The sequence below is a fragment of the Siniperca chuatsi genome, linkage group LG4 (assembly GCF_020085105.1).
Source record: "Siniperca chuatsi isolate FFG_IHB_CAS linkage group LG4, ASM2008510v1, whole genome shotgun sequence".
Taxonomy (NCBI): domain Eukaryota; kingdom Metazoa; phylum Chordata; class Actinopteri; order Centrarchiformes; family Sinipercidae; genus Siniperca; species Siniperca chuatsi.
The window spans coordinates 24,645,462-24,780,624 of NC_058045.1; the positions used below are offsets into that span (position 1 = coordinate 24,645,462).

At 39.5% G+C, this 135,163-nt stretch overlaps 3 protein-coding genes and 1 long non-coding RNA gene across 5 annotated transcripts; 3 read left to right on the plus strand and 1 right to left on the minus strand.

The window, feature by feature from the left end:
- Positions 1–19,790: 19,790 nt before the first annotated feature.
- LOC122875330 lies at positions 19,791–21,201 on the plus strand. Its single transcript, XR_006377802.1, has 3 exons — positions 19,791–20,011; positions 20,141–20,179; positions 20,953–21,201. It is a non-coding gene; the product is annotated as an uncharacterized LOC122875330 (long non-coding RNA).
- A 6,924-nt stretch (positions 21,202–28,125) lies between these two features.
- olfml1 (olfactomedin-like 1) lies at positions 28,126–33,521 on the plus strand. Its single transcript, XM_044194268.1, has 8 exons — positions 28,126–28,703; positions 29,703–29,806; positions 29,944–30,134; positions 30,385–30,488; positions 31,018–31,209; positions 32,403–32,583; positions 32,687–32,846; positions 33,078–33,521. Exons 1-8 carry the CDS (start codon positions 28,575–28,577, stop codon positions 33,232–33,234), a joined length of 1,218 nt encoding a protein of 405 aa, XP_044050203.1. The 5' UTR covers positions 28,126–28,574; the 3' UTR covers positions 33,235–33,521.
- A 1,233-nt stretch (positions 33,522–34,754) lies between these two features.
- On the plus strand, positions 34,755–102,912 carry si:ch211-266k8.4 (USP6 N-terminal-like protein). 2 transcript variants are annotated; one of them, XM_044194055.1, is made up of 15 exons: positions 34,755–35,053; positions 35,910–35,997; positions 36,101–36,208; positions 38,336–38,525; positions 38,867–38,992; positions 40,105–40,219; positions 40,953–41,022; positions 43,589–43,703; positions 44,116–44,233; positions 50,249–50,361; positions 70,404–70,505; positions 72,304–72,494; positions 78,283–78,410; positions 85,954–86,244; positions 102,335–102,912. In XM_044194055.1, the coding sequence occupies exons 1-15, from the start codon at positions 34,911–34,913 to the stop codon at positions 102,399–102,401; spliced, it is 1,965 nt and encodes a 654-aa protein (XP_044049990.1). In that variant the 5' UTR covers positions 34,755–34,910; the 3' UTR covers positions 102,402–102,912. The 2 variants fall into 2 exon arrangements, with proteins under 2 accessions (XP_044049990.1, XP_044049989.1); XM_044194054.1 differs by having other exon boundaries at positions 34,756–35,053; positions 38,333–38,525.
- Positions 102,913–128,405: 25,493 nt separating this feature from the next.
- Positions 128,406–132,871, minus strand: rassf10a (Ras association domain family member 10a). Its single transcript, XM_044193121.1, has one exon. The coding sequence runs from the start codon at positions 132,385–132,387 to the stop codon at positions 130,948–130,950; it is 1,440 nt and encodes a 479-aa protein (XP_044049056.1). The 5' UTR covers positions 132,388–132,871; the 3' UTR covers positions 128,406–130,947.
- Between the last annotated feature and the right edge of the window lie 2,292 nt (positions 132,872–135,163).

Genomic DNA, 135,163 nt, shown 5'->3' on the forward strand with positions numbered 1-135,163 from the left:
CGTTAGCCCCAGGGTGCTAAAAGCCTGTGCCCCCCAGCTTTGTGGAGTCCTTCAACACGTCTTTAACCTGAGCCTGAGTCTTCAAAGGGTCCCCATTCTGTGGAAGACATCTTGCCTCGGTTCTGTGCCGAAGACGCCACGTCCCAGTGGCTCCAAGGACTACAGACCGGTGGCACTGACCTCCCACATAATGAAGACCCTGGAGAGACTAGTGCTGGAACAGCTGCGGCCCATGGTCAGACCCCTCCTGGATCCCCTTCAGTTCGCCTACCAGCCCCGACTGGGAGTTGAGGACGCCATCATCTACCTGCTTAACCGCATCCACACCCACCTGGACAGGCCGGCAAGCACGGTGAGGATCATGTTTTTGACTTCTCCAGTGCTTTTAACACCATCCGGCCTGCCCTGCTGGGAGAGAAGCTGGCAGCGATGCAGGTGGACGCCCCCTTGTGTCCTGGATTGTGGACTACCTGACTGGCAGACCACAGCATGTGCGGCTGCAGCACTGTGTGTCAGACAGCGTGGTCAGCAACACTGGGGCCCCTCAGGGGACTGTCCTCTCTCCCTTCCTCTTCACCATCTACACCACAGACTTCAGCTACCACACAGAGTCCTGCCACCTTCAGAAGTTTTCTGATGACTCTGCTGTGGTGGGATGTGTCAGCGGTGGTGATGAGACGGAGTACAGGGCTGTGGTGGGTAACTTTGTTTCATGGTGCGAGCAGAACCATCTGCAGCTCAATGCGACAAAGTCAAAGGAGCTGATTGTGGATCTACGGAGGGCCAAGGCACCAGTGACCCCGGTTTCCATCCAGGGGTCAGTGTGGACATTGTGGAGGACTACAAGTACCTGGGAGTACACTTGGATAATAAACTGGACTGGACCAAGAACACTCAGGCTGTTTACAGGAAGGGCCAGAGCCGCCTCTATTTTCTGAGGAGGCTGAGGTCCTTCAACATCTGCCGGACAATGCTGAAGATGTTCTATGAGTCTGTGGTGGCCAGTGCTATCCTGTATGCTGTTGCATGCTGGGGCAGCAGGTTAAAGGTAGCGGACGCAAACAGACTGAACAAACTGATCCGTAAGGCCAGTAACATTGTGGGGTGGAGCTGGACTCTCTGGCGGTGGTGTCAGAGAGGAGGATGCTGGCCAAACTACACGCCATCTTGGACAGTGTCTCCCACCCGCTCCATGACGTGCTGGCTAAACAAAGGAGCACCTTCAGCGGAAGACTCATCCCACCAAAGAGCACCACAGAGCGCCACAGGAAGTCATTCCTGCCTGTGGCCATCAAACTATTTAACTCCTCCTCTAAGGATTAGTCTGTTTGACCCTAGGTCACTAAACTGGACATTGAGCATTACATCTTAATAATAATTGTGCAATATTCTGTTTACTACTCAAGTGCAATATTAGTTTTCCCTTGTTAGTTTTTCTTATTACTGTTACGGATATACCTCAATTACTCTCGACAGTACATGCACCTCCGCTTTTACTATTATTTATTACATAATTAGTGACATAGTATTTATACTGTACTTCACCATCTACCAGTAAACCCACTTGGTACTCGACACTTAGTTTATCTTATACTTATACCAACATGTTACTTAATTTATTTCTGACCTGTTTATAGTGTATAATATCGTTTTCTCCTGTGTGCACTGACGTAAAGAAGAGCTACTGGAACAAAGAGTTTCCCTACAGGGATCAATAAAGTATTTCTGATTCTGATTCTGATTCTGATCTGAAAACCAACAGAAACGGAGCAACAGAAAGTAAATGCTGGATCCTACATTTCCCACAATGCAACTTGTATTTTCGTTAGACCCAGCCTTGTAAATTTCCATGTATTTCAAACTCCACACCCCCAGTGTGTAAAGCAGGCTTTCTGTTAAAGATTTGAAGCCCCCAGTACGTTAAGTGATTTTCTGAGACTTGAAAAAGCTCCTCCAGAGCCCCAAATGATATAATACAACTGTAAGAGGAAAAACAAATGAGTAGTGTATAAACAAAATTTCTGGGAGACAGGGTTGGTCTTGAGGAGAGTTGCTGTGTCCAAATCCAGTCTTAAGACTTTCATTCAAAAATTCAAATAATCGCTAAATAATTGATAAAGCTGTGCTTTCTTATAAAAAGGGCATATTTACACGTGGAGACCACATGCACCACGCTGTGTAACACACCATTGTAGTACTTACCCCCTCAAGCTAGTTTTTTAGACAATGTTGCCTCGACTGCTGTCATTTAATCAAGGCATGATGGCGCTCAGCTTCACTCAGTTTTGAACACAATTGTGACCACAGTGACTTTTGTAATGTCAAGAGCATTACAGTCACATTTGTTCGGCCAGCTTTGCAAGGAGATGGGTGCCGGTCATGACGCACTGCTGTTTCACTCTTAAATGCAGCGGCTGTCCCAAGGGAAACCTTTGAAGCTAGCATTCAAGCTACACAGTGAGATCTCAGAGTTTATGAGGGATGTGAAACCAGACATCCATCCAGATACTTGTCTGATTTGAGCACTGATGCTTGGGACTGGGTGTGTGATCCTTTTGACCCATCTGCAACAGCTCAAAGTGGCCTTACTGGTACGGCAGAAGAGCAGCAGCTGGAGTTATCTTCTGACCGGAAACTGAAGGTGAAATTCCGGCAGATGTCTCACACACAGGGTTTTGGCTTTCACAGAAGTATCCTGAACTCACCACTGAGGCTGTGAAAATGTTGCTCCCCTTCCCTACGACTTACTTTTGTGAGTCATCATTCTCCACACTGACTGCAATAAAGACTAAGCACAGGGCTCTGTTTGCATGTGTAAAATGACATTAGTGTCTGCCTGTCAACCATAACTCCAAGAACTGAGAAACTGTGCCGTGACAGACAGGTACAAACTTCCCACTAAATTTTTTTCTAATTTAAGGTAAGCTATTGTCAGTGGAAGAGAGAGAGCCAGACAGAGCTAAAATTGTGCAGAAGAAATTTTATATAGATGTTTTGAAAAAGAGGATTTAACAACCCCGATGTGCTCTGTAACTGTTTTTATGTTATATTTATGATGCGTTTGGTGGGGGTCCTTTGAAAATGTCTCCCTTCTTAAGGGGACCCTGGCATGAAAATGTTTGAGAAGCCCTGCCCTACGTCCCCCCAGCAGATTAATCAGGCCATGCGCTCCATGACTGGTAAACTGACAACTGGTAAAATTAGTTCTCAATAAAATCACTGGTCTCTTGAAGATTAAAACAAGAACAGCTATCTTTAATGTGTCTGAAAAACAGACTTGAACCAGCCGGGTAAATGAGAGATTTATGACTCATTATCAAACAGTATGTTTCCCCCGGGTAACAGAAAAGGGTCAAGAAAGTAGGAAAGCTTTTTCTTTTTAAACTGCTGGTGTCTGGTAGCTCTTTCTTGGGAAACTCCTCTGCTGTGTAAGAAGTGATGTGTTTTATATTACATTAAGAATTTTTGAGAGGAGCAGCAGCAGTCATTTACTTGGAACTAACAAAAAAAAAGAACTGAGTAGTCGCATTAGCAGCAGCAATATCCACTCTGACTGAGCAGGCAATGAATAAATGACTGCAGTGCTACCTACAACAACACAAACGTCTTAGCACAGAATCCAGATAGAAAGGCATGGCTGTATGGACACACAGCCAAAAGATAAACAAACAAACAATAGGTTTTACAGGTTCAACTCTTATGAAGAAACATTTTGTTCTCATTGTGGTTTAAATATTTGAGGATGGAGGAATAAAAGCCACTACATAAGTTACAGCATCTGCATTGCAAAAACTTTGGAGGGCTGCATTAGAGAGACAGGGGTGTGCTCATGTCCAACAGGCAGACTGTGTTGTCGTCTATTAAACATAACTTGGCAGGGCAGCTTCTCACAGGAGACTCAGATGAACCGAGGAGAGCTGCTTGTTGGTTTTATTTCATCTCTACATAGGCCTGCTTGTCGACTGTAACAACTTAAGGGCCTAAATAAGTTCCAGCACCAGTTGTGTTGTTGTGCACCTTGACATAAGCATGAAAACAGGCATACAGAAATAGAGCAGAATAAAGGTTTTAATGAGCGTCTTAACACTCTTTCTTGTTTTCTCTTTTTCTGTGTAACAGATAAAAAGGCCTTCAGCTATTTAAAAAATGTAGTTTGATCTTCATAGCAGCTTTGGAACTGTAGTAATTTTAGAACAAAGCATTGCTCAACTGTAAGAGCCAATATGTATGATTTTAAAAGAAAGTATCAGCTTTTAAATTAGTGAATTTTATGTGTTAATGGTGATGTTCACTGAGGAGCCACACAATGCAATACAGTACTATATGTCAACTGTTATTAAAGTAGTTTTACTCGCTTAAACTTTACAAGAAGTACTGCTGGTGTGTCTTTGTCCTGAACTGATGGGAGCACCAAATCAGCAAAACACTCATATGAGTTGCTTTGGAATGCACTGACCTATTTTGTCATTTAGGTATGAGGACTCCTGATCCAGAATTTCATCCTCCAGCAGATGAACAGATACATTATTTGTGCACAGCCAACTGTCAAGTCAAAAGACATTTTGTACTTGTGATGCAGCTGCACAGGTTGATTATATATAAACAAATATTAATCAGCCTCTCTTAAAGCTGCATTAATAGATTTTTTTGCTTTTCTTTTTGGCCACATGGAACAAGCTGTAAACAAAACATATTTTCACTTTATACAGCTGGTATGGTGAACATGTTAGCAAACAGTTGCCTATTTACATATCCAGCAGAAGTGGAACAACATTAGCATTCATTTAGAGTCATGTTTCAGGTCACCTGATGCACAAGTCCAATATTCACTCTCCATTTAGCTCTGTTTTGGTCTCCACCAACACCTGAGGGAAATATCTGGATCTTTAGCTGCTAAAGGAATGAACAAACAAAAGTTATGTTTACATTCAGTGTCACTGGACATTTGCAAAGCCATTTTTTAAACTATGTAAAATCCTGCATTGTTTACATCCATGTTTACTAGCCAGTAGTCGTCTTCTTCTCTGCTTTTGTTGGTCCATTGCTATATTTCTTTGCATGTTCCCGCCACCAAATGGAATCTTCAACTACCAGTAACCCGAGTGAAGGATTTCTCATCCTTATATATACATTATACAAACAAAGCGGGGACCCACTCATAAAAACATCGCTCCATAGAGCTACTAGTTGTCAAAAACTCCACCGGGTACCTTTAAATGTTCCACTATGTCCACCAGTTAGTCGCTGTCTTTGTCTGTCTGCCATTCGGTGCTGGGCAGGTAGCATACAGTGAATTAATCAAAGCTTTAACCTCAGTAAAGTTGCAGGCCATAAAACCAAAACTGAAAGATGCTAAAACGCACCATAGCTCTCAATACTTGCAACCCCTTCCACATTACATTACACACATACATTACTGGCCTTTAGTGAATGATGTGAACTATGTTTTTGAACTTTTGTCTAGACAATCATCTAAATGTCAAGGGGTAATTTCCTAAACTTGCAGGTGATTGCGGTTGGCAGTATAAATGATTCAAAGTCCTTTCAATACTACGTTGAATTAAGTGCTCACTTTAGTTGCTTTTTTCAGCTTCTGCTGTTAGCCCCATTTTTCTACGACCACAGTAGATGGGATTTACGGCTTACATAAGGTAGCAGATTGATCAGCCAGCTCTTCCTCATAAAGGTATCAGCTCCACATGTATCACAATGCAGCAGCAACACACACTTTCTGGAGCAGAAAGCATTGTGTATGTGGTCTCTCACTGAGAAAGACAGTCAATACATTGACCATACATACATACATACACACACACTGCTATTATGTGCCATCCTTGTCTTCAATTCCTGGGTTAGTATTACAGTAAAGTGCTGTATACCACATTAATGCTCTTGGTCAGCAATGAAGCATTAAATTATTAAAGGATAAATCAACAGCAAATGACAAACGGGAGAAATCTGTTGCACAGCTCTATATGAATCAATACATTTTAAGCATGATGTGTTTTCTATCATTTCCATGCATGTTTTCTATTGGCTTTCAGCAGCAAAACACCTGCTGTGACATCACTGATTGGAGTGTATAGTCAGTGTGTATGAGTGTATGCAACATATATACCTCAAATGGGAAATAAACTGCAAAGACAGAAAAAAGTATACAGAGACCTCCTCAGACCCTACTTAAGGCTGGAGTGTGGAACTTTTGCCTCCCCCTTCTGGCAGTGAGAGTAATTACACAAAAACTGTCAACACATGCTTATGATGTATGTCTACAGTAAGCTCGCCCCAGGCATAGTTACAAAAATACAGAAAAATTTCCACAGTTCCAAGACAATAATTCATTAGTTAGGTAGAGGAAATGTAATAGCTACAGAGCCTACTCCAAATATTTTACCAACCTGTCCAAGAGCAGTGACGTGACATGTGTGTCTGCCCTCAGTCCCTTCTCTCAGCACTCTCCAACAAGGAAAAGCTAAAGCTACACCAATGGTTATCCATGTTTATCCATTGATCACTTTCTTTTTTTGACTGTAATCCTTCCTCTGAACGCAGAGTTTCTTTTTTATCTGGAGCATCAGCAACCTTTCTTGGACGCTTCTTAGGTATTGCTCCTAGTTGCTGTAGCCTACTCCGTGACTATGGTTAATCCAGAGCCATGTAGAGAGAGCTGCGTTATCTCCATTCAATTTAGGTAAAAGATGCTTGAGTTGTGTAAAGGCTTGTCTACATAGGAGGATGTTTCAGCTGCGTTTTCCAGCTGAACGTTTTCCATCTGTGTGACTGAAGCTGCTGCTGCTCTGCTAATCTGCTTCTGCTATGCAGCCTATGTAGACATAATGTAATCCATCACAGTGAACATCTGGATTATTTTTTTTCAGTGATATATTGGATCAGAACGATACAGAAAGTCTGCATTGGTTTACATGATTGTGATAACCTGATGCAGACGGCAATGGCAGTTTTATTTATAGAGCACATTTCATTACAAGTAAACTCAATGTGCTTTACATCGAAAGACAAAATGTAAAAATATAGGAATAAACATGAGAGCATAGGTAACATAATCAACATAAATGTAAGAATATAAGCATGAGTAGAATGCAAAAATTTAATCAGTAAAGCATACACCCAATGTACATTTAACACAGTACACACAAATATAAACCCAAAAACATCAACACAATAAAATCTGGAATCACACATAGCGGCACATGTAACCGACTGTACAAGAACATTTTCGTGTACATGTAAGGGCTCTGGCTGCTGCATTTTGAATGAGTTGGAGCTGTCCTACTGATTGTTTAGATAGTCCTGCAAATAGAGCGTTACACTAGTAGTTGAGATGAATGCATGAACCAGTTTCTAATTTGAAATTTTGATATATATATATATATATATATATATACATATATATATATATATATATGTAAGTGAAAAACGCTGTTCTGGCGATTATGGTAATGTGATTTTCAAAATTGAGATCAGTATCCAAAATAATGCCATGGTTTCTGGCTTGCACTGTATTTCAGGGACAGCGATGCCATTTTCAGGTATGAGTATTCAGTTGTAAAAAACAATTGGACATCCAGCAATTAATGCCATCAATACAGTTTACTAATTTGTTAATAGGACTAAGATCACCAGAGGAAGGTGAAATGTGTGATGTGTGTCATCGGCATATGAATGGTATGATATACTATGTTTCTTTATGATAATACCACGCAGGAGCATAGATTGAAGAGCAGTGGCCCAAGGACTGACTCTTGTGGAACCCCAAGATGCAATATTCACTGTGATAGATTACACACAGTTTCAAGAGAATACTAATTGATTTTCATATTGTATGAAATACAAAAAATATGTTGAGATTTTGAAAACACAGCCGCATTTTGCAAAACAATTTGCAGTTAGCTACTTTAAAGCACCCTTAAATGTTCAGGGTTTTTTTGGCAACTTGGTGGAAGCGGAACAAGCTGTAACTACGTGATGAATGTGTATTTACACATCCAGCCGAGATGAATCAACATTAGCATTCATGTGGGATCGTGTGTTTGGCCACCCCTTGAATGTAAATTTAACATTTCCTCTCCTTTTTGCTCTCTTTTGGTCTCCACAATCCCCACAGAAAAATATCTGGCTCTTTAGCTTCTAAATGGTCCTCAGTGTTCATCATCTAGTCACTTACTTAATTATCTGACTGGCAAGTGGTGTACAGTGGGTTTACCGTTGTGGGCCGGAAAATCAAAACTATGAGCTGAAAAATTCTAAAACACTTTGTAGAGCTGAACTGCAGAGTTGGGTGATAATTCTCTGCAGGTCGGTCAGTACGAGCTTCCTCCTGAACTTTACAAATAGTAATTCCATCCATTGTTAATATGAAAATATTGATTAGTGCAGCTTTAGGCATTAGCTACTTTTAAAGGGGAAATATGAATAAGAAGAAGAATATGAGACTACTCTCCACCTGTCAAATTCATACTCCAACTAGAGGGCAGCATGTCACATTAGCTAGTTAGCTCAGTTAGCCGTGCAGCTAACTTAGTTACAGTGCTATTAACTCACTGAGCACCAGAACAGGGATCAGTAGCCTCCCAGTGAACACAGCCAGACCGGTACCGAACACAGCCTCCAAGACTTTCGGAGGCCAGTTTGACGACAGGGATGTACAGTGGCTCCGACCAGGACTCCGGGGATGATGAAGATACGTTGCGTTCAGGCGAGGACAGGAGAGGTGTCAAGCGGGAGAGGAGCGAGAGGGAGGTCACATCTCCCAGCTGGAACTACCTGAGCTATACGATCGGAATATCGCCTCTCGAGGCACAAGTGGTATTACAGCACAGGGCAGGCTGGGGCTAGCAGGTTAGCATGCTAATTTCAGTAGATATCTCTGCAACACAGTACATAGATGTCTTTGACATGACGCCAGCACTGTTACTTCTTCACATGCTGTTGATAATATTAGTTCTTTTTTATGCTTTAAGATAAATTTCTTTCCAAATCTTACATATTGCCCCTTTAAATATTTTAAGTTCATGTGAGTTGTAGTAAATGGGAATTGCTTGAAGTAATTCTTCTGTTATAACTGTGGGGCTCTTATGCTGGCAGGCACACGACTTGTGGCTTCAATGCCTAGAAGAAAACCTCTGACTAGACAATTTAGTCAGAAACTGTTACCTTTCATAGAAATCTTTAGCCATCCTGTCCATATGAGATGACCTTCAGTGCGATCAAAAGCCATTAATGCCTCCTTTTATCTCCTCAGCCTGCAGACTGATTTGAACAATAGCCAAAGCATATCCATTCAATAGCCATTGAACCATCTCTGCGATAACGTCTTGTGTGTGTATGTGTGTGAGAGTGATACTGTAAATGCAAAGTCCACTAGTCACTCTCAAAAACATTTTTACCAAGCTTTGTCTTGCATAATTGCAGTGTAAATATGCAATAAAAAGATTTTTTTGTCACTTATGATTCAACCCAATAAATCAGTATTATAGCATTCTTTAGAATAAACTTGCATGCTTTTTAGCATTTCTGGGAAAAGCTTATGCTCATCCGGACATTATCTCCATTTTCTGACACACCCCATGAATTGAAAGGTTCTGTTTTATGGCCTGGAGTGAATTTATAATGTAATCTGTGGAGGATTTGAATTAGATTTTCCTATTAGCCATTCCCTGACTGAACCAAGACATCTGCTTTGAATCTCGCCTAATACAATAGAATTATCCCTGAGTCTGTTCAGTCGATGTCTTCCTGTCCTGTCTTTCTCTCAAGCACAGCTCAACCTTCATTATCTTCCACTCCTCCTCCTGCTGTCTGTATTTCTTTTCACAAGTTCTTGACAATGTACTGTACTCAATTTGATATGTTCTTGATTGATGGATTATGATGAGGTTGATATTTGCTTGGGCAAAATTTGTTAAACGAGGATCACACTGAGTTTGCATTTCAGTGACAGTTGCCACCGGTTTCAATACCTATTTCATCTGTGCTCCAGTTGTATGAAAAACTGGGGATTGTCTAACACCTCCTGTAGGAAATTGTGCTATAACTTTTTGTTGTTCTGTCAATTTATCCAGTCAAGGATCTGCACAGTCCTTGGTCTCTTGGAGTATGAAATGTTCCTTCTTTCCCTTAACATGTATATTTAATTGTTAAATTAAGACTTCAGTACATTTCCTGCCACTAATGATATTACTCTCATGTAAACCCATGTGAGACTGCAAGTCAAGAGCTTTTAAACCATTTAAATGTTTAAATCTCCTACAGAGTGCGTATGTACAAGATAAATATAGGGCCTTTCTTACAGCATGTACACATTCAGTGTAAAGATTTCCTTCTGTTATCTGGAAAGTGCTTTCTGAATTTAAAATGTATAGTCAGTGAAGTTAATAATTAAGTATAATGCCATATGCCTTGTACAGGGGCAGTTTCGGCTGTTAGTTAGAGACCATTTCCGATTCACATTTTCTGCCTGATTCCAAACAGTGTGGGGTTTTGAATCAGTTACCCTCCCTGACTAGTGACCATACTTCCTTCCTACCCTTAAAGGGACAGTTCATACATATTTTTTACCTGTAGTGCTATTTATTATATTTATATTTATTATATTAACTATTTTCTTTCTACTGATAGTGTCACAAAAATCTTACTTAAAGACAACAGAGTCACTGGAATCTTTATGCTCAAGGTATTTTACTTGCAGCAAGGAGTCAATACATGCACTTCAAGTGTTGTGACTGCCTGTAAGCAGTCAACAGTAATCTTTTATACACATAGAAAAACAAGTCACACCCCAAGGTTGCACAGTAGCTGACCACTCCAGTGTGAGATCAGTTTGACCTTGTGTGGTTCTTATCTTCAAAGATGATGGTTCCGGTTCTGCTACTTCTCTGTGCTTTAATGATGTGTGTGTGTGTGTGTGTGTGTGTGTGTGTGTGTGTGTGTGTGTGTGTGTGTGTGTGTGTGTGTGTCATTTCCCTCCTGTTTAAACTTTAGCACACTCAAGACAAACATTAGCTTTTAAAAAGGTTATTTAGGATAATATCACACATAAACACGTCACTACTACAAAATAAGTTTTATCTAATCTAATATTAGGAATGAAAGTACAGCAGAATGTTCCAAATATTTTACAAACACCGCCTTTTTCAGCCAACAACATGTCCAAAGCTATTCTGTTTTGCCACGCCATCAGAGAGGTAGGGCCTAGCTGTTCAGCTATACCTTTTACTGCATCTCTGGTGTAGTTCACGAACCTCTGTTGACTATAGTACAGATAATTAATCCAATCCACATTCTTATTTATTGTTGCCCACCAGAACAGGAAAGATTCAAACTCTGCCGTTATCTGATTTCTTGCCATAAATTCACCTGGTATACCCCAAGGGAAACCAACTGCATCAACATACACTCTGTTATCAAACGCACCACCAGGCTGGGTTTGGCGCTTCGTGTGACACTGGTTTGAGTGTGATTGTTGGTCATGGAGTTTAGCTGAGAGATTTTTTGAGTCACCTACCGGAAATAGTCGGAATGGCATAAGCAGCTGTACCAGAGCACAGCTTCCTTGCCACTCTGTTGGTAGCTTACACAGCCACCAAAGGTCAGCTCTGCTAGTGGTTTGGTTAACAAACCACAATACAGAGTAGTTTCCTCTATCAGCCGTGATGTTGATAGTGTTTGCACACCAGTTCAACGTTTGCACATTGTTCCCTTGTCCTGAGCGCGAGAAACAGGTGTAGTTTCCTTACCAGGAAGGGAGGGAGTGCATCCTGTCCTGGAGGGAACAACAAGCTTGGAGATTTATATTGGTTAGTCTGAGGTTGAGTTCTTTTGTTGAACAAGCTGAGGACACATTGCAAGCCTGTGGGACCAGAGGTGGAGTTTAGTCTGAAGGGGGTGGTACCTAATTGAGGTCTAGCTGTTGAGCATGCTATACAGTTGCTTATTCCTGTCTGTTTGGCAGTGTGCATCATCTTAAGCTGGGGTTTACAGTTGTAAAACAACAGATTGTACCGCTAAGTCCACAGAGCCTGGGATCTTAATTCTTCACTGGGTTTGAATGGCAGTTAGCAAATCTAATATGAGATCTTTGTGGTTTATTGGTTTTCTTGTAGATGTAACCATGCCTCTGTTCTTCCATTACTGTGCAAAAACATGTATGGTGGAAAATGCATATTGGCTATCAGTGTAAATGTTGGCTATTTTATCTCTAGCTAGTTTGCATGCTTCTGTTAATGCTACCAAATCGGCTGCTTGTGCAGGGTAACGTTTTGGGAGCTGTTAAGACTTTTTCTATCGTTACTACTGCATAGCCTGTAGCATTAGTGCCATCTGGATTTTTCCTACTTGAACCATCTACAAACATTGTCATTTCTGGGTTTAGGTAGGGGGTGTCAGTCAGGTCTGGTCGTGGCAAGACACTTTCTGTTATCTCTGTTAAACGATTGTGTGGTGTACCATCAGTTTCCACTGGCAACAGTGTTGATGGATTCAAGGCGGTACATCTTTCTATCGTTAGGTGTAGTTGTGGTAGCAACACAGTCATAGACGAGAGGTGTCTAGATGGTGAAAGATATGAAATCTTATTTTGCAGTAGGATTACTGCTACTGCATGAGGCACTTTGAGTGTCAGTGGATGGAACAACACCACTGAGGCTGAGGCCTGCACTGCCATCGATGCAGCTACTACAGCTTGAACACATGGTGGTAAGGCTCTTGCTACAGCGTCTAGTTTAGTCGAGTAGTAAGCTATTGGACTTTGTTTTTCACCATAGGTTTGAGTTAACACTGAGGTCATGTATCCATCTTTACAGTCTACAGTCTGGGTAAATGTTTTTGAATAGTCAGGTAGACCTAAAACTGCTGTGCTTACAAGTAATTGCTTTATTTTAACAAATGCTTCTTCTGCTTCTGGCGTCCAGTTTATAGGATCTGATGCTGACAGTGGTGCTGTGACAGCTGCATGGTTTGATACCCAACTTCTGCAGAAATTTATCATGCCTAAAAATTACATAATTTGTCGATTTGCTTTTGGTTTAGGAGCTTGCAATATTGCAGTTTTTCTGGATTCATCTAAATGTCTTCCTGCTTGTGAGAGACTGTAAATAGTTGGTGATTCACAGTAACCTTGAGCTAACCTGGTATATCTTTTCATTTTATGAGTAAATGCATACCAAAATTGGCTATCTGGGTGTATTGGGATTGAGAAAAGGCATTACTTATATCACTGACTGAAAAATACTTATTTTCTGGTCTTAGATCATTGAGCAACATGTGTGGGTCTGGCACAGTAGGTGCTCGTGGCATCACTGCTTTGTTTACAGCTTGTAAATCTTGTACCATTCGCCATCCACTAGACGGTGGGGCTTTCTTTACTGGAAACAAAGGAGTGTTACAAGGTGAATCAGGACACTCTACTATTACACCAGCTTTCAAAAGATCTTTTATAATAGATTCTATCCCTGCTTCAGCTTCAGGTTTAGGTGGATATTGTCTCTGGTGTGGACGGAATGATGATTTTGGTGTTATTTTTACAGGTTCTACTCCCTTGCGATTAACTGAACCATTAATAAACATACTCTTTTGATGAGCTTTACAGTTTTTTTTGTTTGTTTTTTCCAGTACAGTGTAAATCTCTTTTTCTCTTCTCATCTTGTTCTCACACACACTGGGAGGGGAGGGATTTTCGTTTACAAACAAGCAATCACTCACACACACGGCACATGCACACATTTTAGGAGCATAGAAAGTACAGGTCTTTCAAAGCTGCACTATCACCAGCTGTCTTTTATTTTTTAATATAAATATATATTTATAGGCCTGTTTTTTATTCCTTTTTTTATGCCTTCCTTTCGCTTATTTGCCTCACTCAACCAAGCTCTTGCCTCTGCAGGACCATTCTACTTACGCTTTTTCCATTTTTACCACATTCCTTCTCTATTTCCTGCACTAGTTTTACACATCCTGGTATACTTAATTTTCCTGAAAACCCATACTTTTTCCTCTACTTGTTTAAGTATGTCACATTCCTTTCATCTTTATGCAACATCTACTTCCCATCACCTGTTAACTCTTCACTTTCCCCTTTACAATATTTGTTTCCCATGTCAGTTTGTATGGAGTTCATCCGAGCAACTGACCCAATCAGTAAAACACTGTTTGCGTTGTCACCGCACAACAGCCAAACAGTTTTGTTAACACCGCTAGGTTGCAGCTGTTTGTCTTACTGAGACACTGTTAATATCTACCTCCCACACTTTAAGACACACATACACAATATGATTATATACACAAGTTTTTAAGTACATACACACAATACGATTATATACACAAGTTTTTAGGTAAGTTATTAAATTGATCCAAAGCTTTTTCTCTTTCTATCTTTAACATGCACACTGAGTTATTTATTCCTGTAGTCTTCTCACATTCACTATGGACTATTCTTCTACCTTTTTCCATTATACCAACATGGAGTAACATTTCTCTGATTTTTTTCCCGCTAGATAGATAATATGTATAACTTGTACATACTTCAAAACTGGTTAATCAAAACATCATCACCATTTCAGCATCATGTTTGGTACTTGGATCAGTAGGATTTTCTCTGTATTTCTCTGTATTTGGATCAGTAGGTTTTTCTCCTTTTTTATTAAATTTTCTTTTTCTTATCTGAGAGTCCAGTGAGTCTGTGATGCTCTAGGATCCCGTCACCCTTCCCCCTCCAGCGAGTTCTGGTCTCTTTTCGACAGCAATTCAGCTGGAGGGCTTCTGTTTAAGGAGGCCCAGACTCCCCCGTGCACGGTTTCAGTTCCCAACCCTGGATGGAGGAAAGGTTAAATTGGATCTGGCTCGAAGGACCAAGTTGTCAGAAAAATCATACTCAAAGGCGACAGAGTCACTGGAATCTTTATCCTCAAGGTTTTTTACTTGCAGCAAGGAGTCAATTCTCTACTGTTGAGGTGCATGTATTGACTCCTTGCTGCAAGTAAAATACCTTGAGGATAAAGATTCCAGTGACTCTGTCGTCTTTGAGTATGATTTTTCTGACAGATAGTTCCTACATTAAACTGCTCACAACAAGGTCTGTGGATTATCTTGAGGAACAGGGTCACGATTTCTGGAAAGAGACATTGCTGTTGAGTTTTTCAAATGTATTTTTTTGGCACTTTGAGCACCACAAGCCGAGTTCCATATATTACCATTATATTCAAAAAATGCAGACATCTCTATGGCCGATATCTCGGCAACTCACACCAAAACAATCTAGATGGATAAATAGCACCACAGGTATGAGGAAAAATATGTATTTTTGATTTTGGGGTGAACTGTCCCTTTAAGGCCAACATCTCTTTAATCAGCATAAATTATTAACCATAACACGTTTGATGTTTGGAAGGTAATGCACAGTGGGTTTACCATAGTTTGATGAGAGCAGTAAGCCTGAATCAAAACAGAAGGTTGTGGGCTGTAAAATCCAAAACAATGAGCTAAAAGATGCTAAAGCGTTCCGTAGAGGTGCAGGAAACTAATGCTAATGCTAATTCTCTTCTCTCTTATTTATATATAGAATATTCATTGGTACAGCTTTAAGCAAAAACAATGTTTTCCCACCTCTGTTCTTTGCCCTTCAATGTGAAAATGACAATCAGCTCCTAAATATTTTGACAATAGGATAGTGAGTTTAGTGATTTGTTTCTCTAATCTGTTCAAACTGCTGAAGTGTACAATTTAACCTCATGGTCCATAAATCACTGACAGAAATCCACCCACCAGTCCTTCACCTGGTAGGAGGGACAAAGATGATCATCTGATCACCATCTGCACCAGCTGTTCTATTTCCTTATAAAAGAGAAGAGACAATGTCTTTGATAAGAGCAGGCAAGGTAGTATAAAATATACAGCATTGCAGTAGGTGTAGTGGAATAGAAGATGAAAGCCTGCTGTTTCACTCTATATAAATATCATATAAGATCCAGTACAAAGGTTAGAGAGGTTAGAGGGGGGTGTTGCAGATATGTGAATTGAAAGGAATAATGAGAGTTGATTAGAATACAAGGGAAATTAATAGGCCACTTTTCAGTTTTTAATAGAAAGCAGCTCACCTCTTTAAGAGTGAAGCTCAAGAAATCCCATGGCTCCTTATGTTCATCTGAATGTTCTTTTGTGAACCTGTTGTCATATTTCTTTTTCATACATCCCTTTTACAGGTAATGAACTATTTCATAAAAAGTTATTCTTGTGTATTACCAATTAGCCTCAGACTGCTTCTCTGAAACAATACAGGAGAACAAGGTGCACATTTTAAATCTATGTTTTTTGATTCACTTCAAAAAACTAAAAGAACATCTGCTCTGAAATATTCTTCGACTGAAACTCTCATCAGGGATCAATGGATACACCTGGATGCACAGCACACTTCAGTGAGCTGCATTCCCTGCTGATTGTGTGTTTGTTTTCCCTTGAATGAATAAGAGCATTTGCTCATTAGCAGGGTGTGGTTTCCTGCATATCCACAGTGGAAATGAGCTCCTAACAGTAGCACTTTACTGGGAGTGCTGTGATGGCCAAGATAGCAGACCCTCATATGTTTAAGAAATGTCAGTGTATGAGTATGGCTCTGTTTGCTATTTATAGCAAAGCCGCAACCAATTAACCCAACAGTCAGCAGACAGACTAGCTGCATAATTTCTCCTCGCTATAAGGGACTGCAACTTGTACCGAGAAAAGTTGTTGTATAAGTTGATTATCTACACTTTTATATAATGTACCAGCTCTTAAATCAAGTGCAAGCAAGTACAAGGGCAGGTATAGTGTGTATAGTGCATGCCTGCTCTAGCACATAATGTAATTATGAATACATACATTATTGCGTTATCTTTTAAAAACATATTCCCTGTAGATGTTTAATTAGCTCAATATATGACTGCAAGAAAGATAAAGTATAATTTATATACACTTAGACATTGTTTGCCCAGAATAACAATTCAATTGATGGAAAACCTACTGTATACATGTTAAATTGCTAAGATCTGGGAACAAGATAACATTGCTACAAAAAAGTCAGATGGGGAAAGAAACAATCAGACAGGCTGTAAACAAGCAAGCAGTTAAGCCAGATTATCAAAACCACTTTATTTGCAGGAAAACAGATTAGTTCACCCAAAATGCAAATGAAAATCCTTAATTTTGCAGGAAAACTGTATCAACTTAAACTTTATCAACTTTATTGGCCAACTATGTTGACACATACAAGGAAATTGACCCATGTTTTCAGGAGCTCTCATTATACTGAAACACAGAAAACTAATTTACAGAGGGATACTAAAACAGGAGACTTTCCTCCCAAGAGAGATGACAGACGGTCCACATAGGTAGAAGGTCGGGGTGGGGGTGGATGGATGGGTGGGTCAACAAAACATTGGACTTTTAACATGGAAGTCCATTTCTTGAGATCGTTTCCCATTTCCAACTGGCAACATTTGTTTTTTTTTAAGCATGACTATGGTAATTTCCTAACCTTAACCATGTATTCATTATTGTAACTATGACAACGAAGGTCCCCTAGCCTTAACAAAGCTATCGTTTTAACCAAAAACTGCAATGTTCTCCCTATCTTCAACAACATACTTATTTAAACCCAAACCATGATCTTTCCCTAAACCTAATCACGTCATTTTTTTGCCTAGACCTAACCAAAACTTTACCATATTGGTGTCAGATAATAAAGCAGTTTTATCTTTGAAACAATGATTTCTAACAGTTTTAGAAGGCACAGACAAATAATGTCATTGAGCCAGTAGGGGCGTCAGATCAGAAAATGTTTCTATGTGTCGTTCTAGAGGGCAGTTACATATGATTTATTTGGAGTTACAGGTAGTAGAGCTGCTTTAATACTGGAAGAAATATTGTATGCATAATAAGTTACTCGGTAACACTTTAAATTCCATATTTAGCATTCATAAGCAGCATATAAACATTTAATAAATGTTTATAACACACTATAATGTAGTTGTAAGCAGATATAAGTATTTATCAATGTATTTGTCAACAACTCTAACTCCTCCTGTGGGCACCTAGAAGTGGAGGCAGTGGTTTAGCTGCTTTTTGTAAAGTGTCTTCTCATTTCTTTTGTCAATTTTATTTCATTTGAGCTCTTAAGCTTTCTTATTACAGGTCCTGTTCCCTTACAGTGTATATTAGTTTATAGAACCCCAAGGTACAGCAGCAATATTATGGAATTTTCTGAACGCTTGTCTATAACAGGGTGCTTATTCTGGGTGATATTAATATTCATGTGTGTTGCCCTTCATACCCCATGTCTGAAGAGTTTCTAGATCTAGTTGAATCATTCAATCTTTTACAGTCATTTAAAAGGAGCTACACATTCCAAAGGTCATATTCTTGACTTGGTACTTTCTTCTGGTTTCTGGCCAGAGAATGTAGAGTTAGTAGATGTCTTTACCTTCTTGTTCTCATTTAAAACCTCACCCCATGACACAATCCCGCATTTTTACTGATGACTGGACAGGGACACCTTTTCCAATTGTTTATTCCCATTACAACACTTCCACAAAATCCAGATGAATTATTAACCTCTTTCACTGTCTTTCCATTCTTGAACACATCGCTCCAGTGAAAATCAGAAAGCTAAAATCAAACACCCTCCCCTGGCTAAATGATCACACTCGATCCCTGAAATGACTGAGCAGAACATTTGAATGCAAATGGAATGAACCTGGTAATTATTATTAAAATTCACCGCTCATTTTATTGGGAAGAGAGACATTCAAATTTCTCCTGATCCACAAAATCTACCCACCCAAACGATCATTAAGAGGTTCAACTGAACCAACTCAAAGCGTGGTCCAAAACTTTGTGATTTTTTTATTACTTGTTTTTGTCGGTTGCTGAAAATGGTAAAACGATCATTGATATAGGCTGCTTAAATATAATCACCTGATTGCCAGGACTGTATGATGATAAGTTTATTTTTAAAAGACAAAAAGTGGGATAACTTAACATAACTTTGCTCCTCTTAATTGAATAATGGGGATGCATTTGCGCCACTTGCTCAATTGCTCAGGCGCCTATGCTGCTTTTGAGATGATTGGTTACTCTGTTCTCCTGCAGCATCTAGCGTCTTAGCATCTCTGTTCTCCTAACAGTGGTCTTAAGGGAACAACAAATGCCATTTGATTTCAATATACATGCTTCCTCTCAGCCAGGTCATTCTGAACCATGGTATCTGCCACCACTGTTATGCAGATGACATGCAGTTATATGTCCCTCTCCAATCCAGTAATTCAGATAATCTCAGCCTCAGTGATGTTGGATGTCCCAAAACGTCCCTAAAATTGAATGATGATCTGAGGTCATAGTCTTTGGTCCAACAAATTCTATCAGCCTGTTTCACAGTAAGCTTGGTTCCCGGACTAAAAATATTAAGCAGGCTGGATTCTACTGATCCCTTTTAAAGCATTCAATGATCAAATGATATCAATGATTTATTGACTCCCTATGTGCCTGGGTGCTCCCTTAGATTGGCGAATGGGGCTCTGCTGGTTATTCTTAGGTCTCAGCTAGTGACCAAAGGTGGCCGGGCCTTTGCTGTTAGGGCCCCAGACTGTGGAACACTCTGCCTGTTGACATCAGACAGGCTACATCTTTAGCATCTTTCAAATCTCTTTTTCAAACATTCTTTTATAGGAAAGCGTTTATGAATATTTAATATAGTTTTATACTTTTCTTATGACTGAGACTATGCTGTCGTCCCATTTCAGATTGTAGATCCCACAAACCTGAATGATTTCATGGCTGTCACAGTGCTGTTGAGTATGGAAGGGAGTTTTGAGTGTGTTTAGCTCCAGGTTTTTGTGACTGCACCAGAGGACTAGGTGTTCAGCCAGCTGTATGTGTGCACAACTACAGAATGGGAGATCAAAGTTCAGGAAATTCAGGAAGTCGGTCTGCAAACTTGGATGGATGTTTACAACAAACAGTTTGGGTAATAATTTTACATTTTGGTTCATTCTGGTTGTCTTTTCCAAATGAGTTTGGCTAACCTCAAGGTTTATTTGAAATCTATATGATCATTCAACCACTTGTGTTTCTTGACCCATTTGATTCTTTGTAGTGATGTTACCATGTTCCAAGAGTTCCAGCAGTTACCTTGGTGAGTATAATTGTATTATTACTGAGAGAAACAATGGCCAAAGCTATAAAAAAAAATAAGACAGAAGTTGTAATAAATCGGAATGATCCTTTAAGGAGGAATTATTCACAGAGCAATATTTTAGGCTTACGGAACAAAGTATGTGCAATGAATGCAAGTCAGTGTTCTGTAAGGTGAGAAAAAAGCTTTTTGTCCCCAATTAGATGTCAGATCTTGGAAGCAACTTTTCCCTCTGCAAAAGACGGTGTTTTGTCTCTCACAATGTATTTTGCAGCTTGTGGAGATGCTGAAAAGGTCACCCATAAAGCTCCAGCTCGTGTGTTGCTGTCATTGCCCATGGCTGCTTTTGTGTGTTGTGACCTACCATTACATTTCTTCACCTGTACACCTATATACATTCACACATTCACTCTAGTCTCTATTGGAACTAATGTCCTTCATCACAGCAGGGACAGTGGACCTCTTTGCTCTTCAGAGCCCCTCCACTGCAGAACACAAATACCAGTCATCATACAGAACTTAAGATCTAGTCCCTGCAGTCATTTACCTGCTACTCAGTGTTCCATCGTATTCCTTTTTTATCTGTTTATCATCTAATTAAAAAACTATTTCTAACAAGTTTCTAAAGTTCCATTTGGTGATTAGACATCACTTCCTCCAGCAATATTTGTTTTCAGCACACTGCACTGTGCCAAAGGTCTTTAATATTAATAGCCGTATGACATAATCCTGTCCCCTCCTAATGCATGTCTGGTGTCTCCTTGTGCTTTTAGAGCCTGCTCTCTGTAGAGCCCGCGACTGGAGGTGTTGCTTCAAACCATCTCACATTTAGAGAAATGGAGGGCACGCATGGAGAAAACAAGGGAGGGAGAAAGAGTGACGCACAGTAACAGCACTTAGGAAGGGATAATGTTAAAAGAAACTACTGACAAAAATAGGCATGATGGGAATTCCCTTGTTTGCAAAAAATAATCAAATACAAACACTGTCTCCACTTTTTTTGGGTCCAGCTTTTCCTTTACACAAACTGCTCATGCCTCAGGATTGTTAAAAGGCATGAGTTAACAGCCATGAACGCACATGAAATATGAATTAGGCAACACTGAAGATATTGTGACCACTGGTGCCAGATGCATTGCTTGTAATGTCCCAGAATTTCCTGTGATTCTAGCACCACAAGAAAAAACACTTCTGACCAGTGGCAGTCTTGAGGGAGAAAATGCCTTATTATGGAAATGGCAGGGGTCACATGAGTCAGGCAACAAGTATGCAAACAAGAGGTCAGTACAATAGTATAGTGATTAATGACTTTTGAATGTGTGCTATAGGTCATTTCATTTCAGCACCACAGACAGCTCTGGAGGCAGCAAACTCCAAAGCCTTGCAGGCAGGCTATTCTCTAAGGTTTCTATGACGCCTCCTTTTATAGACAAGTAATGTATAATAAAGCAAGGTGACACGTGATTAAAAATCTTTCTGTTTTATTATTTACTCTGTCCCTGTGTCTGGCATAACTGATGATTGCGTGTAAATATTAAACTACAATGACAAATAATCCCATCAGTAACTTCTATAAAGAAAAGCACCAAATGACTTCTGAAACAAGGTGTGTGCCTTTTCTCTCCCCTGCCTGGTATAAACAACTGTATTTCCTGTCTGAGAGTGTTTGCGTATTTCTGATTCAGTTGAAATGCCTTAGGTACTAATTATTCTGGAGATTACTCATAACACTCCTTTTAGCATATGGCACCTTCAGAGGTAATAGTGCATTTCTGAGAAATGTGAGGTTTTTCTTTAAATCTGCCTTAATTGATTTTTTACCACATGCAGACAGCGCAAAAAGCTGCAAAGACAACACTGGCCTTAGCAAACTGTTAGCCAGCAGCTGCTAATTTACGCACCCAGCAGACAGAGCAAGATTAGTGTTAATAAGGAGTTGTGTATTTTTCCACCTGATGAATGTAAGTCCAATATTCACTCTCCTTTTAGCTCTGTTTTGGTCTTCACAAACTCCTGAGGGAAATATCTGGCTTTTAGCTGCTAAATGTTTGACTATGTTACCAGCTAGTTGCTAGTCTGTCTGCTGTTTCATTCTGGGTAGGTAGTGTACATTGGGTTTTTAAAGCTTTTTCACTGAAAACAACTGCCTGTTGCTGCTGAAATCAATTTAAATGAGAGTTTTGCCACTGAACCTAAACAGTACATTTATGGGCCGTAAAAGCAAAACAACAAGCTTGAAGATGCTGAAACTGCTGAAACATATAGCTGAGGAAAACTGCAGAGTTGGGTGACATCTCTCTGTGAGTTTGTGAGCGCCCCCCACCCCCCTTCACATAACACATATTCAATCCACTCTATAAAGTAATATTAAAATACTGATTAGTGCAGCTTTAAAAATTAAAGTTCATGTGGGTCTAGCTAAGTTGGCTAAAACAAGTAAATTGTAAAAATGTTTTTTTTAACGACTGTAAAAGCTTTAGAAAGCCTTCTTTCTGAAGATGCAGTTTTTCATTCAATATCAAACAAATGGTTATAGATTTGCAGCTTTCATTCACATTTCTAACTGCGAATTAACACAGTCTCTCTATAGAGTGCCAGAAATAACCAGATCTAATGAAACCTTATGCAAAGCAAGAGGAGAGTGAATAACAAAGAAAAAAGAATGTAATTTCCCAGTTGTTCCACTGGGAAATTAAGCAAAGTGGTTTTCACATTTACAAAAGAGTTTCCCCTCGGGGATCAATAAAGTATTTCTGATTGTGATTCTGATGCAATAAATGTTAATAAAAAATATGATGTGAGTGATGACAAGAAGCCACAGGTTGAAAACCTGTCTGCAATCGTTTTGGGATTTCTGCATTATTGGTTCCTATTAAATTAAACGTATTCGGGAAGACAGGAGAAACAGTAGATGATGTATCTTACAACTTAAACCTATGTTGACTCACCTGACAATATTACACATGTGATAATTGTGCCTGCAGTTGTTTAGAAAGGGTTTCTCTTTGAAGGATTAACCTAGTTGTGGTATTATTCCTTTTTATGTTTGCTCCAATTACATTTTCATAAAACATATCCTAACAAGCAAATGCAGATGAGACTACTTTGCTTTGAAATAAAAGGAATGGCAAGGGTGGAGTTCCTGACAATGGAAATGCTACAGTGCAGTAACAATAAATTGTACTTGAAGTAAACCTAATTAATTTCTCTACCTGGGGTTGACTTGGCATTCACCTTGGCTTGCTGCACCAGGGAGCGTTCTGGTAATTAAATTTTTAAGATTGGAACCACGGGAAGTCAGACGACCCACAGAGTGAGAGAGGGAGAGAGAGAGAGAGAGAGACAGATGAAGTTAAAGAGTGAGGGAGAGAACAGAGAGAGAAGGTCAGAGAGCAATTGTGAAACAATGTTAGGAACAAGAGGGCACTTTGGCAAACAGCAGATATTGTACATGTAGCCGTATGTAATGGGAAAGTGGTGATTTATACAGAATAGCAGAAGTAGGTGTGAGTTGAAAGGGATAGTAGGGAAAAAATAGAAGCCATGCTAGCTGCTTTTTGAGGCTGTGCTTAGGCACATCTGTGCTTTGAGCTAAATGCTAACATCAGCATGCTAATATGCTCACAATGACCTTACCATATTCATGTTTAAAAGGTATAATGTTAACCATGTTCACCATCTTAGTTTAGCATGTTAGCATGCTAACATTTGCTAATAAGCACAAAACATAAAACACCAAGTAAAGCTAAGGCAGATGGGGATGTCACGGTGGCGTTGGAGGAAAGGTTTAAGCAATAGTTTGCCATATTCGGAAATATGGCTATCCGCTTTCTTGCAGAGTTAAATGAGAAGGTACTACTCTTGCCTGTATGTTAAATATAAGGCTACAGCCAGCAGCCAGTTACCTTTGCTTAGCACAAAGCCTGGAAACAAAGGACGCAACTAGCCTGGCTCTATTCTAATCAAAATCCACCTAACAGCACCTCTAAAGCTTACTAATTATCATGTTATATCACGTTTGCTTATCTGGATTGTTGAAAGACACCAGGCATCATCAACATCCTAGCAACTAGAGTTGGCAGGGGTCCACTGCAGAATTGTCTGTTCACTCGATATGGATAAATAATACTGTCAAAACATATGCATTTTGATATAAAAACACTACAATATAACATGCTGATTATGTCATCTATGCTAGGCTATTCTATAGCGATATATTGGAAAAAAAGATGATAAGAAGTTAAAACACTGAAACACTAAAACAGCAAACTGAAGAACTAAAGCGTATCAAAACATCACTTGGCTATCTAGGTATACAATGGAATTCCTAACCACACTGAAGTAATGATTAGTGTTTTAGGTCAGAGTAAAACTGACTGAACCCCCTTTTCAGTAAAGTGGCAGAAAAAGTAACTAAGTAGTTGGTAAAGTTTTGCCTGAAGCTCAGGAATTCAAGGAGGGCGCTTTAAGCTAACATGTCACCACCCACCTGCACAGATACTGTGAAACTTTGGCAACATCACCAACCCCAACTGGTGGCAATAAATCCAGCCGCATTTGCTGTCCCGGCCAAACTCCTCTGCAGCTGGCCCTGCGCCCAGAGGTGATCTCGGGTTAATAGCAGGCCCCACCCCCAATGTTATCTCACCCCAACCCCTGTGTTGTCCCTACATTAACAGTTCCTGCCCCGAGTGGCGTTTTAGGCCTCACCCCAGTGGTGATCTCCACCCTCACCCAACCAGGGGTCCTAGCCCAACCCCATGCACTGGCCACTGACAATAGAAGCGCCACTTCTTGCGGTGTTCGTGGCCCCTGCACCTACATAAGCAATTGGCCCCGCCCCCTTTGTTGGCAGCAGGACCCGCCCCAGCTATAAGTTTCACCCTCCATCATGAAACCAAAAATATTAAATATAAATTTTATAAATGTCAAATGTCCCTTTGATTTCGGATTTTTTTCACAGGACAAGTGATTTACAGAGCAGAAATGTCTGCTGTAGCATACCAAAAAAAAGCAATTTAATTTCACTTGGACTTGGTGAGTATGATATGGTGGACTGTCCTCCACACCGTTTAGCCTCTACAGAGTCAGCTGTCTCCAGGTGGAACCTGTCTGCACTGGCTGGTATTAAAACCTCATCATCTTCCAAACACAAAGACTGGTAGGAAAGGTCAGTGATGATGTTAGCTTCCCAAGGGTGGTGGGAAGCTGACATCACTCACTCAATCACTCAAACACACACACACACACACACACACACACACACATTCAATACATACAATACACAGATAAACATAAACAGACATTAAGTAAATGTAAACACAAGTACAACATCGGCCTTGTCATAACACATAAACATATTCGCAAAAGTGCATATAGATGGAAACATGTCCAACATACCTTAATATTTTCTAGTGGCGGAATTGTTGTACAACCAGGTATTTGATTGTGAAGACTACTTTAAATGGAAAGATAACACACAGTTATATGTCACCTTAGACCGAGAACAGACTACACATTATTTATGTCTTTTGAGATGGTCACTCTGTGAGGTTGGGCAATCATAGAATCCTTAATGACCCTGGAACCATTCATCGTCATTCAGCGGTAGGCTCTATCGTTTTTCTTGACATTTTGTAGAAAGAGTGTGTGGCCACGAAGCATACATATGTGTGCAGAGGGTGACGTCGCACCCACAAGCGTGATTAATTTGGTATAAGTGGTTAAAAGTGTACTGAAATGAAATACAACATAATTCCTTTGTTGCTTCGCCATTCTGACAGTTGTGTGGGGAAGATCTCTCTGTGCTTCTATGGGCGGACGTCATGGAACACATATTAATAGTAATTATAATAATTATGATACATTTAATTTATATAGCACCTTTCATACTCAAAATGCAGCAATTAAAAAAGGAAAGAGCAGACAATTTAAACAACAGAACATTGTAGAAGTTGTTGCAAGAGAAGCCAAAGGAATTGTGGTATGCTAGTCTTTTAGTCAAGGTAGGGCATCATTTGTATTCCACTATGACCAGTGATGGAAAGTAATTAAGTACATTTACTCAAGTACTTTACTTAGCTCCACCTCCAACTACAACATTGAAGTGTCGCTTACATGTGAATGCACCCATAATAATGATCCAATAAAATAATAATATAACACTGACAGCTGTCATTCTGCATGAGTATTTTTTTTTTACTTTAAGTACATTTTGTTACTAATATTTCTGTACTTTTACTTAAGTAAAATTTGCATTGCTTTCACCTGTCATTTTTAAAGAGTGGTATTGTTACTTTTACTTGAAGAATAGGTTTTAAGTCTGTCTTAAAACAATAGTCAGGTGCCCATATGAACACTAAAACAGGTTTTGCTTACATTCACACATTGCATTCCTCCTGTTTATACTGGCCATTAAAAGATCCTTTGCTAATGCGCTTCCAGTGTAAGAGGGGGTCAAAATCCAACATCCTTGTTTCTGTGCAAGTTTATCTGAAGCTTTTACAGGGATTCAGCAGTCTGAGTTAGTCCAGTCAAGTGGATATCTTCCAAAGTCTTTTTAGTACTTTTACAGTAGGTTAACAGTATGAGAGACAATCATAAACATATTGCCTCTACATATTTACCATAAATCACTTTGGTTGAACACCTTATGAGTCATAGACATATAGTATTAAACCTTTGATTTGGAGTCACACACAGACATTGTTTTGTTTTAAGGGGATGAGCCAAAAAGGTTAGTAACCACAGCAGCAGAGTGCATTTCTGATCATGAACTTGCTCACTGTTCCTTCTTACTTTCCTGCTGCCTTTAACCACTGCTCCCCACAGAGGATTTATCAGTAGGCTATAATTACAGACCACAGGTAAAGTGGTAGGGGGGAGTGGTAAGGCCTGCTACTATTAGACTGTAGTATGTTGGAGTACAGTATGTAGTAATATTCTTGATGTGATGTGGTGCCATCTCATGGTAGTAACCTGGTATAACTGTAGAGGCCTGACAAAAGCTAAAATACCAAAGATCTCAACAGAAGATGTTAAGAAGACGAGATATATGTTGCTTTGTTAGCGTGTTAGTGTCTTATCCTATATTATCCTTGTCTTGTTCACATGCAGTTGCTTCTTCAAGTGAAGCTCTGTGTTTTATATGCGCCAGATCTAGTACAGTGTTCAAAGCTGAGAACCAGATGTTTGTCTGTCATGACAAAAAGCCCAGGAAGCAGGGCCAGGTGGCTCTAAAAAGCACCAGATGGAAATAAAAACATCAGCAGTGAACCAGGAATGATCCATAATGGCAGCGACAACTTTTGGACCTAAATCAATCAGAATATCATCTGGATCACCAGGAATGGTAATAAGGCCAAATACCACACTGCCACAAATGTTCAAACTTGGATTTTTAAAAGTCAGATATCTGTTTATTTTGTATCTGTATTCTAACTTGTTAAGCCCTCAGTCTCCTTATTCAGAATAACCATTACTTTGGGAGGTTATGGTGATATTAGATAATAGCATGTCTTTTACATCATAGTCTAGAATTAGGAGCAAATAAATTACAAGGCAACTATGTAATATTTGCTTTGTGGCTATATGTCTATTATATTATGTCTGTCTGTCTGTAATCCTGCCAGTGGAAACACCCTTTATGTCTTGCAAGATAACAAAATACTTGTGTTGTCTTGTGAATTTTGAGTGTGTTTTGTGATGATTTGAATATTATTAACTGACCGTGTGTATTTTTTACACAGGATGACGTTTTGCTGATCCTGTTACTGTATACAGGCTAGTTAACAACTTTTATTGAACAGCTTCTGCTCTGTGTGAGAACTGAGGACGTGTCAGCTGGCCATCTGGAGAGGATTACAGTAAAAAATTGCAGGATTGACCAATAGGGTTTGAACTGTCTTGGTTGTTTCTAGCTCTCACTGTCTTTCTTTCCCCATTCTCTTTTGGTTTTCTCGCTCAAACCTCAAATACACAAACTCAAACAGAGAAGGGAAGGGTGGGAGAGAGACAGACTGAGAGACTGGGAGAGAGAGGGGCTGGGAGGGATCGTGGGTGAGGTTCACTTGGATCCAAATCCACTTGAGCAATAACTGATCAGAGAAACGACAGAACGTTCTGGAGCTGCAACTCTAACAGGACTAAAACGCTTACTGAGCACAGCAGGAGGAAAAAAGATTGTCGTAAGCTGTGACTGAAGCCATACGGGTTGATCTTTTTTTTCTTTGGCTTATTTTCAGTGTGGAAGACTGTTATAGTGGGTTGTACTCTGCAGGAGAGCTTCAGAAGTACAGGAAAAAGGTCTCATTGTCACTGACAAGGCATTTCATACTGAAGTCGTTACTGCAGGAGCAGTAGTTTCAGTGCTGAGTTGTTGACAATAGTGCTAGTAATGTCAGGCAGAGTGCTTCCTGTCCTTCTCCTATCTCTATATCTGACTGTGGGTTCAGTCCAGAGCCAGGGTTCCTCCCAGGATGCCTTTATTATCCAGTACCTGGAGAGGAGACTGGTTCAGATGGAGGTAGGTGCCCGCTGCAATTGTATGTGACATCAGGTACCTGCATCCGTTAGGAGACATCAGAGCACTATAACCTCAACCCTTGCAGCCCTTACTGTTAACTATTGCTTGTGATGTTACTCATACACCTTAAATATACAGTATATTCTACTATCTTGTACTGCTCCGTGTAAGATTTTCAGCTTCTCTTGCTATAATGTTAAAAACACCTGACGTCAAAATGAGCAGATTAATGACACTGAAAATATCACTTGTACTGTGTTTACACCATGCTCAGATCATCTAGGCTGCCCAAAATCTGGCATCATCTCAGCTGTCTGACTGATTTTTATAAAGTCTTCTTGTTATCGGTGTCTGGCTGTGTCAACAGATCTCAAGAATATATCTATGAATATGATCTGTAGAGACACAGTTTACTAAGAGTCATAAAGTTAGTGAACTGACTCAATACTGACATTTCTTTAGCTAGATATCGTTGTGTAACTTACACAACAATATCTAGCTGTAGCAGTAAAATCCCTGAGTGTATGAATTTTGCAATGGTGTGTTTTATTGCTTACATGAGTTTAACTTTTTATTTGTAAAAGGAAGAATGTGTTCTTTCTTCTTTCAAAAGTTAAGTTTATCAGAAAATCCCATGCTTTTTCATGCTTTGAGTGAGACTATGTTACTTGCTGAACAACCGCCATAGACAGTTATGCTAAAATGTAGTAAACAGTAGCACAAGTATAGAAGAATTCATGGTCAGTGAGCTGACCCACTATGTCATTTATACCGCAATACCTACCTAAAGTTTGCTAACATTAGCAAATGTTATAGCTTCCATAACCTACTGGTCATGCCAGACCAAGTAAGGCTGTAGCAGCGAAACTCCTGAGTGTATTGAAATGAGCACAGGTGTGTTTTATTCCTTATGAATTCCTCAATTGTGAGAGGAAGAATGCATTTCTTCTTTCAAAATTCTGTATTCATAACCATTTTTCTCTGTGTCACTGACATCAGGAGCGTCTGAATCAGTGTGAACAAAACACAGTGAGCGTCACCCAGAAGACCTATGACCTCTCCTCTGAAATGAGGGGTTATCTGTCCACTCTCAGTGTTGTGAAGTAAGCCTGTCTGAAAAACTACTTTGCCCCAAATGGACAATAGTAACAAGAAGAAATGAATTAAATAGTATGTGACTAAATTAAGGAACACAGCAGTTACTTAAGGCACGTGAGAACTGAACTATTTTGCTCTGTAGATCAGAGGTGAAGAGCCAGGTGGACAGCCTGTCTGTGCGAGTAGACCGGGTGGAGAGAGAGTTGGAATATCTTGAAAACAAGATTCCCACTCAGTCTGACATTGAGATGGAGGAGGCGCTGCTGGAACAACAGATAAAGGCTGCAGAACTGGACCAGCTGAAAAAGAAAGCCAAAATCAAAGTGGAGAAAGGTAGGAAGTGTGTGTGTGTGTGTGTGTGTGTGTGTGGGTGTGTGTGTGTCTGTCTGTCTAGTGGTCAAGGCTTATGCATTAGAGGAGTAGAATGAAAGAGAAGGAAAAAGTAAAAGAACAAGATAGTAGTCAAAGGACATATAATCGAAGCCAGACAAATCAAAACAGGTACAAAATGTACTGTACAGAATGTTTTGCTACAGTTTGATAAAATCCCATTCATTCATAGTCTTCTCTCCAACATATCCAGACTGCAGCACAGCCCTGAGTCAAATCAAGTCTCTTAAGATTGTGAAGAAGGCAGGAGACACCTATGGTTCCTGGTTCAAGGACCCCTCTGAAGGATCAGCTAAGGTCCGTTCTTTTTGAAGATGACGTAATTACAGTAATAATGGACTGTTTACAGTGGAGAGACAGCTGTGTTTCTTTCTGGGCAGCAGACGGTGTTTATCTTCTCCTCAGTGTGGGGCTGCTCGCTGACCTTTTTCTCATAACAGTGTAAATTAATTAGACGTTTTTGGGCTAATTCACCCTGGATCAGCATATACACTCTTTAACAGTTATATTTGGATGGGGATGATTGCTGACATTGTATCTCAGATGTATCTCAGGTATCTCAGAAATATAGATTTTTTTTCCTATTAAATGAATTAGTGGTTAAACGTCAGGTTTTTATGTCAGTCCATCAGAATCAAAGAGTAAAGCCTTCTTTCTAGACATTCATCAGCAAGGGAGAAATCTAATGTAAAAGCAGCAGAGTTGCCAATTGCATGAATACCACAGATTAAGAATATCATTCTGTCCAAGAATGGAATGTCAAAGCTGAGTTGCACAATACAATTTTCACTCACTTCTCGACTGGTCACAAGTGTAAATCTTTCAGGTCTACCTGCTCAGTGGAATTCATAACAACACTCTGCTGGAGTATGTTTCTCTGCAAAGCTTCGCAGAGAGGACCACCACTCCACCAGCTAAGGTGGTGCAGCTGCCTTTCCACTGGCAGGGGACAGGTCATGTGGTCCTCAATGGATTCCTCTACTGCCACAAGGCAGACACACCCAACCAGATACTGAAGGTGTGTGACTGAAGTAAAGCAATCAAAGCCTACTACTACTGTATGCGTGTTTCCCAGCAAGGCATTTTTTTTTGTTGATTTGCACTGTGTTTGTAAAATATAAAAGGGGCTTAATAAAACTGTTTGTTTATTCTGTGGCCTAGTTGAAGGCTCTCATTGCTAGCAAACAGTTACTGAGAACAGTTACTGACTGCTGATTGCAAGAGAGACTGACTTCAGATCACTTCAGACGAGCTTAGTCATTGGGGAGTTGATTTTCGTCCCATTTCCTTCGCTGCTCTGTGTCAGCTGAGGTCAGTGAGCTAACAATGCCAAAAGAAACAATATTGTCCCAGTAAAATGAGCTGACTTTTCTCAAGATACTGTGTGATCAAGTGTTTTGGAGCACATGTAGTTGCTACAGAAAGTTTACTGGGAAAAAGTTTCCAAAAATCTAATCAAATATACAGTAGAACAATACCTTGTATTATTGAAGGCACAGTATAGACCCATATCCACATAGCTGAACTATTTTTATCATGATTGTAACAGGATTGTCTGAAATATCTCATCAGTTGGATGGATTGCCATGAAAATTTGTACAGACATTTATGGTTACGAGACAATGAATCCCACTGACTTTGGCGATCCTGACTTTTCCTCTAGCGTCACCATGAGGCTGACATTTGTGGTTTTGAGTGAAATGTCTCAACAACTATTGGCTGGATTGTCATGAAATTTGGTTTAGACATTCATGTCCCTGTCAGGATGAATTGTAGTAACTTTGGTGGTCTTTTTTTATATGGCGCCATCATCAAGTCAAAATTTTAATTTGTCCAGTAATTTGGTTCATGACCAATAACCTGCAAACCTAATGACATTCCCATCAGCCTCAGCTGGACTTTGTGTTTAGTGCCAATTAGCTAATGTTAGACTAAGATGGTGAACATGATAAACCTTACCTGCTAAATATCAGCATGTTAACATTGTCATTGTGAACATGTTAGCATGCTGACGTTAGCGTTTAGCTAGAAACAACACTGTGACTACGTACAGCCCCACAGAGTCACTGGCATAGCTGTAGACTCTTAAGTCTTGTTTGTACACATCCAGTTCTGTGGTTACACCATGTCTGACACTACTGAAAAGAAATCCAAACTATAATCATAGCATTTCTGAATTTGTCTCTTTCCATCTAATTACATCACATAAAGGTAGACCTGTTGAATGGTACAGTGGTGGACAGTACACTGCTACCAGGAGCAGGCCGTCTACCAGTCTACAGTCTGAACCCCAACACCTACCTGGATATGGCTGTAGACGAACTCGGCCTCTGGGTCATCCATGCTGACACTGAGTATGGAGGAAACCTTGTCATTACCAAACTGGATAAAGGTAGAGCATACCAGCCCTAAGCATATACATACGTATATAAGTAACGTAACCTGGTCTATAATTAGCATATGTTTTGTTGTTTTTTTTTTTGTTTAAACCTCAGGAACTTTGGCAGTAGAATATACATGGGATACACAATGTAGGAGCCGTGATGCTGAAGGAGCCTTCTTAATATGTGGGACCCTCTACGTGGTCTACAATACACGCTATGGAGGACGCTCCACCATACAGTGTCTCTACGACATCCATGACACCATCCACAGGTTGGATTACACACAGACAGACCAACAAGATACTCAAAGCTTATACTCAAACAAACATGTGCATACACAGAAAACAGGTAAACTAAACATTCAATCACAGTGTTAAACAATCTTTTCATCCAGATTCACACAAGCACCCTTTGCATCCACATCATTATGGTGGTATCAACAACTGAAGCGATTTCTTAATTTGACGCAACATTTTCTCTTTTCTGTACCATCCATCTGCAGTGATGAGAGTCCTGTGATGTTCTTCCCAAAGCGCTACACCAGCCACAGCAGCATCCACTACCACCCCGGAGACCAGCAGCTGTATGCCTGGGACGACGGCTACCAGACAATATACAAAGTGGAGACACGCAGAAATGACCAAGCCACTGCAGAATGAAGACGATCTAGTGTTAATCCTTTAAAAACTTGTGGTATCACTTCAGAAATAATCCAAAATTATGCAATAAACATCACTTATAAAAGCATCAATTAAGGAAATTTTCAATTATTGACGAGTAGTTTATAATCTACTGTTGTTCAGTATAGTGATCCTTTGCTGGCAATGGATGCTGCCTTCATGACTGTTAATCGTTATAGACATTAAGATCATGTCCAAACAAAAGCATTTTATGCATTATGTAGGCTTTATACTTTGTATCACCACAATAAAGTGTCATTTAAACATTTAAGTGTCATGTGTCTTTAAAATTTATAATATTTATAATTCCTAATTAAAACAGGCTTGTGGGATGCTTTTTCAGAAATGCCGGCTCATCAGATAAGCTCTTAGCACATTTGTATATGACATGTTCTGACAGCCTATTAGAACACCGTCTGGACATCTACACACATGTATGACCTAAAATACACATTTATACCTGGACAACTGTCTAGTGTACAGGTAGTTCTACCCACTTGCACCCACATATGCACACACACATTTTGAATATTTCACATGTGGACATAGAGTACATGTATGCTGTTGCTTTAACTAGAGTTTCCAAACTAAATTAACAGTATTGAGCACTATCTGGTACAGCACTGATGTATGTTGGATAAAAATAGTGTTTCTGAATAAACAGGAACTGATGCTCTTCTGAGGTTTGTTACCTTTTGATGGTCTAGAAAGTTGAAGAATGAAAAAATCTAGCTTGAGAGCTGTTTGTAGTTCATTCCCTCTAAAAAGTGCATTGTACTGTAGTTCTGGGATTAGCCTATGGGATAACTAAGTAGGTAGTGGATTGTGTGTTATAAGATTTAAATAAGAAGAGATGTGAGGCAGTTTGGAAGCTTTAACAGTACACTGTTACACTGTAGATGAGATGATTATTCCTTCTTACACACTGTATTATTATACAGAGAGCAGTGATGATGAGTATGAAATTTGTCATCAGTGATAAAGCACAACACACTGTGATAAATGGGGGTTAAGTCCGGAGTGATGATGTAATTCCTTAGTATTTGTGTGTCTCAGTAAGAGTGGTAAGGGCATCATTTAAAGTTTTAATGGCAGTATAGTCAGACACAGGTGGATATAGAGAATATATGGTCTTATCTGCATTTTAAACAAGTCTATGATTAAGAAAGATATCTGGAAAGTATCATCAAAGTGTTTGAAGGGCACCCACTTTACTCTCACCTTTATCTTTCTATCAAGCTTCATTCCTGCAGGATTCCTGCACTTGTGGTTGACCAGTAGGTCAGTATGTGTCTCTCTTCTGCAATTTACCGCAATATTCAGATTTAAATGATTAAAATGACAGTTATGTTGTTGTCATTGATATGACCATGCTGGAATTGTTCCCATGTTATAATGTAGCCTGTCTCTTCCGCTTTTTATTCCCTGACAAATATCCCTGTCTAGTGAATCTACAGCTCAAATCGAAATCCACTGTTTAAACGTCTCTGACTCATCCCGCCCATTTTCAGTTGACGGTGACGTAGAGAAAGGGGCGGGTCATCAAGTGTGACCGTTGAGTTTGATGGCAACTACTCGCTAACTAACAGGCATTGTTGACTACTGTGATTTTTGAAACGGGCGAAAGTGTGTTCAAACACCTGTCTTTTATAACTATGAGGAGGAGAAGCAGTAGTAACGCCAGCAGGAGAAGCTCTACAATTAGAAGACGCAGTGAGAATTTGCGCTTTGATGAATTCGGTTTTGCTCTTACTAAACGAAAGGACCAAAAACTTCATCACCGATGCCATGATTACAGGTGCGGGGCAGGGTAACGTTAGCGTTAGCTCCTGAAAACTAACCAGTTAAACTAAGCTATATTTTAGTTAGCGTTATCTGGAATCGAATTGTCATGACCCTGGACATTTAAAGTTCTTGAAGACAGTTATATTAACTCTAGTATTCACTTTTTTATTCTGGAAGCGTTACAACCGTATTATGTTTCATTTTATTCTTTTCATTCGGTTGCTAACGGGAATTAATTACAGAAAACGTGAGTAAAATTGTGCTAATGGTAAAGTTAAGTTAGTGGTATGCAAGCGCTTTTATACGGAATCTTATAGACAGGTAACATAACTGTTTAAATGTATGTTAGACTGTGCTGTGTCGTTTGAAGTGTATCTCAAGTGATGTCTTGTTAAGTTTGAGCTCAACGTGATATCTAACAGTATGACATAACTACGTGGGACCAATATGGCTATACCTTTAGCTATATAAAAATTAATTGCCAACACTATTGTTCCAATTTCTATTCAACATTTGCTGCAAATAAATAAAATGATGCTGAATTGGTGCTTTCTTGTCAGAGTGGACAAACCTTTGAGACAACATTTAGCTCATTAAGGGTAATATACATTTCTCCATTGATAAAACTTCACAAATTAGTTCTTTTAGGTGGATAAGTACTAACGTTAGTCTAACTGTAGGTTGTTTATACGGTTAACATTGAAGCTGTAAAGCAACACCCCCCCCCCCAAACTGGAATGCTTGATGATTTCAGCGATCATGTGATTAAAAACAAAAAGAAAACAGTGCTTTAATAGTAATTACCAATATCGACCTGATTCCAGAAACTGATGAATCAGTCTAAGCTCACCATGTGTTGTCTCTGTCAGCTACCCCAGGCTGAGCTCAGTGAGGGTGAAAGAGCTGTGTGAGCTGCTCAGCTACTGGAATGGAGCCAGCTTTATCTGCAAGAGCCAGGTGAGACTTGTATAAACTACAAAAACAATCTACCCTCATGTTTTTACCATGCAGTAAGCGTAAACATATCTTGTTTTCTCTCACACTCTTGCGGTGTTTTCAGATTGAGCGATTTATCAGGATGGGTATTCCTCCAAGCCTGCGAGGTAGAGTGTGGAAGTGTCTTCTCGCCATTGACAGAATGAGAGAAACCAGTAACTTCAACTACCAGGTAAACCTGGAAAGAACGGCTTGTGTCACCCTCATGCGAGTAAAGTTGCATACTGCAGTACCAAAATTATGCTGCTGTTGGGAGTGGAAACAAAAAGATTTTTTTTTTTAGAGTTCCACCAGATATTTTAAGACTCACTTACGTTTACTGAGGTAGCGATTTCCAAAATTAAGGTAACGCAGGAGCAAAAAAAAAAAACTTGTAATTATTTTCAACAGCCATCTCTGCATCATTTCAAAATAATTCTTTAACATGTCAATGTTGAAATATTAAAATCAACTACAACTGTGTGCAAGTTGGCATTCATTCTACTGTTCTTTTTACAGCTGAAACAACATACAGTTGATTAATCGATTAGTTGCTCGTCAGAAAAATAATCAGCAACTATTTTGATAATTAATCTTTTCAGCCATTTGTCAAGCAAAAATAGCAAAAAATTGATATACATTCCTTTGTGTCAGCTTCTCAGATGTGAGGATTTGCTGTATTATTGTAAACAGAATATCCTTGGGGTTTAGACTGTTGGTTGGACTAAACAAGACATTTGAAAAACGTCATCTTGGGTTCTCGGAAGTTGTGATGGACATTTGTTCATTATTTTTGACATTTTATACACAAAACGATTAATCTAAAAGAATTAACAGCAAAAGCAGATTCATTCAAAATGGGGGGGAAAGTTAGTTGCCTCCCTAGTTATTCTGTATAAGAACTGATGACTTTACAAATAATGCAGTAAAATATCAAATCATGTTACTCTTTGATGGGTTGCTATTTGTTGTTGAGATGTTAGAGTTGAAACCATTAGTCAATTAATCGATTAGTCATCAAAAATGCTAAACATAAACTACAACTTAAAATTTTCCAATATTTTCTTACATTTCAGAGACAAAATAATTAATTGATTAATGGAGAAATTAATCTGCAGATTTAGTCAATAATGAAAATGATAGTTAGTTGCAGCTCTAGTTTAAATTGACAAGTGTGTAATCGAAGTGAACTAGAGAACGTGATTTAGGGACTTGTTAATGAAAATTAAAAACACTACTGAACAGTCACTAAACACTACGTAGAAAAATAGAAAACAATGCTCAGGACATGAAGCTGGAGAAATAAATGTTTATTGTTCACTGTAGGCTAAATGCATGTTGCAAAACAAAAAAAAAACTCTGCATTTAGCACTTGTACAAAAAGACAAAACAGAAATCTTACGCGTTTGCCACTGGTGTACAGTAAGCCCATGTAAAAATAAAGTACAAAAATATACAAATAAGTGCATTACTCAGCCACAGCATCATGTCTCCGTACTGCAAAAAGAGAACATGGAGTTACAAAAAATATACATGGAATACTAGGCCTACAAACAGTTAGACCAACCCTCCATTACAATACTACAGTATATTGGTACAGTGATGTACTGAAACATATATTTACTTATGGTATACTGTGGTACAGAATATAGTATGTCATACAGTAATTGCTGTCAACATTTACATACTGTACTATAATGTCAAAAAAAGGTAAATTACCTGTTCTCTTCTCTAAATCTTCGGATTATGGTGGACACAGTGAATCTACTGATGTTTGGTTGTACCCTTTGTCCAGCCTCCCTCATGCTCATACCATGGACAAGAACATGGTCAATCACAGTAGCTCTGATTTCATCAGATATTACTGTTCTTGGTCTTCGCTGACCACCTCGACCTCCTCTCACACGAACTCTTCCTCTCAGATTTCTATCCATTGTAGGGCCTCACAAACCAGTTCCCTCTGAACTGGCTTACTTTATATGTTCCCTCACATCATTAGCCACAATTGTGATCACTTTTGAGTTGCTGTGTTCAAGTGGTGACATCTGTGCTTTAATTGTGTTTGACTTTTGTCACCTGTGCTCACCATTGTGTAGCACGGGTGCATCACAATGAAAATGTGTTGGCAAGTTGTGTCTGAACAGGTGAAAAGTGCTTATGGTTTTGCCAAAAGAGTGATTGATTCAATCAGTGGGTTCAGGCAACTGAGCATTTGGTTCAGACAATAGGGTTTAGTGTTTTAGCAATTGAGAAAAACTGTAACAGCAGAAATGTTATTGATTTCCAACAATGGAATGTTTTGGGCTTTCTCCAACAGCAGTGCTTGTCGGAGGTGCGAGGACCCCTGGTGGACTTGGGAGTCAGTGAGTACGGCATCCTGTCTGCAATCGCCACACTGAGCGACACCCAAAACGATCTGGGTCTGAACCATCAGCAGCCCTCCAGCTGCCCCGAGCCCAGATACTCTGTAGACGACATCACACTCTTCAGACAGATCGCCCTGGACCTACGTGAGCTCAAACAGGGGAATAAAGTTGTAGACTTAGTGTGTGTATGTTGAATGTTGTTTTCTGTTGAGAACATGGTTTCTACTGTGATGATATTTTGGCTAGTTTGTTGCCCTTCAGTATTATATGTGTTCCTATACTCTTCATCGCCTCTTTTCTCGTAGTGCACCATGTCCGGGGTTAAGGTTGAAGTTATGTAGTGACCAGAGCACAGCTTAAGAAATGAATGTAAATGAAAAAGAGACACAGAGAATCTCTGGGATCACCAGGTACAAGCAGACTTTAGGTCTGTTGTTAGAGGAAAAATAGAAGCTTACTTCATATAAATTTTGCCTGTTCCATAGAGCGTTCCTTCCCGACCCACTGCTCTCTGATGGGGGAGAGCCCAGAAGCCATTGAGGGTCAGGCTAAACTCTTCAGAGTTCTCCTCGCTTACGCCAAATACAACCCGCAGGTTGGATACAGCCAAGGTAATGGACTGAATGATTGGACTGTGATATGATTTAACTGTATTCATTTATATAACACGTGGGATTCTAAGAATAGTATCTTAAAACGGTTTAAAGTGCTCCCTCTTTCTTTGCTTCCCAGCAAATAATATTGAAGTGATTATTGTCTGGCTGTTCTAAATGCCCAGGGGGGAGACACTTCTTGTCATTTGAGCTTAACTTTGTGTTTCCTCACTCATCCTCACACTTTTTCAGTAATCTAATGAAGATATCTGCAGTACATAAAGTGACCACTTGATGGAAGCAGAGGACTGTTAATATAAAGAGTCACTGCATGATTCTCTGCTCAAGAAGTCTCAAGGAAATTAAACATATTTTTTCACATAATTAATTACACATTTTCTATTCCATAATATATTTTGGGCTTAATATTTAGCTTTTTTTAATGAGATGCATTTTAATGTATTTTAAATATTAAATGAAAGCGGAAATTGGATGAAAAACACTAAAATCTGGGTGAAAATCGGATTGAGAAAATATCATTAGCAGCACAAGCATTTATTACTACTGTTTTGTTTTTTGCTGGAACTCTGGATTATCAGTAGCTCTTTAGTGTTTATCCCCATTTGCATCTTAAGATATTAGGTTAAGATCAGAATCATGATCAGCTGTTCTCACCATGTAAGAACCCTGCTTATTGTCAACTACAGTGAACAGTTGTCCTTTTGCCGTGGGAAGTTTGATTTGATAGGATATAGAATCTGGATGAAAATCATCTTAAACCCTGAATACACTCATACTTCCCCAATGATATTACATATTTGTATTTTAATTTTTTCACTTTTTGACTTACTTTTTGTTTCTGGAAAATAGTTTGTCAGTGTTTGTGCCAGCATGACATTAAAGTAGGTGGAAAAAGTCCTACCAAATGAAACTTCCCTTCTGTTCTTGACTAATATCCCATTCATGGTTTACAGTTTTCACTTTCCACTGATACCTCTCTGCATTACAGTATGTCCTGCTCTGTATGCTGCTTCCATGGGAAATACATCGTATTTTGGAGGAAAGATGCAGTAGTTATGATGAGGGCAGATATACATATTTAAAACAATGTGTGTGTGTGTGTCTCACAGGGATGTCCTATATAGCTGCCGTGCTGCTGATGCAGTTGGGAGAGGAGGAGGCGTTTTGGGCTCTGACAGCCTTGTTGGATAAGCCCAAATATCTGGCCGAACTGTTTGACCTCAAGTAAGAATGGGCTCAAAGTATATAATAAATAAAAATATACTTATAAATAATAACTCTAAACTGATTGTACAGACGTTTTAAGAAGTACTATAAAGTACTGGATATATACTTTTAAATTGACTAAATGAAACATTCAGTGATTTGTGCAAAATTAAGGGAAAGATACATTTTGTTGTTACATTTTTAAGGTGCTTTGTGATGCAATTGATTAGAAATCATTACCACATCTAATGACCATACACAGACAGGGCCAATGCAGAGAAATTGGCAGCTTCTCTTGGTCTATGTTTCATTGTGCAAACAAAGATTACCGATTGGCACAAACAGAAAGAGGAGATGGGAAAATGGCAAAGGGCAAAGCCAACGAAAAAATCATTGCAGAAATATTGATCCTAATTAGTCAAGAGAAACAGCAGCGTGACCTGTAGCAACATAACTTTTGCATGGGGTTTAAATATCTTCATTTGAATCCCTTGTACTATTACAGATACAACAAATAATACTTCCATGGTGTCATTTGTGTATGGTCATATGTAATTATAGTATTATATATTAATGTTTAAAATTAAATAAAAATACTAACTATGCAATTGCATCTGAAAACTGGCTCAAGTTGGTCCCTGAAATGAAATTTCTATGCAATTCCCGAATTCTGCTGCTGTTTTCTTGGAATTGGTGATCTGTGGCACAGCTACACTGAACTGAACAATGCTGTTATTTTTGGTCCAATCAGGGTCCAGCATCAGGTGAAGGTGTTTGACCAGTTCCTGAAACACAGGAAGCCACAGCTCTCTGAGCACATGGTGAGTGCTTCTGGATTTCATTTCAGGTCAGGTTTTCACCCTGGATTTGTACGTAGAAGAAAAGCCGACTAAGAAACATACAGGTATGAATTTCAACAGGGTACTTATCATGAGCGGACACTGAAAACTGGGAGGAAAGTATGGTGCTTCTGTTTGCACTGGAATTTTTCGAGACGCTCAAAAAAACACGATGACAAGAAAGATCTTGAAAGTGTGTGTGTGTATATTTGTGTTTCAGGCCAGATATAGCCAAGTGATGAGTAGTTCATCTGCGAGGGAGAGGCCACTGTAAAGTGTCCATCATCAACTGGGCCTCTTCTGTCATTCAGTCGTATTCATTCAGTATTACTGGTTGCACGGGGGGGGGGGGGGCACAAGCCTACAGCTGTGTAATTTTCCCTCCGTCCTTACTGTTAGCGAACTATTTTCACTAAGTGGATTTAGTGAACCTCACAGCAGACATGTAACACCTTTTTTGCAGTTGCAAGTGGACAGAAATTTAATGTTATCTTTATGGAAAAGAAGATTTATCACTTCATCTAGATTTTTTTGCCACAAGAAATACAGAAAACAGGTGGAGGAGTCCAAATACCATGTCAGGGCTAAATGCATAAAAACATGAGCAGAAGAAATCTGACAAAAGCTAAAATTGAGGACTTCTTATTTATTTTAGAAAGTAAATGTGAAAAATATGTGCACAGATAAGATATGGTATATTGCCGTCATATATTGAAAGTAAAAAAATGTATTTGCTGTTTATTAATGTGTCTGACTAATTCCATGAGGGATGGGTCATGTAAATGACAGTAAAGTACAGCTTTGCCACCTGGGCAGTACTTTATATTCAGTGTTAATCCAGCTTCTCTTTTTAGGAAAAGTGTTTGTTCTATGTACTATATACTTTATAAGAGAAATTAGAATTTGAGAGGGCTATTCTGGTATTTTATGTATTTTGACCTATGGTGTCTTGACTCAGATGTTTAATTGCGTTATTATTAGACTTCCTAATTCATTTAAATAATTTACAAAAACAACTTTTAGTGTGAAACTAAGCTTCCTGTCCTCTTATTGTAGCCTAAGACACAAGCCATTTAGCACTCAGTAACATCAGTTGTTTATGTTCTGGGAAAATCTACAAAGGTCTGAAAATTCTCCCAGTATGACAAGCTTATTTTATTTAGTAAGACATGTTGTTTTTATTCAATGGATGGCAATGTCAGTTTTTTGGTCGGTCGGTCTGTCTGTCGGTTGGTTGGTTGGTTGGTTGTCCACTACTTTGGTCCGGACTGAAATCTCTTGGCCACTATTCGATGGAAATTTTGTACAGACATTCATGGTTCCCAGAAGATGAATCCCACTGACCTCTATCTCCACCATGAGGTTAAAAAATTTTCAGTGAAACCTCTCAACACCTATTGGAGGGATTGCCATAAAATTTGGTACAGATATGCCCACCACAGGATGAATTGTAATAACTTTGGTGATCTCTTAACTTTTCATTTAGCAGGTCAAAGTTTTCATTTGTCCAAAAGTTGGTTTAAGACCAAATGACATGCCCATCAGCCTCAGCTATATTTTATCTAATTCCCAAATGCTCGAATGCTTACATGCTAAACTAAGGTGACCACGTCAAACATTATGCCTGCTTAGCATCAGCGTGTTAGCACGCTTATGACAGCATTTAGCTCAAATGGTTAACATGGGCGCCAAAAGAAAGCAGGTGGCGCTTTGTAGCACTTCGCAGTGCTTCCGCCTCCTGTCTGAACCCGGCATCATAGAGCTAGCGTTTTCTCAATAATGGTTTTGAAAATAGTGAGCCTCCTTCTGAGCATTCTTCTTAGCCATGTTGCAGTTGCAACTTAGTTCTCCTCTCCATCAAAGTGTGTTTGCACACACTGATGCATTCACTACTAGTATTTGTGCTGCTCAAGTGTCTTTGAAGATATTGTTATACTTCACGTTGACTCAGCAGGTCTGGGAGGAAGGCTGCCCTTTTTGAAGCAAACACACATACACATTAACACACACACACCACAGGGGCTTATTGTAGGCACAATAGTTTTTTATCCCTTACAGAAAAAGCCTATTAGAGATCAGTGGTCAGCATTTCCTTTGTAATAGAGCTGTTCAGCAGAGTTAAGGCAAGCGAGCTATAAACAGAATTTTTTTACTTGTGCTGTATACACCAAACCTAAGCAAACAGAGACTGAATGCATTTAGAATGCCAGGCTTAAACATGAAGGACCCAAAATATTTGAATCTTATTTTGTAAGACATATGTCCACTGTTACAAGACATTACACACCAGAATGTATTAAAAATCTCAAATACATTGTTCCTTGGATGCTGGTGGTTAATTAGTCTGTAACCCCATTTCAGAAATTCAGTTTAAGAAATTACATTACAAAAACATTAAAGTTTAAACACTACCTAAATTGCATACGTTGTGGATGGATGGTTCAGTTAGGAGGCCAGTAAAGGAGTATAGTTGACAGAAATTGAAGTCTTGAATACATTGTTTGGTTATGCCAAATCAACCGTCCCTGTTTTCCCACCCTCCCTGCAGGAGTCAGTGGGAGTCTTATCAGTCCACTTTGTGATGCCATGGTTCCTCACTCTCTTCACTTCCCTGCCCTGCTGGGACTCTGTCTTGGCTGTCTGGGATCTCATCATTCTGCACGGTATGTACACACACAAAACACACACGGACCAATGTACAAGCAAGCAGATGAAACGAACTGACATTATTGTAAATTTATCATTTCCTCACATTCACTCCCCCACATGCCCCTTCCCCACCTCACAGTGGGGAAGGGGCATGGGGCTATAAAATATTTTTTAGTAAATAGTTTTTAATGTCCAAGACAATAGTTATCTCTTTACTGTGACTTTTTATTAGTAATATGGGCATAATTCAGTTTGGTCCAGTGTCAGAGAAAAGATTAGCGGGCTAATCGGACTGGTTTAATGGGTTGATACCTCACAGCATTAATTGCTTTTCATCCACTCTAGCTTATACAACTACTTTGTATTACCAAAGCATTCATGTATGTTAGAGCAATCATTTTTGGAAATCCTGCTGTCTCTCCGCAGGCCTGTCGGCTGTGTTCCGCACTGCTCTAACCATCATTGAGCTCCTGGAGCCTCGATTGATGGACCTGAATGATGAGGGAGCAGTGTTACCCCTGCTGTTGAGAGTACCTGTTGATGTGTAAGTAAAGTGAAGTTGATCATGGGACAGCATCATTAATGTACACTATCTGTACTTACAAACGGTTATATATTTATATATATTATGCCATATATTTTCTGAGTGGCTTATGACATTTATCATTTACATCCTCGCATATTTGTGCAGCTGTCCATAATCCACATTTTGTTTAGCACTAACTACCATAGCAAATGTTGTCTGAGACCCGCATCCATGAATATTGTCCCAGACCCCCCTTATGAATGTGCTGAAAGCGATGGGTCCTTCTGAAAAATGTGCAGCACAGTTCTCAGAGCTGAGAGCTCGGTTTTTAGACTTGGTCCTAAATAAAACCCCAGGCAGCTCATGAATATCAATCAGCTCATCAGGACTGGACATGTTTTGACACCAAGCATTCCAGGAAAAGTATAGTGTCATTGTTTTGCTGTGGTTGTTTTTGTACATGTTTGGATTAAACATCCTTTATGCTAAATTAGTTTCTTCAATGGCAGCCCATGCTGCTTTCAGTCGAACCCCTCTGTCTGTCTCTCACTATGTTGAATATAAACGTCACATGCCGACGGACATGTTTTGTTGACATGGAGCTGTAGTTATGGCAACTCAGCAGGGTCACTGGGTTTGTGTATACAGCCAGTGTGTGTGTGTGTGTGACAGACTGGTGCACTGTGATTATTAAAATCCAGTTTATCATATTTGTTTTAATAGATAAGCTCCCTTCAGCTACTTAAATTTCACACTCGTGTGCTTCTCGTTGCAGAAAAGGTCCCACTGTTTGGACCTAAGATTGTTTACCTTGGACAAAGATCTGTGCAGTAGACTCTGGATAAATGGAGGCTACACAGCCAAGTAGTTTCCATAAACGTAGCTGTGTCACAGGCAGTGATAAAGTACTTTATCATGAGCCAGAGGGGGGAGAAGGCGTGCTAGGTACGCACCAATGACTTGCAAAGTGGATTATGAAGGACAAATCTTTAGGATTATTGTGGGGAACAGCTAAACAACTGTTTAACTGACCATTAGATTTTTTTTAATGCTTTATTTGCAACATTCTATATCTAGCTTTCATAACCACTTAATCGCACAGATGGGTTATGCAAGCTATGTTTTCTGTGCTACAAGGAAAGAAACAGCACATTCTTATCCATGTGTGAACCTCTTCTTCTGTTTGTATATGCATGCATCAAGGGCAGCACTGACAGTACCATTTTGTTCTAGCTCTGGTGTTCAGTGGGCAGCCTGCCATCACGTCACATTGAGAAGTCCTTGTTGCCTGCTTGGCATCATTATGAAAGCCTGGTCAGAAGTCAACACTAAGTGGTTCGACCGTCTCCCAGGGCAGGATCCCCTTACACTGGGAAGATACTGTTGAAGAAAGAGGGGAAGGAAGCGAGTGGGGTAAAAGAGAGAAAGGAAGATGAATAGTGGGTCAGAGAGAAGCGGCTAGAGAAGGTACACTAATTGGGGAGGGGGGTAGTAAGAGAAATGAAGGAGGGGAGCGAGGCAAGATCTTCAGCCTCTCTTAATTTTCCATACGAATCTCTGCTCTTTTACTCTCTGAATGGTATCAATAGGATTTGTCACACACCATATAGGCCATTCTGATTAATGGATGGTTGGGATGCTCATCCATCTCATGTGTCTGTCTGTCTACACTGGGATGTCACTCAGCTGTCATCTCAGTCATAGGTTGCAACAATGACTCCCAGCTATTTCCCAGGAGCTAATGCTCCTCATTTAAACGTTTGGTCTCAATATAGATCAGTTGAGCAGTGCCTTTTGAGTAACGTCGTATTACTACTACTTCTTCACTTCCCTCTGCCTCTTTTATTCAGTGATAGTAACCGCGCTGCCTCCCCCAATCTGTTTTTAGCAATGCTAGCAGTGTGGGGATCTAGGGATGCTAATGTCGGTCTGTCTTTTGGTTGGTTGGCCGGTCCACCTGACTGTCCAGACTGAAATATCTCAACAACTATTCACCTTATTTTCAACGGAAATATGGAGACTGCCAGTTGACAATTTTTTGTGTGAGACTTACGGTCAGGCACTTCCAGTCATTGGTTAGCTAACACAACTCTTTGGACCACTATGGCTTCGAGGAAAACCAGAATTGTTTGTGCAGTTAGGGGTTGCCATAATAACTGGTACAAACAAAAGGTTTACTTGAAGCAGGAGTGTTTTCAACCACCCGATACCAGAGAAGTGTCTAGGCTAACTTACTGAAGCCCCAATAAAAACTCCAAGGCAACGTCTTCTCAAGAGATTAGCAGCCACAGTTGAATGGCTATGCTAGCTAATGCTAACTCATGTTAGTATTGTAAAACTTCAATTAAAAGCTAAGCAATTAAATGTAGAGTCCTTTTACTGGTCTGTTAGGCTACCTTTGAAGTGGTCATAAAGTCCGATTATCTGTCCATTACTCAATTATTTAAATTAATTTAGTCCGTAATGGTCCACTGATCAAAATAATAAGTTGTGGATATTGTCATGTGAAGTTCTTTGCTCACTTGTCTGCTAACTTCGTTCGTCAAACGAAGACCACACTTTAAGTGACAAACAATATTTTCTCTCCTTCCTGCACTGTGCTGTTGAGACAGCAGGAAGAGCATTGACGGAGATAGAGGCTGTCACTGGTCAATATTTCAGAACTGAACTTAAACTTAAATGGTTAAAATGGTAAACATTATATCTGCTAACCATCAGTATGTTAGCATTGTCATCATATCCCTGAGTTTCCCCTCGGGGATCAATAAAATATTTCTGATTCTGATATTGCCATGTTCACGTTAGCTCAAACTTCAGTTGTGATGATAAACCTTGGAAAATACTCCTCATATATTTTAAAGGTGATAATGAAGATATTGACTACAATTGAATTATTGTATTGCGCTAAAAATTTAATTTTAATCATTAGTTTCCTCTCTTTCAGCACCTACTTTTCATTGTCACTCCTTCAGTGTCCATATCTCCTGTGCCCAGTCCTCTCTCTCTTTGTCTCCCCCTCTATACCGTCTCCCACTCACTCCCTATACACACTATTTGTCTTAGTGCCCTCCACCAGTCCTATCTCTTTCTCTTTTGTTTACCTCCTCCTTCACAATACTCAATTCCCATAAACCTCCCTGGGCTGTCCCTCCTCCCCTGTGCTCTCATTTTCTCTTTTCTGCACCCTCCTCCTATATGCTTCTTTTCATTCTTTCATTTATCCTCATTGACGCACTGACACCCTCGTTCAGCTAGAGGGGTTGACACATCATTTGTTTACTTCACACTGACAAATCTGGTTTCAATACAGTCTCTGCTTTAGTTTTTTGCCTTCTCTTTCAACCAAAATTCCCAAATTCATTCAGACTGAGGATCACTCAGTGGGTCCCTCTTGCTTGTGTTGTTCATTCTTTTGACATGATATACATTTTTGATTTTTTTTTTTTTTTTACTTCCCATTTAGCTGTCTTAAATACAAGTCCATGTCTTCTGGCAAAGCCTTTCCCTAAGCAACCTGATGCAGAAAATTGATTTGAGATGGTCAGAGTTGGAACCTTATCTTTTTTTAAAGGTCCAGTGTGTAACATTTAGGAGGATCTATCTGCAGAAATTGAATATAATATTCATAAGTATGTTTTCATTAGTGTATAATCACCTGAAAATAAGAATGTGTTTGCATTACCATAGAATAACTTGTTTATATTGCGTTTTTCGCGAGTTTCGCGGCCACCGTAGTTTCTCCTACACACTTGGAAGGGGAGGATGATATGAGCGGTATTCAAATGTTTGCAAACTGCAATTTCACCACTAGATGCCACTAAATCTTACTGCTACTTTAACAGCTTGTAATGTAGACCTGCCTCTGAGCTGTACAAAGCACATATTAAAGCTTTGACAGATCCAGTCAAGAAACTTGCTGCGAATTTCCCTGAAAGACACACATGTATACATCATATCATGTCTCGTTCTCCTCTGAACTGTGTAGATATACACAGCACGTTGGCTTTGGTGCTAGTGAGATTTAAAATGACTCAAAGCATTGACATGGTAAAAAACAAGGAAAATCCTGCTATAATGGTAAAGAGTGTTGTGCAATCAATTGCACAAACAGATTCAAAAAGAAATTAATCAGTAATGTTTACCAAAAAAAGACATGAACAAAATTGAAAATGCTACATTCCTTGTAATTCCTCATCATTCTGAGAAGCAACAAGCAGTACTTTTCAAGGCAACTTTAACTGACCAGACACAGTTTTCTAAGTGGCATATGAAATGAAATCAAAATGTTAGATAACCAGAATAGCCTTTGAAGTATTTTACTTCCCTCAAGTTAAGATACTTATATGCTGTATATTACATATACTTGTATATGTAGTATGCGAGTCATCTATGTGAAAGCATACTCAAGTCAACTCAGTTTCTGGACACATTTAAATGTCCACAGACTAACTGTTTGTCATGCTGTTTGCAGCAGTGGAGCTGATAGGGATTCAGGGCTTAATGGGCTCATAACCAGGGTCGATGGATTTGCTGTCACATAACTTAAAACTAGATAATTCAATTGAAGAACACTCTTCAACCAACTTGAGTCATCACACTGATGATATTTAAGTAATAACACACTGATGTTATTGTATTAGTTCTGCAAGTTTAGTTTTAGTTTGTGTTTGAGTGCTAAGGTGTAAAGAGAGTGTGTTATTCTTCAGTGTGCTTCATATCCAAGCCATCGTTGGAGGAAGTTGGTACAACGGCCAGCATAACCATTGAAAATCGATCCAATTAAAATACGGTGTTGTGCAAAAAAGAGAAAGAGAAGTGGGATGACTAGAGTTGTCCAGCTGTTGCCTGCATCTACCAACGAATGGTTTTTACTGTATGTTCGATTTTGACCAGTAGCACGTCACCATCTGTGAAATGCTTGCTGTGATCAGGAAATTTGTACACATCATTCATTCTTCTTCTCCCATGATCACTCTATTTTCATTCTCTCCCAAGCACTCTATCTATTGCTGTCTACAACATCTATCATTCTATACTAGGATGGATAGCTCAACCATGTGATCTATCCCAATTACATATCACTCTTTTGTCACCTCTCCCTCCTCTGTCTCTGTCTTCTCTTCCTCATCAGTTTCTCTGATCCTCCATCATTCTCACCTCACATTAATGTTGCATTATATGCGCCTGCATGTCACTTTGATTAATACAAAAAAAGGATAGGTTCACAAATTTTCAAGTCTGTCTTAAAACAATAATCAGGTGTCCATATGAACATTGAACCGTTTTTTTCTGGCTGTAACATTGCCCCCAGTTCAGATTGGCCATTACGGCCCTTCCTAATGCTATTCCAATGTAAATGATGGGGGACAAAATCCACAGACCTTGTTTTGTGCAAAACTACATTCAAAGTTTATGTGAAGTTGATATGAGGTTTCAGCAGTCAGAGTTAATCAAATCAGGTGGGTATCTTCCAAAGTCAGTCTTTTTTAGTACAAAATTCCCTCTATTTTTTACTACTTACTTTTCCTCCACGCTAACTCAGCATGGAAACACTGCCCGGGGAAACACAAAGAGGGAAAATATCCATTTGATTTGATCAATTCAGACTTGTTGGGGCCTGATAATAGCTTCTACTGAACTTTACAATATATTATTGCACAAAACGAAGAGTATGGATTAGGTCCCCCATCAGGCCAGCATGAACAGGAGGAATGATTACGGCTAGCAAAGATCTTTTAATATATACGTGGGCATGTGAACCTATCCTATATGCTAAACATTCATCATGTTTAGCATCACATTTGATTTAATGATCACATCATGCCCCAAAATGTATAATTTTCAAGTGTAGTTTTATTAAAAACAATAATTGTTTCAGATATTTATATACTGTACCTGTCTGTTCAGTTACAGTTGGTTCATGCTACCACCCTCTTTTTGTTGTAACCTTAATCCAGTTAGTACCCATTTTAAATTACATCCCCCATTGTTCCCACCCTCTCTCTATCCTCCACACCCCACTTCCATCTGCAGGGCCCAGTACACCGTGTTGGTCCCTGCCCTGTGGAATACTGAAGTCCAAGACTGGGAGCTTAAATGTATGAACAGCCTGGTGTTGGACGAGAGCCCCCATGGACCCGAAGCAGGTACACACACACACACACACACATTACACAGACAAAGCAGTGGTTCTTAAGCAAAAGCTAATAATGCAAAGGGACACTGGGGACCACTCAGCACACAGTCACTCAAACTCTGGTAACTCATTCAGTCCACATCACTTAACCTTCAGTGGCACACATGCTGATCCTGTTACACACATACACACACAGTTTTGTTCTCCGGTCTTAATGTCAAGGTGGTTGGACCTTGGGGAAGACATCTCCAGCTTGTTCCTGAGAACACTGTTACAGAAGGAGGAAACAGTCACCCCTTGTTCACCTCCTTCCGTTAGTTTATTCTGTTTACAACTTGCTAAATGTTAAACTGCCTGGTAGTATGTTTGCTTTTTATATTTACATGCGTTTTATTCTTTAGTAAGCATCTTTTCATGTAAGCTTTTCATTTTTATTTCTTTATTTTGCCATTTCCTAATTGAGAGAGATATTTGAAGGAACTGGACATTTTAAAGCTTATATTTTACCATAGACTGCCCTCTAAACAAGCTATCAATTAGCAAGAAGTGGTAAGTGAAGAAATAATTCTCTGATTCTGTTCAGACATTTCAGTACCTAAACAGTGTCAAACATGTTGAGTTTGTTTTATTCCATTCTGGCTCAACAACTGTCAGCTTCGCCCTGCACTGATGACAAAGTTCATGTAACTGGCTGCTTGTGTGTGTCCGTACTATAACTTGACAGATCAAAGGAGTTTTTATCTTTTGAAGGTTGTTCAGATATCACCTCCACAAGATCTGGAAACCCCTCACCACTGGAGTCTCATCTTCACAAAAGACAGACAGATTGGAATGCCTGAAGAGTGTGTGTGTGTGTGTGTGTGTGTGTGTGTGTGTGTGTGTGTGTGTGTGTGTGTGTAAGTGCACATATTCTTGTGTATGTGCGTGCATCCTGACAGACTCAGAAAGGCTACAAGGATGAGTCACAGGTTGGTGGCTGCAGGGCTGTGCTCATCAATGCAGCTGGGAAGGGAGATAGAAGAGGGGCAAGAAAAACAGACTGTGTGAGAGAGAGAGAGAGTGTATGTGAAAGAATGAATTGTGTTAGTGTGAGAGTATTTGCGAAAAGGGCAGAAGAATCGGCGAGCAAGAGAGGTTTCCTTTCAGGGCAATCGGATGCAAGACAAGCATGTTTTACGGTGGATAATCCATCACCCTGTATTTGTGTATGTGTGCCCACCTGTGTGTATGTGTGGCTGTGTGTGAGTCAGGATGAGTCATCCTTATTTGCTGGCCTGTCAGACTGTCTAGCCCTCAAGGCAGCAGGGAAAACGAGCTGATTCATTTGCTGCCTCTCCGACACAATCCAGCGGTCCTGTATTTTCTCTCTCTCTCTCATACATTTTCACTCACTCTCTCTTTCACTGACACCCACCACCGTCATGGTGTTGTTACAAATCTTGTGGCATGTGTTCCACACTCCAATTAACAGTTCAGGACCTCTACTCCTGAAACTAAATCTATGTTGTTAACAGCTAATTGGAGTGCTGTTTACTAAAAGAGCTGTTGCTGGAAAATGTTTCTGTTTATGTGGCATTTAGAGATGCTCATAGATGACTGGTTCTAAAGATAGAGAGTGCTGTATGCTGTAGAGATTGTAAAGCCCTTTCAGGCTAATTTGTGATTTGAAAAAAGTTGTATAAAGCCTTTAGCCTTTTATGGCTTCTGAGAGAGCTGCGTGAAAATTTGTAAAATCAAGTGATGTCACTTGAGTCAGGGTTGATTGGGGCTGACAACTACAAGTTTGAAAATGGGGGGGGGACAACGTGTGTGCAGTTATTCCAACTCGCAGTTCTTGGCTGCATGTTATCCCCTCTCCCTCGACCACCTTTCTTGTCTATCTCTGCAGCTGTCACTATCAAACAAAGGGCAAAAATGCCACACAAAAAAAGTCGATAAAATCTTCTCAAAGCACTGCTGCCACATTGATCCACTTCTCTGCCATTGATCCACATGTTCCATATGAGGAGCAAAGCAAAAGCCTGACCACGCTTGCTTTTAATGGTTTGACCATTTAGTCTATATGGGCTGATTTTAACAAACAAACAAAAAAACCCACCTTTTTGTAGAAAAGGTTTTGGTTATTGAAATGTTAAAATTAAAAGACTAAGAAGTATTGCTCTGTGACAACAATTTTTTTTGTTCATACGTACATGTATATTTTGACATGAAGCTCATGATGGTACAAGTAACTAAAAAGGTTTCATGTGGTGCATTGTCCTAGCAAGACTAGGTGTTGTGAATGAAATTGTTGTAGAGGGTTTCAGCTGTGACAGTAGGGTCCCTGGGGCCCATCCAACAGCAGGCTGAGTCAGCAATTAAGGACAGAGTGGAAGTGACTTCAGGTTATGCTGAGTCAGGCTGAGATGCTCTGAGAGCAGGTAGATGTGTCCTTCTGTCCTTCTACGGGCTACTTTCCTGTTGTATTCCTCTTGTTTTCCTCTCCCCACCTCTCCTTTTCCTCTCCCCTACTCTTAACACCTTTCTCTCTCCTCCATGCCCTTCCCCACTCCTACATTTTTCGCCTTTTATTCAGCTCTCTTTTGCCCTCTTTTGACCCTTTGCTCCTTTCCTGCCCTCCATTGTTTCCTCCTCTTCTCCTTTCATTCTTTCTGTTCCCTCTCCTGCCCTCTCTTATGTCTCCTTTTTTCCATGACACCTCCGTGTAGTAGCAGATGCCAAAGTCCTGTTCTCCTCAGCAGCCTCCCATGATACCTACCTACAGTACTTCCTGTCTTCCTGCTGCTCAAGCCTTTAGTGCAGTGACTCAGCATTCATTTTATTCAGTACACTCAGGCAACCTTCTACAGTCTTCATCCTTGGTTTGATGGTTTTTGATATAATATTATGTGTAAGCTCTATGACAGTCCTGGCTTAGTTCGATTTTGTGCAATGTCATTGCATTGTTATTGATTTATTGGCCTGGCAGGATGACCAGGTGGTTAATTAGGTTGTCCATCAACAAGAGGCTCCATACCTATCAAAGTCCACTTTTAAAACAATGTACATATATATTCACATATGATTTTGATTGAATAATTATCTGTTTTGCTACATTTTTTTCACAGCTATAAAGTGCCTATAAGACTAATTTGGCTTTTTTTTAACACTGACACTTTTACAAGAGAAAAAAAAACTCTTTAAAATCAGAGTCAAATCCAGTTAAAAACAAATTTTAGCAGAAATTGTCTTTGTATTTAGTGTTTTGCTTGATGTATGTATACGCCTTCTTCCTTACTCTTCCATCTCTGCCCATCTGTTCTCTAAATCTCTCTTTTTTATCCCCTTGTTCACACCATTTCTGACCTCACTGTCCATCTGTTATTTGGCTCCAGCAAACTCACTGCAGTAGTTTATGTATATTAGTGTGTGTGTGTGTGTGTGTGTGTGTGTGTGTGGCAGGACTGCATCAGAATCCATTCAATACTTTGTGAAAACAATGACAACACTATTTCCCCTCTCTTTGTGTCCTTGGCTTATGATAAATGGATCATGCACAGAATACTTTTATTAGTGACTTAGTGTCTTGCGTCTTCCATGCTTTTGCTTCCACTTCTATTTCAGTTAAGCACAACAACGGAGGGAGATATTCTCAAAATGTATGTCAAGGGTCAAAATAAACTGGCCAAGGTTCAGAGCTGTAGTGACCATACACACACACAAACAAACAGATTACAAGAGAGGTGATGAAGGGTGTTTCAAGGGTCAGAATGTGGAGTTTATGACTTACAGAAAAATAGAGGTGTTCTCCTGCAACACTACTGTTAGCACCCTAAGGGTTTATCCAAGGAGCCACGACACAAACACACACAAACACACAGGTTATAGGTGGCGGAGACAAAAACAAAGTATCCAAAATGAGAAGTTCTTTTAAGTTCAGCTGAGGTTATACAGCTTCTGGTTCTTGTCAGGCTTGTCCGAGTTCCCTAGAGCCTCTAAATAGATGACATCAACATCAAAGTAAAGTGTATTTTGGAAGACAGAGCACTCTGGTCAGTGAAGTAAAGTGCTTGATGAAATAAACAACATTATGTACAGTTCTAACCACAGTAACTCAAGCTAATATATTACATAATCTTTACTTTGTAAATATAACAATTCTAATGAGCTTCACAACAGTGCTCTGTGATTTTGTGATGTGGTTCTGATATCAGATTAATTTAATTTTTCAGCCATCCTTGAATTGTTACAATAGATCTGAACAATTGATCAGACCGTGGAAGTCACCTCCAATAATGTTATGCTGATCACATATTGCAATGCTGTTCATGTCATGTAAGAGGGACCTGTGTTTGCATAACAGCTTGTTTTTCCAACAAATGTAGTACCATCAGCAGACTTTGCAGTGGTACAAATATTTTTTTGTGTGATAAATGATGTTACCACTGGTAGAAATATTGTATTTTGCTAGTATGTCCTGACTGAAATGCAGGTTAAGTTGAGGTGGTAGAAAAAATATCTGGATCATCTTTATTATGGTCTTGTGGTCTGAGGTCACTGTTGGGGCTGTATTGCATCCATTAGTCCCACAAGAATGTCACCTTTCTAACCTGGATAAGGCCTCTCAGCCGTGGGCACTTAGCCTACCTATGACCCGTTAGTTAGGTCTGTTTTCTAGTAAGCTGTGCTCTTTGTAAAGGTTTGTTGTAATCCCCCCTCCCTCTCCATCTCCATTTGTTTCTGATGGTTGAAGTGGAATGCCACCTGCTTGATCAGCCCTAGGCTAACCTACTCTCCTCATTAGACACCTCTCTTGTGAGTGGGACCTTTACTATCAGATATACAATACCATATAAGGGTCTGTATGTCACGCTGTATAAGCTGGAATTACTTGGTCAGGCTTCCAGCAGAAACAAAGGGTCAGGGTGTTTATTTGTTGTCTGTGATGGTAAATGAGCTTTTTCACTAACCTCTCCTTTTAACTCCTATGGTACACAGGGGTTATAACTTAAACTTGTTTGTGTACTATCCACCAACAATGACCTAGATATTGTTCTAAGTTCTTTTGTTCAACTTCAAGTTGACTAGCAGGTTGCAGGATGTGGGCCAATGTCCTCGAGGCTTGTCTGGCTGCTCATGCTAACTGAGTAGTAGTAATTGTTGACAGTAGTTTAGTCTCCAACAGACACTTTCAATCAAATGTACAATAACTAAAATTTTAATATCCTAAACGTTTATAAGGCTGAGTTGTTGTGTTTCTATCAGCTTTTTGGTGTCAGGTAATGTTCACCATATTTGTGCTTGACAGTTTTCTAATACATAAATGCAAATTCCTTGTATGTGTAAACCTACTTGGCAATAAAGCTGATTCTGATCATTTTTTGTATTTTGTTTTGTAATTCAGCTTTTTCATGAAGCTTTTGTAATTTGATGGTTGGCTTTATGTATATGTTGCAGTTACAATAGCTTTTCTGTGTAAATTAGGAGTTGTCAAGGAGTAAAAAACAGGGCATTTGTTACAGGTGAGTTACTTCAGTAAAAGTAAGACAACAATGGTTTGCATGTCCTCATCTCCCCTCATTAATTTAGAACAAAGCAGCTGGTTAGGGATTCTGTGCTTGTTTGCATATGGTCCTTAATTAGATAAAATTAGGATAAGAATGAATTATTTGTGATTCTTGTATAAGTGTGTGTTAGATGATGGGATTAGAAGCCGCAGGTAGGAGAGAAGATGAGAGGGTAAGAAGAGAAAAACAAATCTTTTTAAAGGAAAAGAAAGGAAAGCGTTGTTGGCTCGGATCCTACCAAGCCCCTGAATACTTTCCTCCAGGGTTGGACCCTTAAGGCTTTCTTGCCCGCATGCTTTCCTTTGTGTGTGTGTGTGCATGTTCACACACTCCAGCTCTAGCCGTGTAAGTTTCCCAGCACTACCCTCTCATCCTCATGCCCTATTCTCCTGTTATACCCTTTGGAGCCCCTGTGGCTATCCTAGAGTGTGTGCTGGATAATTGTTTGTGTGTGTGTGTGCGTGTGTCAGTAAGAGAGAGGGTAACATACACTGTTTTGTGTTCATGCATGTGAATAAAGCAGCTTTGTTTGTATTCTGAAGTAGAACTCAGCTCTCAAACTCAACCAGGGGAGGTGCAATCTTAATAATTAATAGAATTTCTTAATTATGTTTACTTCTGGTAAAATCTGGGGCATAATTTGTTAAAGAGGTTATGATGATTTACATACACTTAAATTTGGGTCGTCCTTTTCTTGCCAAACAAGGCAAAAAGAGCTTTCTTTGCTGCACTTTTGGTCTAAAATACTAAAGAAATAAAAAGGCAAGCATGGATAAGAAAAGAGGCATGTTGTTAAATGTTTGAGAAAGTGTGATCGAATAGAGGAATGACAGTAAGTCAGAATAACAAAGGCAAAGTGAGGAATAGATGGGCACATTTTGAGAATACTTAGTTTGAGATTTAAAGTGAAATAAAAACAGTAAAAAATTGAAAACAAAAGGAGGAGATTGCAGTAAGATCATATTCTGTTCCACTGTAATCTGTCAAGCTCTGGTAGGCAAATCCACACAATCACTAGAATCACACACACACTGACCCACAGAGAAATTGGAGGGCTGGTCTGACAGGCATTCACAGAGGCAAAGACTTCATTTAACCGTGTTTAGCCATCAACATAAATGACACAATAAAATATTTAACTTGTGGAGTTTAAATTAGAGGTCCCAGACTCTGTTTAGATTGCTCATCGTTCAAGTTTTGGCAGCTGTAATTATAGGTTAGAAAGTAGAGATCTGGCTATTTTAGTTCCTTTCTTGTGCTCCCACTCTGTCTCTCTTCTCCTATGCTCTATTAATCCCTCAGTCCTTCTCTTCCTCCTCTAGTAATTTTTTCCTTCTCTTACTGTCTTAAGAGTATTGAATCTGTGACTTTGCTGACCTCCACCATACCCTGTCTTGTGTTATGTGTTATTTATTGCTCAGTGCCCAACTTCACGTATCCCAGCCTCTGGAGTCCTTGTTGGACCTTTGCCCTCTGGGAATGAACTTTGACCTTGCAGTAGACCTTAAGGCGCATTAAGAGTCAGGCTCTGACTGACAGGGTGTGGTAGGGGTCAAAACTCACAGGTCAGTGGGGATCAGGGGCGAGCCTACCCACTCCCTTCCATTGTGTTTTCTCTCTTTCTCCCCCATCCCTCTCTTTTCACCTGCCACCCCTTTTATCTTGATTTTGTGTTGTTGTTTTGTTTTTTGCCTACATTTCTCTCTCCTTTCCTAACTTTCCATGCATTCATTTAAGAATTCACCAGTCAGGATTTCTTTAGTTGCATTTATAATTTCAGTCCTGGTCCGTAAGTGTGGATTAATACTACATGTTCCAGAGTTCTCATGGCAGCAAACACTCCTTGAGCAGGTAGTTTGTCAGAAATACAACAGAAGAGCAACTGGTGTATCTGTTAACAGTGGAGCCAAACAAACTAACGTTATTTTACTAATGAAGTCAGTTAATAATTGGCCTTGTTCCATCATGCCATGAGCAACCGTGATCTGATTTCATGCTGCACCACAGTGTGAGTATTTTCCACACAACAGCAGCGCGCAGTAAAAGGAGTTGGTTATCTTGCTGAGGATTTGAAGGTGTGCAGTCTCTCGCCTGCAGCTCTTCATCTAACAACTCACTGTGGCTGCTCCTTCTTGTTCCATTACTTCCTGCAGTATTTAAAACTGATCTGTTGCTGTCAAAAAAAATTACAAAATGGCTGCCTTCTGATGCTTGTTTGATTATCGCTGTCAGTGCTTACCTCAGTGCCAAATACATTGCATTTCCTTTGACAGTTGAATGCTTTTTAGTGTGAACTAGCAGCAGTAGGAAATGTTTGGTTTGCATTAGCAGTAATCAAATTAACAGTAAACAATGAGGCTGATTTCAATTAGATAAAATTACAAACAGTATGGCTGCATTACATGCTGCATTGCTTCCTTTGAATCCCCTGTACATTTGATGTCAATTTGAATCCATCATGGAAATGGTGGACTCCACCACTAACAGTGAAAACTATTGTATAGAGAGGTAATTACTGAATGTAAATACATTGAAAGGCAATTGTTGAAAAAATGCTGACCATAAATAGTATCAAAAACGAGGTTTGAGAAAATCTTCAGGCATTATAACTTAAGTTGTTTACAGAACATAAATAAGACTTTCAATGCAGTTTTGTGTTTGATTGTATGGCTGATGACATTGCTACTAGTTTCTTTCCACCAGTATCCTAAAATTGATTTTAACTGACAGTATGTTTTTATTCTCAATATTTTATTTTATTATAGGTTTAGTTGTGTTCATGGTCAAACAGTTGGAAGTAATGCCAATCCTGATATGTTGCTGACATCAATTTGCATTCCTAACTTATACCCCCCTACTGCTCTTCTCTTTCCCCCTTCCTCATCTACTGCTTTGCCTTTGTCTTTTCTTTGCTGTTATATTTTTTTCTCCTCCCTTCGTCTTCCCACACTCCCTCCCTGCTCCTTCTATTCTCCTAACCATGGCCTATCGTGGCCTTCACACTCTTAAGCCATTGATTTACCAACACACTAAAGGGACTTTTCATTTCTTTGAGCTTTGTGTGTGTTTGTGTGTGTGAGCGACTGAGTCTGTGCATTTGTATTCCTATTAAGGGCTCAGTGTTTTTCTCTGATTGTCTTTGACACATGACACAGACTCCTCAGGGAGCTTTTCCTGTCTTGTACGCACACATGCAAAGTGGCAAACACACAAAAACAAACAGCAGGAATAATTCAGCTGCTGTCTGATTAATGAGGACATACAGTCTGTGAGAGGAGATGTTGATCCCCTTGGGTATTAAAGTATTATAACAAACCCAGACTGTAGTGACAAATATTAGTGTGGGTGTTAGTGTTTGACCGTAATTCTGTTTATGTGGTTTGCTCTGAAGGACTGCCTGAGGACTTGGATATTTGCAAGTGGTTTGAGCAAAATACTTTTGAATTCTTTTACATAATAATGAGTGATGATTGAGTGCTTTTGTGGTCTGATGCTCATGAAGCTAGATTAGATATTGTAAACACCTATTGCATTCGAGTGACTTAGAGCTAAAATCATGACGGGAACTGAACAGGTTGAGACCCTGCTTTGACTTATGACTTATGGACTTCCCCGTTTATAGTGAGCAGTGGAAAAATATCAAGTACGCATGAGGTTAAAAGTATTTTAAGGGCACATTTTATTACACAGTTCCTTTATGATCTAAACATAGAGGTTTTACATTTGAATTATATTATCGTCTGCATAATTGCATTAGAGACTTACACAACAAAAATTAAGGGAAGAGCTGTAAGAGTTACTTGCAGGAGAATCTGGTATGTACCTCACTAGACACCACTTCAATCCATTGTATTAGCTTGGGTTTAATTGATGACACGAACCCTGCCTACTCTTATGTCATTTACATTAACTTACAAGTTATATTTTTTCAGTGCATATGTTTACATGGAATTATAATTTTATTTTTTTCGTTATTTCACCACGCTAGAGCACACAAGTGTCTCATGTTTCCATTAATTAATAATAATAGTAAGGAATTAATAGAGAGGAATGGATATACTTACTGTATAGCTCCATATTTTGCATACATTTGTTGCCTAATCCATTTAACACATAATCAATACACATAATCATGTCACAATTGTAAAATGGTACACTAAAACTACATCAGTGAGCCATTTTGTTCACCGGGCAACATGTTCCTTCATTACAGTGAACACACACACTCTTTAATTAGTTTTAAGTCAGTCCCGCATACACCGTCCTGCTGCTGTAAATACTCACTAGAACACCAAATGCATATTAATCCTCGACTGAAAATTGTCCCTAACAATTCTACTGTTTATTCCACTTTAAGTTAAGTTTGCTAAAAAACTACAGTGCCCAGTGAAAGATATGTCTTCAGTAGGAACCAATGGGCTTTGGACTGTTAAGTTAGTGAAGCCAGAAAGTGTTGGCACTGTTGGTTTCAGTCTTTTCATGGGATTAGTTGACAATAAGAAAAATATTGAACCCCACCAGCCTTATCATTTTAATAATAATACTTTGTTAAATACCAAGTTTGATTGTACAGTAATATCATTACCTGGCCTAATTGGATTGGATAAAAATAGGATGGTCTTCAATACCATGTCTAAGCATGTTTTAAATTTTGTCTGTTCCTTGTTAACATTGTTCACTCTATAGCTAATGTCATTTTTCTGTGTTGACCTTGCTTTTTTGTGTGTATTTTGCATGTAAACTTCTTGGCTACATCCCTGGCTGCGTTGTATATTATGTTTCTTTAGCCTCTTTATCTACTTTCCTCCATCTGTTCTGTTCTAATGCTAATTTTTTTACTTTGACTGTACACATAGACAGCTATGGACACACAAACACACACTGAAAAACATGACAAACATGAAGACATGATATGTTTGTATGACATGTTTGAGTAAAAAGCTCTAACAGACTATTTAATCCAAGCTATAATTCATTTCATGTGTGAACAGTTTTTAAACCAAATTGTTTCCTCAGTCAGTATGGATACTGTCATTGTGCCAATGAAACTGTTTACTAGGCTTAGAGAAAGATCATGTTAGAGAGAAGTGTTGAAAATGTAGCATAAGAGTGAGGCAGAAGAGTTTTCTTTTGTGACTTCTTTTTAAGGCAGGGTGTTTTTCTTTGTAAGTGAACTACAGCCTCTCTGGAAATCCCCTTGCTCACACTCATAATCTTTGTCTTCATATTTTATCTTACCCCTCTTTTTTGTCTTCATCCTCCCTACTGTTTTTTTCTCATGTTTACCCTTTCTGTCCATCTTTATCGGCACAGACTAAATAAATCAGTTGTATTTCATTGTAATCTGACTAACCAAACCACTGTTTAGGCTAATAAAGCCTAATAAATACACGTCTGACCTGATGTATCTAATAAAGCAAAATTCCAAACTTTAATTCTCAGAGAAAAATAGTAAGTTGTTCTTTCAGGCCAGTCAGAGAAAATACTATAGGCCGGTTCATTCTCCATTGTTATACCCTTAATTTAACCTCTGAGTTTGGAGGAATCTTAGGACGACTGCTGAGGGCTTTGAACTATAAACAACTTTGATGTTAGCGATGAGCTAAACTGATAAAATATCTACATGTCCACACCTCCAGTCTAGTACCTGGATAAACCTTGTTAAGCCCAACTGAAGAAGAAACAAATACCTTTGTTCAGTGATTCAGCATCTAGTTCCACTTACTTACCATAGAAAAATTTGGATTTCAAAAAATAGAATTAAAAAGGTGGACAAAAATACAAGAATAGAATCACGTACAGTGCAATCCCATAAGTATTTGGATGGTGATATGTTTTTCATTGTTTTGGCTCTACTCCACACTGGATTTCAAATGAAACAGTGACTCTGATGTTAAAGTGCTGACTGATCTCAATCCAAAACATTAAAAAGCCAGTAGTGTGACAGCATTCATTGATCTAATACATTGGTGTTTGGGGGCGCCCACATGTGTGGATATTTGTGCAGTAACATACTTCTATTTGAGTGAGAGTGCCTGTGTGCTTAAGTGTGTGAGCAATGTCATTATCTCACAGAGAGCAGCTCTACTAATCTCTGTTTTCCCTTTTGTCACGTTATCAGCTTATCTCTAATTACACAAGACATCTGGGTACCATTTTTCCTTTTTTTTTTTTTTTTTTTTTTTTTTTTTTTTTTTTTTTACTTACCATTGAAATGAGAGACGAAGGAAGGATCCTTCCTGTCTCTCTCATTTCTTTCTCTCTCACCTTCTACCTTTCTGTCATTTTAGGGCCCGAGCACGAGTGCTGAAAGTGCAAGGAACCTATTGTTTTTGTAGAAATTATTATTATTTTTCTGCTCTTCAAATGCATTTTTGAGGTGCTTAGGATGCTCGAAAACTTCGCACACATGTCACAACTGGTGAAAATCGCAAAGTTCTGCAGTGATTGGGCTCGGGCGTGGCCAAGGGGCTCTAGAATGCCCCCAAATGCACGCCACAGTTGGGGGAAAAGTTGCTTTGATCTTCATGAGATTTGGGTGGATCATTGCTCTCATCATAAAAAAAACATATTTCACTTACTTTTGAGAGAGTTTTCCCAACAGGAAGTCAGCCATTTTGGTTTTCCTGCGTCAATTTAAATTTTTTACACATTTAAAAAATTGGCCTTTAGGAGGCTGAAAATTGCGGGTTCCAAATTTAGTAACAGTGCTACCTCAGCTACATATATCATCAGATATTTTCCAAATTTCACATGCTTGATAAGAGTCCCGGGCTGAGGACATTTAAAGGCTAATTTGGAGTTTTAGTGTGTGATCTACACACACGGCAACACCGTGTATGATTACTGCATGTTCTCTAGCGTCACATAGTGGACACAGGAAGTGATATTTAACTTGTTTGCGCAGTGCCCGATGGTCTTGAAGAATCAGAGCGGTGTCAGCCGGCCTCCGGTCACAAGACTGTTACTGTTGCTCCTTCCGAGGCGCATGGAGGTGAGGGCCCGTTTAACCCTGCTTGCAGCTTTAATCTATAATCCTTTCTTTTTCCCTGTGTTTCTCCTCTCTGCTCGTTATCTTTTTGCAGACTGGATCCAGTAGTAAAGGTTAAACAGTGCTTTGTGTTACCTAACTGTGCAGAGGAAGGACATGGGATGATTGGAGGTTGATCAGAGTCATGTCCAGTAGGCTAAAATAACAAATAACGTGACTAGCTCTCATTGTCGTCCATTGTTCTGTGATAAGGACCAGCCAAGAGATTATTGTTGGAGCTGAAGAGGGCAAAGTGGAGTCTCCAAACTGCCCACTGTGCTCAGCAAGAGGGTTGTTGGAGCACATATTGAGCTCCTGTCCAAAAGCACTGTGCTAGGGCCGATACACTTGGCGCCACAATCAGGTGCTGAAACCTATTGCAGAAGCCAGGGAATCAGCAGCCGAGCACGCACCACCACCCGAGCAGTTGCTTTTTGTAAAGGCAGGAGAGCAACCACAGGCAGGACATAGGAGTGCAGCAGCGATCCTGGCAACCGCTCAGGACTGGCAGCTCTCGGTGGACCTGGAGAAACAGCTGAGATTCCCTTGTCACATTGTCAGTACCACTCTGAGGCCAGATATTCTCCTGGTCTCAAAGAGCACCAAGAACATCATCATCATGGAGCTGACAGTGCCGTGGCCACAGCTGGTCATCAACTGTCACACGCAGGGCTGGAAGGATAGATGCATGCCTATTGAGGTAGGCTGCAGAGGATTTGTGGGGAACTCACTCCACAAAGCCTTAAGAGCGCTGGGTATCATAAAGGAATAGATAAAGGATAGTAGTTACTAGATGAAGGTTTAAACAGTTGCCTTCCTGGAGTTTCGTTAATTGTCGGACGTGTTAATAATCAATAATTGGTTAATCGTTAAAAACGTATGCAACACAAAGTGCACGTTTTTCCATAATAAAAGCATTTTTTAACTACTGGTGTGGCCCATAATCACCACAAAATCCAAGTAAATTTGGCATTTGAGCAATATATTAAATAATTAAAAATGGCAATCTAAATAATGCCTTCACATAACTGGCTGTATCGTTACTGCCATCGCATTCTCTCCAACTAGTGTAGTTGGTTATGGTGTCATCCTTTTCGAGGTCATGCTGGTGGCAATCCTTACAAAACAAATCTGATTCCTGTCCATGTAACCTAAGCTCAGTTTGATAGACTCTTCTCTGGTGTTCATTACAGTGAAGAACACATCAAAAAATGCTTAATACAGACGTCAGTCCAAACTGTGGTTTGCCCTTAGGTCATTATGTTAAGCTAGGTATTCCAATCTTGAGAACAGCTGGCAAGCATCCTTTCTTCTTATTCCAATAAAACCTTATATCTTCTTCTGGCTTGTCTCTTGTATTCAGCTCAGATTAAATGTCCGTTCTGTATAAACTGTCCAATAGTTTCTTTGGGAGAGCAGAGAGGGCATCATTTTCAGGTGTCACATTTGAGTTAGAAACAAATACAACCTGTGTCTTATTATCTTTTTTCCTGTTGGCTAGGTGTTTAGGTGATGTAGGAGTGAAATCTTTAAATCTGTCTCCATCTTTCTCTTCCCCTTCTGTATTCCTTCCCTCAAGACATCTTCTGTGTCCATTACTTAGTTTTTTGGTCTCCTTTTTCCCCCTTCGTAAATGATCAGCACTTCAAAGCTGCCATTGAGCAGTGTCGGTGTGCTCCCAGGCCACAGCATCTGCTGAGCCCAGCCTTACATTAGAGCTTATTTAATCCCAGCTACAGGTGTGCTGCCTCGCCAACTCCCAGAGGACGGCAGGCGCTTCAAACACAGGAAAACACAACCTTCAAAAGGCTGCGTGTCATCAGCATTAATTCCTGGACACTGAGGAATCAGCAGAGTACTCTGTCATCTGAAACTGACTTTGAGAGAGAGACACACGGGGAGAGAGAGAGAGTGGGCAGTAAAACACACACTGTCATTCATACCTTTTCATTATATCCCTGAGTCATAGTGCAACCCCGGAGCTGAGCTCACCAACGCTGACATTCTTAACTGTTTACGTGTGTGTGAGTTGTGATTTTGACCATATGTTTTAATTTAATAGCGTTAAGTTACCACATCACTGTTTGTGTTATGTAATTTGTTTTCATATATTTGTGTGTCTGTTTGTGAATATACTGGGTATGTATGCTGTGTGTGTCTTATAACAGACCTTGAGGCCAACAGTTATATCTATAATTACAATTTAGACTGTCTGACACAAACTCAACCCTGACCGTCTCTACACATAGCTATTCTGTACTAAACGTGCAGTGTGTTCAAGTGCTATATCAGTGGGTGAAATGTTTAGAGAGCCCATGTTATATCATGTGCTTGTGGTGACCTGTTTGCAGTTGATCACATTGTGTTGATGAGCTATAGTCAGTTCAGATATAATTTTATTGTAATGTTCCATGATAGCATATCCACTAGCCTCCTGTAAATCTGGAGGTACCTTGAAGGTAAACTTGGCAGAGGATTTGAGGAAAATAGTCTTCCTGCACCAATGTGTTTCACTTCAATTTGAAATACAGTAGAAGTTTGGTTACTCAAAGAGAAACTAAACACCCCATTTTAGATTAACGCCCCTTTCACAGATTCAAAAAATGCTTTGTATCCCTGACAAACACACTCAGGGGTGAAATCACAAAAGGATTGTGCGGCTTTTGCGGCCACTTCATCTGCATAAATATGACATAAAGAAACTATGTAATTCTCAAAGCAACCACAACGGGTGAACTGCACCCCTAACCCTGCTGCCAAGCAAATAGTGTCTCGGTGCTCCGGTGCTATTTGCAGGTATATAAATTAGGTAATATGCATACATTTGGTGCAAAATTGGCCCCTTTCTATGCAGATGAGCCTCATTGAAAAACAAGGTCAAATTCACAAACACCAGCGCTAATAGCCACACACAGTTAGAGTGAAATTGGTGGTAACTGAAGCGCCTTTATAAGGGGTGTCGCACGTAATCATGGCAGCACGGATTGTAGCCAGGCGAAGCAATAGCGCATCACAGTACATCATATGCGCACAGGTGGCATAGAGCACTACAATACCTGATATTCACCATGAGGGAATGAAACTGTAAAACAACATAAAACAGCTGTGAGAAGCGGAAACGGCGGTGGTTATGTACTGTAACAGTCCAGCAGAGAAGGAAAGAAAACGTCTCTCCATGTGCCCAGAGGCATGACGCACAGTTAAAGCACCCCAAATAACACTCCATACAGCGCGAGTCATAGAAAAATATGACACATCCCGTAGATAGAAACGAATGAAAGAGGTGGTGGATATATTAGATAATTAGAATAGTTATAATTATTATTAGAATAAGTTCTCTTTCAAATCAAACATCTCTTTCCACATGAGTAGATAGCGGTTACAAATGATGCGCAATTCATGGTGCTATCAGTGGCCACAATTCATTCTTTGTGAATCTGCCGCTCAGTCTTTCCATACTCCATACGGTCCACTCTAACGGTTGATTGCCGTATTTATATGTTGGGGGTGGGGTGTGCGGGGGTGAACATGGTGTTGCCTCATAAGAGGAAATGTCTACTGACCAGCATTGCCATTCCTAGAGCCGAGCCACTAGCTTGGCTAAACATTATGATACTCCATATGATATTGTACTGTACATGTCTTCAGCCCTGTCATTACTTTGTGAGAATGGGGTGTGTATGTGTGTTTTGGCATCTATCATTATTGCATTAGTCTAAACCTTTATTTTGGCATCAGCTGTATAAAGTGAGTAGCTGAGGCTCTTCTTTGGTAGACTTATTTGATTGTCTGACAGCTGTCAGAGGTAAGCCTGTGATATGTTGCTCTGTTAATAATTCCAAACTAAAGGACTAAAGCTCTCATATGGTTATTTTTAGCTGTTTGTTCTATAATATCAATTTAAAAGCCTATAATTTAAAAATATATAGATATGTTTTGTTTTTCCTCTTCAGTGGCACTTCATGGTACTTTTCAGATCAGTGGTCCACTTCAGTGTGACAGAACAACCTGTGCTACAACAAGCTACTGTTTGTTTTGAAACAGCAGCTGAAGGCCAGGCTGGTTATGTTACAATCGTAGCAATTAAAGCTGAACAGGAGCCAAGATTAATTCATTTGGAGCAGTTACTTTGATCCCAAGCCATTTTCTGTTGAAATATGAGTTAAAGAACTTGTATTGTTAAAGCTATTTCAAAGTAAAGGAGACCATTTCATAAGCAAGTAAACTGTGAAATAGAGCAGGAAAAATGAGAGTGAAAGCCGTAGAGTTAGTTTTCAGTCTGGCAAAAAATGGCAGTTTCAACTCGCATCAACTCTAGGCCTAAGTATTTAACTCAAAAGTAAGTAATATACTTAGGCCCAGAGGAATGGTAAAACACTGACAGATTTTGAAATCAGGTTGCATCACACACATTTTATGTTCCCAAATCCAGCCATACTCAAACTACAAAATTAGAAAATAGCTGTACATAACGGAACAAGAACTACTGTATCTTTTCAGTAGAAACTATGCACAACCTATAGTAGCTTTCTATCTTTGTATCTCTGCAAGTTTTGTCCTACTCTCCTTTATCTGTAGATCCCTGGCAGTCTAAAAGCCACATTCCCACTAAGCCTAAACTTACAGTTGTTCTTCAAATCCCTTGGCTACACAAAGTTTAAAAAATCCTCGTTTTTCTTACTCATGGTTCAATTGTCTCCGACAATCCGACATTCACACCCACTTCATGTCGTGATTGGACAGCAGTGCAGAGGTGAGAAAGGTGCCAGGGTGTGAACTTCTCTCTCTAGCTCTCTCCTTCATTCTTCACACAATTGGTCGGACAGCACGTCATACAAAGTAGTTCTGTTCGAGCAAAACCTGACCCTAACACCGTGTCTACACAGGATGTGTAGCGTTAGCAGAGCAGCAGCAGCAGCTTCAGTCCTCCATCTGTGTCTACACAGGATGCGTTCAGGCACAGTACCTGCTTTTTGGCAGCATTCAGAGCCCAACACACAATCACTGTAGTTACCTGCAAAAAATGGGAGAAAATACTCTTGAAGTATAAAACACCTTGGGTTTGCGTGTACGTGCATATAGTGAAACGCAAGCCGTTGGGCGGCCTGTGTAGACAGTCGGATTGATTAAAACAATGTATCTGTTCCGTCAGACGCACGTAAGACAGGACAACTGAAAAACGTGGCTGAAGCTCCTCTTGTGTAGACATGCCATAATAGGGTAGGTTACTGAGACAAATACATTGGAATTGATGGCGAAAATAACAATTGTTAATCAGCATTCAGGCCTTCTAACGTGACACCAAGAAATATCCTCTAAAAACAGAATTTTTGGGCCATCACTAGTTGCAATGCCACTGGGACTTAAATCTCTGTTAGCTTTTGTCTGCAAAGTGACTTCACCTGGAGCACTTCGCTGTGGGTTTTTATGTTCCCTTTAAAGGCTTTGTAATCCAGCAGTATACTGCAGTTTGATGCTGTAGCTGAGACACACATCTCACCCCTCCTCCTGCCAAACTTTTGATAAACTGGACTAGACTGCCATGAACCCAGACCCCTCATACTCAATTCATTTTTGTATAGCACCAAATCAACAGATAACAGTTATCTCAGGGCATTTTTCATTTAAAGCAGGTCTAGACCGTACTCTTTATAATATTATTTACAGAGACCCAGCAATTCCCACCATGAGCAATCACTTGGTGAGAGTGGCAAGGACAAACCCCCTTTTAATATTGTATACTGTAGATTTAATTGAAGGGTGGCATGGTGGTTCAGTGATAAGCACCGTGACCTCACAGCCAGACTATGGGTCCAAATCCTCTGGCTCAAGGGTGTATCTGCCTCTCGCTCAATGTGTTGCAGCCCCCTGTGTCCCTGCACTGGATGAGGGGCTATACAAAATTCTTAGATGGGTGGAATATTGTTATATGTAACAGAAAATTGTCAGGATTTATCTGTTACTGGAGTTGTACTGTGCAGTGTTTCCCCAAACACTTTTTTTTTTTTTTTTAAGAGCATTTAGACTGTGAGAATGAAACTGACTGCTGGGTGGCATCTTCGGAAGGAGTAGCAGAACCTGCACAGGGTTGAGTTCCAGCAATAAATCACACACACAGTCATTAAGACCTTCTCATTACAACTCTGAGTCATACAGAAACTGTCCCGATGAGCTCACCAGTGTTGATGCATGTAGTGTGTTTGTATGTGCACATGTTAGACTATTTTGACTCTATGAAAACATATTTATGCCTATAATACGAAAGTAATATATGATGCTAATTGTCTGGCTTATTAGCCTATCATCCAAGAAAAGAGTGGAGTTGCTAAAAGAGGTTTAAATTTAGACATTTGCTGAGTCAACAGGGGTGAACATATTGTCAGTCCTACAATACTTGACTCATTTCCCCTGTTAATTTATTTCAAAATGCCATACGTTCTTATCCAGTCAGTCTTTGGGTGGCTAACGGGAGACATGCTGTGACACGTCAGTGTTTTGAAATTGGCATTTGGCTGTGGAAAGGAACCTCTCCTTAACCGATGTCTGACAGTGATTGAGATAGATCGGAGGGAGGGAAGGAAGTAGAGAGAGAGACATGAGGCAGTGGGAGAGAGCCATGGGCTATAGGAGGAGGGGGGGAGGGTGTGTCTGGGAAATGGAGTTGTTTTAACATCAAAGATAACCCTACTGAGGACTCTGCAAAGACCTCGCATTAGGCCAGGAGACACTGCAATTTATCATTGGCTCTTCCTGTTTGGCAGAAGCCTTATCCTTTTAAGCTTGTGTTTAGTTATACCCCCAGCAGACATGGAGCAACATTAGCTTCAATTGGAGTGGCTTTTTCTGGCCACTTGACTTAGTAAGTCTAATATTCTTTCTCCGCTTAGCATAATCCTTTTGTTTTTTAGTCATCAACCCCAGAGAAAAATATCTCTTTGGTTGGTGACAAATCTGTCTCTTTAGTTGCTAAATGCTCCATTCTGTTCATCATCTACTCACTAAGTTTGTGTGTCTGCCATTTGGTTCTGGGCAGGTAGCATACAGTGGATTTAGAGCTTTTTTGCTTCCTGCTGCGGTTGGAAACAAGGTTGATGAGAGTGGAATTGCTGGTCAGAAAACCAAAACAAAGATCGAAAGTATATAAGGCTCCATAGAGCTAAAGGGTGGTATTTCTCAGTGGATTCATCACTATGAGCGACTCCTTTCATTAATTTTTATAGTATTTCTTTAAATGGTCTTAAAAGGACCAAAGAGTTCTCCACCAATTTTGTGCTGTACTTCTATAACATTTTCTGACTCACAATGGACAGGATCAAGGATAAAAATCGATGCAGCAGAACCAGAGATATCCTCTTTTTTTAATCAATGCATTCTTCTTCCTACCTGTTGCCTACATTACCCACAATGTAACTTGACCTCTACTGCTACTGTGGCAGCTAATGTTATATATTAAATTTGTGGCGCTCTCTTTTTCAGAACAGTGTGAAAAGCAAAAGGCCATACTGCCAACCCAAGTCAGTGGAGGGAAAGAAAAAGTAAATGTATCAACACCTTCAGGAGACAGGACTACTGAGAAAGGTGAGTGTGTAGCCTATGCCTCTACATGTGTATCTATACATTTTTAACGTCTGTCTCATTCTATTTTTTGTGTGTGGTAGTACAACATTAGTCTGTGCAACAGGTCTAAACCTCCTACACCCATCTATCTTAGACTGACTGGTGAATGGTCCCAGCTAATACAGGAAGAAAGATGTCAGTGGTACTAAATCACTATCAATTCAGCAGGTACAACATAGGGCAGAGTTGCATGCAAAAGGTTTACAAGTACAAGCCTGCATAATAGTGCATTAAATCACAATTCTGTTATAAGACAATCTTAGACTTAGTAATATTTTCCCTAAATTGCTTGTCATTGGATAACTTAAAGACTTAAGGCCTTAAACAATATGTTAACCAGAGGCTAGAGCAGCTCAAGCGCACACTTCCAGTTTTGCCACTACAGTAAATCACCCCTCACCAAACTGTATACTTTCTGCACAGGGCTACCTGGTTAATCCTGCCAGTAGCATATGCTTGTCTCAAAGATTAAGCCATGCAAGTCTAAGTACACACGGCTGGTACAGTGAAACTATATAAACATTGATAAATAAAATAAAAAATAAAATAAAATCTCTGCCACATAAAGAAAGTATATCCAAGTCCAAATCCTAGTGCTGTGCTTTTAACCACATTGACGCCAGGTAAGTCATTTTTTTTATTTGTACAGAACATTTAGATTTAGCCATAATTGCAATGGTGATTCATGTGTTTTATACTTTGTTCATAATACAGAAAATAGAATTTGTTTAGCATATTTTGTAGCTGAGTTTTGTGTATTTTAAAGGCCCATCTATGGACATGCATTGTAAATTAGCGGCATTTGTTCATTCTATGTACTTGTCCCTATACAAATAAACATTAAATTATGATAATTTTGAAACACAGAAAGCACAAGGCAGATGTATTTTAATGAGCTTGTGTTACTTGGTATAAAAAAATGGTATACAGTCTCTACTTGACCCCAGAGAAACATAGCTCCAGGACTACATTTAGGTAAAAGCACTCTTGCTAAGCAAATGAAAAAGAGTTAAATGCATAATATTTTTGAATAGTATACTATAATACATTTGACTCCAGGAAATAGCAGAAATTGTTATAATGCTAAATTTGTGATGAAGTTAGATTGTTGTCATGTTATTAAGATGGTAAAGCAATTCAGGCTTCTTTTCGATACACAATGCACAGTAAAAAATGATCACATACTGTTTTAATCTCATGCTCTCCTTGTATTATATAACATGAGATACAGCTTCAGTATCTGTGTCTGTGATTGTATGCATGAGTGTGCTTGCACACAAACACGGACAGTACATTGTGTAAGTGGGTATTTGTGTTCACAGCTTGCCTAAGCAGGCAGATTCTGCCCCCTGAGTAAATATGGTGAGCCACTGATAACATTCATTTGTGTATAACAAAGACACATTCACACACCAAAACACACATACATGCACAAGGGCAATTCAGTAGGGGTTTGCCTGTAATGGAATGATAGCTTATTTTGTAACTCCACGATGCACTGCTTACAGTGTCATCACAGGGTTGTCCCCAGGATTTTGTAAGTGAGTGGTGCTCAGGCCCTGGATGTCTGCATAAAGGGCGTGTGATTATAATAAGATGGTGTTTTTACATTTTCATACCACCTTAAATTACATTTTCTGCTTTTACAGAGCCTTGTAATAACAGAAGAAAGCCTTTGATGATTTCTGGTTGAGAACCAGAATTTAGTCCAAGGAGGATTCACGATATTGATTTTTTTTTTTTTTTTTTTTACCTGCAGACTCAGTTACCAGGGCCAAAAGTGTACTGACCCGGGTGGTGCATCTGGCCCAGCGGTACCTGTTGGACCCAATGGGTAGACAGAGGGTTGAAGAGAAGGGTTCTCAAACACAGGCCAAGCCCAAACAACATAGTCCTGCACCTGGACGAGTGTTCAGGAGTCAGACCTCGGCTTCACTAACACAAGCTCAGGTAAAGCTTATTTTCTCTGCAGCTTATTTCACTATGAAACTTTGGAAAGTAAAACTGGATGCCAAAACTGCCAACATTCTTTAAAGTAACTGATTCTATTCCTCTCTTTTGGAAAATTGTGACTTTGTGTTTCTATTTCCATCCAATTTGTTGGGTAACAGTGGCATTTCAGTTTTAAGTATTTAAATGCATCTTTAATTGAATTCAGTTGATGCAATATTGGAAAATTATCAATGTAATAGTGTTGGATTTATGCAGTCATATAAATGATTTACACATCTCTCCTTAATATTATTATATAGATTTGTGTTGCAAAATAAAAATGTTCACCATTAAACATGGAAATCATTACATGACTTAAAATAATGTAATTTCAACTTTAAAAGTTACACCATAAGCCTTTGTCATCTATTCATATCTTGTCACTCTTAAAGCAATAGTTTGACATTTTGGAAAATACACTTATTTGCTTTCCTGCAGAGAGTTAGATGACAAGATTCATACGACTCTGATATCTATACGTTCAGTTCTGCTGGATGTAGCCTTATATTTACCACACTGTTATGAGAGTGGTATCAATCTTCTCATCGAACTACTCACTGCAAGAAAGGGAATAACTGTATTTCCCAACATGTTGAACCATTCCTTTAACCAAACACAACAATATTACTTCCCTACTACGTGGTTTTGCTCTTGTTTGGTCTCACCTCTTCATTTAGGAAGTCATTTTTTTCATGCACCACTGTGATTGGTACAGCTGTCTGGTGCCTGGCTGAGAGGATAATGATTAATCACCATACCCTTCAAACTATATTCCACTTAACCCAACACTGTGCACAGGATCCAACACTTTGTGCTTGTTGTTTTGATTGTGCCGGTATAATAAAGCTCTTAATGTTGATTAATAGTTGGTTGATTCATAGACAGGATTTACAACTCTGGGTTTTCTTTAGCCATTCAAGAAATCTCTGTTCTTGCTGCGTTGAGTTTTCATATTTGATAATATGATTGTTCTTACTGCCAACACAGTAGCATCTACAGGGCTAGACATTAAGCTTCCATTTTGGAAAGGTTTGGCTATCAGGCAAGTAAAACATCTCAGGCAAGGTACAAATCTCAGCCACTTGCCCGATAGCTCATTCACTATCTGAATTTGATTCATTCGGTCCGATAACATTTGGAAAGTCTAAAAGAGCCACATGATTAAATTATTTTATCCCCATTTAAGTAAGTGGAGAGCTAAAGTTAGCTGCCTCGTTTAACTTTCCTGGCTTCATGTGCTACTAAGCAGCTTTCATAGGAATGAACGCCTCCAACGCTGTATCCAGTTCTTTTTTTTACATCCATGGTCATACCAGTAAAATACAGCTGGTGTGAGGAAATGTAACAGCCACCTCACTAATGGTTAAAACTATAAACCAGCATAAAAATTACAACTACCAACGTAAACCACCAAATTCTGAACAGACACATTACAAATACTAACAAAAAGTAACATTTGCATTTTGGAATATAAGGCAGCTTACTTAATAAACTTCTTTCACAGTAAGTTGCTAACTAGTTTGTGGAATACATTGCTGGAAGGTTAATAAACAGTGACACCATAATTTTCCCCTTTCAATATAACTCTAATATAACCTTGTCCCTGACAACCGTCACGTCACTCATGCTTCTCATATCTGTTTGCTGTGTTAGCGAGGTAGCTAGTCAGCTATAGTTTGTGAAAGGTAAGCATCAGAGCATCTCCATCATTCTGCAGCTCAGCAGACGACGGTGCGGTGGTGGTTTGAGTCTGTTGAGTGTTGACGTCACGCTACTTTGTTACCTAGTTGGTGAGATGCAATGCTGGAAAGTAAATGAATGTCAGGAGCCAGTTTTTTTCACTGGATACATTGAACATTTCCCCGGAATGTTTATAGCAGAGGCGTTGTTTATCTCTTGACTCGGGAGTAGTGAACCACGATTTAATGTCTGTGACTGTTACATTAACAGTGAAATACTGCTACGGAGGACATGTTTTGATTAGCAAGAAAAAAGCGTTTCTGATTGAAGTTCAATCCATTGAAATAATGGTTCCGAATCGGAACAAAGCTGTAGCATGAATCTCATAGTTAAATAGCGTAGAGAATATGTGTTTTAGCAGTGGAGTAATGTAACTAACTATATTTAGTACTGTTCTTTAGTACAATTTAGAGGTACTTGTATTTTACTTGAGTATTTCCATGGCATTTTCTGCTACTTCAGCAATTCACTGATACTGAACAGATGTTTTAATAGCTATTTATTTTTATTTAATTTATTCTTCATTTTTTCTTATTCTATTCAAATGGTCAACAATTGACTGATACTGAACATGCAATTTTTATTTTTAAATTTATTTTATTTTTATTTATTATTTACAGGGCTCCAGACTAACTTTTTACATTATTGGCACTGGTGCGCTTAACTTCTTCATTTAGGTGCACCACTACATAATTTAGGTGCACCCAATAATACATTTTAAGCATTACCTTTTTTGGGGGGGATAATATAAACAAGGTAAAAGGTAGATTTATTTATCATTCTACAGAGGGTTGTATAACAAGATTTGAGTTGTATTTCCCTTTATGCTACTCACAAAAACTAACGTTATATAGGCTAATATTTGAAAAAATACATCAATACATAACCCTATTTCTAGTAAGTTATTTCACTATTTTACTTCTACTCACTTTGCTTTTCCCTTCTGTTCTCTTTTTCTCTACACACACACGCACTCACCTACACCTCTGGACTCCTGCACACACACCGGCTTGCCCCGCCCCACCACTTTCTGTTTCTGCTCTGCTCTGACTTTCTTTGTCAGCAGTATGTTTTATAAAGTCGCCCTAAAAACACAACTCGCGTTTTGAAATTTTTCACCAGTGATTCTGTTTTCACATTAGCGTGCACCTATGTGCCACGTGTGGAGAACGATTGAAACCAGTGTGGTACCGAATGACATTGGCACCAACAGGAGCACTTACAAGCTTTAACAAAACAGCGGCATAAGTAGACCTACATTAAACAGGAGACTCTGTCTCTCTGTGTGTTTCTCTGCAGAGCATGTGCGATTGTCAGTAGACTGCACAGGAGGGTAGAGTGAGGGGAGATTGTCCACTCGTGAATTGATCGCAGATAGCGTATTATTTTTATCAGACCTGCTAAATTTCAGGCGCACTAGTCTGTTTAACTTAAATATTTAACTTAAATATTCCTTAATAAAGTTATTTGTTTAAGAAAGCAACCTTCTGAGTACCTTTGCATAGGCATATCAGTGCACAATCCACGTAGAAAAGGTCTATTTTCATTCCAGCTCAAAAATTCAATATATTGGCTGCCAACGGTAATCAGTGAATGTTTCCTCTCTAAAATCAGTTATCGGCATCAGTCTCAAAAATCCCATATCAGTCGGGCTCTAATTCAAATCCCTCAGTTGTCCTTTTAAGAAGATCACATCAATATCTTAATCGCACGCGTCAAAACTGAGTAGCATCTCATCCTGTAAGTCTGTGAAATTCTAACATTTAAAGTAACATAAGCTCAGCATCCAAAGGAAAGACTGAGAGCTTCAACTGATCAATTTAGATGAAATCTGATATCTTCAGCTTTAATTGTCAGATAGGACTTACAAGAGTTTGTCATTATTAGCCAAAGAACACAACTATGTATCATTCACCACTAAATATATTGTAATACCACTTTTGAATGTAAATATTAGAATAATGAAAAAGTAATTTTAACACAGAAATGTCATCTTTATCACTAAATGTGAGCTACTGTAAATTGATCTGAATTTCTAGATAAAGATGAATTATCACATTCATAGACGTTGACTTCAAGTAAAATACTGATTCAGATAATTGTCAGTGGCACAGTTAAACCCTGATGAAACAAAGCGGTATACTTGATCACCCTATTTTGATTTTGACTTTTTAGATTAATTGAAAAAGAAACAAAGTTATGTGTCTAAAATGTGTCTAATTCTCATTATGTTTTATATTATTTTGTAGAACTCACCTGGTGTGTAGTTTTCATAGTATTGTTTATTGTCCCCCTTGGATGACTAGTGACCCGTCTAGAAAAGCACCACTGGGCCCATTTGACCTGCATCCTGGGCATTCCTGGCTCAAACACTGTATCCAGTACTCCCAATAACATTTAGATTTAGTAGAAAACACAACTCTCTTCAGGTTTGCCAGTGCCATTTTTTTGAATAGCTGTCTATTCTAATTCCTTTAAAATGTGATAAATGAATTAATCATTTGGTTGGTACAGTTCACTGTGTCTGCGTGGTCTAGCTGAATACAGTAAGACAATCACCTACATAAATTTGTAACAAATTGAAATAACTAATCAAAAATATGTGTATAAGATAAGTGGCTGCTTTATAAGGTCCAGCTGAGTTCAGTCCTTTTGAAACTGCACTTTGAGACCACAGCTCTGTACACAAAGGCCTCACTATCTTAATATCACAGTAATTAAAGGTTTCATGTGACCTTTGTGTTACACATGCAAACTGTAGATCTGACTGATAAAATTAAAGCAAACAACAGGGGCTGCAGTTAGACAACAGAGGAAGCCAGTACAAAGTACTGTAGTGAAAGTGAGAGAGAAAAACAGGATTAGCTACTTCTGTTGGATAACTCTTATGGGAGTTGATTGGCTTATTTGCTCACTCTGCCACTCGGGATTACAGCAGGTTCAGGAAATATAGTTTAGGTTCTTTGCAGTGTAGAAATACAACAGACTATTTGTATATATTTCAATATTTGATGCCATCTTAACTCTGTTATTAGAAGATATTATAATTTGTAGTTTTTCTCAGTTTCTCCTGTGACCCAAAATAGTTCTCTTTATATTTAAAGGAGAGAAAATAGTTTGATATGACATTGATATACAGCTCCAGAGACCGTCAGTTAAAACTTATTGGAAGATGTGATTGGCCAGGGGATTTTTTCTTGGGATAGGAATACATCTTGTAGCAACTTGTCACAGTGACTAGAGCTAGACTGACAGCCCTTGGGATTTGGGTTTGGGTAAAGATGGTCCACATTGTAGTCCAAATATTTCCTCCTCTTTCATTCTCTTCCCCTTTGTCACTCTCTTTAACTCATTCTTCCTCCCATCATCCTATTCTGAGTTGTCTTTTTCAATTTCTTTTCCCAAAACCTGTAACTCTATTTTCTTCTGTAGCTTCCTAATTTTTTTGTAACTTTATGTGTGGTGGGCATGTTTGTGTTTAGCAATCTGATGTTGACGTTTAACTCAAAGCACTGCTGTACAAGTACATCCTCAGAGAGCCGCTACCTTAGCTGTAGACTTAGTCTTGTTAAATTAGCACTTTCATGTATATGGTATCGAAATACCAGTATGATCTTTTTTGAAGGAAAAAAAAATATGGAGGCCAGGACTGGAATGTCCACGCAAAAATCAAAAGAAGGAACAAATAAAGAAATACAGCAGGATAAGTTCTTTTCATGGGAAGTAAAGTGGGATTGAAAGTAAGCCTCTTAGGTGTAGCTTCAAGTGCCTTCCAACACACTCACTGGGCTGAGTCCAGAAACTGATTAAAACACATCCTTTTAGCAGTACCCTGTTGATGCTGGTTATCCACACAGACTAAGGAGGGTTGGCTCAGAAGCAAAGACGAGACATACGTCTTCATTATGATGGAGCACCCAATCATGTGGTTAATGTTCACATAGACGTCTGCTGTAGCTTCACTCTTATTCCAGCTCCTTCACCTTCCCCTTGTTTCCTCTTTCAGATCAGATCCAGGAGGCGGAGCCAGCAGAGAGGCGGGGCACAGCAGCCGGTAATGCAGGGGAGCAGTGGTGATGTCACCGTGGCCCCTCTCACTGTGACAGATACAGCTGGTTACGTGAAAACTGACAAGTGAGGACAAAGGTTAAACATCGCAAACAAAACATGACATGCCTGCATGTCAGCTTTTTCCTGAAGTGTTTGTTTTTTGCATTTCACTGCGTATTAGGATACTGCCTGCACACATGAATGGCCATCTGTAGACCATAGTCTATTTTTCCCCCGATCTTTGTATATTGCATACAGAGGGTGGCCATAATAACATGAACACCTGTACAATATATTGCAACCAAATACTGTAGCCCCACAGTAAGCCTGAAGCTCATTATTTTATTCATTAACTCTTTGTGGTAACATTGTACGTATCTCAGTTTACGTTGTACACATTCATATCGTGGGGCCCTATTTTCGTGGCAGCGCAACGACCAGCGCATGCAGCGCTCTGAGAGTTCGGCATTTTCCTAACCTTGAAATTCACTTTGCCTGTCTGTGTGGTATTTTGGTGCCCAGCGCAGAGTGTACAAACAGGTGGGAGGTTCATTCAACTGAGGCAGCACAAAGCACATTGTTGGTATGTTGGTGGAAATTGGGTCTAACGGCCGAAATACATGGCGCACGTATGCAGCGCGACACGTCTGCCGCAGCGTGCCCGCAGTAGAGCGCGTCCATTATAATCAACTGAAACTGCTACACTGACCACGGAGCATCGCATTGCTCATCTCTATTTTTACACGGCTGGTCTATTTTTTAATTTTAGCAGCTGTGCGGCTCTCCAACAGGTAAAAACTACATAGAACTGTGTAAAAACAAAAACAATAATACAATCTGTAAAAATAAATACCTTATTGTACCAGAAGCAATGCAACACAGCAGAGCAATCTTGTGGGTGTTTTTACTTTTCACATTAAAATAAATCAGTCAAATCGATCCATGATCCTGTGGTAAAAACAATCCAGTTAATTCATTCAGTAGCAGTTAATATAGCCTAAGCTTCTAAACCCTGCATAACCAACTGCATTATCACTTGGCAAAACTCAATATGCACACAGTGAAGCTGGCACACAACCACACACTACAAAGACAGAGTCTGTGTAGCAGGAAAAAAGCCCTGCACCCCGCCTACGTGACGCATCACGTCCGTGCCCCATGTATTTCAGCCATTAGACTTGTACTGAGAATAGACGTCTCAGAACCACGTCAATCTGCTGCCAACTTGATGATTTTGTCAACAAGAGCAAACAAAATACTTGGAGCAAATGCAATGCAACAAAAGAATAATGCTAAAGTAATTTAATTAAATCCTTCCCAGCAAGTGGATGCCTTTTTAAATCTGCATCAAAAAAAGATGTAGGTGGTTAAAGCAGAAACGGCAGTAAATCTGTCTGCTTTATCTATAAATGAATATGAGTGATTCTTACAGCATTTGTTGTCCACAGCTGCTTTACATTGTATGAAAAGTTTCTCCTTTAGTTCATTAAATCCCTGCAGCCATCTGAAGGCAGCAGGACAGATATAATGATAAATCTGCAGCCTCTGACTTGGGAAGTGCTGTGTCAGAGTGCAATTCCATTACACACGGACGTCCACTGTGTTTACCTTCATAAAATCACATGCAAACAGAATAACCACATACACCAGATGGGTAGGTTATAACTCAGTATTCTGACGTTTATGAGTGAGACATCAGGTTACGAGAGCTCATTAATCCTGTGTCACAACCTCTTTTCCAACTTTAAAAATTCATCGGTTCATGTATTATTCTTAAAATGCATTATGAAGAAATTGCTGCTTAAGATATGATGGAACCATTTACAACGTGAATTGCAGAATATTAATGAAATGAATGGCTTCATTTCTATTGTCGTTGTAATTAACTGTTGAAAAAACCATATGTATGGTGCTGTGTGTTCAGGTCGTGCCTCTCTGTGCCATCCAGACAGTCTGATTTCCTGAAGAAGTGTCTTTCCATTTATTGATTTATTGTTGTCATATGTCACTGTGATTGTCTCAGCTGTGTGAGAGTGATGAGACCAGCGATGTGACTTGGCTGAGAGTGTATTTATTAATCACCACACCCTCTGATCTATATCCCCCTTCAGACAGCCATTTTGCAGTTTGCAATGCTGCACATACATGAACCAAAATAACAGGTGCGCTTGGAGACGCCCACACAGTGCGTGCGCCCAAGACCTACCGCTTTGCACTCGTTGTTGCGCTTGCAAAAAATAGGGTTCTTAATCTCCCATTTCATCATCCCCTTTTCTTTTGTGCTTGCTCAAGTAAAACACACAAAACCATTTGATGGGATCTTTTATTCCCAGAATCATTTGATCCCTTAATATTTCCCCTGCAGCAGTTGTCATTGGGCTGCAAGTTACCCTTTGTATGTGCATGATTCAGTAACAAATTGGAATCTGAAATTATTATTTTGGCCTGAGGGTTTTTTTCAATCAGCAGGCTACTGAACATCAGTCCCTTTGTCAGAGCTTTAGACATTTTTATAGCTAGATGTGCACAAACTTATATTCCTCTTCATTTTATTGACCTTATACAATAAACTTCTTTCATCTTTTAAGGAATTTGCTGTTAGCGTATTAGAGATTTTCCCATACATACTTAAAAGTGTACGTGCAGACAAATGAGCTTCCACAGGCACAAAACAACGAACACATCACACATTGGAACATGCATGTCCAAACGTGCCTGTTTTATGTTAATATGTACAGCATAAGAACAAACTGGGGAAAACAAACTATTTTAATGTTGCCCTGTTCCTCACATACTGTTTGTCACCCTTTGTTTGCCCACCAGACTCACCTCACATGTACCTATAAGTGCATGTCTGTTTAAGCACAGATGGCTACATACTGCACTCAGTGTGTGTTGTCATCTTTTGTGGAACTCAATTTGGTTATTTACCAATTGAGAGTTCTACTTTTTTACCACGTCTTTAGGTATTGTATCTTTGTAATAAAACCAGCTGGTCCTTCAGCAGCACTTAGAATTTCACAATAGTCTTCTAATCCTCTCATTGTAATGTTGTTTTTTCCTCTGACAGTCACACTGCTCTAAACAAAAGGCTGTCACTCTCGTGTTAGGTGTGTGTGTGTGTGTGTGTGTGTGTGTGTGTGTGTGTGTGTGTGTGTGTGTGTGTGTGTGTGTGTGTGTGTGTGTGTGTGTGTGTGTGTGTGTGTGTGTGTGTGTGTGTGTGTGTGTGTGTGTGTGCGCGCGCGCGTGCGCCTCCTTTCCTCCATGCATATGCATGCACATGTATGTGCTCATGTTTCAAGCATACTTGTCATTCTTCACAGATTTAGTCTTTGTGTTTCGTGCTTTAGGTTTTAACCAGCCACAGGGGTCGTCAGGGGTCACCAAAAGGATTATTGTAATTGGGTGGCAAATTAGTGGTAGAGGATGGAACTGGACAATGCTCTCTGCCAGGTGCTGAAAACACGTCATCTTAACAAGAATAAAACCAAACATGACATGTCATCAAGTGGAACACTAGAGGAAGGGAGAAGGAGAAATACGTTAGTTAAACAGAAAAACAGAGAAAGTTTAACTTGATTTTGTGTGTGTGTGTGTGTGTGTGTCTGTGTGAAGGTATGTGTTTGTGTTCATGCCACTTGGCTAAAAGGGGGCGTGGTAATGGGAGGAGCCTATCACAAAAAGGTGCATAACTCTCAAGTGGATTCACGTAATATGACCAAACTTTATAGAAACACACACACACACACACACAGACAGACAGACAGACAGATACCTACAAACACACCATTTTGCCACATTCCCTTTCATAACTCATGAACCGGTTGTCGTAGGCCCTTGTGGGAGGCATCATTGTACTAAGCAGAGTTCCTTTTTCATTGGTGACGGTTTGCCCCGGCCATACAATTTAGCTGCACCTCCTTTCATAACCCATGAACCGTTTGTCATACACTCTTGTGAGGTTGCATGCGTGTGTGTGTGTGAATGCATGAACACATGAATGCATTCGCGTATGTGGTCGCAGCTATTGTAAATTTACGCTTGTTTAAATGTCTTTAGTCTGTGAGAGGAAAATTACTTTTTATTGACTGATCTAAAATGAGAAAAATGTCCTCGACGACTTAAAATTTACTCATTCAGTGTTTCGTGGTTTATTAAAATGATTGTTTTTTTCTTTGTGCATGAGAGAGTATAATTAAGTAATCCATTTATCACAGTGATCTTAGGAGACAGAACAAAACTTGCATTTAATCTCTCTGTGTATTAACTTTGTTCTGCTGAAGCCTTTACGTTAATGTGTCGTGTTAAATGTGTTACAGAAATGTTACTCGGTTAGACCTAATAAGATTGTTGTAATGATTTTTACGTAAATGTGTTTCGTGGGCTCACTTACACATGAGACCAACATGTAAGATTGCCATCACATTTACGCAACAAGTTGCTTGTCTGAAAGGGGCTTTGATTTATAGATGATTTCTATAAGTCAGTGAGATGGATTTGAAAACATTACACACCACCCCAATGTGAAATGGAAATGTTCAGAAACAGACAGTGAGGAAAAAGCCCCTGCAGACCACACTCACTGCAGGATTTTGCATAATTTAAGCTGTAAGTTTTTGTTTTGTCTTTTTCCCTTCTACTGAGTTTTAATGTCAGTGTGCAGTAATGGAAAATGTCCATTATGAACATGTTTCTGTTTAAAGTTTTTTCTAAAATCTTTCTTAGTATGAACAGGGTTTCAATCACTGTTCAATCACTGATACAGTGAGCACTGCTTTATTCACCCTAGGGCAAACAAACAGGCACAGTGTTTGTCACCAGATTCTTTTTTTTTTATACATATGATACATATAAACATAAATAAACTAACAGCAGGTATACAGTATAGTTCCCATGGACATACAAGTCATTTGGGAGAATCCTGTCTGGGCATTTAAACATTTAAACCTTGGTCTTGTCTTTCATTACTAATTGAAATGTGGCTTTTCTGGTAGACAGAAAGGATTACATTTCCCAACTAGGTAGAGCTCATATTTATTCAAGTAAACTAAATTAGACTTAAATATTTTAAATATTTTTTGTCATTGTTTTATCAACTGTAGATGCTATTTTGCTTGGAAATGAAGACATTTTTGCTTCTCTATATTTGCATTACCCAGCATTGAAACACCGTTGGATCTGGACTTTAGAGCTAACATGGCTTCCACTTCAAACATCAGAGAAAAAAATCATCGGGCAAAGACTCAGATCATATCAGACTTTGTTAAGCGGGTCCTGCTTCAGAAGGGTCAAAGTTCAGGGGTTAGTGCCCTTACTTAGCCTTAAGGGTCACACTGCTTGAATACCACGGCCAGTTGACATTATTCCATGACCATGTGACATATCTCTTGCTGTAATGTATTGTCTAAGCATCTTGGCTATCTCTGTCTTTGTCTCTGAGGAATCCTGTTAGTTATTGTCAGACATGTTGAATTTGTTAAGAAACCGGTAGACAAAACATGAAGTTAGCTACAGAAGGGGAACATTCAAACAATAGTAGGAATGCCCTGCGTTCCTTTGTGGCATTTGCCTCTCTCAGAATTTCCCCTGCTCTCCTGCCTGCCTCAGCAGGTTTATATGCATCCTATACACTTGGATAGTTTGACAGTTGATAGCTTGTGTCTTTGGGTCATGACCCAAAATCTGTCTTGGGATGTTCTTTATGTCATATGTCTTTAAAGTCCCAGGATCAGCATAATTTCAGCATAAAGAACTGCTTTACTCTTTCATGTTTTACCCCCACATATTATATTACTTAGCCATTATATTATACATTACATACACATTTGTCATGTGATAGAACATGAAACTATGTATGTCCCCACTCTTAACCTTCGACCTGACCCTCAGTCACACTGATCCGTTGCCAGTCCAACAACTAGTCCACCATTGCATATAAAGTTTACTAACGTAGTAGCCTTTTACAGTTTTGCCCCTTTGAAATATGTTGCATTGATATGCATAATCATGGACACACACAGAAAAGGTGTACGTTATTTATTTTCAGTGTGCGTGCATTGAAATTTAATTTTCTACTTTAGCATGTTTGGCTTTTACCAGCCAACATTTGATATTTTGATTTCAACCTTAAATAATGATTCTTGTTTGCCGTGTTTGTAAAAAGCTCCTCAGCCTTTCTGCCAGATTTTTTATTTGTGGGACAGCAGTTTACAGTAGTTTTAACTTTTTTTTTTTTTTTTTTTTTTTTTTTTACATATTGTAACACACAACCGAATGTTCAGTGACTGAAGTATTATAGTACTTCAGCATAGGTTTGATACTAGGTTTTTTTTTTTTATCCAGAATTGCCATGCATTGTGTGTGTGTGTGTATTTATGTGCATTAATTTACTTGTAACAGTATATATAGCTGGAAGTATGCTAACCCCAAAGTAGTTGTTGTATCGAGCTTAATATCAAATCAAATGACAAGGTATAACCTTTCACCTTGTAGATACAATACAGTACATTGCATTTTCATATATTCAAAATATACATGCAGTGTCGTTGCATGTTCGTCATCATTTCCTGCTTCAGATTCTCCCAGAATTAGCAATACTCCCTTGCCGCAGTGTGTTTCACTAGGCATCATCCCACCCTCACCCCTCCTCTGTAATGAGGCAGCCATTATGCAGGTGTTTCCTGTGGTATAAAGGGCCACAACACTGTGGAAATTGAGTTTTAATGCCATCTGAGCGTTTGGGGAAGTGACGATAGAGAGAAACACATTTTTCTCTTGTTGTTACTTTTATTTTGTGTTTTCATTATTAAGGTCTTTTTTAGGGCTACACGATATGGTAAAAAAAAATCATATTGCGATTATTCTGACAGAAATTACAATTGTGATTATGATTCACGATTAGTGTGAATGATCATTTTTGCATCACAGTTTTCATTTTCACTGAAAAAACTATGAAATTCATGATGATGTGACATTTGTTGGGGTCTGTACCAAACATACATTACATCTGGAGAACAACATTTGTAGGCCAGGACATCCCTGCAGCACTACAGTACTTCAGTATAATGCTGTTCTGTCATACATTTTACCTTTATCAAAAAATTGCAGCTTCTGCGATTTCGATAATATTTCGATTAATTGTGCAGCCCTAGTCTTTTTACTTTTTAGAAATGTTTAAGATGGCAAAAATTTTGATATAACTTATTTTTGGCATTTTAAAAGTTTCAATGCACCATGAACAATTTGAGGTAATAGCCAGTGAAATTTTCATTTACAGCTAGTAGTAGATTGTGAACATTTTGGAAAGTTTTGCCCCAACAAAAGTGCCATCTAAATGATGATAGGAAAATGTCATGTAAAAGTAATTCATAATGTGTATATTTACTGTTGAGAAATGTTATCGTGTAAATGACTTTTGAATTCCACAGTTGTGAAGTTAACACTACAGTCATATAATTTAGGTACATATAAATCCCCTTATAGTATGATGTATTGATTTATATGAATATATATAATTGGATTTATTAATGTATTAAACATTTGGTAACTGCCAATTTACATATTAATAAATGAACAACCATTACGAAAGTCATTTAGACGTACTATACCTCTGTGATTTTGTTTCTAGATCAGAGCAAACCTTCAAGAGGACAGGTACAGGACCTGTTGGCAAGGTTGCCCATCGTCGTAGCAACCGCAGCCTCGTCCAGCCTATCAGAGTCAAGTCCTTCCGTCTTCTACAACGCGGCAAGAACTCTCTGAGCCAGACCCCTCCCTCCTCCTCAATCCTCCCCTCATCCCTCCGTTCCTCTACCCTTCCTCCATCTTCCTCCATCCCGTCTTCAAGTCCTCCATCATCCAGTGCTCCTCAAAGCGGGGATCAAAAGCAGCAAGACACACCCAGGACAGCCCTCATCAAGTAAGAACGATGAATTTTATTTGTCAAATACTTTGAAATAGTACGAGCTTTTTCACAGAGGATGATATGACATGCAGCTCTGCACCACCTTTACTGCTCTTAATGTGCCTGGTGCGAAATGGACAAAAAACCCACATCATGCTTTCAGAAGTTCAGAACAGTGCAGGTCTGACAGGTCAAACCTGCGACTGCTCTACCTGTCCACGTCGCTCACCCCACCTCATGATCTTCTCATATCTTACCGATAATGAATAAACACCAGGTGATTATTCCCCCCTGTGTAAAAAAAAAACAAAAAAAAACACTCTTTCATTTGACATCACAGATTTGGAGACTAGAATGGGAGGTTCCTTGAAAGTGGCGACAGTGGTGGGTGTGTAGTACTACACCCACACAGCCCAAGGGAATAACGTTAACAAATTGATTCAAACACTAACTTGGTATTTTCATTTCAATCTCCCCCAGTGGGATTGAGTTATTTATCCTACATGATATTTTCAAACTGTTAAAGTGATTTCATGCATCACTAAACCTCAAATACGTGTGCTGCATACTAATGTGTGCATTTATTGCTCTGATTAATTGAAGGCCCACCTATCATTGTTATTAGAAACTCAAGATGATAAGTATAGCTAATGCTTATCAATCAAAACAGTAAAGTACTCTAAGTATTGAGTGTAAAAGCACGACTTTAGCAGTGACTTTGATTTGACCCCATCTGTGTTTGCTTTTACCTTTACACTAGCTGACAGCTTAGCCAGATTTGAAACAAACTCTGTTGTTGTCAACTTGATGAATGGAGAGATCTGAACTAAATAATCTCCACACTAATAGTTGACTTGGGGAAGGAAGTTTATGATTGATAGGATGAAAAACACTCTTTTCTATGACTATTTATTTGTTTTGCTTAATAATATAAAATAATTTTGTTGGGTGTTTAAAGTGGTCATGTTTAAGGGAGAGGTATTTTGTAGTTAGTTACACATTAAACAAAATAGCCATTTCAACCCATTGAAATTTCACACATCTACATAATTTAGCATTTTGGAAGGAGCTGCTGAATTATAACAGTAGGCAGTAAGATGGGAGAACCTTACTGGTAATTAACAAGATCAAACTTCCCATAGAAGCCCTTTTATTGACAGATGACGGATGTAGAAGAAATCTGTGGTCAAGCTCAAAGTAATTGTGGTAAGCAGAGCAAACCACATCACATAACATATCAAGTTTCACACTATCAAACAAGCAATTTGTAAGCCTGTGTTAATCTGGTTTGAGGCTCTCAGTAGGAAATGTGCTTATTTTACAGATAGTGACACCCCACATCTTCAATCATCTTCCCACTGATCAATCCAAAAGCTGCCACGGAAACTTTTTTTCCTCTCAGCTTTTGTTTAACAATAAAGTTCCACGTAAGCTGAATAGGAACTGTTGTGTCAATCAGTAAGAATAGTTAGTTACTTAGTTTTTATTTCCATGTAATCCCACAAGACACTGCTATACCACATCAAACATGGCTTTTTCCTTCATCTTCCAGGCTTTATCCAAGTAACTGGCTAACTTAGATGTTTGGTATGTGAACAGCCAGCTCAGTCTTTGTGTATCATCCATGTTTAAAACATTTATTTCTGATTTTGTATTGATTTTGTAAGTATTGCATGTTAGCCAGTAAAAAGGACAATAGAGAACAAAATGAAACTTTTTTCTATATCATTAAGATGGCACATGGAACAAATCCGCTATTCTTCTTCCAAAGTGACGTACTGTCCCGTTTAAACATTGAGCAGTAAAATACCAGATCTCAACTGGGCACATAAAGATCTTCACCTCATAGATAAACTATATACAACATACTTTAATTCCCCATACCACACTTTATCATCCTAAATGTATGCAACTTTGGTTTAGTCCATATGTCATTAACCCACTGTTCTTCACTCTCATACAAATGTTGATATTTTCATTGTTAAAAGAATACATTGCCAAACCTATAGTTGCAAAACAAAATTCTTTTAAATACAATGCATTGATTTGTTTCTCAAATAAATATCCTTTTAGTCAGCCTCTTGCATATCAAGTAGCCAGTTCCATAACTTAGCAACACATACAGTATCTTCCAGTGAACCCCATATGAATCCCATACCTCCGACTACAGCCGACTTTGTGCACACCCCAAAAATATCTAATTGCACAATTTTGCACTGATTAACACATAGAATGATTTCTAAGTTCCCAAACCCCAGCTAATCCTTATATCCTTAAAGTTCTTTCTTTTTCATGATTCCTGCGCAAGCTCCACCTGCTGATTAAGCAAGAACCTTAACACCTTTTGATAAAATTTATATGTTCTCCTTCCTTTATTATTACATTCTTGTCATCACATTAATGTTGATGGAACCACTGATATTTGTTGTCTAGTCGTAATATTTTTACCCTGATGAATGTTTGATATTGCCAAATGTCATATTTTAACCACAAAAACCAAAAACTTGTATCCAACGTTTGACTGCACTGCCCTACACACATGCAGAGAGCCACAGCCAGGTTCTCGGTTGATTAGCAGACTCACTGGTTTGTGTCATGCCTGGGTGTAAACATCAGTGGTAAATGGATCACACTGATGTGTTTATGTTCTTTCTGATGGGTTTATGAGATGCGTATGTGTGAGTGACTGTGAGACAGAAAGAGTTAACCCATCCAGTGGCAGAGCAGGGTGGGGACATCACAGCACTAAAATAGACCTGTAGTTTCCTGTTTAGTAGGTTACGCACCTTCTGTACAATATGTTCCTCCCAAGAATCTCATGGGAGGTTCGCACATCTCGACTATTGACACATCTTTTATGTGTGTACACATTCCTGTTAGGGAATTTACATTAATACAGTAGTTTGTTACTGAGTTGAGTGGTGTGCAGTTTTGTGTGGGAAACAAGGAAATACAACTGACATGCACAGGAAGATGAGCTAAGCTGTCCCGTCCTCACTACCTCAGTGATGGACAGTATCTGCCTGCCGGAGGCCCCGACACACTGAGCCTGAAATTACTTTTCCACTTTCTGTGGCTTCACTCATGCAGGAGGTCAGATCAGGGGATAGGATTTAAAGAAAGCAGTGGCGACAGAGAGAGAGAGAGATCTTTTGTACAGTAAACATGGGCTACTTACAGGAAAAGGATGGAAATCTTTATGCCACAGATCCACTTCTGTTAGCTGCTCGATGCATTCCTGCTGTTGCGGATCATTTCTCACTTACAAAGGAAGACAAAAATACAAGTAGATGGATTCTATTGTGGCTTTTTAACAATCTATTTTGATTATATACCAAATACCACAGTAAATACCACACATTTGAGCCAATACAAAATATTATAAGAGCCCATTGTTAGACTAATACAGAAGCAGTTTTGCAGGATGACATGCCAAAGGTCAAGTTCAAAACCACAACATTGTGATATCAGGATCGGTGCCTTAGCTGACTGCACTATCAGGACACACACCATTTTCACTGCTATTCTCTAATTTTTAAATTGGTATTGAATTTAGTTTTAAGCATTATTAAAATGTCTTCTGGAACCTTGGCCTACTCATGGAACTTATGCCTTTATGTCCCCTTTCCTTTCTGTCCTCTCATCTCTACCATACGGCCATACGTGCATGTTAACAGCATTGTGACAGGTTAGCAGGCAGGAAAACATGTTTGTGAGAATCACACCGCTAATTATGACAGTGCCAGGTAACTAGTTCAACCAGTATTCTGCCACACACGCACACAGTCTTTTACACTTGAACACACATTTGCACTACATAAAAATCTCTACACTGCATGCAGTATTACATGTATTTTCTATCTTGTATATTTTTGCAACTTGTGTTTTAATTTTAAGTTACGTTTTGTCATTGAACTATTTCCTTTTATGAGACACTTTTGTAGACAAGCTGACAAACAGAAACACACACATCTCTTTGGCATCTTTTCACAGAAACGGGGTGTGTACGTTTCCTAAATCTTATCCAACCATGACTGAACTCCCTTATAAAAGTATGTTAGAGGATTTATTTTTAATCTCTTTCTTATTACATTACAATACTCATGAGGCATAATAGCTTGTAATTGAGATATTCTGCTTTGGGAATAATCTCACTTAACATCTAGACCTGGGTACTGTTATGTTTTCTAAACCTTGTGTGTGTGTGTGTGTGTGTGTGTGTGTGTGTGTGTGTGTGTGTGTCTCCACCTGGGCAACACTGTTAAATATTTGTTTGGCCCCCGTGTGTGAGTACGGCGATAGAAGTTGATCATTGTGTGCAGGATAAAGTCACTGACACAATTAGAGCCATAGTTTTTCCCACGTTAGAGCAGCTGAACATATGTGATGCCCCCCCCCCAGCCTGTATGGGCTGAATGTAACAACTCATACTGTGTGTGTGTATAGGAGCGTGTGTTGGTTGCAGCTTGTCATCTGATCCTCTGGTGTTGTAGGCTGTATGTTCAGCAGTGTGGGAGCCACTCTCCCCTCCTGTACTCACCTTTCATGTCCTCTCCCTGGGGAAATGTTTGTGTACATGTTTTTTGTACATGTGCACACGTATACACATCCTTAATATCAGTCCATATTTACATTTCATATCATAACATTAAATATGTGATCATGTGTTTTTGTAACCTGGTTGTTATGTGTTCTGATGTGCCTTTGAGTTGTGCATGCTTCATGTGATGAAACACAATACAAAATAAATTCAGGTTATTGCCATATGCATGAAAAATTTTAAATCAATCAGGCAAACTCAAGCTCATGCATGAATGTACTACATACACACACACACACCATTTATGTTATTGTTAAGGGAATGGTTAAGATGCAGGTGTAGTGGTGTTATGTAACCGGGTAGTGAGGATACAGGACGGATGAGTGATCAAACACACACACACAGCTCATCCTATTCAATGGAACAAAGGGGCAGTGGAAGCCTTGCTGCAGTGTTTGGTGCTTTGACCAGCCAAGTGACGCCTTAATTCCTCTGACTACCACAAACAAATCAAGCATGGCTTCAGTCACTGTTTAATGTACTGTAGATTAACCTAAAAATTCATAAAAACCAATAATAAGCTGACAATATGTTGTCTTTGTATTGTATAATCTCTATACGTCTCTTTTACACTGCATATGACTAACCCACTGTTTCAAAACATGTAACTACAAAATGTGGTAGTGTGATAAACACTTAACTCAATATACAGTACGTTCCCTAGACTTTAGTTCAGACAAAATAACTCAGTTCACTCATTTAACATCTAGAATGGGCTGTCCTAGTGTACATATTAGTATGAAGAGGTCCTCCTCAAAATGTATACAAATTCCGCACAAAAGTTACAGAATATTGATTCATGAAATGCTGTCCTGAGATTAGAATTTCATCTCACATCACCACTCCTGCTTTTTGTCTCTTAAGGTAGTAAATATTATTGCTACTTTCTTTCTATACATTGTACCTGGAATCTATGGACAAGGCCTAATTACCCTGCAGTCAAGTGCACAGTGGTAGTCCAGCTACCACTAACTACATATTAGACAAGCTAGCCCCAATTTTAGATACGTTTGCAGCCTGTCAGAGATTTTATTCTGTGTTTTTTCTGTGAAAATAGTAGAAACAGAGAATGGACTTGAGGCTCATGTACCCATTATTTAACATGTAGACTTTTAGAGAGCTGCCCTCATCTCAGCTGCACTTACCTTTTAAATGATGAAGGCCATCAGACGATATGGGATGTTGATTTGCTCTGAGTGGAAACATTGTTTTTGCCCAGAAACTGGAGCTACTACTTTCTTTATAGCATGTATTTATATTTTCATTTGGGTTTTGATGAAGACAGGGTATAATTGTTTCCACCTCACTGGCAACTTAATTATATTAAAACACTGTAATATTTGGTACACCATGTTCTTAAAACTCGCTGCATAATGTGACAGGCACAACTGGAAAAAAAATCTTCCTTATGTCTGGTCTCAACTTGGTTGTTATTCCTATGGCAAAAAACAAGTGAGCAATAATTATGTCATGCTCAGCTGCTATGAAATGCCACTGGTTTAATTGATAATGACAGTGTATATCATCACTGCCGGATTCTGTCCAAGTGTTCAGTTTATTTTTTTCAGATTTCAGCAAATATCCATGTGTGTTCTCCTCTTTGTGTTAAGCACTGTTCTCTTTAATCATTCATGACATCACTCCAGATTTCCCAGCAATGCCCAGCTGCTGTTTGGTGTGTGTGTGTGTGTGTGTGTGTGTGTAAGCTGACTGTCACTGCAGCATGCTTTACCCATGTGAATGATAACATCCTTTAGGTGACACACGAGTGAAAAAAAGCTAGACTCACACTGATATTCCACACCGGGGTGTTTGTTTGATCAAAGACTCAGCCTCAAGCCTCGTAGAAACACACACACTCTACTTCTTTAAGAAAGTGTCAACCCTAAGCCTGAAAGGTTTGAAAGAGAAATACAATAGCAGAGGTGAATTAACTGTTTAAACTCTGGCTGAACTTAATTTCCCCTTTTGTTTCTGCGCATACGTCAACTACAGTTTGTAGTCTAAATGTCCATTTTTGTTTCCAAGACATCATTGTACTCATATACCCTACTGGGATGTCTTAAGACCCGTATTACAGTTTAAACCTGAGTATTTCTACTTTAATTCAAACTGGACCATTTTGGGTAAACCCTTATTATGCGTATTACATAATTATAGTTAAACTTATTCATGTATAAACAGAGTTCCAAGGGTTAAGTTTTACACTGAGACGGGGTCCGCCTCCAGGCAGGGGTATAGCATAAGTTAATGGCAGCTTTGGCCCACGCCTTGCTGTTTATCTAGAGAGGTGAACAAAAGCTAACAGGTATAAATGTAAAAGTGAGTGAACCATGAATAGACCACACCTCGCTGTTTTTCCAAGAGCTGAATGGAAAGGGCTCCCCCCATGCCTGCAGTGAAGGGAAGTGATAAATTGAATAGAGTGAAAATATATTGCTCTGTGAGGTACACTTGTTGTTCTTCTTCCACTGTAACAAAGAGAACTGTCATTCCTAATAGAAAAATTGAAAAAGTATAGGTGTTGAGATTTCACCAAGACAAATATCATAGATGTTTGCTTATCTACAATCCTAATGAAAGGGTTGGTTTGAATGCCATTCATTGCTGTAAAGGTCAAAGTTAATGACAGGGAAAAGGCCTTCGAGGTTAAAAGTATAAAAGTGAATAGAGTGAAGTCCCCTGACGCAAAGGGATGAGGATGTTTTGTGCGTAGATTATTCAAAATTCAAGGATCTATTTGTCACATACTCATATTTCTCTATGTGCAGTGAATTGCAGGGATGGCGTACTCTGGAAAATTTGCTAAAAGGTCAATGTGCAATAATAATAATAATTAGAATAGAGTGCAATAGCAACTTTGATCATACGTCTCAGCCTGTACGACGCCTTGTATTCCTTCACATCTCTGACAGCAAGTCCTGAGCTGCAAGCAGCAGCAGCACGGCCGCCAAAAGCAGCACAGATGATCCATCAACCCCTTTTTCTGGTTTGGAAATGACAATACAGTCACTGTGGGGATGATATCGTTGGCAAGCGTTGGAATGAAGTAGGTGTAACGGTACGTGTATTCTTCTCAAACTGTTCTTTACAGGACGTTCGGTTCAGAATCAACTTCCTCAGGTCGGTGCGCCCTGTGACCCAAACAGTTACTGTGAAAATAGTATATTTATGTCTACTACTCTCACGCATGTGGAACAGAAATTCTAGAGTGCAAGTTTTACCCAGAAAGTTTTGACAGAGCACTGGTTGTTGTCTATCAGCTGTAGCATTCTAGTTGCCTTAACCCGGTTAGCCAAGTTAGTCAAGCTCATGTAGTGTCACGGCCTCCGAATGGCAAACACAAATGAGAGACCAGAGCTGAAGGATCCTCCCATCAAAATGTATGCCAACATTGTTCGACTGAAGTCTGGTATGTCTGTGGAAACACTTCAGATATGTCATTTACACGATATTACCCCAATGTGTCGAATGGCAGAACAAGACTAAAACAGACTGGAAGGCGAGTCCTTCTCACCACAGTGTTCAGACAGCCTCTCACTGCAGATTTGGACCATGCCAAAGTAATAACTAATGATAAATGAGTGTTTGTTTTTCGCTGCAGATATGCGACCGAACTCGCTCATAGAAAATACAGAGCCCCGCTACAATGTGTCTTTACGTGTGCATTTTAGTCAGTCCGTTGTGCAGCTCTGTATAAACGAGCGAAAGCTGCAGTTGTTCAGGAATTATCAGCAGGTCAGCGTCTTACAAAGGACCATAACTGACATTTGTGTTGTTTATTTTTTCTAATTGTCAATATGCCAGTATTTGAGTGCCTTAACTGTCACAGTAAGAATTATGGCCAATGAGCCACTGTTCAAAATAACTGAGTGATCTGACTTTCCGAATAGTGGGAGAGAATTAGCCTTGTGAGCCTCCTCAAATAGAGAATCACAATGGTAATCCTAACCCTCTGGTGGGATACATAATGTGTTGATAGAAGTACTTTTTTAAGTTTGACATTGTCAGATTTATTCTTGACATTGGAAACACATACAATGTCTGTTCTAACATTTTCTAAAGTCAAGGTTCACTTACGAACTTGAAGCAAAAAAAGATAGACAGTATGCACATCCAAGTAACCCAGTTGGGTACAGGTGCAGGACAAGAAACAGCAGCAACGGAAAGGGAGAGCCTGTCCGTACACTAAAATTTGCAAGCTTCCAAGTTTTATTAATGCAACGTTTTGACCTGCAAGGTCTTTGTCAGGAAAACATCCTTGTGAACAAAAAAAGATTGATAGGGGTGTTATTTTGTATCATGTGATCTCCTAAATGTAGGTGGAGCTGTCATTTTTTGGTCACGTGTTGACACATGTTCCATTTGCTGAAGATGGCTGTGGGATACATTCGAAAGCTTTTAACAGCTTTTAACACCCTAAAGCAAGACGTGGAACATTGTAAACATTCTACCTGCTAAACAGCACCATGTTAGAATTGTCTTTTTGAGCATGTTAGCATGCTGATTTTAGCATTTAGCTCAAAGTATCAGTATCACTGTGCCAAAGTACTGCCTCACAGCATAGCTGTAGACTGTGTTTTGTTTCTGATTTGATGTTTTGTGTTTGTGGTATTAAAAGCAATGACTGAACTGACAAAGTAAATAGCATCAACCACAGGAATTCAAACATTATAAATGGAACATCCACTGAGATATGTGACAAGCAAAACTGAACAGTTTTGAGAAATTCTAATTGATTGTACTAAAGAATTGCATCTTTGTTTACAGATTATACAGGATTTCCCCTCAGACCTCAGGAGTTTATACAGTAGAGGAAGTGGGAAAAGACAGAAGTGAATGTGCTTCTAATGCAGACTAACTTTTTCATTTAGGTGCACCAGCACATCATTTAGGTAACCTAATAATCCATTTTAAGCGTTACGATTTTTTTTGCCAGCTCCCATACACATTGGTAATTTAACACATTATGTAAATGATTGTAAACAGGAATAAAGGTGCTGATAAATGGTTTTTTAATGGACTTAAATTTAGTAAAAGGCAACTCTTCTTTGGCTATATCATGAGCAGTGTTAAATTTTATTATCATTTCTGACTCCTCACTGCGTCGGTTTGCTGCTGCCTGGCGCTGAAACGCTGCAGGGAGGGGGGCTGCTCTGCCAGACACACCCCTGTCACGCCACAGGACGTGTTTCATGGAGACATTGTGCTTTTTAAATGTTTCAGTTCGGAACGTTGATGCTCCAACAGCAAAAGCACTACTGTGTATCTTATTACAAACATGATCAATAAGGTCTTGGCCTAGAGGTGTAACATTGGAAATGTAGTAAAACTACTATCATAGAGATCCTCTTAAGGGAACAGGTTACAGATATCCACTCACTCTGTGCCTACCCTCATCTACATTTCACTTGCTTTAAATGAACTGCCATGTTAGAAGTCTTTAATAACTTCCTAAGCACTTCCTATAGCCCCTAGATTTTATCTGATATCTGCTGTGTCTTACTGTGAACACCTGCTTGGGACAGGATGAGGGAGATGGGGCTGTAAAGGTTGGTGGTGAATGACTAGTCTATTGTCTCTATTTGTGAAAGGCAGAGCTTGTCACTGAGTTGTCAAAGAACATATCCAGGTTAAATAAAAAGAACACAGGCCAGGTAGAAAAGCGGCAACAGAACATCAAAAAGATACAGCCTCACTGTGTTCTCTTTCTAAATTAAGGTACCATCAAAGAAGAGCCAGATATATGTAAACCCACCCCCAAATTCAACTTCGCCTTCTCCCTCTCACAGAGGATGTTTGAATTCAGCCCTCACCTTGGGTCATTTTCTCTTCAGTCATTTGTTGTGACACCTGTTTGACAGTAGCTGAGGCAAAGTTAGCTTCCAATTTCATCTCCTGATTTTATGTAGCCATCTATAGTGAATTCATGGTAAACATTCACATATATAGAGTATGACTCAAAAGGTAACTTCATAAGTGAAACACATTCTTGTGCATACCCATTTGTAGTCAAGTATTAGGATAGGATATTGCTAACCAGTCTTGTCATTAAAGGTTTAATCAGAATCAGAAATACTTTATTGATCCCCGAAGGGAAACTCTTTGTTACAGTAGCTCGCCTTTACGTCAGTGCACACAGGAGAAGGTACTAGCAAAAAATATAATACACTATAAAATACTATAAAAACAGGTCAGAAAATAAATTAAGAACCAGGTGGGTATAAGTATAAGATAAAATAAGTGTGAAGTACCAAGTGGGTTTACCGGTTGATGATGATAATACAGTATAATAATACAATGTAATAAAATAAGTAATAAGCAGTGGAAGTTAAGTGTAGCTTATTGAGATTATTAAGATATTGCACAGCAGTAATGGAGGTATATAAAATTAATGTCAATAAATAGGAAAAACTAACATTGGAAAACTAAATATTGCACGGAAGAGTAGTACACAGAATATTGCACAATTATTCAAGTATGGCAGAGATGTAATGATCAATGTCCAGTTTAGTGACCTAGGGTCATACAGACTAAGACTTAGAGGGAGGAGTTAAAGAGTTTGATGGCCACAGTGCTGAAATGATTAGTCGATTTATCAATTAGCTAATTGACAGAAAAGTAATCGCCAACAATTTTGATAATTGATTCATTGTTTTAGTCATTCTTTGAAGGCAGAATGAGTAGGATTCTTCGGTTGCTGTTGGCAAACACACAATTCAAAGTTGGCCCCTCCTCCGAGAAAGAGAGGGCGTGGTGTTGGCGAGAACAAAGCAGTGAATCAGAGAAATAAAACGTTAGTTTCTGATTGTTTCACAACGGTTACGTTCTAAAGCTCAAGTGGGTCGTAAGTGATGACTGAGAGGGATTATTTTTGTATGAGTCTATACATTGTTTTTCAGGAAAATCCTACTCATTCTGCCTTTTAAGTAAAACTACCAAATGTGTGGTTCCAATTGAGACAAATGCAAGACTTTGCTGCTTTTTGCCACACTAGCAGTGTGACTATATGGCTGGCAATGTTTGTTGGTTGGTTTTGGCCTAGACTAAAATATCTCAACATCTACTAAATGGATTGGCACAAAATTTTGTACAAACATTCATGATTCCCAGACGATGCATGGCATGGACAGGCTTACAGTGGATAATGCCATACTGCAGTTACACATTGTTCCTCTGAAGTGAATTGGCCCCTGGTGTCAGGTGTCACTTATGCATCTCTGTGCTAAGAACTTAGTGCCAAAAGAGCTGAGTAACTGAGCCCAGTTGGTGTGACTTGCTGAGTCACTGCAAAGGAAATGGTTTTACTGGTGCAGCAAATTATGGCTGCCTGTGTGTCTCGCTCCAGTTTCCTTTTTCTCCTTACAGTGTAATTGAATTTAAATTATGCATGCCGTATGTCTGCTGTAGCAAAGAGGTAATAATCACTCTCTTTGTTCATGTTTTGTGTATGTGTGCATGTGTGTGTACTACCCACGCCTGTCTATGTATATTTAGTTCTTTATTTGTACTTATTATAAAATAAAACAAAAAAGAAATATACAATATAGTGAGATGAAAAAAACCCTGAGGGCTTGTAAAAGAAACCCACCTAACACTGAAATTAAAGACAGCTTTATATGACTGCAAACAGACATAAATAGTTTTAAAATATTTAAAAGAAAGAAACAATTACAATAACATATATTTGCACTGCTTTCATACACTGTATACCTCATAGTATTTTACTCTGTCAAGAAAAGTTGTTTAAGATCTTTTTCAGAAATGATGAGTGACTGCAAAACGAAACAGAAAAGCTGTTCCATATAACTGGACCTCTGTTGTGCGCGTGCACTCACTCACACAGCCTCTAAGAAACAGAAGCAACCTGAGCCCAGTTCAACTGACTGATGTTACCTGGCTGACACTTTCCCATTACTGTACCAGGCACACAATAGACTTCATATGACTGTGTGTGTGTGACAGAGCTCTGTTCACCTGACTATGTTACTCAGCCACTTTTGTCTAATTGATTCCCACCTTGACACCCAGTTTAAATGTTTTAGGAGTTCCATTGTGGCTCCTTATGACTGGAAACTATATTAATTCAGCAATTTAGTATGACATGGGAGCAAACTATAGTGCGTTCTACCTCAGTGACAAACGTGGGGCCAGTTTAGGTCATACGATTCAATCTGTCAGGCCTCAACATGTCAGGAGAGCTCATTGTGCTCACTTCTAGTTCAACATCCCCTGATAGACATGATTGATATTATCTTCATTGTTTTGTTAAGGTCTCAGGTTTGGGGGATGTTTTTAACAGATGCAGAGCAGATATGAACTATGACTCTGACCTCAGTAAATCTTAAGCTGAATCATATCTGTCTTATGATCGTTAGTGGACAATATCTTCAAGCTGAAATTTGTATGAATTTTTTTTTTTTTTTTAAACAAGTAGGTCACACTCTTTTGGGCATGGCTCTCTTTATCTCTTGCATACTGTATATGCAGATGTGCAGTTGAAATAGTAAACCCTGCAATACTGAGCTGAAGCTGAACTTTTTTGTTGACTTGCTTCTTGTGTGCTTGGTTTGGCTTTCTGGCTCAGGAGTCAATGGGCAGAGCAGGGAAGGACTCACAGGCCTCCACCAGCCAAGATTGTGTGTTCTGTTTTCATGCATCACTCTCTACACTTATTCACACAATGCATTCATTACTGACTTTCCTGACTTATTTTATTTTATCTTAAGTTTACAATAAATTGAATTTTATTTCATTTTAAGTTTAAACTTTATTCATGTGTAATTCCCTTTTTTGTCACTGGTCAGTTCGTGACAAATTGGGGGCTCTGGTACCCAAAGCAAGAATCCTACCGCTTTCACTCAAAACCACATTTCAACGTGCTGGTGTCGCTAGAGAAAAAGCCATGAGATCACCAAAGTCGTTAGGATTCATTCTCTGGGGACCATGAATGTCTGTACATAATTTCATCTCAATCTGTCCAGTAGTTGTACAGATATGACCAAAGTGGTGGACAGACAGGCATGCTGCTAGCATGGCTAAAATCAATTTGGTTTTACGGGGAGTTATGTGCTGTAACTACTTCTTGGGGAACAACAGCCAGGTGCAGTTACTTCCTGGGGTCTTGCTGTCCCTGTGAGGTTGCCAGGTAACCAACAGCGACACTGCACAGAAGTACATCGTACACCGTGAGTGTGATGGATATGATAGCAGGAATTAAGGGACTGAATAGAGATCGAAGGTAGATGTTTATTGCTTTCACAAGTCTAGGTTTCCACCTCGACTGGAGAAGACCAGACCTGCATAACGCTAAATATGTGTACACACACTAAACAGACCATTACCCATGTAGGTCCTGCTCCAGTGATTGTGTGAGAGCATTTCTATGTGGTGGCGACAAAGGAGTCTTTAGTAGTGCTTGTGTGTGGGTGGCAGGTAGTGTATTATTCTCCAACTGGTCTGCGTTGGTTTTTAGTTTGAGAATATCCATTATAATAAGTGCACTTTAATTTCTTCATAGACTTTCTTTGGGTGATTGGGTGAAAATGTACAGTAATTATTCGAGTTCATTTAACGGTTGTGGACTAAATGGTGTGGGACCCCCCTCACTGGTTGCTCCATAGGCTTTTGCTGCTTAGTAGCAATGACTGACTTGGCCATACGCTTGTATAGTGGGGGGCCGGTGTCAAGGAGCACCATTACCAATTCTTCCATTGAATTATCTCCATAGATTTGCATTGTAAGAAGGCCAGACTGAAGGCTAGCCACAGTGACTGGCTGTTTACCATCAAGTTGGGTCTGTCTCCAACCACATGCAGCTAAAGCCGCCGTAGCTAACCTGCTCAGGGTAATCGCTGCACACTCACATTGACTCCAACACACAATGAAAACCAGGCCAAACAACACTGACTCAATCAAACACACACTTAAGAAAGAACATACTCCCACAGACACACACATATCTGTCTTTCACATGTGCTCCCTCACACACCCTCACCCCACAGTCTAAGTCAGACATTCTAATCCAAGGAACAGAAGTGGTGTTTATGTCATGTGGAGTCAAGGCACCCTGGGCTATAAGTGGTTGATGGAGCAGAGTAAAGCGGCTCTGACAATAAAGATAAGGTCACTTTGAGTCCAAAAAAAGTGTCATGTGTAATGTTATGGACAATTTTTGCTCCATGGTGTAATGACCCGAATCAGGGGTCTGCAAGCACACCCACCCACACGCTTGCTTTACGAATAGAGCTTTTAGATAATAATCGAGCATTTGTCTCACATCTAGGAATACGAATTGTGGCTGTTTTCCACCCTAGATGCACAGGGGCTGTTATGAAGCTATGAAGTGTTTTTGTGTGAAAAATTTAAAGTCCCTTAGGAAGAGAAAAAGAAACAAGGAGGTAAGAATAAGGGAAGAACAGGTGACACCTGAAGTATTTCAGAGCTTTCATCTGTTTTGACCCAAACACTGTGTATGTACCTTATTTCAGAATGTTTGTGATTCCACATCGCTGTTTTCCTGCAGAAGAAATTGGTTAGATAACTTTAGGGTGTGTTCACAAATGTTTGTGGTTTATTGGGACTTGAGAACATTTTACTATGTTGGTTGGTTTTGGCAGATTAGCAAAATGTTATTTAAGCCCCTGAGAATGTGGACCTTGGTCCAGTTACAGAGGAACTATGTTATGTTAGAAGTGAGGATATTATCTGAAACAAATACAGGAAACCGTAACCAATAACTCAATGAACCCAGGGAAATTTCCAGTGGTTTAAAATGGTATGAACACCAGAAAAGGGAAATTACAAAAAATAACATCAAATTACTTTAAGTAAATGAACCACATTAAAAATGCAAACAGATCATCAAATTACACAAACTGCTACAGCTGAGTGTAGCAGTCAGATTCAAGAACATATCAGCTGTGTTACTATTATTATTTGTGACATAGTCTTTATTACTGTGCGGCTTTGTCTGTGTCAAGAACCAGTTACGAATTGGAACCCACTCCAAAATATGTTCATTAAGAACCACACTTTTTGATTCTGCTTATAGAGTCCTGAAAGTGAAGTGTGGACCTACTCCGCTCCCATTCACATCACCACATTATGTTTTCGATTTGCAGTTGTACTCATAATGCTCCACAATCAGCTTATGTTAGTGTGTCAAACTCAAGTAAACACCCATGAAAAAGGCAACATTCATCGATGGTATCGCATAGTATGAATATTTCTATTTTTCTGTATTTGACCTTTTAACCAAAAGGAAATGCTTCCTCATTTTTTAATGAAAATAAAGTTTTTTTGCTTTTATCTTCTTCTTTTGGTTTCTTTTTTTACTCAAATAATATGCAACGTTTGTCAAGTTGCTGTTTCTAAGGTAAAAAAAATTAACCATGTTGAAGAATCAAAATTGATTAAATCTAAACTCTATCTAACCATATTTTCCTGTATTTCTTCTCTGAAGCTATTCATTTATTTGCACTCCTCCCCGTCTTTCTCTTTCAGGGAGTTGTCTTCCAGACATCAGACCAGCGTCCCATTCAGGAATACCAGAGAGTCCAAGCTGATCTGATACTGAAGAAGAGAGAGGAACCTGATGAAACAAATGAAGTGATAAAATGCACTAAATGTTTACATTAAATAGGAAACCACAATAGTTAGTCATGTAAATCAGGTGATCTTGTCTGGTCTGGGACCCAGCTGAGTAACTAAGTCACACCGAGACACAAATTAAATTGCTGCAAATGTCATGTGGGGACTTCTGTGCAGGGTCCATGCCAGCATGAATCTAATAAGCAGATGATCTGAAGTTGCTGCTTGTGTTATGTAGAGCTGTAAAACCAGATTTCTACCTGAGTGTTAAGCCAAGTGGATAGAGAGTATCTTTATACTGCTTATGTTTTGAATATATCATATGAGTGTGTGCATGCATGTGCACGTGCATGTAACCAAGATCTATTTTGATACCACTTTGCACTGCACTAGTGCTGTTTATTTTTCCAGTTGACCCATAAATGCCTAACCATGACTGTTTTTATTGTCTTACATAGTTGGCACTAATAAAATATTGATATTCTTTTTAATGGTGACTTGTTATTTATTTAGGAGGATGTCTGTCCTGGGCTGCAGGGGTTTTGTGTGTGTGTGTGTGTGTGTGTGTGTGTGTGTGTGTGTGTGTGTGTCTGTCTGTTTCATGTTCTTATATCCCGGTGGGGACTTTAACCTGAATGCACACTAACCACGTGGGGACTTGTGTCACTGTGGGGACAAAAATTGAGGTCTTCATGGGTAGAGACTGCTTTTTGAGGATTAAGACTTGGTTTTAGGGTACAGGTTACAATTAGGTAAGGGGCTAGGGAAAGCATTATGTCATTGACTGTCTCCCATGAGGATAGTGAAACAAGCATGTGTGTGTGTGTGTGTGTGTTTCGGTATAATGAGACAGTTTTTCATTGGGTTTCCAAAACCACACACATCATGTCATTATCTTGAGTTGTGGTTGGAACTTCTCATATCAAATCCGTCACAGCTGCTTAGTGTTGACTGTTCTCACAGTCTGTTTTGTTGTGTTTATTATATTTTAATTGAGTGAAAATGTTTTTATGTTTTATTGAAATTCAAATATCATTTGGGTTTTATCTTTGGTCACTTATGCTCTAAGATAAAAAAACAGTGGTCTCTGTTTCAAATGCTTAAAATGGCCAAATTATTTGTCTTCTCCTGGAAGCAAGGACGGAAGAAGCGGGATGTTGTTGTAGCATTGCAAAACATATTCTGTAGGAGTTCAGGGTGGACAGTTGGGTGTACCATCTGTGACTTTAATACTGGAGACTGGTTCACATCTCATCTGTGACAAGCAGTCAATGTTGGTTTCTTGTAACAATGACAACATTCCTTCTCTGACCTTAAAGAAGGAACTGCGTATGTTCAAATTGGAATTTTTCTGAGCACTTTAAGAACTTCTTGTCCATATTGTCATGTCCATGTCAAGTCAACACTTTCTGTGACGGATTTTGATATAAGTTCCAACCCATTCCTGAAGTAATTACATGATTGTGGTTTTGGAAGCCAAATGGAAAACTAACATAGCAACATCCTTAGAGTCCTTAAAGTACTCAGAAAAATGGAAATTTGAACATCCACAGTCCGTGACAACTGGGTGAACTCCATCAACTGATGAAGATCATGGGATATGATCAAAAGCTCTGGGTGAAATTGTTTTCTCACCTGCTGTTTCCAAGGTCAAGAATAAACTCTGAACCTCATTTAACCAAGAACATTTAGTTAGTTAAATGTAAACTAAACTTAAAAGAATAGTTCAGCATTTTGGGAAATGTGCATTCACTTCGAGATTCGAGAGTTAGATGAGAATATAATATACATGTCTGTATGCTAAATATGAGGCTAGTTTAGCTTAGCATAAACACTGGAAAAAGGGGGAAACAACTAGCCTGGTTCTGTCCAGGGGTAACAAAAGGAGCCTACCAGCACCTTTAAAGCTCACACATTAACGCATTATATCTCACTTGTGTCTGTACAAAAAAAACAAAGTGTAAAAATGACAATTTATGGTTTTAAAGTGGGTTATGTGCCAAATTATTGCTTAGCCGGTCACATTGACTTTCTGGACTATTGACGTCACCGTGAGGTTGCCAGGCAACTAGCAGAATCACTGTTCCAATACATTTGACCACTGGAGTTTTTTGCAATACTTGTGTATTCGCCTTAAACAGCCAATGCACTGTACATTAACTGTTTACAAGCTATATATAAAATGAAGCAGTGTATGCACTGACCGTTGTGTGTGTGTGTGTGTGTGTCTGTGTCTGTGTGTACTAGTGTGGCAGCTCAGACCTCTCCAAGGAACTCTCCAGCTCTTTATTTTCCTCCAGTCTGTCTCCTTTTTCCTCTCGTTTATGAACGTTTATGAAGTAGATTCATAAAGCTTCGACATACACTCTGAACACCTTCAGAGCAGTGACATGGGTCGTTTTAGAAGACAGTTTTGTCATTAACGTACGAGGACTTGTTCTTTTACATCACATGCTTGTGTGTCAGTTTTCATCATCTTGATGATGTGTTAGATGTGTCTTGATGAACATTTACACCATATTCAAACTGTTCCCTGTTTCTTTATTACCTGGAAATCCATGTGTCTCCCTGTTCATTAACACTCAGTTGCAGTATCATGACAGGAGAGCCGGTATTAATCTGTCCAGAACAAGTGAGAAAAAACAGTTAACTGGATTAATAGTGGATGGATGAAGGATGTGGGTTGAAACATTCACACACACTGATACTTGGCTCAGTGATACTTAAGTTGTTAAAAGAAAAAGCAGGTGAACACTAAAGAAGGAACAGATTATAGGAACATATTGGTCTCTTTCTTCCTCTTCCTACAAATTTATTCTTCCTGTAATTAACAATTTAGTTCATCTCCTGTCTCTTTTTCAGTGTGAGATATTCTGTTAGTGACCTATTAAAAGCTGTGGAATGTACAGAGTGGACCCTCTGACCTTGTAATGGTTTGACCCACTAGTTCAGGATCAAAGACAAACTGCACAACCTGGCCGGAAACGTGGGGGTGGACAGAGGGGTCACATACCAGTTTCAGATTATGAAATCAGCACTCTGTGTATAAGAAACATTAAGCTTTAACCTGCTGCTTAGAGATTTATATTTGTTACACTGTCTGACAAAGTGTATGTTTTGTAACTGGCTTTACAGGAAGCTAAATCTATTTTGAGGTGAGGTTGACTTTGAAACAAAACGGATCACATTTCAGTCAAACATTAACGTTTTACTCACATTTCCCACATTAGAAATATTGTTATTCTGCTTTGAGGATTTGTATTTATTTTAGGAGGTCTTAACACTACAAAAGCACACCAGACACATCAAGCAGACTTGTCTATTTGTACCATTTTGCTAAGGCATATGATTAACAAGGGTATATTTTCACTGCTGTACATGATATGGCTTTTCCAGGAGGATTTGTCGTCATGAGAAATGTTTTGCCCTTGTGATGTTTCACATGAAGAATCCAGAAAATTGCTGTTTGGGACATCCTGGGAGCTGAAGGATATGAGGCACACAGCATATTACAGGGGTTAAGTTTTTGTTCCCTTCATGTCTGTTTGTTTGCATGCTTGTATTGAGGTCTCAAAAAGTCATTAACAGCCTCCAGTAAATATATGTGGAAAGTTAGGTCATGGATCAAGTTTTTGGTACAGATATCACCACCACGTGCCAAAAAGCACTTTACTTTTTCACTAAATACTCAGAACTGGTCGGCATAAGCACAAACTTCTTTTCTCCTAGATTCCTTGGTCCAACACCTCCATTTATGTCAAAACCCTTTTTTCATCACTCACCACAGCAAATGTCAGCCAATCTTTACCAAATTTGGCACAGAAAGTATTCGCACAGGCTGAGGGAAAAAGTATTTGTTTTCTAATATTCCATTATTCTGATTCTGTAATCTTAAAACCAGTTGCTAAATGTTTGTAGGTACTGCATGTTTGATGTAAATTGTCATAATTCCTAATCACTTTATGAAATGTCCCCAAATATACAATGACACATGCAATATGAACTTGTAGTGAAAATGTAATAACCTTTTGATTATAAGTTGCTCTTGGTAAGGAGACATGAGTCTAGGTTTGAAATTTTTAAATATCGCACCATTAATCCTCGTAGAAAAAATCCTGGCCCTAATATTGCCAGGATTTAGGTATTGTCCAAAGATCATCTTAATTTCCTATTAATGTGTATTTTGTTCCAGATGCAGATCCAAAAAAAAATCCAAACATTTTCAATTATTAAAATAAAACATTTAGAGGATTGGCGGATGGTGTTGTATGGAAGCAAAAAATGGCCATGAGGATTTGAGTCTTATAAACAACTGAACACCTAATTGTTAAATTAAATCACTGCTAAATACTTAATGCTGAAAGTTAAATAAATTATAGAAATGAAATATTTTACTAAATGTCTATCTGAATTTCTCCAATAGCTACGTATTTCAAGTTGTGCTCAGTCTGAATTTGTGAACCCCAAAAAAGTCATGGTTTTTGAAATTTCAAAACTTGAAATGACCTATAGGGAATTTCAAAAAGTGAAATTCAAACCACAAACATTCAGGTAGAATATATTTAAATGCTATAAATGGTGATTTTTAAATGTCAGTGTTCAGTGGTGGTTAAATGTCACGATTAGGTATTTAGTTGCTTAAAAAATTATTACGGCCTTTTTTGCTTCCATTTGTGTGTTTTCTAGTTTGCTCTGCACCAAATGACATCCCAGTATGAACTTTCAACCCTTCTGCACTCCTCTCCACTTACATTATTTACAGTATTGTTACAGTACTGTTCTGCATGTATACAGAATATGCCATATGAGATGTAGAAAGTTGAAGTCTAAAAGAAAGAGAAAGACAGCAAGTAGAAACATGTAAATGGAAGAAACCGAAAAACTGTTTCAGAATGAGAGAGAATAAAAATGTATGTGACAGGAATTCAGAGAGAGTTTGAAATCCATAGCTGGATAGGAACCAGAGGTTAATGATTGCCTCCAGTTTCCTAACATCCTCCCTGTTGAGCTAATCTACAATCACATTCTTTCATTCTAGGGGAAAGTGGAGGAGAGTCCCTCTGAACCTGATATCCCTGCACCACAGTCGATGAGCGTTATGGGGAACTGTTGAGGTGCCTCATTTACAGCAATATTAAACAGGCCATGTTGGACCAAAAACAAGTTTATTGAAATGTAAGTGCTGTGGCTGCACTGCTTTCTGGATTGGATTGCACCAGCTATTTGTACATCCTTCACTAAGTTTGTGTGTAAAGTCCTTCCTAATACTAGCTAGTTTTAAACTAGTGATTTACTAAATTGGGTTGCACCATTAAAAGCTAAAGCGGCTATAATCAATATTTTTAGAATAATGTATCAAATGGCTATAAGAAAGCAATTTGAAATGGGCTTGACAAAGAATTATCACCTGAATATGCAGCGCCCCTCGGCTTTACGGATCTTCATAGCAAGTTTTAGCTGGTTGTTTAGCTTCCGGCTTTTCCGGTTTTTGGCTGCAATAGGCAGCTGTTTTTCAGTGGAAAAAGCTCTTAAAAACCTGCTGCACAGCACCAAACAGCAGACAGACACAGTTAGGGGCTGAATACGCCAGGTGCTGTTCTGAAAACACCCAGCTGGGGGCGCTTGAGAGCGCTTTGGAGGCGCAGCGGGGTTTTTTTTCAGCTAAGATGCTTTGGTTGCTATGATACGGAATATCCGCGTAAGTGACTCTAGCTGACGGCTGCTTACCTGATAAACCCATGGTGAACGAAATGTTCCTCCAAGCCTAATTTTTCCTATTGATATCATTGTAGCCTGGGGATGTCATCTGGTACAGATATGGATATTCAGAGACCAGCAGTATTTATTTCTCCTCCACTGTCGTCGTCGTTCAGCACTTGTACATGTAGGATGTGATGGTTGGTCTTTGTGGTATTTGACCTGCCCCTCCTCCACTGTGAGAGATATTTCCCTTAGGAGTTGGTGGAGGCCAAAAAACAGAGCTAAAAGAGAATGAATATTGGATTTACACTCACCGGGTGACCAGAAACACAACTCCAAATGAATTATAATGTAGCTCCATAACTGCTACAGTAGATATGTGAATACGTAACAGTTTGCTAACGAGTTAGCCACACAAACTTAAAAGGTGATGATATGTCAGTGTTCACACCTTGTTTCCACTGCCCCCACGTCATTGCTGGTTTAAGGAATGTCTTGGCTAGTAAAGACATTAGTGATGTGTAAATTGGTTGCTAGGAAACTTCCATAGCATCATCCAATCAAAAGCAAGCAACAGTGTATTATTTATATTTGCATACATGGAGAAATACGTTTTAGACTTTGTAGTATTTATGCAGTTTAGAGCAAAAGGGAAATATCAGATTATGCTAACCTAGCTCACGTTATTAGGTCATTTGGTCTAACAGATTTATAATTTGAGGTAAATTGTTATTTTTGTGAAATGTAAAAATCTTTCTTCTTCTCTTCTAATCATATCCCATACTCTAAACGGGTCATATATTAGCAAGCTAACGTTAGCTCTGTGAGTTGGTTCATTTAGTTATGCAACAGTTACACGTGGCACTTAGGTGCAAATACATAAGAACTAGTTTGTGAGGTGTAACCTGTTTTATTCAGTGATGTGTAAATCTTAGTAAACACTTACGTTACAACTAGGCAATGTTTGACTTAAAGTGAAAATGTATTTTTTCTTAATACTCTGTCCTTATTTTAATTGTTCAGTTATCTCTTGTTGTATGCCAAATATATGACAAAAAACAAAAACATTCTTGAGTGTTTTTATGTCACAATCCCTCACTTTTCCTGTAGAATGTTAAAATATTTTTCATTGGTCATCTTGAACTCGGGTGTGTGCACATAAATGTATCCAACCAAATGTGCTTTGGAGCGACTAGTTAACCCAGTCCATCATATAAAACCACACTTGACCCTTCACATCCCTGGTCATAGTAGCTAGCAGAGCGATCTCATTGGTCAGAGGTGTGTATTTGCTGAGCCACACCCCATTTTGAGCGATCCAATCAAATCTAGAGGATTTGATGTAAATCCCTCTTGTAACTATACAAATTCTGTTTCACACTGAAATACGTCACATTGCTGAAGCTAAAGACACTCTAACTTCCTTTCTGCGTGACTTTAAGAGCAGCTGGTGCAATCTGCTCCTGGTCTATTGAGGTTACTTACAAATGATTAGCAAAAAAATTCAAATTGCTGTACATCCGCTGAGTTAAGTGATGTCAGGTTTAAGAGCATGGCAGATGGATGCTTGGAGAGTAAAAGGGAGTAGGAGTTCACCAAAGTCATCACACATATCCATTCGGCTGAGTTGATTAGCTAGAGAGCAGAAAATGGAAACCAGGAAAACAGGGTCTTTCTTACCCTCTCACACACACACCAAGATTCCCAGTCATGCTGACGAGAGCGGAAAAGGAAAGTTAAAATGCGTACACACACACACGCGTCTTTTACAAACACACATGTTGCAGAGGTAAAGGGAAGTGGCAAACGGGAAAGGGAAAGGCAGCATCTGTTTCCATCTATTCATCTGTTGGTGACGATGATGAGGCTGTAGTCAGAGTGAACATCCTGAACACCGCTTGCCCTATTGCCTGGTCTCTCTCTCACACACACATCATTCCTCTCCAGATGTGCAGCCTTGCCGTTGCTCCTTTTAGCATCATCTGTAAAATCACTCATGGTGCTGTGTGTTATTTCTCCAGAGACACCACCATGTAATAACACTGGATGTCTGTTTTGTTCAGTGGAAACAAGCATGTGACTGAAAACACTGCATTTGAGCTAGATATGCATATGCATCAGTTGCTTTTCTTTGGACCGAATCAGAGCACAAAAGTTAAAGGAGTAGTTCAACATTTTAAAATACACTTATTCGCGTCCTTGCAGAGAGGCGTAGCAGAAAGGTACAAAGCGGAGTAGATATGAGCTGTTACATTATTGGTTTCACAAGCATTGTTTGCATGCTTGTCAGTTGATTTATACTGACATTGTTGGCAATTTCAGTATAAATCAACTTGATTTTTTTGTAACTCATTTAAATAGATTTGTACACTTTTGTTTTTTACACTGTGAACAAGCCTGTATGTGCCAATCAGAGCCTGTGTCACTAATGTGGTTGTAAAACCACCACAATGGCCTGTCCCTCACCTTTCAAAATAATAAATGGTGTCATTATGTAATTAGCAAGCAAAATCTGAGGCTACAGTCTATGTTGTAACACCACCCGACCCTGACCCCTCTGTGTGATGAGGACTCACCCTGCCAGCATGATAGTAAATGGGTGGGCTTGTTTTGTAGTCCAGAGCAGTCTGTTTTATAACATCTGGGTGCCACAATTTTAAAGTTCTCTAAATTGATCATTAAAATCACTTTTTAAAATCAGCAGAGGCAGCGGCAGTTTTTCTTCTTCCTTCACATCTCTAAATCTGATTTGCATTCTTTAAACCTTAAGCTGCTTCTTAATTTACAGAAGTGTCCCATAGCCTTTTATGTCTTTTACGAAGCAGTTGTGGGTGTGGGTATGTGTGTGTGTGTATTTCACAAAGTGTAAGGCATTATTACCTGTCTCTAATTCCTGTGGAAGATGATTGATAAGCTGTTGGTGCTCAGCTCTGATACCACCCACCTGTGGGAACTTGTTTTTGTGTTCACGCACACACACACACAATGCTGCAACCTGTCAGCTCTTTTTTCTTTCTGGGAATATTTTTAAGTCTGGGGAGCAAAGGATGTTATGCTATCTTTTCTATGGCCATGACTGTTTTCCACAGAATGTGTCTCACACAGAGACATTCACAGATCTGGTAAATGCCATATCCTTCACTGTTTAAAAAACCCTGACACAGGCAGGTCTGTTTGCCTTTGACTGGAGTGAGGAACGTGAGGTCAAGGCAGCTTCAGGCAGTGTGTGTTGATTCCTGGTTGATGTTTAATCCAGAGTTTACATTACTGCACTGGGTGGAGCGTGGTCCCCATACCTGCCATCACAATTCATCACAACAGTGCAGGAACAGTCTCACCCAACTGATAAACCCGGCTGGAAATAGACTGAAACACTGTTGATTGTATGGTCACATGGGGCAGGCTGCGGACAAATCAGTTTAACTGAATTTCAGAGCAGATATCAGTATGTTTGGATTCAAACTGCTAAGAGAGTGATATCAAATAACTGAAATCATATCACATGATGTATCAAACAAGATACATTGTATGCTGGTCAATATTGAAAAGTTTGATTGAAAGCCAATACCAAACAAGCAATAGATCAGTGTAATATAGCTGAAATACATTCTAAATATATTAAACTGATTTTAGTAGCATTTGAAGGTCTTAATGTTTAGTGGGAAATATTTTGACTAAAGTATAATCCTCACATTAAAGGGCTGGTTCTAAATGCCTGTGAGAAACTATGTTTTATGTGAAGTGGGTGAACTGAAGCTTTAAACGTTGCAGAGGTAGCTTGTGCCTGTAGGAGATTTATTTCATTAATTCTACAGGATTTTTTTTTGCATCACAAATCTGTTCCTTTCTATTAGCCTGATGGTGATGCCTACTGTTCCACCCTAGGGCAGGGTCAACCTGCCCATCTGGAAAACGAATGACTAAAATAGATGAGTGCACTTCCTCTGTGATGGTAGTGATGTCAGGACAACGGCAGATTAACTGTTCTGATGTTTGATGCCAGTTTTCCAATACGCTTCTTTGTCTTTCATCTCTTGTTTTTCCAACAGATGATGCCTACCTCTGACCATCCCTCAGCACACATGACCGACCGTTCTGAATCAGTGAGTCCTCAGTTGGCATTTGTTGTCAGTCAAACTACACTTCCATTTTTCTGTCTCTACATTTGTGTGGTGCTCAGATAGAAGAATAAGAATTGATGAAAGGTGTTATCAGTCAAAGGATAAAGCTACACTTTTGTTATTGTCAACAAATCTCATGAAAAGATCAAAACCAACAATGAATTGATCTGACTTCCGAGAGTCCGAAGTATTATCTGTGTAGCCAAAGCCCTATTGCTCTCTGCGATAGGACTCCATTGTTGTTCAAGAACTATTAAAAATACATCAATAAACCACGTTACACTGGGTGACATGTTCCTTTATTACGAAGAACACAGGCACTGTATATTATTTTGAATCACTGTCACATACATCGTCCTGCTGCTGTAAATACTCACTAGCAAACACAATTTCTGTTAATCCGTGACTGAAAAGAGTCCCCAACAAATGCACTATTTACAGTACTCCTGTTTGAGTAATGTTTGCTAAAAACTACAGAGCCCAACTGTTTGATGAAATTACTGAGCATTTTTAAACAAGACTAAGAGTCTACAGCCATGCTAGCTCTGTGAGGCTGTACTTAGACAGAGTGGCGGTTTTGCCAACTTTTTTTCTAATGAAAGTAGCTAGCACTTGCTCCAAAAGTTGCTAAAAGTCGCCAGATGACGCTATATGCTCATTTGCGTGTTGATGACATCATCACACATTCATTTGCATACAGCTCAGTGCAGTGAGGGAGCCATCACCTTAATTTAAGACATATAAAACATAGATAGAGAAATCTTTGACCAAATAATCACAGACTCACTATGGGGACGTTGTGTATTTGAAATAAAAAAGAGGGAAAAAAATAATAATAATTTAAAAATCTACAAAGGCAGGGAGAAGATCAAATGAACAATTTAACTATTTACATATTTACAACATGTGGTATCATCTTAATCCAGAGAGAAAGAGTAAGAGAGAAGCACAAACTATCTATCTATATATTTACAAGCTATAACATCCTGATCCAGAGATCTGGAGGGAAAGAGTGAAGCTGCCCTGCACGCCGCACACTGACTGCCAGCGCACAGCGCAAGAGGAGAGGAAGAGCGATACTGTTGGCAGAAGAGCCGCAGCATGCATGGGAATGAATTACAATATAATATAATTGAGTATTTTTCTCGCCTTTTCCCTGATGGTGTGAATAAGTCGCTAAATTTGTCACTAATCACTTTTTAGAAATAAGGTCGCTAAGAGGGTCGGAAAAGTCGTTAAATCTAGTGACAAAGTCACCAAGTTGGCAACACTGCAAGGTGGTGCTTTGAGCTAAAAGCTAACATCAGCATGCTAACATGCTCTCAGTGGCAATGCTAACATGCTGATGTTTAGGCGATGTAATGTTAACCATGTTCACCATCTTAGTTTAGCATGTTAGCATGCTAACATTTGCTAATTAGCACTAAACACAGAGTACAGCTGAGGCTGATGGGATTGTCATTAGTTTTGCAGAAATTTGGTCATAAACCAAACAAATTAAACAAATTGAACAAATTAAAATGACCTGATGATGGCGCTATGTAAAAAGTTATTTCAACTTCATGACAATCCATCCAATAGTTGTCGAAACATTTCACTCAAAACCACAAATGTGAACCTCATGGTGTTGTTAGAGGAAAAATCACTAAAGTCGTTTGGATTCATCATTTGGGGACCCTGAATGCCTGTGGAAATTTTTGTAGCAATCCACCAAGTAGTTGTTGAGATATTTCAGTCTGGAAGAAAATGGTGGACTGATCAACCGACAGACCGACATCACCATCCGAGAGCCATGCCGCTAGCATGGCAAAAAATGATGACATCATTTGACCACAGGCCACATATTAATGAGTCATTATTAACCAAAGTTTAGAGATGTATCATAAGTGTGGCGATTTCATTCCTCTGCGGTTGTATAATGTAAATTCCAGATGTAACTTTTCTCACTAATCAAAGGTCTAAACATTAAACTTTCTGAAGCAGGAGGAACTCATTTACACTAATTAAAACTTTAAATACAGATTTTTTTTTTTTAAACCCTTAAAGGCAGCTCTACTCTTACTCGCTACTAAAAGCAGTCCTGACTGCTGACTCCTGAGTACTGACTCGACAACTTTGATACGACTCTTCAGATTACAAATGACATCAAAGAACCAGCAGCTAAAGTCTAATACAGCTAATATAACTACAGATCTTCAAACCCCCTCATTTTTATTCACACAAATTGATAGAATTCAGCTGTGGAACAGATGTTCCCTGTTTAGCTCTGTTTGTGTCTATGTGTCTTTCCTGTCTCTGACGTCACCACCGCTGCTCTGTCTGTCTTCGTAAAATATTGATCATCTCTCCACCCTCCCTGCTGGCGTTTGCCTTAATTGACTGGCAGACGAGTTCAGGAACAGAGCCGGAGAGATGACTGAAGTGACAGAATAAAACAGAGAGGAGAAAAGAACAGAGCCGGCTCATCAAGTTCTTAAACGTCAAGGCCTGACTCCCTCTCCTTTCCTCAATAAATCACACTGTCTCATTCCTCCTGTTTATCATCTGCTCTCACACTCCTCACTCTCTCCCTGCTGTCTGGGCTCTCTCTCTCTTGTTTTGATCTCGCTCCATCCATCTCTGCTTTCTGAGTAATGAGAGACTAACTCTGACAGGGTTTTTTCAGGCCAACACACTGGAACAATTCACTGCAAAGACAATTGCGTTGAACTATATGATATGGATGGGTGTGCGTATTTAAAGCTGCACTAGGCAGATTGTTTATGCAAAAAGTAGACCGATTTTACCAGCTTGAATTACAACGTGGTACTGCAGTAAAAGCACATCCCCACTGTTTAACCAAGTGAGGTTTTGCTGTCCAATCAGGAGATGACAAATCAACACTCAGAGTAGTTCAAACATTTTGGGAAATACTCTTATTTTATTTCTTCCTGAGAGTGAGATGAGAAAAACAATATCAGCCTCATGTTTGTGAGTTAAGTAACAAGCTGGACACAGGACGTGGTTATCCTAGCTTAGCATAAAGACAGGAAGTAGCGGGAAACAGTTAGCCTGGTTCTGATGAAAATTCAACAAGACTAACGGGAGTTAGTGCAAGAGCAGGTAGTTTGCGCGAGGTAGAGTGCAAAATGAAGAGCAGCACATAATCATAGAAAGCAGCTAACTAGGATGCTATGGACTACAACAGGATGTAAACAATCGCAATATAAATTTTCTTAACTGGAATTGTCATCCTCTCTTATTTTCTTGTTATGCTTGAGATTTTTTACAAAAGTTCCGGTGGGATTGGAGGGCAAAATTACATAATTGTGGGAATTCAGAGATGCACAAAATTAACTTTTTCACCATTGGAGTTCAAAGTTCAATTTAGTTGAACTTTTGCCGCACAGCCTTGCAAAAAATCAGCATTGTGCTCGCCGCTCTTGCTCTGCACAATGTCTAACCTGTGTTTTAGGGGTGAAAGCCCTGTCTACAGCAACACTAGCAGCTCTGTGAGGCTGTACTGAGGCAAAACTGTGCTTTGAGCTAAATGCTAACGTCAGCATGCTAAAAGGCTCACAGTGACGATGCTAACCTGCTGCTGTTTAGCAAGTTTAATGTTGACCACAATTACCTTCTTCGTTTAGTGTGTTAGCATGCTAACATTTGCTGATTAGCACTAAACACAAAGTACAGCTGAGGCTGATGGGAATGTCATTAGATTTTATAAACCAAAGTGTTGGGCATATCAAACATTTGACCTGATGATGGTGCTAGATTGTGCTAAAAAGGTCAACCCTAAAACACTGCAGCATTATTGAAAACATTTCTTTGCCCAATTTGTTGTTATTTTTGTATGACATTACGTCACATCAAGGTATTTCCAGAGGAACTGCAATGGAGTTTGAGAACAGATTTGTTTTGGAGCCTGCACTACACAATATAAGTCAGACTAAAGTCGGGTGATGTGTTTTGGTCTCCAGACATGTCAGGCAGCAGGGAACAATGTCACACCAGACGATCATGTCAAAAAATTCTGACATGATGCGTCCCAGACACTGAAAAACTATCGAGTGTCAATCCAATGCTCATTTTTGTTTCTGACACACAACATACTGTTTGTTGAATCCAGCGTTACCGAGCTGAAATCATGTACTTTGATCCTTTCCCATAAAGGGCGGCTTACTTTCTTATGACTGGAAAAGCTTGTTCCAGTTATGTTATTGCTCTCTCCACCTACCTTAATCAAATACATTGTTGCCAATTGTTTTGATTGGAAAAAAGTTAATAGACTTGCCGCTAGCATTCATTTGCCCCTAGCATTTGAGAAATAAAGTCGCAAGTTGGCAACATGGACAAATGCAGCAAGTACAAACTTGTTCTCTGGGATTGTTAAAACACATTATGTGAAATGTAGGAAACCACCAACAGCCACTAACCAAAAACTCAAAAATAACTGTTGGATTGCATTGAACATCATAGACAATGACATACAGTATATACCAGCTGAATGTAACATTTGCACAGATGTGTGTGTGTGGCACAGTCAGGACTCACCTCTGAGTGTGTCTGAATGAAAGGGTACATGTATGATTTTCTTTCTTAGTGTGAGCAAACACATCACAGCGTTGATGACAGCAGTTCAACTTTACTGACAGTTGTGGTGCTGATGGCTAAAGAATGGAGTCTGTTATCACATAGTGTAACTACTTACAATAGAAAGTATTCTTGGTATGTCCAGCATATTAAATTGTTATCCCAAATATAGTTTGTATATATATACTTTGTATGGTTGCTTTGCCACTGTAACAACGAATATAGTGGAATAGAAAGTTTTATTGAGCCATGTGACTTGTCATTCATTGATATGTAGCAACAGAGAAAAGTGTAAATGAGATCTTTGTTGTATCTTGGTGCCATCTTTGATAACTGTTATCATAACATCTGATCTAACTGCTCATTACTTTGGTGTTTTTGTTGTGCATTCTCTCAGAGATCAGTTACTAACCAAAATGGGTTTTCTGTTGATGAAGTTTCCGTAGGTGTGTGCACTTTCTTTTGTATGATCAACCACTGTGATCTAGCATTTCTCATTAGAACTACATACTTCTGCTATTTATGCTCCGAAAAATACTATTCCCTCTTGTGGCCCACAGATTCTTGATGAAAAAGCTTCCAGTCACAGCATGTTTAGGACAGCAGGTTTTTCAATTGTTTATTTAAAATGCTGCTGATTTGTACTTTAAAGCCACTGAAAACTTGATTATAAATCTTAAATTTGTCTTCGTAATGTTACATTTTCATGGCTAAATAAGCAACAATCACAGTTAAAGAGTTTAATACTCATAAACTCAGCTAATCTTTTGATTTATTAGGACTGTGTGGGTGTGGTTTGATTACATTTGATTGACAGTGCTGGCAACATAAGCAAAAAAAAAAAAAAACAAAGTCGTGAACCTGTGTTCCACTAGCTTCTGTAACTCAATGCAATCTCTTTTCTTTCTGAAAAAATTAAGCATGTTCCTGGTGTTTACTGTTCATAGACCAATCAGCATCCACTATAGCAGTTGCTATAAGAAGTTGAAACCATTGTGATTCTAACAAAGTTAAACAGCATTTAAAGTTAGCAACAAGGCAGCACGGGTACTTACGTCATCGTAACTTGGTTCGCCCATATCCATAAAACTCAGCAACTCTCTCTTCTAATGTTGTTTTTTCCAACTTTTTAGTTGTAATCTCTGTTGACTTAAAACTTCTACAGCGTTCAGTCATCTCTGTCCTGCTGCTATTACAGCAGTGGTTCTCAAACTTTTTCCGTCATGCCTTCTTCAGGAGCTGAAAAATGTTCATTCAAAGTTTCACTTAGGCTTACTTTAAAATGTGAAGGTCTTCTAGCTGACTTCCTAACTAGCACTAGCTTTCAGATAAGAGGTGTCCCTGTGAAGCAGCGTCTCATGGCATCCAATGTATTAAACCCCCAAAAAATTCAGATCGTGTTATATAAATTCTGATTCTGATTCTGAAATCCTTTGTTGCAAATCTTATCTTTGTACGTCCAGTGTACAATTGGTGGGGTGACATAGTCTCTAGCTGTTCCTTTTTCAGAAAAAGGAACAAAACTTTACTTTAAATATTTTACTAACTGAAAAAGTAATTACATTGCTTTACTAATTACTCAACAGCAAATTGGTTATATTACTTGTTTCTTTATTTTCGTTACTACTTGGAGGTCTTTACTGACCATCAACAGCTAGCTTAGCGTTAGCCCCACTGACTGCACGCAGCACTCCAGAAGTCCTTTCCGCACAGTGAAGCTGAGGGGTTCACACACACACTCCAACTCTGAATAAAACCCAGGTGATTCCTGAATGTAGGCTGTGGTTAACATTATCAAGCCAGACTCAATATTAAGACAAATTTGGAGTTACCAGGTCACATTTCTCCTCTTTTGGTAGCCTTTTCCCCACGCCTCTGACCCCTGCACCAAGCTAACACATAGTATATATCGCATCAGTCTGTCCATTGACAAAAACACAAATCTCTCATGTGAAATAACCAAAACCTGCTCTAACTTTGGCAGACATAGTGTGTTCATGTAGGACACCATCATAGAAAGAAGCTGTTTGAGAAAACAGTTTTTCAGGGCCTCCTCCATCCTAGCACAGCAGCATTGTCTGATTAGTCAGATACACAACATCATGGGTTTTAATCAATTTCATATCCTGATCTGTGTATCCTCTTTCTCGTTCCTTGTCACTTTCTACAGTGGACTACCTTAACTGAAGCAGTGATGATTGCACAACACTAATCCTGGAGTTGCAAAGGATTCAATGTCTTTCTCAGAGACACCTGAGCAGGAAGGAAGCTTGTTTTTTATGGGGTTTGAAACCACGTCTTCATGTTGAAGTTTTTTATACCACACTGCTCAAATTACATGTGCTGTCAAAAAATATTTAATGCTAATACTTTCTTTTTTGTCTGCTGGTCTCTTACATGCCTGCTAATGCATTTTGACTAGCTCATAACTGTTGTCACCACATTATGATTCTCTAAGTAAAATGTATTATTATAGTCCATCCTTCCTAGCTTCATCAGTTCATGTCTTAATGAAGGTTGACAAAGCAGAACAGCAGCTCTGGCCCTACAAGCTGTTTCTGCTTCATTATTTATAATCTGAGTCTCTTACTCAGTTGTCAGTGTTGGTAGATTTTATAGAGGATGTGGATTTAGACACATTCTGCCTTAGAGTAAAAAAAACAGTCTAAATAAATAATATCACTGACAAGCTCTATAAATCATGAGCTGTTTCTCAGGGGTCAGTGCTCTACATAAGCTATGATAAAAGGTTAATGATGGAGGGGGATCTAATGTGCTGCTGTGCTTTTTTGCCATGTCAGCCTTAGGGATGGCAAGGACAGTTGTTCAGTCAACCATTACTTTGGTTCAAAGTGAAATATCTCAACTACTACAGATATTCATGGTCCCTTGAGGATGAATTGTTATATTTTGGTGATCTCCTGACTTTTCTGCCATCATCAAGGAAAAAATGTATTTGTCCAGTAGTTTGGTTTATGACCAGTGTCCATAGTGCCCAAAATCTCAATTTACTGCTCACTACATAGTAAATTTCTTTTTGTCTGTTTTATGAGGGAGTAGTGAAAGACTGAATGAGGGAGTGATTTCTGACACTATCTATTTGAAAAGAGTAGACAGTATATATTACCTTTTTCAAGTAACTTTCTAAAAAAGTTGCTTAACAACCCTATACATCATCATCAGCCCCCCTGCCAATGTCGATGGGACATTCTGAGCCTCTGTAAAGTCAAAAAATATGCATCCAACATGTTATTATTCTTGTCTTCTTTGTCTTACTTCTATTTTGTAGATAATCATGTTTTAAGCTTTGGAATTACAGTTCCCATAATGATTTTAGGGATGTAAACAGGAAGTATAATGTCGCCATGGAGTCACTGAGTTACCTGTGGGCTAAAACTTGAGCCCCATTTTTTCCCTCTATATTTGTGTACATATTCTCAAATTGGCACTATTAAAAGTTTTCTGAATTTGCTATTAGCAGTTCCTGTTTGCAGTGTAGCCATAGATGCACAGACAACAGACACTGGTGTTGGGAATCTGGTAGGGCAGGTTTGGTTGTTAGCAAATATCAAAGATATTTATTAATATCAATAAAATTATTAATATCAATAAACTTATTAATAAGGGTTCATACTTACGGGCACCACCCTGGAATCAGGCACCCATAACCAAACCGTGGATGCAGTCTCAAACTTGTGAAATGTAATGAATTTTACATTCATAAGGTGGACAGCGAAGAATTGACCTGAGCACTGACCCTCACAACCAGCTGTTATTACAACACATTTACACAAATAATTATAGGCAACTGCTCTTTAAAGGTACAATAGAGTTTATTTAACTTCAGCACACCAATCAATAATCAATAAACATAAAGTTAGTCACAGAGTTCAGCAAGGTTCTGTGCTTGGACCAATTCTATTCACTTTATATATACTTCCTTTAGGCAATATTAGGAAACACTCACTCACACATAAACTTTCATTGTTATGCGGATGATTCCCAATTATATCTATTGATCAAGCCAGATGAAACTAATCAGTTAGCTAAACGTCAAGCATGCCTTAAGGACATAAAAACCTGGATGACCTGCAATTTTCTGATGTTAAACTCAGAAAAAACTGAAGTTATTGTACTTGGCCCCAAACACCTCTGAAACTTATTATCTAAAGATACAGTTACTCTAGATGGCATTGACCTGGGCTCCAGCACCACCGTAAGGAACCTCAGTTATCTTTGATCAGGATTTGTCCTTTAACTCCCACATGAAACAAACTTCAGGGACTGCCTTTTTTCACCTACATAACATTGCAAAAATCAGGCACATCCTGTCTCAAAATGATGCTGAAAAACTAGTCCATGCATTTGTTACTGCTAGCCTGGATTATTGCAATTCCTTATTATCAGGCTGCCTGAATAAGTACCTTAAGACTCTAGCTCTCTGCACTGGCTACCTGTAAAATCCTTTTACTCACCTACAAAAATGTTAATGGTCAGACATCACTGTATCTTAAAGAGCTCATAGTACCTTATTACCCCACTAGAACACTGCACTCCCAGAATGCAGGGTTACTTGTGGTTCCTAGAGTCTCCAAAAGTAGAATGGGAGCCAGCGCCCAGTTCTCAAGCTCTGCTCCTGTGCAATCAGGTCTCAGTTTGGGTTCGGGAGGCAGACACCATCTCCACATTTAAGAGTTAAGACTTTCCTCTTTGATAAAGCTTATAGTTAGGGCTGGCTCAGGTGATTCCTGAACAGTCCCTTAGTTACGCTGGTATAGGCCTAGACTGGCGGGAGACTTCCCATGATGCACCTTCCTCCTCTCTCCTCCTCTCCCTCTCCATCTGTATGCATTCTTATCCCATTAATTACTTTATTTTAACTTAATTATTTTAATTTAATATTGTCAGTCCTGGACTTCCATAGATGGCTCTAACGATCTACTGAGGAAAGATGATTTTGTTGTCTGTGTACTTATCACTTCACAAGTAGTTGACCAACGAGACAATCTCCCAAAGGGTGTACTTCTTAAAGATGAGAGGAGCCATTTAAGGACAGAGCAGGAAGGTGAAGCGTGGGTTTCATGCTTATCACAGTGGCTGATGGCTGCTGGGCAAAAGCTGCTGAAACACATAACACAAAATGTCTACCAGGCTATAGAAAATAAACAGTATATCTCCTCTTCTTTCTGATATTGTTCTGTTAAAGGCCTTCATTTAGGGCTTCATTTTAATTGTGGATGAACTACTGACGAGGTGTTTTAAATATCCAACAACAAAATTTAAGCTACATCTGTCAACAGCTGTGTGAGCGACGGGTGTCCCTGAGACACACGCCCTCGCACACACACAGCTTTAAAGGGCAAATTAAAGCATTGCTGCATCTTTCTCATTTTACCTGTTTTCTTTAAATCTTAAATTTGATGATGATCAACTGTCTGAAGTGTGAGTTCACAACATCAGTAGGCCCTCCACCCTGCCTCCACCCACGTCGCCCATCAGATCTGTTGACATGAAGAGTTCACTAGGTAACGTAGATGAGTAGAAACGGAGCACTAAAAGGCTGAGCCACCAGAATGTCCCTTGTCTATTTTGAGTTTTTAATTCATCCTGATAATGAAATGCTTGTATTGTTTTTAAAATAATGCCAATGACTCCAGCTGTGTGTGTGATTTGGAGGACTAACAAACCCCTGGTGTGACCGTCTCACCCCGGATCACAAACCACTACACGTACACGCATGCACACAATCCTGACTCTCTGCGAGCTCTCGTCAGGGATTTACTCAACACACATCTGCACGTACACACACATATTCACACACTATCCTCTTTTATCCAAGCTGGACAGCTGTTTGTGTATTCATCTCCTCAGCCTGAAGCACTCAGGGAAACTCATTTATTTAGTTTGCTGTGTGGTTTTAAGCCTTTGTTTGTTGTGTTGTTCATCTTTTTTGCAGTTTTTCATTATGAGGTTTTCGGTTCATTCTACATAACAATGTTGCATCATTCTTACGCTTCCTTGCTTCTGTAATCACCCAGACACATACAAGCACACATACATAAATACTGGTTTGTTTGTACACACATACACATAGGTATAAACACATAAAACACTGACAGAACTGAGGAAGATGACAATTGAACTGATCCTTAAATATGTGTAGATGTTCAAAAAGAGCTCTCAAATCTACATAACTTGCATATGAGCAGTCAGAGTGAATTTGCTGTTGTAGTATACAGCAAAAAGTGCTTTTGTAGTTGTGCTGAAATGATAAGTTGAACAATTTTGATATTTGAGTAATCCTTCAGGTCATCTATCAAGAAAAAGAAAAAAATGAAAAATAAACACCATGACATGAGATCAAAAACACATATGTTACATGTTCATATTGATGTAACTTTCATGGTACTAGCAGCCTGAGAAAGTTCTATATAGTGCTAGAGTGTAGCAGGAAGTGGGATGTAAAAGGTTTAATCTAAACTTGGTTTTATCAGCTATATTTAGTCAAATTGCCAAATTTATTGAATTGCCAAAGAAACTGTTTTCATAATCCAGTTTTCCCATTTTGGACTGTAGTGTACATGCTAAAGTGTTAGTATGGATCACCAGAGGCAACCGGCTTCCACTGACACAAGGATGATCTCATGTCTATGTAACAGTTAAGTTATGTTGATAAACACCAGAGTCTCCCAAGAACTTGATTTTTTCTTTAAATGGGAGTAACAACATCAGTAAAATGTGTAAACATGGCGAGGACTTCTCACTGGCTTAGACATAACACGTTACATCTGTGGCTGACTGTGGTCATTAGCAGCTCACGAAGCTGCAATTTAAATTCTTTATTGTATCTCAAACATAAAAGTTAAGTCAAGTTTATTTCTATAGCACATTTCATACCACAGGCATAGACTCAATGTGCTTCAATAAAAGCACACACACATTATTGCAAAGTTCACACAAAACGCATCGGTGCTCGCTCATTAATGGACTCGCATATATATAGTAAATGCATGTACGTAAGCTGCTGGCTAAGTCATATTAGCAATCAACCGTTATTCAAACACTCACCATGTTTACCCTGCAGCATGTGTTTCCAGGTCTGGTTATATAAACTGCAGTGTTTTTGGGAGAAAGATGTGAGCATCTGCTGCTAACTGGCCCTCATACCTCCTCACACTGTTTCTGCCAAACACAACACCAGGGGGTCCAACACACACACACACACACACACACAGCACACAAAATATAACAGGGTTGCATAACCTAACAATATCATTCTCTCTTCCTGCCTCTTTAGCTCTGTTTGTCTGTATTTATCTCAGTCTCTCTCTCTCTCTCTCTCTCTCTCTCTCTCTCTCTCTCTCTCTCTCTCTCTCTCACACACACACACACACACACACACTGTTGAAAGAATCCCCTGCAGCCTAAATGTCAAGTTACATAAATTCCAGTGTTTTGAGTAAAATGAATGGTCTCATACTGCCTATGCCAGGAGGTTAAACACACATACACACACACACACACACACACACACACACACACACACACACACCCCGTAACTAGTGGCCATTTAACAATAGTTTGTTTTGTTTGAGATACTTCAGATACCTCTTTTTCAGCAGAGAAGTGGATTATGCTGTAATAGTGGTTTAAAAAGTTTCTATTGATGTTCTTTCAAGTTCCTCTGTGAAAACTAGTCACTATTGGTATCATTTGTAACTGACATGAATCTAAGCTGACAACAGCCTCTGTTCTCTGTGAAGGTGTAAGCGTTTAATTATCTAAGATAGATTTTGGGTGGAGTATTACTTTTAGCATTTTAGTTCTTAGATGAACTTTCCCCCTAGGCCTTTCAGAGCTGACGGTGCAAAAGTCTGACCTTTGCAGTAGTAAGTCAAGTGCAGTGTGGTACTATCTGCATTACAGCGAAATTGAGACTCGAGACTTGAAAAGAAAAACCGTACGTACGTACTATTCATCATTTTGGGAGACACGCTTATTTGGTCTCTTTCCAAGAGTGATTTACATCAATCTAGGCTGTGTGTTAAGTACGGAGCTGGAGTCAGGACAGGTTTAGCCTAGCTTAGTCTAAAGACCAGAAGCAGGGAAAACCGCAAGCCTGGCTCTGTCCAAAGTGAAAAAATACACCTACCAACAACTCTAAAGTTGACCAGTTACCTGATGTATCTCATTTGTTGAAAATGTGCATAAACAGAACTGTAAGGACAACACTTGTGGTTTTAGGATCGGTTACATACTTTTTGCAGCATCTGTAGGCAAGGTGTAAGTTGTCGAATGTGGGCAGCAGGCACAGGTTTTTGTTTTGGTCTCAGACACAATGGTACCAAACTTGGTAATATCACTGTGACAACAAGACTCCAGGAAGCTGCACACAGTCACTGTACCTGGTTGTTGCTCACCAAGAAATAGATCCAGCACATAAACCATCCTAAAAACAGCTGGAAGGTGTATTTTATAACATTGGACAGAGTAAGGCTAGCTGTTTCTCCCTGCTTTCAGTCTTAATGTTAGGCTAACCAAATCCTGACTCCAGCTCCATACCTAAAACACTGACATAAGAGTGGTATCAACCTTCTCCTCTAACTCTTGGAAAGAGAGAAAAAAAGTGCATTTCCCAAAATATTTAACTAAACTATCCCAAGTAACTGGAAATGGAAACTAAAAAAAGAGTGGATACAGACAGCAGATCTGTGCACCTATTACAAGGTGTCAGAAATGGCTGTCCAAAACAAAGATAAATAAAAGAATAAGGCCTCACTGCTTTCCCAATTGAAGATATTCTACAAAATTACTGCTACTAAAAAACAACTTAACAGGTTTAGCATTAAACAATCATCATTATGTAGATTCTGTAATGAGGAAGAAGAAGACCAGTTGCATTTGTTTTTCTATTATCTATATGTTGCAAGTTTGTGGACTAATATCCAAAATTGGCTAAGGCCACTCAACATTTATTTTAAACTTACCTTTAAACATTATGTTGGGGGTTCTGGATGAATTACCGAAGGGATCATATTAATTTTCTTTTGTCTTACTTGTTTTTTCTTTTGTCCTATTGTTTTTGTTTGTCTTAGCTTATATTGTCATGTCATCATTGTTGTGTGTGCTATATGTATTTTTTTGTCTGTATTAATAAAAATAAAATAATTTAACTAATGGTCATTTTGATATTACAGGTCTCTAGAGGGTTGTGGAGCTGATAAGAAGAAAAGAGGGGTGAGGAAAGCAGACAGAAAGAAAGGGGAGAGAAGAATGAGGAGCCTGTTGGCAACAAATGAACCTGACAGCGTAACTGAACAGCAATCTGCCACTGAAGACACAGGAGAAAGTGGGTGTTCCAGCTTGGATGACTCAAACATTCATACATTTACATGAATCCAAAATGGACGAACTCACTAGCACAGTGCAGCGGATGCAGCCGCTGATGAATTCAACAATTTGTGAACGAGAACCTAGAGTGATTTAAAAACCAGTCAGTGTAGGAATGAAATGGATGGTATCAGATGACAGAAGACGTATTGAGTGACACATTTACATGAGACAGAGATCAGTAGGCTGACAGTTAGCTGAGCTGTGAGACGGTCCCTCAGGGAAAACGTCTTACCTGCACAAACAATGTAAAAGTTTGAATCAGTCTTTGCTGGATGTAGACTCTCAGGAATGTGAGAGTGCTTCTGCAGCCAAGCAAAACACATTATATTTTATTCAATATATCTAAATATGTAGAGGATAGTGAAACATTAGTTTTTTCCCTCGGGGTCATCAAAACTGAATTTGTGAGTCTTACTGCATCATCGTCATATTTGTATTTTTCTACTTAGGCTGTATTCACACCAAATCAAGCGTTAGCGCAGGGTTGTGCGGCGGTGTGCGTTGAACGTAACCGCTGTGAAACAATCAGAAAATAACGTTTTATTTCTCTGATTCACCGGCTTTCTCGCTACCAGCGCTCCCTCTCTTCATTCACTCTCTAGCTCGACCACCGCTGCTCGCTCGCTCTCTCACTCGCTCTCTCTCTCTCTAAATTCATTTCAATTCAATAGGATTTATTGCCATGATATTTGACGTGTTGCCAAAGCAGTTTTCAGCTCAGTCTCTCTTCCATCTTCACAGTTGCTCGGTCAACAGCGGAATTCTACAATGCTGCATGGTCAACAAGGTTTTTCTTCCTGTGGGTGTCTTTTGGCTATTTCAAATGCTTCAACTGCAAAATTTCAGCAGCGAGCACACACATTTAGACTTTTCTAGTTCTTACTGCATCTTTCAGGAGAATACTTATCCCCCTGTTTGTATTTTTCTACTTACACACACGCACTTTTTAGGAATTCCCCCACTCATGCTCATAATGCTCAGAGCTTGTTGGGTAAACACTTGCTGCATCGGAGCCTTTTTCTCTGTACTCATAAGAGCATTTCCCCAGTGGATGTAGATATAAGGCTTATTCTGTGGACACAGGCTCTGTAGATAATGCTATACAGGCCAAATGTAGCTCAGAACACCCGGGTGTGGCATAATCATGAGAGAGATGCATTGCTAAGCAAGGAAAACTGGCATAAAATTTGAACCTTTGTTAGGAGAAATGTCTGGAATTCTCATGGTCGGACTGAAGAGACAATGACTGAAGTAGGTTTGACTTGTCAGTGATGTAGACAGTTAGAGAAATTATCACCTGGGTTTGCCTAAAAGTAGTCAAATGTAAGTATTTCCAGTCTAAACACACTGGAAAATTATTTTTATATGTAAGTTCATAATTGTAGAATGTGAACTCCTCCTAACCCCAGTACAATAGAGGTGAATGAGCTGCTGCTGAGCACTGGCTCAGGAGTGCCACCATTACTCTGGATAATGCACAGACCTGGCTGTAACACCCCTGAAAACTATCCACAGTGAGCTCTGTGGATTATTCAGTCACCTGGACAGTGTTTCCGAGAGGGGATGCTGCTGTTAAATATTTAAAATCTCATTTATCATTGCAAATTAGATTCCAATGACCTCCATTAATTTGGGTGGATGCAAAAATCTCAGAGACAGGCATCGCAAAATGTTGACGAATAAAACCAAAACAATCTGCATAGTTAGACACCAGCAGGGGTAAGTGAGAAAATGTTTTTTTGTATTTTGGGTGAACTGACCCTTTAAGACACATGTGAAGGTATGTGTTACTAAATGGTAACTTGAGTTGCATAGCTTTGCTCTGTACATTCAGGTCTCTGTTTCATCCTGTCATAATTAATGCAGGAGTTCATGCAAGACCGATCAGGAAGCAGCGATTAAACACAACTATGCATGACGAGTATCCCAGGATAACCGGAGCGGCAATACGCTAAACAAAAACATTCACATTCACACACACACACACCTTTCACTGTCAAGTGCTGGGGCCTAGAGGTATGCAAACTACCTTTCCATCTAAAAACCATACATGAAATGCAAAACTGTGTGTGGAAAAGATGCCGGGGGGGGGGAAGTCACATCTTAATTGAGGTGTGAAAACACTGAGCTGCTCACACATAAAAATGCTCTCAGACATGTCAGTCACGCTAAATAAAGCCACACTACAAGCCACATAGGTTTTGCTGTTTATTTCAACACTAACAGTCATGTGTAATAATGTGCTGACTGGCGTTACGATGCAGCCACAGTGCATCTGAGTACTCTTGCTGTAGCCTCAGAGTTGTTGATCTAGAGCTATCTATCTAGACAAAGCAGACTGAATGTCATGGACTGAGAAGCCCAAACTGTCCCTGACCAAGCGACATAACATAGCTACACACAGGTCATTTTGGTATTTGGATACAGTTAACAGCTAACTCCACAGAAAACAGTATCATCAGTCTCTTCTAGGTCTTACAAGGTTATTGATTCTCACCAGTTTACAGTTAGACATAGTCAACCATGTAAGATTTGACATCACAACAGCCTGACAAAAATACAGAGTGATTTAGTTGAAGAATGATCTCAAAATAATGTATTCTGGTAGCTTTAGTTTTATTTTCTGTTGCTTATTGTCTGTGCAGTCCCTGGAAGATCGTGCCAGGAAGCACAGCTAATACTGCTTTGCAGCAACTATTTCCAAGATGTAAAAAGTGAACTGAGGCTTAAAATAGTTCCCCTTAATGTCACAGTGTTCAGAGATGCAGGGACTGTGGGATTGCGAAATGGGGTCGTTTCTCCCAAAAGCATCTTAAAATCCAATCTCACAGGTGTTTGTACTCACAGATGGACTGAAGTGTACAGGCCTAGCAACACTGTAAAGACCTTCACGTGTTTTTGGAATCCCTGGCTTTCCATAGCTGGTTAGTATAAATGTGTTAATTAGACAAGAAACACAGAATCTGAACCATAGTCTACTGCACTGTAGATATCTAATGTACAGACTCATTAGTATTCCTGGTGTGTTAGTTTTTGTTACACAGTAACTTGTACCATCTGATAACACCGTCCTTCTGATAGAGGAAATAAATCCTTGACTTGAATCTTGATATAAACATGAGGTTTTTCTTGTCTGCTTACACTGATTAAGGTTGAGTAAGATGCTTTTCAGGGAAACAAGCCACCGCGTTGGCCGACAATTTCAGTTGGAATTCTCCACCCCTTCCGCTATCTGCGTGTTACTGTTTTGCAAGGGCACCGTCACTGCATCCTGTGCTTAGCACCTCCCAAGACGACTGTGATTGGTTTAAAGAAATACAAACAAGCCAGAGTGTTTTTCCCCCTATACCAGAATGATAATGGGTTCAGCCAGACCTTTATCCAGCGCTGGCACAGTGTGGAGACAGGTCTGGCTATGCACGACTGTTTATCTAAAGCTCTGACTTGAGATTTAATATTTTTAACAGAAAGCCATGGGTAACAAATTAGAGGTCTGGGGTTTGAAAGACATTGGATTTTGGGAGACAGGGAGGTCTAATTAAAGATCCCAGTTGCATTATGGGAAATGTAGGATCTGATGTTTTTGAAGCTTGAACCATACTAGCGACTAAAAATCAGGATATCTCTGTCTCTGCTGCTTCAATTTCGACCATTCTTTTTCAATCTGTCTCTTATGAGTCCCCCACATTTATGGAAGTGAAATATTAAATTGCTGGAGTACCCCTTTAAACAAGTGCCCAACATGCATTTGTTTCTTTCCAAAGGTGGTTAAAATATAAATCGGATGAATGGCAAAATGATTAGCTGTGTGAAAGAGCTGCGATGCAAAAAAAAATAGGAATCAAATGTTTCATGTTAAATCCAACCTATGAAAGTTGACCAGTACAGGACAGAGTGTAGTAGATGACCCAGCTCTAACATATTGTTAAATAAATAGGACGTTTTGTGCTTTAAAGACAGACACTGTTTCTACTGAGGACAATATCAACTGATCTGCTCTGCTTAGCAGGCAGGATAGGGATCAGTGTTTCAACTGCAGTTCTCAAAGTCTGCAGTTTTCATTTGTTCAAAAACTAGTAAAGTAGTTCTGAATAGTCATTTTCAATGTTATTTTGAAGAGGCTGAAATGAACTGATCCCGCCTTTATCGTGCATTGCTTTGATTGAAAGAGCATGTTTGTAGCTGACCTAACTGTACTTCACTGTGCATTAAGGTACACTTGATGATGACCTTTTAAAGGAAACCTGTCTGTTTATAGCCATTAGGCCTACCTACAGAATGTCTATGAAACAACACGCAGCCTTACCTTTCGGTCGCTTCAGCAAAAGTCAGACTGTATCTTGACAAAAGCAAGCTGTTATTAACTCTTTGTAAACCTGTGATCAAGTATACCTTAAACACAGTTTCTCATTGAAGACTACAGGTTATAAGTGGCTTATTATAATACTCCTCTAGGCTATCTCGCTTAATAAGTGGTACTTTGTTGACTCTCCTCATGGAGGTCAAAGGTCAGCTATGGAGCAGCATGGCCTATCAAAGCTCTCAAAGCATGCTGTCCCTCCTAGCTTATTGTGCAACTACATATAGGAATTATTGCTATAGAATTACAGTGTCCGTACTGAGGTGCATTTTGGGTAGGGAAGAACATCTCCCAGTATTGCCAACACTGATTCTCTGCCCCTGAGTTTGTGGCTTTGAATTGCATAAAAGTCCAACATGCTTCCAAACAAAGTGAGTCTATACCAGTGACTCGCACACAGGTGGGTTGTCAGAGTCCTGGCTGTGCATAGAGCTCAGGCCCGTGTCTGAGTCCTCATCGTTTGTACTGCAGGCCTTGGACAGACCTCTGGCCTGCTCCACCCAGCCGCTGCTCTTCTCTGCTGAAGCCGGCTCAGCCTCAGCGCTCACTGCACCCAGCTCTGCCTTACCATCATCAGTCAGTTTGTTGTTCACCTGCTCTATCTCCATGGTCTCAACTTTGGCCAGTAGGTCCAGAAGTTCGCTCTCCTTGGTCTCCCAGAGTGCCAGACTCAGGTCCAAGTCCCCCCTGATGGCGTCCAGGTCTGTCTTCAGCCGCAGGCCGATGTACAGACTGGTGTCCAGCTGCGTTTTGATCCTCTCCTCCTCCAGCGAGAGCTCGTTCTCAGACAAACTTTCCACATCTGGTTCCACAGCTGGAGCGGCAGACGCGGCCAGGCACATCTCCGCGACGCTCTCTGTGTCCTTCGCCGCCTCCGCTCCTCTCTCCTCCCGCCGCCGCTTCATCCACCGCTGGTTGAGCTCCTCCTGGATCTCCCCGGTGATACTCTCCACGAGCGCCTCGCGCTCCGTCAGCTCCTCCTGCAGCCGCACCACCTCCTCGCACCGGCGCGCGTACTCCTCGAACTGCGCGAGCGCCTCCGCTGTGCACCGCGCGTCCTGCCGCTCCGCTTTGCGCTTACAGTCCGAAGGAGCGGGACCCTCCGAGGGGGAGTCCACCATGTATGTGTCCTGCACATAGTTCACCCCGTGTCTCTTGATGCGGTCGAAGTGCACTTTGGCCTCGTACCGCTCGATCTCCCGGTCCAGCTCCTTTATCCTCTGGATCTGCTGGCGGATGGTGTGGTCCTGGGAGATCACCAGGTGAACCAGCGTCTCCATCTTCTCCACGGAGCCTTTATCTTTAGAAACAGTCTGCTCTTTCTTTTTGTTCATCTTATCCAACTTCCTGAAAGCCTTCCTGACTATGCGCCTCTGTTTCTCCTGGGACAGGTTAGCGGCAGCGGCCGCGGCGGTCCAGCAGGTCTTGGCGGTGCCCTTGAGCATCCCGCCCGGACCGCCGCTCTCCCGGCTCTGGACCACCCGGGCCTCGGCGCTGCGAGGCCCGTTGTTGGGTAACGAAGCCTCGTTCTTCACCAGGACGAAGCGGACATTCTCCTGCTCGTCCCCCCAGGCGCTCCACAGCCGGAGGAGTTTGGTCTTGTTTGGTAAAATCCTCTCGAAGCCTCTCCATTTCTCCACCACGCAGTAGGACTGCGGAGAGCCGGACAGCATCGCCGCCGAGGCGCCCTGCTGCAGGTTCTGGTCCTCCAGCAAGACTCTGACCACGTCGGCGCAGGTGGTTCGCTTCGTCAGTCCGGAGACCAGCTTCTCCTCCCGGCAGACCCACACAGAGATCTTCCCCTCCTCCGGCTCCATCTCTGGCTCAACCCCGAGAACAAAAAGTTTCTTCAGCCCAGGCTACTGTCCTCTCTGTCAGCCTGTTTGTGGCAACTCCGAAAGTAAAGTAGATGTCTTTAGATTTCTGACCACATTTGAAGTTGACTTAAACCTTAATTAGGCCTAGTGGATAAAGTGAAGCAAAACATTCATCCAAAAACAAATTCTCTGTCCCGTCGCTGCTTATCACTTCCCACTTTAAATAGGCTACGCTCAGAAGTCCGAACATATGACCTTGTTACGCCTTGAAGGACTGTCAGAGTTGTAAATTACTTCCATTCATGTTTCCCCAGTGGTCTTTCCCGGCTGCCTGCCGGGACCTCATCCCTCTCTCCCCGGCAGATTGATCTCAGCTCCGCGCGCTGCACCGGAGAGGAGAGGAGGTGCGTACTTGTGCCAGGACAGGCGGCTCTGCTGTGTGTGGGACAAAACAGGAGGGTGCTGTAACGGCCGGGACACGCCCCCCGTCTCTCTCTCTCTCTCTCACACACACACACACACACCCTCTCGCTTCTCCTACACAAAGAAACCTGGACTGACAGTGAAACAAACGCAGTTGTCTTTGTTGAGTTTGATGTCACTGAGCGTTTGTTTGCTGAGTTCATGTGCCCATGTTAATGTGATCATTAATCTCCACTCTGCCAGTTTCTGCTTTTAATCTCAGCTATTTTCACACTCAAAAACATCATTTTTATATTTAGACATGCACCATCGAGTGCTGCCTGGTGTGTCGTCAAGATTAAAGATCAGTGTTTGGTTTTATATCAACAAAACCCATCATTGCTATAAAATGAGATTTAGTCTACTGCTATACAAGCAGTGGTGAAAAGTAGCTAAGTATATTTACTGAAGTATTGTACTTCGAGGTACCGGTACTTGTAGCTACTTGAGTATTTACATTTTATTATCCTTTATACTTTTAACTTATACAGCATGATGCGTGATACTGCATCAGTAATAACTGGCTAATCCAAAATAATGATAATACTTCTGTCATTATATGTCATACATATAGTAAAATTTTGAATGCAGAACTTCTGCTTGTAATTAAGTAATTTTACATTGCTACTTAAAGCAACTTTGTTTAAAATCCTAATTATTTCTCCAACATGTGAAATAACCAAAACTGTGATTGTGCGTCCATCGCTCATAGCAAAAAGCTGATTTAGAAAATAGGTTTTAGGCCCTTTCATTAAAGATTTCAGTACGTCTTCCACCACTGTGTAGAAACCATACAGAGGTAAAGGATGTACCTTTTTCTTTTGGAGGGGAGGAGGGTTGCAGGACAGCGTGCCTTGCCACAGAAACCTCATCTAGCTGGTGCCTTGTTGTAGATTTGTGATTTTTCTCCTGAATTTCCAGAAACTAAAATTATGTGTGTTTCTTTACAAATCTCACATTCTCGGTAGTCATATTTTTACAGAAATGAGCACATTGTTCGTTGCTGCCGTTCTGTATTCTGTGGATGTGTTTAATAGTATTTTTTCATGATGTCCCACACAAACTAGAACTAATGAGTCCAGGTTACAAGCCAAGAAGAACCACAGACTAAAGCTAAAACACTGATGAAGCTCCTACTCAGCAGTGTTACACTGCAGTATGCATTGTTGTACAGTTTCATCTTCATAATCCCCACACAGCTGAGTGTCTCGGTATGATGAAGCTCAGCTGGACTGAGCATAAAGCAGAAGGAAATCCATCTATTAGCCTGCAGGGTTCTCATGTAAGAGAACCCTGCATAATCTGCTCTTTCAACTATTTCAGGCCACAATATGGTCGATGAAACTCATAAAAGGTTTTATCTGCATTAAGAGTGCTTTGGTGTGTGTGTGTGTGTATGTGCGTGTATGTATTACATTAATGGCAAGTGTTCATCCCCAGCAGCCACCATTAGTGAGTTTGTGGCTCAGAGTGATACATCAGGCCAGGTTTGTTGGTAAAATAACTGCTTAGAAAACCATCTGGGAATGTGAACACACACACACAAAGTATGCATATGCATTATACACACAGCAGCATGTGCGCACACACTCAGAGCATGCATTACAAACACACTCGGATAAAGAGGATTGTCCTGCTACGTCTGGGATGTGAGATAACAGAATGTTTTTCTTATCTTTGATCTCGTTTGCTGTGAGGTCACCACGTCTGCCTGAACTGCAGACTTATTATTGGATGGAAAAGCTTTGGTGCTTCCGGTGTCACAGCAATACATGGGTCCACAAAGCAAGTCCGACTAACCTAAACATGTTTTGCCACTAAAAAGGTCCATCGTTGGTTAATAGTGTATTTACAGATAATGCCTTCATATCTGAGTTTAAATAAAGAGTAAGACGTTTATGGACAGAGTGTTTTAGTGTGTAGCAAGCCACTTTGTGATTGAAAACATTATTTAGTGTTATGCAAAAGTTTAATCCATCAAATTTACTGAGGTGGTAATCATTTCATTATCTTAATAGAAAATGAATGTAAATGATTGGGGCTGTTTATGCAAATATAAGCATGAAAGTGGTGTTTTGTTGCTGTGGTAGAGCTTTGGGTTGAATTCTTTGAGTATGGCTCCCCCTGGTGTTCATAAAGGAAACTGCTCTATTGGTGTCACATGCACCTGCAAAGCTCTCTAAGAGGCTCATTTACACAACATTAATCTCAGTTTTCTCAGTTGCTTCGTCAAATGAAATGATGATTCTCAAAACACTGAATTTCTCAAATGCAGTTCTTGTTGCTTCCACGCAGAATTCAAAAGTGTAGCTAT

What these genes read in the sequence shown, in the direction of transcription:
- olfml1 (XM_044194268.1), top strand. Translation starts at nt 28,575, where the DNA reads ATGTCAGGCAGAGTGCTTCCTGTCCTTCTCCTATCTCTATATCTGACT. An exon ending in GGAGACTGGTTCAGATGGAG is followed by an intron (nt 28,704 to 29,702) that starts GTAGGTGCCCGC and finishes CACTGACATCAG; the next exon opens with GAGCGTCTGAATCAGTGTGA. An exon ending in CACCCAACCAGATACTGAAG is followed by an intron (nt 31,210 to 32,402) that starts GTGTGTGACTGA and finishes CATCACATAAAG; the next exon opens with GTAGACCTGTTGAATGGTAC.
- si:ch211-266k8.4 (XM_044194054.1), top strand. Translation starts at nt 34,911, where the DNA reads ATGAGGAGGAGAAGCAGTAGTAACGCCAGCAGGAGAAGCTCTACAATT. An exon ending in GCCGAACTGTTTGACCTCAA is followed by an intron (nt 40,220 to 40,952) that starts GTAAGAATGGGC and finishes TGGTCCAATCAG; the next exon opens with GGTCCAGCATCAGGTGAAGG. An exon ending in CTTCACTAACACAAGCTCAG is followed by an intron (nt 72,495 to 78,282) that starts GTAAAGCTTATT and finishes TTCCTCTTTCAG; the next exon opens with ATCAGATCCAGGAGGCGGAG.
- rassf10a (XM_044193121.1), bottom strand. Translation starts at nt 132,387, where the DNA reads ATGGAGCCGGAGGAGGGGAAGATCTCTGTGTGGGTCTGCCGGGAGGAG.